This window comes from Sturnus vulgaris, chromosome 2, assembly GCF_052056855.1.
Source record: "Sturnus vulgaris isolate bStuVul1 chromosome 2, bStuVul1.hap1, whole genome shotgun sequence".
Lineage (NCBI taxonomy): Eukaryota > Metazoa > Chordata > Aves > Passeriformes > Sturnidae > Sturnus > Sturnus vulgaris.
Window position 1 is genome coordinate 70,471,557 of NC_142244.1, and position 144,179 is coordinate 70,615,735.

Below are 144,179 nucleotides of genomic sequence, written 5' to 3' on the forward strand. Positions count from 1 at the left end.
TATGTCAAGGTCCATTCAGAGGTCTCAGAGTTATAGGACTTGTACTTATTGTACTTGTACTTATTGTATTTTACAACTTAAACTTTGTAGTCCACTCAAATCTTTCAGATCCCTATGCATGCTCATTTTCCCAAACATCAGTTACAAGCCACTTTTCAAGAGAGGCACTTGAGCAGAATTGATCTTTGGTATCATTCGATTTGGCTGATTTTGTGTTCATATCATTACAGGATCAAGCTTAACTGCATTTGACAGACATTATCCAACAAAAAATTCTTAGTGACATCAGGTAGAGCTTACTTTTCCCAGAAATTGTATTTGATGAGTTGCAAGGTCTACATAGAGTGAAATGGCTTAAGGCTTGGATGAGCTTCAGCTGAATTTCTTGACATAAATCAATATATTTCAGAGATCTGAGCACTTTTTGTGGTTTGTTTCTGAGCTCCTAATTTCCTCTGTTCTTTGACATTATCATGAAAGAAAATATTTTGGAGGACATTTCCCAGCCCCCATCAGAGGAGTGAAGTTCTGTCACGATGCAAGGCAGCAGTTGGTCAGATAAAGATTTTAGCTGAATTCCTGACTGTTTGCTTGGTTGCAGAAGACAAAGAGAAAATGATGGTTAATTTATATGAACTCATAATTTAATCACTACTTTCCAGGCACAGCTATCCCACTACTCTACTATCTTTGACCTTGCAAACATAGATAAGTGGTTCAATGATTAGGAATTTCTTAACTTCATTATGTTCCAGTTTCCCATCTTGTTAGGAAGAAGAGATAGAAAGTTTGCCTTGGTAACAAATTTTGGATCCTCAAATGAAAGTTGATGTAGGGAGTACAATATAATCCCCCAGAGGAATGCTTGGCCAGGTGTTGCATATGCCTGCTTTAGGCATTGCAAGAATTTCACATACATTAGGCAGCCTGGGGGAGCTTCCTAGCTCCAAGTGGGAGTTTCTGCCCTGATTACAGCTCCTCACCCTTTTTCTCCCCATCTTCTTCTTTTCTGTGTGCTTTCTTATAGAAAGCTTGAACAAACACAGCTGCACAAAGAAGAAAAAGTCAAGGAGAGAGAAGGTATGCTTTTTCTTTGATTTATGTGTGTATTTTTCTAAATCTTAAGATGTCACAGTATTTAACAGAACATTTGAAATTTTTCTTGCTTATTCTTTGAGTTTAGGACATACGAAGTATTCATTTATGAGCACAAAATGATCTGCAGGGGTCTCTTCCTATCTGGTATATAGGATAACAGGACACCAGTAACACAGGTATACAGGGAATTCTTCTATTAGGCAATCAATCCAGCAAATATGAATAGGGTGATGGGAGTTTTGCCTTCATTATTTTCATGGTGAGAACATAACTAAGCTAGCACTAGAGCCTTTCCTGTTGTCATTCCTGCTTATGTTCTTCACAGCCAGCCTCTAATCCTCCTTTGATCTTCCCTCTATTTATTCCAAGTCACCCACAGGGCTCTGTGATTTAGAGCCAAAGTGTCTAGGGTTTAATTTCCCTGAAGGGTCTCGGTTATGAGTAGAGAACCTCTTTTGGAGAGGAGACTAAATGTAATCCTGATGCAGAAAAATTTCTGAAAAGCAAGAAACAGAACAGAAAATATGTTTTCTTTCCCACATTTTATTAAAGTGAAGGAATTCTCTGTTTTTTCAGCCTTAATTTTTTTCATCAACAAAGGTGACAGATGGAGGACTTGAAGAGTATGTATTGATGGTGTATATAGAAAGTATTTTCTGAGGAACTAGTGAGTCAAAAGAGGCCTCTTAGGCAACTTTCACCAAAAAGCCATCTGATAGATGGAAACATGCAGATAAAAATGCTCTGAAATGAAGTTTGCTGCCCTTGACCATTCTATGATAGACACATCAGTCATGTTTTTATTTTTGCATCATTACCTTCTGGAAAACCTTTGCTGCACTTGCAGATGCCTGCTCACAAAATCTTTTAATCAGAGAAGATGACATGACAGATTGACAGGTCCTGTTTCAGTGGAAGCTCTCACAGTTTCAGCTCTGTATCTGTGCAGCATTTACTGGCTGCATGACTGTGCTTTCAGGCTGACAACATCAGTCTCACCTGACACTCTCTGTTAGCTTCACTGCCAAATAACCTTTCAAGTAATAACTTGAATATAATATATTCTCACAGCAAAATGGTAATTTATAAAGGTTTAAGGAACTGGTGACTTGTCCAAGAACAGCATTTAGAGCTGGGCATTTTCATTGTAAGAGTAGGGGCTGAGAGTGGAGAATATGACAATTGTATTTATTTAGAAGTGTATTGCAATTTTATTGTTATAGTTCAGGTAGATACTCTGCTGAGGTATTTGAAAAGGCACAATTTGCATGTTGAAAAGATCCAATTTGCAAGTTTATGAGGAGGTTTTTATCGAAATGACATGGATAATGGCTTAACTCTTTGTGTTATCAAAAAATACAAAGGGAATGTGTCATGAGAGTACCCTGAAAAAGAAGAAAATAGCATAGCGAATCACTCAGCACCATTTCCACAATCCACTGATCAGTTTCTACTGCTCTAGTTCACCTGAATTTTTTTTTTTAAAAGATAGGTAATGTATGCTTATCTCAACTAAATTAAAGGAATTCTAAAGTTATTTATTTCCTAAATAAAGGAACTATAAGGCTAAAATAATTATAAGGCAACATTTTTTTAGCCCACACTTAACATAGGATATGGGTAGAATATGTAAACTACTGTCCTGTACAGTTCCACACTTTCTGTCTTAGTAGCTTCTGTGGGCTAACCAATTAACACAAAGGTCATTGTTCTCATTTTTCCAGTATCAACAGAACATTAAAGCAGCACATCTGTGATTATGTTGGTAGACAACGGATGCTGCAGCTGAGATGAAATTTCAGTTTCACAAAGGCTAAGACCAAAGTCCATAAATCTGGCAAAAAATCTACTGTGCATGGCAGGAGACAAAAGGAACTATCATGAAAGCACACAAGCAAGGAGAAGTGGAAATGGGGATGGCCATTATATTTTGATCAAAGGTGCATCTGATAATTTTTGTGAGAATTTTTGTGAGAAGTTAATAGCATGAGTCAAATGCCAAATGTTGCAACAATAATGTATAGATGCAAGTACAGGTAAGCTGTTTTCCTTTTGTGTTGCTCTCTACAACTACCTGAAAGGAGCTTGCAGTGAGATGGGTGTGTTGGTCTCTTCTCCCAGGTAACAGGTGTCAGGATGTGCCAGGGGGTGGTTGTTGTGCCAGGAGGGGTTTATATTATATTTTAGGATTTTTTTTTCATGTAAATGTTTAAAAAACATATATGGATAGGGCAATTCAGGACATGGTTTAATAGTGAATATGGATGTGGTGATGGGTTCATGGCTGGGCTAGGTGATATTATTTATAGCCTTAATAGTTCTGTGATTTGATATCATCACTGTGTTGTTGATACTCAGCTTAACTGGGAATGTGTCCTGTTGGACAGTGCTAGTAGAACTACATTCCTTTACATTTTGCTCTCTTTATCATAGAATCTTAGAATGGTTTGGGTTGGAAGGGACCTTGAAGATCACCCAGTTCTAACCCCCCTGCCATGGGCAGGGACACCTTCCACTAGACCACGTTCCTCAAAGTCCCATCCAAACTGGCCTCAAATACTTCCAAGAATTCCATAGAATTCCTCAATTTCTAGGGACTATAGGTCAGTTAAGACAAGCACTCAATAATGCAGAGGACTGTGTGAAAACGCTTGAAAGTTTTTCTCAGGTTTCTGACTGCCTTTGTTTGCACCAGAAATATGAGAGACAAACTCAATTTTTTTCATAACCAAGTGATAACTTTTAATTAGATTTCATCAAGAATAAGGCAGTGCTGATATTAAAGAAAGGGAAGAATTTTTTGATTTCACTTGAGTTGGGCTTGAATAATGACGAGAGGTCAAAAGGATTCTTATTTTAACTAAATCATTTCTCTGTGTCCTCCACGTAATTGACTTCTAATGCTGCAAGGTATGATCCTTCTCACCTCATTTGATTTCTCATTAACACTTGTAATGCAGACTTTCATTTCCAGGAATTACTGAATCAAATGTAATTTTTGTTTGAGACAAACCACACCTCAAAAAGCTGACATTATGCATAAACATACTAGCCAAAGAATTCAATGAGGAAATCTGATGCTCCAAGTTAGGTCTTGTTGCATAAGATATGGCTAAAGACAACTTCAGATTTGTTTGAAATAGAAAGAACAGAGGTGAATGAAGTTTTGCAGTCGTATTCCTTCTGAGTTACATATTGTTGGGAGAAGGAATGAATGCTAGAAACAAGTCAAGGGGTCTGCAAATTTGTGACACAGGTGCTGGATGAACTAAACTGCGGGGCTCAAGGAGCCAGTGGTTCAAAGTTTAACAGGTAACCATTGGAATAAGGTATTTGCTGGGTTTGTTATGGGGCCCAATGCCCTTCATGACCCATCTGGACTACATTAAGGAACATACCCTCAACAAATTAATGATAGACACACACTTGGAGTAAATGGCTGCCAAGAACATTTGCCATTTTTAGGGTCCTTAACCAGCTGGAGGAAGGGGCTGACAAGGACCTCTAGAAGTTCATTAAAGATGGATGCAAAGTTCTGGAGCTGTAGCACAACCACCAGGTTCAGCAGTTCAGACTGGGAACTGACTGGTTGTGTCACAGCTTTGCTGAGAAGGGCCTGAGGTCCTCATAGATGGCAAAATGATCATGAGTCAGCACCTCTTAACACCTAACTTAGGTGCTAAAACAGAATACCACTTTTATGCAATTACTCATGAGTCTCGGTACCAGTCCTAGGGGTTCTTGGGCTCTGATACCTTCTAGACTGCAGCTGGGCCCTCCTCAGAGTGCCAGCAGGGGTACGGGGCAGGAGCTGGGTGTTTCTTCAGTCCAGGGGTTTTCCAGATGCCTTAAGGTCCCATCTGTGTTGCCAGAACTGATGCCTGGAAATGTGGAGGCCCATGGGCCTGCCACAGCTCTGCCCGCAGCCTTGCCCTGGAGGGATGTCCCTTGAATGGAAGGTCCTTTGAATGGGCTGTGATTACCTTATCTCAACCCTCCTGGAAGGATGCTCCTTAGGTTGGCACATCTTTTCTTATCATGGTGAGCTATCCCTGAAAAGCTTCTGTTATCCCACCATGCCCTAGTACCCATGTTAATCCTTTGTAACCATTGGTCTTTCCCCCTTGGTACCACCCTTACTTTCCCCCCCAAAAAACCCCGGTTTTTCCCCAGTTCTTGAGGGAGCTGTCATCCCTGGCTCCCTTCACAGAGCTGCTGGATAATAAAGGAATCTCTGTGGAATCTCCATCCAACGCTCCTGTCTCTCTGTCCCAGAGTCAGCCTGGGATAGCCTAGCAAGCAGAGCTGAAATCACTGAGCTGATCTCACTGAGAGCTGATCACTTGTGGCCACAGGCCACGCTTGCTGAGGCTTATCCAGCGGCTAGGAGACCTGCCAGAAGAGCCCCTAGAAGGCAGTTTCTTGGGGGACTCTCTCTGGGAAGGCTGGCAACTTTCTGGGTCTGGAGCATCGGATCTCCACGGAGCCCAAAGCAGTCAACATGGAAAGGCTGACCTGGAACAGAGACTAGACAGAGCAAAAGGAATAAAAATAAGTATTTATTTTATTTTACCAAGGATACACCTTGGGCAGTGCAAGAGCCCAGCTGGGGCTACATCCAAATCAAATCTACAGTGGATCCCGGTCACAAGTCTCTACACTTTTAAAATTTTTGGTTCATCTACATATTGGAGCCAATTGTCCAACCACAGCCCCAAGCTATGAAATATCAGCCCCCTGGCTTGCCCCCTTTCCCTCGCCATTGTTTATGCTTTTTGGGTATTGGGTGTCCCTGGTTCTCTAGCTAGAAAGGGTCTAGCTACCCTGCAAAAAGAACCTACCAAACCCAATAAGAAGGTTTAGAGTTACACACTAAGCAGCAGAGAATCTGAAAAATATAAAAACTAAAACCCAAGGCATCAATGTCCATGTGGCAGTGAAGGCTGGCCATCTGGGCCATGCTGATGAGAGCATAAGCAGGAGATCTAACAGTATGGCTGTACCTCTTTGCTTGACATTTGTCAGACCACATCTGGAGTTCAATTTACTTTTGGACTAGATGGTCTTCAGGGTATTCTTCTGACACGAATTCTTCTGTGTTTGTAAAAAATAGGAATTTTCAAAGTAACAGTTGAAAATATTATTTGGCACAGCACTGTGATGTATGGTGTTTTTATCAAAAAAATATGTCTGTACTTCATAAATGGATTGATTTCTGCTTCATTATGCTTAATAAGATTTTTAGCTGAGGACATGAGATTTTTTTGAGGATGGATAAGCAATGTGATAGCCTTAAGGCATTAACTTTAATATGAAGCTGTATGAAATTTTCTGAGATAATGAAGAGAAAGAAGAATGCGAAGAATTTATTTTTCAGGTTTGGAGATTTCCAAGAAGAGGAGGTACTTGGCTTTATACTGAAGCACAAATAGGAACCATAACTTTGTATTGTTAACTGTATTGGAGTGAAAATTAACTTAGTGTTAATGCCTAGAAATGTACAGAATTTACAGATTGGTGTCAGTGTGATTATGTTTTCAGATTCCGTAGCAATGTTAAACATCTATTTTCAGCTGGCTTATTTTGCCTAATATTTGATTGTTTCAGCATGTTGACTTTCTATCTGTATCTTTGCATCAAGAAAACCATCTAATCAAGAAATCATCTTTGGTTTTGCTACTAGTATGGAATAAACTGTGGGTTTGCTGTAAGCATGGATTAAATCATAAAAATCAGTGAAAGTGTCATTTTTTTCCAGTTTCTGCTGAAACTTGCAGTTGATTTTGAAAGGGTTTGAGTACAATAATGTTTTAGGTTGATTGAGATACTTATGTAGATACAGATACACAGAACCATAGATTCTTTCATAATTTTATATAGAGTTTTGAGAAAATGTGTCCCATTGCTTCAAAATCAAAACAGATTTTAAATTAAAGAAAAAAGAAAGGAAAAAAACCCAGCACCCAATGAAAACCATAAAACCATATCCAATATTTCTCCAGCACTGCTTGCATGAAGTTTTTTGGTTGCCACAATTTATCTTAGACCTGACTTGCACAAGTCATCTAAGATATCTTGCTGTCTCACTATTAATGAATCTCCTACTATTTAGAAACCACTCATTCTCTTGAACTTTCATTGCTAAGACTCTGAGTGAGTGTCTAATGTAACTTTTTAAAGAAAATATTTAGACTGTATTTTCAGGCAGTTTGAAAAAAAAAATAATTTGAACTTAGGGTGTAAGATCATTGGGATTTGTCATACACTGATGTTCTCCAACAGATCTGGTTACTCTGTTTTTATACAAAGCATATTTGACTGTTAAATACAGAGATGAAGAGTTGTTAAAAATCTGGGGGGTGGAGGGTTAAATCCCTGCTTAACTGGCTATACATCAAACATGGTTTAAATCTCAGTCTCTTTAGTCATTCAAACTTCCAAACATATGGATAAAGTAAGCAATGGCTGACACTCAGCAGTCTAATCACACCTCTCTGGGGAAATTCTGCATCAGGAAAAGGAATCAGCTTGTTCCAAATCATCCTGAAGTACAACAGAAGCACCAGACTAATGGCTCATATGTAAAATATATTAGAGACAAGCAAGAAGCTCTATTCTCTAATGTTTCATAGAAGGAAAGAAAGTAAACAGAAATTATCTTTGATGACATAATCAATGGGTGAAGGAAAATATAATAATTGTGGCTCTTTCCCTCTTTCTACTTGATATTTATGCACCCCTTAATTACATTCTCATTTTTAAATTTCTCTTGCTTTTTGTGAGAAATTCCTCAAAGTGCTACTTTCACTGGCAAGTTTAAAATGCTAAAAAAAGCAAGTGGTGAAAAAAGAATCATTGTCAAGCAGCATCCAAAGGGCTTGTTATTATTTGTCTAGAAGGACATCTTGGTTCAAAATTTCATTTGAACTTGTTTTCTTGGTTTTTTTTTTAATTTCAAAGTTAGTGAAAAGAGAAGACCTAATACTCATTGTCTGCTAATTCTCTAGAACTTACTCTGCCTAATTCTTTTCTGTTTAAGCTAGTCCCCTTTGTTTTCATATCGCCTATGCATGTTAGAATTGCATAATCCACTCAAAGATCTAAATATATACCAAGTATATACTTGGTACCCTGTAGGTGTTTATGAATATATAAAGGATAGGTATGCAGACATGTAGGAAGCTGAAAAATTTCATGCAAAAAAACCTTAGATGAAGTTTAGCAGAGCATATTCCTCCTTGGATACTGCAAAGGAAATAAGCCATGACATTCCCCATGGGAATCGTACACAGCTGTGTCGGTGGATGACGTAAGGAACTATTTCTTTATAGAGGCAGTGGTCAAACACTAGAACAGACTGTCTGGAGAAATGTTTGATACCTGCAGCCTCACAATGTTCAAGAAGCATTTGGACAATGCCCTTAACAACCTGCTTTAATTTTTGATCAGGCCTGAATTGGTCAGGCAGTTGGGCTAGATGATTGCTGTAGATCTCTTCCAATTAAGATTATTCTACTCTACTCTATCCCACTCTGTTCTTCAGAGCTGCATCAAGAGACTGAATTATTCCTATTGCCATCCTCCATTATGTCACCATGTAACTTCCCATATGAATGTGCTAAATTAAGAGAAAACTTCATGTTTTCGAATGTTCATCTAGTAGCTGCACTTCCAAGCCTGGGCTCAAGAGGGAAACGAGTATCTGCACAGCTTGCATATGTTCATTTATCATGTGAAAATAAATAAATGCATAAGAAGAGTAGATCCATTGCTGCCTTGTCTAGGTTAGGGGGTAAAATTTAGGGTTCCAGGAACTTTCTCCAGAGCCCTTTGAAGTTATCTCCCTGTCCTCATTAACTCTCTAAGAAACTTCAACTCTTTTTTTGGAGGGCTGTTTTGCTATTAATTGTTCATTGGCTTGCTGTGTTTGTTAGTCAAGCTGGCTGGATTTCAGTCTAGATTAATCTGGATTTCAGGGAAGGTTTGCCTTGCTGTATTAATTCCTGAAGTTCATACTTATCTCATTTGCCTTTTTGGCCTTATTGCATTCAAATCAGGAGGTCAAAATTCTCTGGATAGGCTCTGCTCTCTTTCAGCTCTTAGTGGATCGGATGCTTTAACTTTTTGATAAAAAAGCCAGGAGCTTACAGCTTCTGCTAACATAATTAAAGGCTTCAAGAAGTTCAGGGTCTGAGTAGTCTTCTGATGAGTGCTATAGGATTCAGCTGTTATGTGGAAGGCTTGGTTAATCTCTAGCTGTAAAAACAAGTACTGCTGCAGTAGTTTGGGGGCTGGATTCCTCCCCCAGATTTGTGACTGGGCTTCCTACGTGGGGTGAACATGGAGTGAGTAGGATCTGTGGAGGTGCCAATTGAACCAGCTAATACAGAAAAAGTAAGTGCAGAGGCATTTTGCTGCCTTCTTAGGGTATGATCTTGCCCTCTGTGTGTCTGGAGTGCTCAGGTTAGGTATCCAGACTGAGACACAGAGGTGTGCACTTCAGCAGTGCACATATGGCTTCCTTCCATGAGGAAAAGCACAAGAGTGAACTGATACTTTGTATGCACAGACCTAGGAGCTGGAATTCCCATCCGCACTCATTTAAAGTAATTTGTTGCTGTTACTGGAGGCAGATTGCTCTGACAGGCTTCAGAGTACCCTAAGTTTGTCCATTCCCTTGTAAAAGTTGTGTTGCTGAAAACTCCCAGGGTACCAAAGGCCAGATTGCTCAAGCTGGACCTTGGCCATATTGCTTCCAGTATTTAGTGTGGACAGGGACAATCCTGCCTTGTGCTTGCTGTGGCAAGATTGTGACTATGTTGTGCACTAATTATGTAGATGTGAATTAGGCAAAATGTGCTCAGACTCTAGAAAACAGAGAAGGAAATAATCAAGAGCAGGACTAGAAGTGTCTAGAGATATTCAAAGTAAAAAATCAATTTATCGTTTGTATACGGTGAAAACTGGACAAAACTGGATTTCAGATCTAAAGTTTCCTTGTTTTGGTACATAAATCAGACATATTTATATATTTTGGGGTTTAGTTAATACATTTCTTTGAACAAAAAGAATCGAACATCTCATTTCTGATTCAATTTAGCTCTGAGTATTCAATTCCATTAAGATTCTTTGAAAATATTATTGGAAGTTTCAAAAGTCTATGTCCAATTGTAGATTTATATCAAGCAGTAACCCTCAGACACATCTGTGGTCCAAAATGAAAGCAATTTAAAGAAGAGTTTTTCTTCTTTCTCCCATCCATGTTTGTTGAGTCCAGTGCAGAAATGGTAGCAATTACCAATTTAGCAATGCACATAGTATGAATTTATTTTTCCCTGGAAGTTAGATATGCCTAGATGGATAGCTAGTTGAAACAGGGAATGTTTTGGTACACTTATCTCCTTGGTTAATTGGAAATACCCTGCAATCAGTGGCTGCTCTGTAACTGATAGGAGTGAGCTGCTGAAACAACAGCAGTGGGTGATTTCATCGGTCAAAATTGTCAGTGACATTGATGATAAGGCCACTTGGCATCAATTACTATATAAATAAAATGTGGAGAAGGGAAGAAATGTCATGAGGACAAATGCATAAAATTTCGAAGAACTTTTAAATGCTAGAGCTGAAATGGCAGTAATTTCTCTTTTTTTATTGTGAAAGACTTAAAAAAAGACTATAAAAAGAAATAAATTAGCAATAAATGTAATGTGTCACATCTATCTCCTTAATTCTCTTGGTCTTGATATAATTATTCACTCTCACAACTCAATTATGAATTTTTAATATGACATTCAAGATATAAACTGAAATTGCTACTCTTGTCAAATTGGTGGAGAAAAGAACAAGTGGTCTACTCTGGTTACTGAAAGTGAAAAATGTGCATCAGAGGAGACCCCTGGTCATCTGGGAAAATCCACTAAAAAACAGAGTTGATGCAAGGCTTTTGTAGAAGTTATGCCACACTTCAGTCTGATAAATTCCAGTGACATCAAGAAGAGCAAGACAGGTGAAAAATTTTGAATTAAAATTACCTACTTTCATCTCTTCCTGAAAGCTCCAAAATTCTTAAAGTCTGATGTGATTTTTAATAAAAGCAGAAATGTTTAAGATTCAGACTTGAAAAGAATAAAGCAATGGAAGAGCTTTTTATTAGTCTCCTTGCTTAGATACTTTCATGAGAGCTGCAAGAAGTCTGCTGCTAATGAAAAGACATTTTGAGTAACCATTAAGAACTCAGTTTAATGTGATATATTAATTCAAAGGGGATAGTGAAATGCTAAATGCAAATGCTGTCCACCAGCTAAATGATTGCAGACTACTTTCACTCTGATTTTGGCTTCGAACTCTACTGCCTTAAATTTGCAATTGGGCTTAGTTTGGTAATAGAAGCCATTCATGTGCAGAGGTCCACAACTCAGAATTGCTGAATCCAGTGTTTAATGCGTGAAGATACCTCTTTGCTGGATAAAATGACTTTAAGTAAAAGCCTTTCCTTAAATTTATTCACTATTTCTGTGATTAACAACATCTTTAGTAGCTACATTTTCAAGAGGCAGAATCAGCTTTCATGTGCAGCAGAGATTACTCCTCTGTCTACACAATCATTTCTTTATAAAGGACCTATGCTCTGAGCTAACAAGCAGCTATTATTTCTACAAAGCTACGTGTGTGTGATTCTTAGAGAAAAATTGGACTCTGAGATAATTTTTAGTTATGGAGTGAAAGGTTACTTTTCAAAAATTGTCTTCAGTGTTAAATATCCCTTTCAATAGTCTTTAAATTTGGAGACAAAACCAATTGGTCAGAAAATTAATAGTTTCTTATTACAAATGTACTACTTTAATATTTTTGTGCTTCTGGGCTCTGGTTTTAATTTCATGTGAAAGCACTACATTTTCAAATTTATATAGAAAAACACATAGCATTTTGTTGCTATGGCAATATAGATCCCTATTTCTCCATTTATGAATAATAATAAAAATATAATTAAATCTAGTTGCATTTTTGTTCCAATATTTCCTGAAGCTAGACTTTCATGAAGATATAGTATACACTCAATTTAAACAACTTTATTGCCTTCTTTAACAGGATTTTATATTCTGCTTGGATTTTTTTTTAAAGCTCTAAGCATTGATTTTAGCTTATGCTACCCCATTGGCAAATATTAATGAATAAATTCAAAATGTGAAGCATTTTATTAGGACAGTCAAGCAGTGGAACATATTGCCCAGACAGGTTAGGATAAACTTCACCTTGGAGCTCATCCCAACAAATGCTACTTGAAGCAAGAGGCTGGACTGGGATTATTCTGTAATTCTTTTCTTTGGGTCCATCTTATTTGCAATTCCCAAGAGCCCAGTTTATGTCAGCTTGAAAACATAAAATGGGACTATGTGAGGAATTTTTTCCAAAATCTTCTGTATCTAGTTTAGGAATGTAGCTGGCATTGCTGAGAAAGTCTGCTCTCAAAGGCTTCATCACTGTGCTTCATTTCACTCTAATGTTGTTACTAGCTTTAATTAGTTTTTTGTTTTAATTTTGTCTTCTGTATCATTTGAGGTCACACCTTGACATTTTCCTTGGATCATTCAAGGAAATTCTTAGACCTGAAACATATAACTTTTTGGTTGTTATTAGCTTTTACTTCAAACTCCAGCTAGAAATCAGGTGTTGTAGTCTGATAGTGCCATATGATGCTATATCTTCCTTCCCAAAGGTGTCAAACTCTCAGGTTTAGACTGGAAGACTGTCTGGGAACACCCTCAGGCAGAAAGACACTATGAAATTAGACCTTTGACTTCATAGAGTGTGAGCTGAGCACTGCAAATTTGATCTGTGGAGCAGTGGGCACTTCAAAACAGACCATTCATCAACTGAGGTATCTATTTGTAGATACATATATAAATGTGTATGTATCTGTATATGATGCCTATATATGTGATATTTTTAATATAAATTGTATTTAAACATATATAAAACAGAGGAACCTCTGTTGCTTTTCATATATATGCATACCTGCTGGAGATTAGGGCCTCACAAGATTTTTGTAATGACACTGTTGTGTAAATTATTATCATGGTGAAAATTTCATTGCACCTTAAATTCAATTATAATATGTATCCTTCACATTCCTAGATGACCAGTTCAGGTCAGTTAACTATAAAAAAGGTAATTTTTCTAAATTGTATTTTATTTTCTGTCATGGATATTCCACATAAAACATATATATAATGCAAAAATAATTTAAAAATACTATAAAGTTTTAGGCATGTATGTATAAGTGCACAAATATATATATATATGTGTGGGTGTATACACAGCCATACAGAGAGCAAACTTAAGGGCTTTTTTTGCATGATGTTCTGTACTTCTAGGATTCCAGACAATTATTTGAGACTTTCAAATTAGAAAGATCTGTTAAAGGGGAGTTTGTCTTTATTATTCTGATCTGTCATTTCTTTTATGTAACAAGCCAGCTGTTATTTGAACAGCATCATTCATTTCCTCAATGGAATGATGACACTACAATCAGCCTTCATTATCTTCACATGCTCTTATATGAGAACTAAGTGCAGAGGAAATACTTTGTAATTACTCTAGGCAGATTTCCCACATGTTAGAGATGCCATAGATGGGATTAATGAATATCACTTGAAAAGGTTGAAGTAGACAAAAACAAAATTAGGCTTCAGTAATCGCAACATGCAGATGGGTTGAAATGCTAGTGGGAAAAAATCCCATCAGCAATTAAACTTGCTTCTTGGAACAGCAGATGTGCATAGTCTCTTTACTGAATATTGAGCACTCTTGAAAGAAATTTGTAGAGGAAGAATGCTGAAATACACACAGATCTGCTCAGGCAGGGCTGGGACAAGTGACAGGCTTGTGCTTACTTTATTTAGTAGGCATCATGACTTGCCCCCATCTCTGCCCAAAAGAATCCCAAAGTTCTGCTTGATATTCTTGCTACTTCTGCTGCTTTCTATTACGGAAAGCTCTTCCACCATCAGAGACCTGTAAAAGGACTGATCAAGGACAGCAATGATATGGGACGGATCGGCTCTTTAATCTCTGAGGAGAATCACTGGTCTGCAAAGGAGACATTTCTCAAGCCCTATTTTGTAGCAATAGCAGAAAAGTGTCTCGGCTTCCTCTCCAGGTAATCTTCAAGATTACTTACCAGTTAGAAAAATACAGCTGAAAAGCCACCAACACAACCAATTTAATCACCTAGAGGACTTGCTCTGAGTCACCAAGCAGGGAGTTGCAATGTAGAGAGGGAAATGCATCAGTGAACAACACAACTATTGGACCAGTTGTTTCAGTTTGTAGTGCTTGGTTCCAAGCCAAATCTGACTTGTGAGGTCCAAACAAAAGGTCCACAGCCATCACTGCAGGATGCCTCTTGTTACAAGACCTGGGAAAGTAGGAAGGATAAAGTGAGCAAGGAGGCACGTTGCAGGGTTTCTACTTGAGTGAATTTTTCATTGACAGCTTTTCTTCTCATATATTCTGCTGGTCCGTGTGTAGAGTGACATCAGAGCACTTGAAATAAGTATTCTAACTCCTCAGTTACTGAAAAGTGGACTCCAGCCTTTTTGGTTGTAGCAAGTGGAAGGAATTTGACTATTAGAGAGCTGTCATCTTCCACATTGTACAGAAGAAGTCCTCGACCTGACCCAGTGGTCAAAAATACATTTACTATAAAAAGGGGCTTTTGTTCGTTAAGGGTGAACTTAAGCTCCCTTCTCTCTCTCCTATGATGGGAAGAGAGTGGTTTCTGCTGTTCCCAGACCACAGGTAGATCTCAGGCTGGATCCAGAATCTGGCACTATGGACATGGTAGGTAGAGATGTATGCAGCCATAGAAGCAAAAACAGATAAAGAGATGCAGCATTTTAGAAATAACCAGGTGGACCAAGTCTTATATGTGATTTGATCTCAGAATCTATAATGACTTCAGCTCACATCTTACACCTAACAGTTATGAAAGAAGAGAAGAAATCTTTTGGAATTGCTTAGTTGCAGTCCAAAAGCACTGATCTGTCCCTGTAGGAAGCCAACTTTGTTCTTGATTGCAGTTATAATATGAAAAACACTATGTTTGTCACTGAAAGGTCTGTATGTGCCTACCTGTTATTTCTGTTCACTGTTATTTCCTCTTTGAGGGATGTGGGAAAACATGCCTGCTACTGTTATGTTTAAAACCTTGCTAGGAACAAAAGGGAACACTTTATATACATACATATATACATACATGCATATTGTTAGAACACATATTTATTTTTAGAATAAGCAAAATTATAACAATCAAGCCAAAATACAGCTAATTGTTAGTCAATTCCAGCAACATTAACTGTTGTAGTCTGAGGTAATATGGAAAAACCTCCACAATAATACTCTTAAAATGATTTTGAAGACAGCTTAGCAACATCTCCCCTTTTTCCTGGAGCTGTGCTCACTCTTGCAGTGTCCCTATGGACCTTACAGCAGCTAGTTCCAGTTACCCCCAAGCAGAGGAGTGTGCATGGAGGGGGAAAGGTCCATGACCTAGTGGGTGGTATCCCTACCCTTAGTGGAGGGGTGGAACTAGGTGATCTTTAGGATCCCTTCCAGCCTAAGCCATTCCATGATTCTATGAGTCCTGGACATCCTGCACCCTTCAGGAGGAGAACTACAGTGGTCGTAGGGGTACATTCCTCCTCTCCTTGGTCTTGGCACCCATCATGTTAACATGTTAACAAGACCTACTTTTACTCTCTGAGCATCACCCCAAATCCTTTGGTGGCTCTTGTGAACATGGAGGGCTGTTGTGCATCACACAGTAGCTACCCGAGTCTGTTGGATCTTTACCACACAGAAAGCTGCCTTCCCAAAAGCTAAAAATCAGGCACTAGTCCCTTGAGTATTGCTAAAACTAGCTCAAGCTCAGAGAAATCCTGAGTGCCTCCACTGTCACTTCTGTATCAAGCCTGTGATCTTGTGTGACTGAATTACATTTATTAATGCACAATACCACTCTGTGATTAGTGGTGGTGAACAGAAACTGTTACCCTATTCAGCAGTGACTATTCAACCTGTGAATAACTATATGGGAGTGGTGTAAAGCTTACGTCTTTACCCTAATAAAATAATCTTCAGTTTTTATTTCCCTTTGGTTTGCAGCACCTTTCTCCCCATTCTACAGTCAAATCTCTTTTCATATGAATGCAATTTTGAGAAAAATATTTAGAAATCACAACTGCTGTGAGCTCACAGCAGCCTGGTTTGAACTGAGGCAGTGCATACAATAAAAACCTGCCAGCCAATGTCAGGTATTTATGGAATTTTCCACAGGAGGAAAAATTAGTCGGGTATACCCTCTATCGATTTTCTGTTTATTCATCAATTTATATTTAGGTCAGTATGTATTCAATCATTATGTCCATGTCCTTTTTTGAACCCTTGTACTTTTCAGAATCTTATTTTTAACTAATGATTTGTGAATTAAACCACAAAAAATGTGTTATTATGTGTTCGTAGTTCCACAAGAAGCTGATCTCCAGTTCTGGGTAAGGCCTTAACTACATGGCAACTGGATTCCCGTGAGTAGAACCCTCCAAACAGCTGCCATATACAGCTTGTTTTGTCCACAGTCTCATACACAGCTTCCCATCTCTGCAAAAGTCTTTCAAGCATAGATAAAGAATTAGTTGCAGAGATCAGCAGATGGTTTTCATTGTTATTATTCCTACAGGCACCTAAAATGGTTAAATCAATGAGCAGGCTTTGGAATGGTATTTTCTCTTCTATTTTTCATTTTTGTTTTCAAAGTAATTTAAACATCTCCAGATTTCCAAATTAGACTCTGTATGTGGTTTATCTATTTCATCAATACTCTTACAAAGAAAATCTTAGCTTCTGCTTCAACCTGTGCCCCTCAGTCATTTCTGAAACCCTAGAACTTAAGAGTGCCTTTCACACCTTCTTGTTATCAGATTATTGTATATATTTAGAGAGAGATGATAATTTCAAAAAATCAGAAAAGTGGTAGATTTAGGGTTGTTATTGTCAGCTAGCAATCAGTCTGCCTTATGCTTCCTATGAGAAGACTTTTTAAAAATGCTTATGAGTCTTCCTAGATAGAGATGTTTTAACTCAAATTCTCCAAGCTGACAGCCTGTTTCTGCCCAATAGATTTATTTATTTTTAAATAAACTTGTAAATGATTTGGTAACATTAATGGAATGGAAAAATACATTTATTTTACTCATGTTAAAAATTTTAGTCTAGTTTTTTTTTTCTTTTAGATGACCCATCGTGCATGTGTGCTTTTGTGTGTTTTGGCAGGCAAGTGCCTTTTCTCTCTATGTAAAAAGCTGCTCAGCTTTGGCCTTTGAAACACCAGTTAGCTTATGTTCCAGTGATATCCTCTTCATACAGCTTTTCAGGATAAAGCTTCCCAAAATCCCAGCTGTAGCAGGTGTAGCATGTGGTTGAACAACATCATAGTTGTGACCTATTCTTATTGTGCCAAGCCCAGGTTTTAGATCTTAGATGCCTTTTCTTCTCCTGTGTGTTTGGTAAGAACTTTCTTGCTGGGCCCAAGAAATCTGGAAAAAGACTGAGTTGTTCATAAACCAATAAGTTAAAATAGCATTGGAAAGTAGGGATGACCATGAAATGGCACATGGAAACAGGGTGTGGGGCATGGGATGAGATGCAAGGTTGAAGATGGCAGAAGCTTGTATTGCAGGATATGGGAAAAGTGGGACTGGAAGTGAGGATTGAAGTAGTGCATTTGTCAAGGCAGGAGGTTGAGGGTGAAAGTGGAAGAGGTAACATAGAGGAAGGAAATTAAAGTCTACTGTGGGGGAAAAAAATGAAAGAAAAAGAAACGGCAAGCTCATGAGGCATCTGGATAAGAAGAGTCGAGTTGGGAATCACTGTCCCGACGGAAAAAATGTAACAGAGCAGGAAGACATGCCCCGGCATTGAGGCAAGGTTGAGGGGCAGGGAAAATGGATCTGGGTGTAGTAGAGCCATGGATGAAGAGCTAGATTAAACAAAAGCTGGCAAAAAGTCTGGGTACTAGAGATTCAACATCGTTAAAAGGGAAGTGCTCAAAATATTGTTGGCTGTGGGCTCAGGAGGTGGTCCTGATTGGGAGAAAAGAATTGTTCAGACAAGGAGGTTTTCACTTACATTAAAAATTGGAGAAATGGGACAGACAGCCTGAGGCTATGACGAGACTGAGTGACAGAGAAGGGAAAGACTGCAGATGGGGACACTTACAAATGGCAAGGTAAAATTAAATTAGAAGGGAGTCAACAGAACAGCCTGTATGAAAGCAGAAAACTCCTACCATAGCCTGAATTTGATAAAAAGTTCAGTCAAAACTGCACAACCCATGACCATGTTTATATTCCATACCTGAACTAATATAAATTTGCAAGCCCACAGATCTCTCTGGGCTGTTTCATTTGTGCTTGTCACCAGGAGGTATTAGGTTAGGAAATGTACCACACTAACAGAATTATGATTCAGCTTCCTGGTGCCTTTACTAGCTCAAATATTTCTGTTTAACATTGCACAGTCCTTGGTATTTTCCATGTTTCTTGAGTTCCAGTTGTTTTCTGTGTCAAACCTATGTGAATCACTGCTATTACTAAATGCTTGTGACTTCAAATTACAGTGCTGGTAAAGTTCTGATTGTTACAGTTTACCTTCTTAAAAACCTAGAGATTTTTACAAAAACAAAAACCACTCTGCACAAAAATACATAAAAAGAACATTTTTCGAGCTTGAAAAATCACTGTGCATGAAAATGCCAAGTACCAGAGCAAAACCTGCTCATGATGAAGAGGACAAACAATCCTTTTTCACATGTCTTTGCTGACGTGGCTGAGAGATTTTTGCTGTACTGTGCCAATATAAATTTTACTTGTGGAAAGATAGAGCCTCAGCCCAACTAGAAACCTGAGCACAGAGCAAGCAACAATAATGCATTTTACCAAGTTTTCCTTAGAAAAATATTTTGCGGATTAATTAAGATCTCTTTTCACCTCTGTGGTTCAGTGGTTGATCAGATCTAGCATTTAAATAGTACTCTCATTCTTAAACTAAAAGACTGGGAAGGAATAAACTAATGAAACATTTACTTTTCTATATCCCTTTTCGTCTTCTACTATGCATTCCACAAGCACAAGGTTTTATACAAGCTCAGTAAACCAGTTGTGAACCAAACCAGGATAATTTGGTTTTGAATAAGGCATGTCATTAGGGTTTCTTTTTTTGAAGAGTAATGAAAAAGTAGTTTGTGAGATGACAGCAGATGTAAAAACCAGACTGAAGCTGTCAGCATGGATGCAGCAGTGCAGCGGGATCCTGCCTTTGAGAAAGGTCAGTAGAATATGCAAACAGCTCACACAGCATGGAGATGTTGCTGAGGATTAGGGCAGGAGTGTAAGTACAACAGGAAAGCAAACGAAACATGCAAGCACAAAATTCATAGAGAAGCACATTTTACCTGTGACAAGGGATGTCAGCTGTAGCAGACAATGCTGCCAGTCGGGCAGGCCATCACACCTCGCTCCCTACAGGGGAAAGAGGATGGCTCACCTCTGCAGACAGCCCACAGGGAAGCTAAAGCCCACTGAAATAAATCAAAGCTCCTTTACTTCAACGTGCTTTGAATTGGATCCTAAGACAACGCATCCCTCTGGTTTTCATGTTGTGTGAGCCTACATCTCCCAGCAGGCTGGGATGAAAAATCCTTGAGAGACATTGGTGATTTAACAGAACCACATTATGGATTATGTTTATTTCAGGCCCTCTTAATTTCAATCAATTTGTCCTAATTTCAATCAATTTGGAACAATAAGTAGGAATACATGTCCCCTGTAGTTTCTCACAGAGAAATCCTAAAATAGATTTAACCAGTTTAAGAGCTGAGTCACCTTTGTTACTGTTGGTATTTCTACCAGGCAATTCTTTCTACCAGACAATTTCTACCAGGCTATAATGGAGAGCAATGGCTCCTCATTTAGGTGTCTTCGTTGGGTCTCTGGAGTCTGGTAGAACAGGAGGATACAGAAACAAGTCCATGCACATTTCATACTGAAGCCTGAGAGATTAGGGCAGCAATAAAATTCTCTATGATCTGGATTAAACAGCCCAAAAAAGGGGAGGGGTGATTTGAAAGCTTACTGACTGCTAAGGGAAAGGATGGATGAAATTAGAGTTCCTGAGTTTTTTCTGTCCTTTGACAGCCACAGACAAAGTATGAAATTATCCCCTTGGGACATATAATCTTTTTTCATATTGATGAAGGTTTGCCCTCTATAAAGATCTTTTCCATTTTACATTTTCAGATAGCATTGTATTATTTTATTGTTCTCTGCCGCTAATGTGGCAATCTCACCCTATTAGCCCTCTGGATATATTACCAATCCTAAAATGCCATTTTTCTCGTGTGATACAATTGCCAAATAGAAAGAATTCCTTTTAGCTCTGGCTGGAACAACCACAATGCCTATTTTTTTTCTTGTCATTCATGTTAGTTTCTTGTATGTTTTGACTTTGCTTTATAGGTTGGATCAAAGTCATCAGCTTCTTTCATGGAGATATCCAAAAGTCATCCTGTGAAACAGCAGTACATCCAGTAGTAGTGTGAATAAGGTAACTACAGCTTTTACAAAGTCAGTATCCCACTCTGATCTAATACAGTTTCAATTTGTTTCCTGTGGATTTTATTTTTTATTTTTCAACCATCTTTTCTCAATGTAATTTCCATCCCTAGAGAGGCAAGAAAGATTAGTCTGATTGTTACAAACTGAGAGCTTCTTCCCTACTCACAATATCTTCTGTTTTTCTTAAATTTTTATTATTAGTCTCCTTGGGTTTTAATTTCAAATGAATACATTTTTATATTGACAGCCTGACCTTTCTCAAATAGTTACACATTTTTTTCCTCAGGTACTTGTTGAATATAATCAAATTCCAATGCATTTATATTCATTATGTAAATGCCATTATTTATCTCCCATTTGTTCACTTAGTGGAAATTGAAAATGCTAAACTACTAGCACCACTTACAGCTTTGTAGTCAAAGCAAAACCATCCACACAACAATTATTTCCATAAACATGAATGTCTCATTCAAACCAGGAAGCAGCATGCCAGTCCATCACTGTGTTCCTCAGCAAAGGAGTGCAGATGAGCAGTCTGCAGAGCTTGCAAATGGAGAGAGAGCAGCAAGAAGGAGGGGTGGAGTGGGCTGTAGGAGAGCCAGAGCAGAGAGACTCATCAAAAAGCAGGGAAAGCAAAAGAAAGGGAGAGACAAGACCAAGAGATAAGTAGTGAAAAACAAAGTCAGAAAGGAGAAAATCAAGGAGAATGAGAAACAGAGATGGAAAGGAGAGAAAGAAGGGAAGATAAGGTGACCAACAAAAGCCCTGAGGAGATAAATAACCAGCATATTCATCAAAATATCCCCTACTTATTGAATCTAAAGGAGCATTCTCTGTCGTGAACATCCTAGAGCCTACATGAATTAAAAAGGAGTGAGATAGGCTATCAGTCAAACGTGCAAGATCAGAGTTTCTAGGGCCGCAAATTTAGGATACAGGAAAGCCTGTCTTCAGGTTCCCACTACCAGATCAAACTGTTGCAGCTGTAAGGAGCAAAGTGCTGATCCCATATAATCTTTCAGTGCTGGCTCAAATTAAAGCAAAACTTCTAGTATGCTAACTTTGTACTATTAACAGGCTTTATCACGTGTCATCTGTCTTTCCACAGCTGACATAAAGTCAGCATACCAGCATAAATCTAACATCAAACTCATATTGCATGCTCTGGCTAATTCAGCAGAAATGTATCCACGTGTTCATAATTCCTTAAAGTGCTGTTCCAGGAGGGCATAAAATTGGTAGTAAATGGTCTTGATACACTTCAAGTGTTGTTATGAGCAGAGGGAAACATACTGTACACCTGAAATGAAGCATTTACTCTTAGTAAAATTAATATCTTAACAGTCTTAACAATTAAATCTGTTACAAAAATATATGTTCATTGTTCAAATTAATACAGAGATATCTCATCAGCAATAGCATTCAAATTGTTTGTGTCTCCTTGGTGCTATTTCACGTATTTTCCAGCAAGAAATATGAAAGCTGAACAGAAGCCTCCATCTTCCCCACCTGACACAAAGGGCCATGTCCCAAAATGACTACCAAGGTTTGTCAGTCCTTTGCCTCATGCAATAGCCCTGCAAATGAAGTTATAAATGGAGAGGCATTAGCCAGTCCATTGACCACAACACAGCCATTAAAGCAAGCTAAGGTCAGCTCTAGCAAAGGCAAGGCCAAAACTACTTAGACCCTGAGCCCAAAGGTTGCAGATTTTTACTGATAATGGAAAAAAATATGTTTATGGGGGTACAGTTTCAGTGTTGTGTGTTCCTTTTAAACTCTTTGTAAAACTGTATGATGCTCTGTAAATCTGCTTTATATCTCTGGCACTTGAAAAGATGTCCAATAGGAGTTTTATTTTGATTTTCTCTACCTGACAAATCTCTGCTATGTATTTGTGAGCTCAACTATCAGTGTTCCAAGGATTAATGTTTGAAATGTTGGAGGTCTGAACTTCCATGCTTCTATAGGAGAAAATATCCCTTCTCTTCTCTGCAAAGCATTTAGTTTAGCCTACCCTGCAGAAATCACAATCACATTAGTTCCATCTCAATTATTGCAGTTGAATTCTGTTAGAATCTAAATTTATTTCACAGCAGAATGTATCTGTGTGTTGTTAACACCTGACTGCTGAAAAGTACCAGGCTTATTTCACTGGGACCTTTGAATGATGTTTTCTAGTTCCTACTAAAAAGGAGTGTCTGGGCAAACAAAACCCCATGAGTGAAGTGCTGACAACATCTGCTGTGCTTACCTTTATCTAGCTGCAAATTTTGGCTGGAAACTCTCCACACCCCTTCCTTCCCCCTCCTTTTTTGCAGGTCTGCCAAGCATGTATAAAGAGATTATTTCAGCAGATGGTGTTCCTCATTGTTATTCCTATTTGTATCCAGGGATGTTTGAGTCCATGGGCACAAGAATGTTATTGCCACTGCTGTTGTGGTTCCACTTTGGCTTGAATTTCTAAGTGTCTGTACAGCCAACATAATGTGTGATACCTCCTAATTAATAATTCTTGGCATCCAGCATTGCTCTTGATACTTTCAAAGTTGTAATGTCTATCTATATATTAACAGGTTGCTTGTGCTACATTCTGAGTCTGTCTGGAGAAAGAAGAGCATGCAGGTGATCTCTATAAGCTAGTAAAGAATGCTGAATCATAAAAGAGAATATACTAACCCCTACATACAGGGAGAAAAATGTTAGATCCTGCCTTGTTTAGTGCCCATGTTGGAAGGTGGTCATGTTACTGTAAGAAGAATTACTTTGCAAAAGATTGTTTAGAAAGCATATTAAGGACAGAAAAACTGGTGAGTTTTTTCCCCTATATGACCTGCCCAAGTCAATTTAAACAAATCTGAAAGCAAAAGTCCTCTCTGAGTCTCCTATGACCTAGCCTGTGTCTTCTACAAGTATATATCTTCAACATGCTTCAGATTATTTATATGAGTGTGTCTGGAAATATGTGTCTATAAGCCTAAATTCCCACTGTAGTCATATAAAGAAATCTAGAACAGTACTTCAGTGCATAGAAAAGTATCCAGTACCATGTGGAATACTCCTAAGGGCATCCATACATTCCTATTTGTCTGCTGAATTTCTCTGTAAAACAGAGAAAATAATAGTTGAAAACCAATCTACTGATACCTTTGAAGACCTCCAATAAATGGACTGCCAGGGATAAAAATAATTGTCTTTTCAGCAGTGTATGATGCATGAGAAGTGACAGAGACACAAGTTATCAACAGGAATAGAAATTACTGAATAGACATAATGACCACATCATCCACACCGTGAGGATGAGTGTTTCTTTGAAATAGAAATTTAGGACTGAATCATAATGCATATGTTGCAGTGGTAGGACAAAAAGTGACGTTTCACTAAAGGATATAAAATCTGCATCCTGGATTTTGTCTCCGTTGCAAAATTATTATTCCCTCAGTTAAATGTATGGGTTATATGTTTGCAAGTTAGCTTTAAAACTGTCACTTAATGCTTTTCAAATAATGCAACAGGCCTAAACTTTGAGTGTTTGGCCAGAGGCACGCTTTGCCTCCAGGTAAGATGCAACAGCAAATGAAATTTGTTTGGTTTATTTATCCTAACACCCTAACATACAGAAATGAACTCTAATGTCCCTTTATTATAATATTTTATTGAGAATATAATATCTTCTTGGTTTTAAAGGTGTTGACTTTAAAATTTTATGAACTGCTATGATGTCAAGTATGTATCTTTGGTAATCAAAATTAATAAGTTTCCTTCTCTATCTTCATTCCGAGGTTACACAGTGTTACATCTAGCCATATGCAGTTGTGAAAGGGAACTGGGATATGATACACGGTCTATAAAATGTGGCATTGCTGACTGAATCAAATACAACAGCTATGGTGGTCTTCAGGACCTGGCCTTGCAATCCATTAATCAAGATGCAAATAACTGTCCATGTGGCTAAAACATCTAATTGCTAAAGTTCATTTTTACTTTCTAGTGCTACATTCTTAGAATAGATTAAAAAGCTAAGAGCTCAGACCTCCTCAGGTCTTCACTTATGGAAGAAACAAAAATTATTCTCTCCTTTCATCTAAACCCTTCTGACAGGTAAGGGAAGAATTATTTTCAAATTTTTCCATTTGGAAATGACAGCTACATTTCAACACCATTATCTGCCTTCAAGCTGTGTTCCTCTGCCTACCCAAATCTTTGTTCTAGGTTCTGTCACATTTTCAACAATTCAGGGAGTTCATTTTAAAAGATGCCAGACTGGGCACAGCCTGTTGGAATTCATGATATTGGACAGGGTGAAGTCAAGAGAATTTTGAGTTAATATTTTCTCTGATTGAAAATTGGAATAGACAGACAAATCTTAGCAGTCCAAGACCAGAATAAAGTATCTCACTGTGACATGTGCATATATGTTTTCTATGTATTTCATTGCAGAATGTGATTGATAGTCTTTAAGACTGTGTTACTTCTTGAAAGCTCTGAAGGTGTTTCATTTACATACTAGGGAATGTTTTGGTGTTTATTCCAGGTATTTGCATTGTGTGCAAAGGAACTCCCTACCGGCTATGAATTGCTGGGTGTTAAGTGGAACAGTCCTTTAGTCCCGCCTGCATGCAGAGAGTAATTTGTGAGCAAGGAATTAAAAGCCTATGTTCTAATATAACAGCTGGCAAATCAACATTGTGTTTCATTCATTCAATTAAACTACACAGTACAATTTTGGATTTGGTCCAAGTCCTACCCTAGAAGAATATGAGTCTTTCACTGAGAGTTCAGTGCAGTCCTCAGTGACTTGCAGCTATCAAATAACATGCAGCTCCCACAGCCCTGGAAGATTTATGACCTTCACTCTAAGCTTGACTACAGCTGTTAGGTCCAGACTTTTAGAGGGCTGAGCCTCTGACACTCATTGAGTAGATGGGCTGCATTTGTCAAGCTGACTAATCTCATATAGAGTTGATGTGAATCATTCTTCAAAATACTGTTAAGAGATGCTGGATGTCAGACATGAAACAGGCCTGTCATCACTTGCTCCAGTGACAGGCACATAGGAGCAAAATACTCTGAAACATGATAACAATTTAAAATATTGGCAGGTACAAGAAGAAGAAAATTTACTTTTTCTTTCCCCACACAAACTGAAATGATACATATCAGCATGCTATGGCAAGTGCCTCTCCTTCCCTTATGGGTCAATAAATGAATTTATGCTAAATGATCATGTCTCTTTGTGTTCCAGAGGAACTCTCTGACTTTGCCCAAAGTCACCATCCTATATGGACTCCATATTAATTGTTTCAAGGAATTATTTACCATGTATTCCTCCCCAAAATAATCCCAACCTAAACCTCCTAGCATCATTGTTGCACAATATTTTTTTCTAGGTGCTGCTTTTATTTTTCATGTTACTTGCCTCATTTCTCTTCGAGCTGGTTTGAGACGATTCACAAGTAGAAGTCTAAACTGTCTGCATATGTAGCTTCATTTTCCCACCATATTTTTAAAGCATATCACGATAAGATTCAGAGATTGTATTTCAAAATAATTTCATGTATTTTTTTTAATCTGCAAGAGTTTTCAAATATCAACTCTTCTCTTAAAAAAAATTTAAAACCCAGTTTTCTTTCACATAACTTTAAATAGATTTCTAGATCCTTTCCATGTTTCATTATCTATTCCATGTAATCACCTACCTGGTTTTTTGGTTTTTTTTTTTTTAATTACAGGTGAACTTTTTCTCTACACACTGTATATACATCTGAATGACAGATGCTTTCATTGTTGATATACCTGCTCACATCTTTGTTTACTAAGATAAATAATCAAACATACAATCGAGCATAAGTTACTAAAAGCACACCTAGAAAACAGATAAGACTTGTTAGTCTGTGATAGACAGAAGTCAGTCTTCGGGCCATGACCAGATTTAAATGATGCTATCAGAAATTTCCATTAATATGTTTTTCCTGACTCTATTATACATTGTCAGAATACATGCAGACATTGTTTCCGTGGGAATACAAAAGGACAAATGAAGGTATTCCTATTACTATCAGCCAAACTTTCAAACTTTCTATTTCATAAACTTTTCACGCATCATTTCTCACAGGGAAAGAAGGTACAGCCAGGATGTAGATGGAATATGATGAGAGCTTTCTTACCAACAATAAGCAAAAAGCTACATTCTTTCATGATTTTTCATGAGGGTCAACTGGTTACCTGGAAAAAACTTTCCCTCTCTATTATTACCTGCTTTATCTTCTTCATTAATGATAAGAACCTGGAAGCAGAGAAAGATTTAACAAGAGTTGTTAGTGATTTTTAAAATACACTAGGAAAAATGTTAGTTTAAAAGTTCACTATTAAAACATCTGTTTTAATGAAAGGAGGAAGTTGTCAGATTTGCCTCATTTAGCTTTGATTTTTCTATGTGGTATTGTATAACTCCAGTTTGGTGCAGCTTTGTGCAAAAAACTCTAAATACCTTAGATTTTTAGAAAATAAGATTGGACTACTTTAACTAATTAAATCTGATCATACAGTGAACTTCAGAGTTAAATTGATTTGCTTTGTTGTTATCTCTTCAATTCTTGCAAGTTCTTGCTATGTCTATTTGATACAAATCACAGTAATTTGTATTGACGTGAGTCATTGGAAACACTAAAATGTGAGAACAGAGAGGAAGACCCCTCACAGGAATTTTATTCCTGCTTAGTGAAAAGTGAACCAATACTTCCAAAACACAGGAGAGAAATTGCCTTAGTTGCAGATAAAGGACAAGGCATAGGACAGCAAACACCTCTGCTAGTGAAGAAAAGTGCCTCTGATTCTGACCTTTGTTCACTGTATTTTTAACAGGAATTATGGGTTTACTGAACATTTGGACACGTATGGAGGAAAACAAGTGGAGGAAGGCTGGTGAGACTAGCAAAATGGGAACATCTTCCATTTCAGAGGTAAGGAAGCAGTGAAAAAAACAAGAATGACAGAAATCCCTAAGCTTTTTCACTTTCTCTTCCTTGTGTTTTGTACCATCCTTTCTACTCTTCTCCCCTCAGGCTGACCTGTGTGAAATGTACAGCTTCAACCTGTATAGTCTTGGTAGGAGGAATAGTTATTTGACACCTGACTGAAAGGCAGTCACATGGAAAATGGGAAGCTCGGTTAGTGAGGTCTAGGACTTGAGAAGCTGGTGCCAAGGTTCCTCTATGATAGGAAAGTGCATCCCTTGTCAATCACTGCATGAATCCTTCTTTTAAAGTGCTGAGAATAATTTTGAGCTAACAAGATAGAAACCACATAAGAAGCCTTTCCCCATACCCTTTACCCATGTTTGATACTGTAATTCTAACATTCTACCCCAGAGTGAAGTGTACTTCTAACAGACAGCAGCTGAGATGAAAGCTGACATCTGGGACCTAAAAAGTCACTTTTACTGGAGAAATCTAGGAATATTTGCCTTTCTCTTTCTATCTTAAAAAAAAAATCTCAGCTGTGAACAAGGGAATTCAAGCCTGCTAACCAGATTCTACTTAAAATGCCATTCTGTGACAATCTGCCTGCTTAACTTTGGCACATAACTTGCAGTGAAACTTCAGGTGTTTAAAGAAGTTCCCACCTTCCCTCTACAGTCTGTCAATGGAGAGAAGTCACTCAGCTAAGTCTGTTTGCTAGTTTTAAACAATACTCCATGTGTCTAAACTTGGGTAAAAAAGGTCACCATGAAGGCTTCCAAAAACGCCTTCCTGTTGCCAAAGAAGAGAACTTGCTCTGGAGGCACTCTAACATTTGGAAATATGACAAGCATAGAATGTCTGTGATGGTGGCACACTTCCCATTTTACACAGCCTAGAGATAAAAAAGGAGATTCCCTTCCTTGTCCTCCAGTTCCCCTCATCCTTTCAGAACCCCTTGTCCTTTCTGTCTCTGCATCCAGCTTCTGCCGTGCTATTCTCTCCTCTTGACTTGCTTGTCTGCTTCTCATCAGGGTTTTCTCTCTGCTGACTGTACTCCTTGCTTCTGCTGATCTCCAGTTCCTCTAATGTCGAAGTAGAGACACTTTACATAATGTTTGTAAAGAACTGCCAGTATATAGTTTACTTCACAGATTTTCAAATTCCTGAAGGCCATCAATCTCCAGCTGATAATATTCCATGATGGAAGTGCTAACATACATAACTTGGTACTTTCTGGAGACAGTGTGCAGAAAAGTTAATGTTTGCTTCTTGGCTTCAGTGGGGTCCTGCCCTTTTTGTAGAAGGAAGAGAGTATATTAGGATGGGTTGCAGATATCCATGTGGCACCTGGCAGAAGCTTATATCTGCAGGCTGTTCACTGTTGCCTCTCACAGAGCACTGGCCTGTAGGCGGTCTGTCCAAGCACCCTGTGGAATGACTATTGAATCTGTTTATGAAGAGTCCATCCTTAATGGAAAACACAGATATGTGAGAGTGGGTTCAATAAATCAGATGTTGTAGGTTTGATTCATGCTTAAATACCACAAAACATTTCCCACTGCAACACTGATGGAGCAGCAGGAAGGCAGAGTAACATGCTGCTGGGGCCGTCTCCTGGTACAGAGAAGACTCTCAGACCTGGTTGATCCCAGTGTGCAATATTTCTTTGCTTACCTGTTATTTCTGGTATTTTATGTATGGCTGGGAATCAATGACTATAATTGACTATACTGACTATAGAGTAATTGACTGTATTTTGGTCATATCCTGCATCAGCCCAAGAAAGGACCAGCTCCACACTCATCTCCTTCAATCACAGCATTAGACAACAATGTATTAGAGTGTAAAATGAAGGAATTTAATAAAAGACAAGTCATTATCATGTCATACGAGCTGCAGTCCCATGAGGCTTCTGCCAAGCCCAGTGAAGAAAGCTTTCATGATCTCTTCCAAAATCATACAATAAACCGGTAACTATTTTCTGACAGTTTTTGAGAGGATGCTACTGGGTATGGTTAAAAATTAACATTTTAATGAATAACTTTGCATGAGAATTATTTACATTTAACCAATACTAAGATAGGAATGAAAGGGAAAATAATAAAAATTAGTTCAATATGATAGACTGAGAGAAATATTCCTGCCAGGGTTAATACAGAAAACAATTCAAGATCTAATAAATACTAAATATTAAATATAAATCAAATAAATTATCAAATGGAGAAAAAGTAGAGAAGAATTTGTAAAACCTCTCTGAAGCATGTAACAAACAGGTTGAAAACTGCTGACCTGCCTTGGAGACCAAATGAGTACAAAGACATCAGCCATAAGTAAATTGGAACATGGGTAATAGGGAGGTGACAGATTCTTGTGAATTAACTATTTTCTGAACTTTCAAGGTCCCCTTAATAATAAATGATATTTGAAAGATTTCTGTATTCCAGTATTAGGGGTTTGGAACATAAATTGTTTTAAGGATTTAAGCACTATTTCTGGATTTTTTTCAGTGGAAAAAAATTATTATAATGTAAGAAAAGCACTTTAGCCCACAGCATCAAAGCCCCTACTAAAAAGGAGGTCTTGTGTTCCTGCAAGACATTGGACTTCCAGTATTTCAGGAATGTTATGTCTTTTAATACTCTTGTTACATTAATATTTTCTTGCAAACCTGTTGTATATAACCTGATGTCTATCGACGAAGCAGGGAAGAAATAATAGGATATCAGAGACAGCAGGGGGTCCATAAGGATACAGTACTGGGAAAATGAAAGGCAAGTGAATAGATGAATGGAGAAACATTGGGAGGAAAATAGGGGGAAAAAGTAGAGAGAACAGTGAACACAGCAGGAGACTGCTATGAAGAAAGGAAGTACCATAAAAGCAAATGAGAAAAAGCACAATGAAAGAGGAAAGGAAATGATTTAGCTGGGTTGAATCTAATCAAAACAGTCAGAAAGATGTGGATTTTCTTATTAAGCAGAGACTTCAAGAGACACAAAGCCTACTAAATGGCTCTCTGTCATCTGTTTTGCAGGTATGCCTGTGGGAAGAAAGAAGCAGACAGGACAGAAGAAAGTAGAGAGAGCAGGACAAAACTCATGCTTCTCTAACTGGTTTTTGGTTTTCACAGCTCCAGACTGTACACAGAATTACCCTAAGCATCTCAGCACCCACTCAAAATTCTGCAGCAGCTGAACTTCAGCTCAAGCTGCTGTGGTATCTAAGAAGGAAGTGTAAAAGTCAAGTCAGATTCAGGGTCGTCCTTCTTCTAGCTGTATTGAGATTGAAATTGCAATCTGTTTTCTGAGTAGATAATAACTGATTGCATCATTCACAATATCCCTTCAAAACATATTCTGTCCTTTTACGTCCAATGGCAGAAACAACTTTTTATGTATTCTCTGCTAGCTTTTAAGAAAAGATAAAACACATCAAGATCGTCTACAAAATAAGACCCAGCCTATCAAAGTAGTGTTCATGCATTCTTTTCAGAGCACGCTGATTCTCTGCCATTCTGGTTACCTGCAAGAATGATTAATAACCTTTGCATATTGATCATGATGAATGCCAGTTTTGTAAGTGGAAAATTCCTGAGAGAAATGTACCTTTTAGAGCTTCCACTCACAATCTTGGGCACTTTAGGCACTCTGGTAGAATTTTCCACAGCAGTAAGGGATCATATTTCAGAGATTTAAAGTAACTTCAGTGTCAACACACATTAAGATAGTGGTGTCGTTATACATGATCACAGCCCTTCTAGATGCCTACGTGGTGTTTCTCTGCAGATGGCTCAGTCACTTAAAAAAAACCGCTGAATGTGACAGTACCTACCACATCAACTATGAAAAGTGGATATAGCAGCTCAAATTCTTTGATACTGTAACTCCAGGGGAGGGAAAGTAAGCTATAACATCTGTAAGCTTTAGCAGCTTTGACTCAACTCTAATGTTATGTGGCTAAGCAAATTCTAGTTTATAGTTTCCAGACAATTTTGCCTCTCTCAGCTTTCCAACTTAGGTATTCATCATGCATGTCTTTCGTGTGTATTACAGTTTCAAATGGACCATGATAGTGTTTGAGAGTTCCCAGTGTGAAAATTTGTATGGCTCCTTATTTCGGCTGTACAAGGTACTGGGCTCAGCAATGTTTTCTAAATTTGTAATAACTGTGATTTTACCATTTCATTTTTGTGCACACAGCCCATAATATTATTTAGACTTCAACAACAAACTAATTAATCTAGATTAATTCCAAAAAATATATCAATTGTCAAACTTTTTATTTCATTTACAGGCTTCCTGGCTAATCATATGCAGACTAGTATTTATGTGAATATAGCTGTATTTTCAAAAGCACTATGGGGCGAAGGAGCCAGTCCCCTAAAATGACATTGCAAAGAGCCATTCTGTATTCTCTTTTGATTGACTGTATCCATAGGTTTAGGAATAATGCAGCCTTATGAGTTTGGTCCATCATGATGCTAGGATTTTAATCCACTCTGTGCAGACACAGTCCCACTGCTTGTACTTGTTACAGTCCTGTAGTGAAACTTTATTTAATGGCTTGTGGTTATTCAGAGAACATGTAAACAAGCACTTGCACTGGATTCAGCGGATCTGAGACAACTTACTCAGGAGCTGAGCAACGCACTACAAGCTCACCATCTCCAAATATTCCCTCTAAGGTAGTAGCAGACTGGAGAGAACACAGATGACAGGATAAAACTGAGAATCTGAGCTCAGGTATGGGTTACCTGTGGCTTTCAATTGACTTATGCTTATCAGAAGGTCAAGCACAGCTACCCTATTGTAGCCATACTATTTTCTGGATAATGCACAAGAGGAATAAACTTGTTCTTTGTTATGGGAGAAAAAACAAAAAACCCACAAATATCAGGATCTAATTAGACTAATACTACCAACTTTTCCTTCATTTCATGGTTATGCTGAGAGAGAACAGTGGGATCCTTTGGGAGCCTGATTTCTCCCATAAGCACAATGCCCCCTGCAACTTTCATCTTGGATCTCTGTTAAATGTGCTATTTTCCTGCTGATTTTGCCCATATGAACATGAAAACGTGGGTTGGAGGATCACGAAGATGATCTGCTCTTCTTCTAGCTTAGAGGGGAGTAAAAGGGTAAAACTTACATGTGTCAATGGAAAGGTTCTCACTGACTTCAGTGTTTGCTTTGCTGGGGCTGTGAGTCAGAATGACACACAGGTGGTGGGGATTTAGTTATCTCTTGAGTGGTTTCCTGTCTATTTTAAACAATTATCTGGTTCAAATGAATTTAGGAAGCTCACTATACAGTTTGCAACTACTTCAAGAGGAAACATGCAAGACAAAGTCCTTGACTGATTTGCTTGTACATAAACACAGCCTTAATAAAATACAGTTTTCTTGCTGTTAATAGCATACTGCTGGTGGAAGAAAAGAAAGGTATAAACTAATTATCCCCCTCCCTGTGTTTTGTGCTTTTCTTACTGCAGGCTGCTTAAATGAGACAAGTCTACCAAAAAGCTTTGCCTCTGAAATGCAATCTGATGGACAGCAAGGTTTGAGGCATTGAAGCACTATGAGGAGGTGAGAAAGTACGGTCTCCTCATGTTAGCAGAAGGAATATATATGTTCTGTTGAAAGATGAAAAAAAATACTCAAGTTTATACTTATTTTGCTCTCCTAACTGATGAGTCTGGGAGTCAAATAAAGACAATATTAGGGGCAGGTAATAGCCTTTCAAGTGATTTAGCTACAGCAAATGAACAAATGACTGTCTTAAAATTCAGTCAGAATGCTCCAGAGATACTGAGCAGTCAAGGCAAGTAAGAAGCCCTAGGGTCTCATTTCATTCTTCATTGATTTGTATGAAGTCAAGAGCTCAGTAAGGAGTGAATTTTGAGCCTCTGCAATCTTTTAAACCCTGTTTTAGAGTCTTGAAAGAGATAGCAAAGAAAAAAAAAAAAGAAAAAAGGCAGGGGAGCTTTTTCCCATTCTCTTCCCTAATGCTTAACTGAGATGAACATGTAATTTCATCTCACAATACCTTCCCGATTACATGACTTTAGAAACAGTTTTGTTTCCTATAAATCTCTAGGTATTTTGTGTTGCTGTCTGATATCCTGAACAAAAACATTTCTGCAGTTCTTTCTGTTTGTGCTGCCTCCACTAATGAGTTCTCAGAGGTACATTAACCTAAATTGCTTTATAAATGAGAGGTGTCAAAGGAGGTCTGTTAGTTAGTGTAGAGGGCTTGGGAATACGTGTAAGAAGCCTTCTTCTCTATTTTCTTTGTTCTTCCTGCACAGAATTTCCCTTTTTGAGGGAAAAGAGAGCCGTCATTCCCATTAAGTGCCCAGCCTAAACTTGATCGGACAGCGTCATCTTTCCTTGCTGAGACACTCATATCATATATGTCCACAGGAATAAAAGCTTAGCTTTATTCTTATTTTCCCTCACCATTTTATTGATGCTGGGGAACATCAGCAATCTAAATAGTGAAGAGGAACAGAAGTGAGCATTATAAGGAACATAAGTAGGCATTACAGCAGGTAAAAGGAATCAGGTATCTCCAGGGCTCCGATGTTTTTAATTTTCCTAAGTTCTTCTTTAGTTCTGAGACAAAAATAAGTATTCATGTGCAAGTTGGCATGCTAAAGTCAGAGCAACCATTCAGCCAGGAGTTGTGGTGCAGTATCTAAACTGAGCTTTGTTCTCCTCATTAATATCTGACCTGCTGCGAAGCAAGGAAGTGAGAGAGTTCCTCAGGCATGACAGGGATGCATCTAATTGGCAAAGGATGGCAGCTTTCTCCCCATGGATGGATGCTCCTGTATTATTTTGCCTCCTTTAACTGGTGGCAGATAATATGAAGGAGAGAATGCAGCTGTTTGCATGTTCTTAGCAATCACCCATCATCATTGTATGGTGGTAATTGAGAGTGGAAATCAAAATAGTTAAAATATTTCAAATGGCATCATTGGACAAGGCTTGATATTAAAGCTGCAGCAGGTGTGGAACTTTTTTGTTCAGCCCTTTTTTTCATCAAGAAAATCGTTGGCCGACTGCTGGAAAACCATTTCCAGTGCTGTGGGATGACATTTTGTGTTCATTTTGTTCAGCAGCAATGGTTTATAAATTACTGTGACTCTACACATAAGGCCCCCTATTACAAAATGCCACCCCAATCCTTCTTCCATTGTGGTTGATATAAAAGCTCTTATTGGTTTTAATGTGTTCTGTATAAAGCCCTGTGATTGTAGTGGGGAGTCAGGAATAATTTATGCCACCTACTGATCAACTAATACTCTCTGGTGGTTTTTTTCTTTGTGTTTGGAATAAGAGAGCCCAGACAACTTCCATTTAAGATAATTTGACTGAAGACTGCTGACTGAGATTAAGCTGTGTAGAGTGTTTTTTGGTGTTCCTATTTGATACTGGATAATAGTAGTAATAACACTAGCTTGTAATTTCTGCAGTCATTAAAGCCTTTGAAAAAATATGAAAAATGAGCTACATATTTATGACTTCCTTGAGCAAGCTTATTAAAAATGTTTGTCAATAACATTAAACCGTGAGGAAGAATTCTGACAGGTTATTTAACAGAATATTTAAGATTTTCATTATATAGCCTACTCTCTTCTTCTTAAAAAAAACCAACCAAACACTAAATCAAACCAGCAAAATTTAGCAACTTAATCCAATAATTTCCCTTGTGGCTTTCTCCCCTTAAAAATATATTATTGACTCATGAAAACCCATTGTGTGTTCTCTCCCCATCTGACTTTTGAAAGTGCCAGTGACATATGCTGTCCAATGGGAGAAGGGCCCATCTATTGCTCTGTGGTGTCACACTTTATACCTTGGGAGTATCTCCAGCTGCTTTATTAAGGGTGGTACAGGGTATAACCCTGCCTATCTCTTTAGTATCTGTCTAAGCAAGTGATTCTCATGAATTTGCCTAATCCTTTTTTGAATCTGCTGTTATCTGTCTCGACACCTTCTGTGAAAACAAATTTCATAACACCCCTTTGCTCTGTAAAGAAACATTTTGCATCTACCTCTATGTTGAACCAATTTTTCTACTTTCAGTAATTGACCCTTACCTCCTGTATTGTAAGATTTAGCAAATAAGGTTCTGCACTCAGCTTAATGATTTTCATGACTTATCAAACATTTCAGTGACACTTCCTTAGGCTTCCCCCTTTTGAAGTCTCAGCCTTTTTAGCCTGTCCTCACAAGGCATTCAGTCTGTCATCCTTACCATTACCCTCTTTAAACTCTATTATGTCTCTCTTAAAACATGGAGATTTTCAGTTTTCTGTTTGTCCAGCCTGAACTTTAAGGACAGAAATCCTTAGATAGAACTTACACTACTTTCCCCTGAATTAGGATTTCTCAGTCTCTTGCAAAAACATGCTTCCACTGATAAATTTGCACCAAGGATTGTCCAAATAACAAGGATGACGCAAAAGAGGGCTAAAGAATAAAAAGAAGAAATGTAAATATATGCAATGCTTTTCATGTTCATTTTCAAGTTTAACTCAAGATGGTTCATCATGCCCATATGTTACTTGGTGGGGAAAAAAAGTGGTAAAATATTTTGAAATATATTCTGCCTTTTCAGAAAGTACAAGACAGTCAAAAGTCAAAGATTCTTAATTTTTTGAAATTTTTAGGGGAATTTTTGTCACCTAGATTTGAACACCTAGATTTGCAGTCCATGGCTGCAAATATCTGTTTATCATTAACAGTAGTTGATCATATACAGTACTGTAATAAAATGAGATGGAGCTATGATATTGAGTAGTTCTCTGGAAAGTTCATGTGTATGCATATACACATCCATTTTCTAGACAGTCTCTTTGAAACACTCATCTTCCCTTTTCCAGAAACATCGTGTTATCTCAGTAGCTCTCAGATCATTTATAGCTGTACAGTTTTTCCTTAGTAATTTGCAAACAGAGCACTGAAATCCAAAGAGAATTAAATCTTCACAAGCAAGTGAGTTAGGAGCATGATGCTCTCCAGTTGTTTTGTGGGAGATGAAAAGAGAGTGCATCATTTAAAAAAATCTCTGAAGACGAAACTGTTTCTCTCTGTTGCCAATTCAACTATTGAGTTCAATTACATGTGGAATAACTGGTCTGTAACACTTGTAAACATTTTTAATCTTGGTTTAAAACCAGTAAGAGGGAACTAATTTAACATACAACTTGGCAGTAGTTAATTGATTAATTACTCAGTTACATTTATTTCAGACTGACTTCATTTCATTTCTTTTCTTTTTCTTTTTCCAACTATTTCATATCCCAGAGATGGTTAAGCCAGTTTGGAAACAATAGAAATTGCTGTCAAGTTCAACTGCAACTTTACAATTCTCCAAGGAGAACCAGAGCTCTTTTAGATCCAGAATATTTTTAGGAAATGGTATAATGCTTATTTTTCAGTCTGTGTACACTTTGTGGTCTCTGATATTTAGACATCAGTTGAAAAATAGTAGTGATAAAATATGGTTTTGCCAAAACCACTAATTAGCTTATTCTTTATTAGATTATGATCAGCAAAATTGATTACATGTTTTATAAAACTGGCATTCAGATTTATAATTCTGGCTTTTTATTGGTATGTAGACATTATTTTTAAAGATTCTATTCAGTTTAAACATTATTTATCGTTATATATATATATATATATATATATATATATATGACAGGTAGCCCTCTAAATCAAAACCAAAAAAAATCCCAAAATTTCTTTTTAGGAAAAGGCTTTAGCTAAAAGGGTGCCTCATAGATAGTATTAGCAAGCAAGCTTCGGCAGCATTCTTATCAGCATCTCAGAGAGATAGGTTCAGGAATTCCAGTGGAGCACAGCCTGGAGTCCCTTGCTCTTGCTGTGCCTTCACGACTGAGAAAGATAAAACTTGTGAGTATGCCAAGTCAGCCTCTGGATCCTTCTGTGATTTCTTCTGGAACTAACAATGCTACAGTTAATTAAAGAGGTTGAAATTCCATTACTGAGTGTGTTGCCTTTTAGTGAAATATCCTTCAAGATCTTTGTGCTGAATAAGCTAGTTACATGATAAGGGTCTGTTACTATGAATTATTTAGTGGATATGTTACTTTTCAATTCAAAAAACATATCAGAGGCTGAATGACATATATTTCAGAAAAAATATGACACATCATGTAATGTCAGCTAAAGCTACACCCAAATTCCAGCTTACCCTGTCGGAGCAAAAATAACTAGGTACAGCTTTCTTAGATACAGCTGTCTGTAATCTATTTTGTAACCAAATTAAAATTCCACGATGTGTGTGAAATTGATTCATGCCACCAAGACACCTATGAAATAAAATTACTATGAAGCAAACCTCACAATGGATCTGATTTAGCAAAATAGTTACTGGATTTTGCTGCCCTATCAGTGAAACTTCCTTTTAAGAGTGCTGGAAAACTCGAATGCCTTGGGGCTAAGAAAAGCAAACATAAACCTACAAGGACCATCAAGGAACATAACCATTGTATGTTTTATGTTACAAATTGATTTTTGAGAATTTTTAATATTTTAGGGAAGGGAAAATCTTTGGGTATTTTGCAAGTTCTTACTCCTTTTTTATTTCATGTCTTCCTTTTCTCATGATCTTGCTTCTTCCTTTTGTAGACAAATGCATAAATAAAACAGGGAAACTGAAGCCCCATTCCTACTTCCAGACTAGTTACCAAAACTGTGTTTTGCTCTTCCTCTCAGGAAGTGTTGGGTCATTTCAAACACAATGGAATAGGTTCAAAAAAGCCCTGGTGACCAGCACTTTGTCAGCCAGCTAGGATGCTGAAAATCTGCTATGTGTTTCAATCAAAATTTATGCTAAATAAACAGTATCAAATAAAGTCCACTTCAGCTCAGGATAGTGAACCAACGTCTCTCAGAAAGATACTTGGGTTTAAATTTTCTGTTGTAAAAGGTGGAAGTGAGCCTAATTTCTCTGAGTACTCTGCATGCACATTCTTCATATTCACCTCCTGAATAAAAGGAGACTAGTATATTATCTGGTTTTAGTAAAATCATGGTTCTAAATAGAAATTAATTTTCATTTTCTTTCAGTCAGATCTGATTTGAAAAACGCATATTTTCAGGATGGGCACATTATTTGGCAGACTTGATATTTGTGCTTCAGAACATGTGCAGGTACAATTAAAATTATGGTGGAAATGTAACGCATTACTCCAACCATGACGGTTGGAATGATTGTAAATTATGAAACAATGTACAGTGTTCCTGCAAATAATCCAAGCATACATTTAAATCTTTTGCTTTTCTGAATATGGATGTACACTAAAATTTTATGTATTGAGGTTAAAAATTTCATCATAAATGTCCAAAATTAATTTTAAGAAATCCTCTTATTATAGATTCAGCATGAAGGGAATGTAAAACAGTAATAAATATTATGAATTATTAAAGATGAAGTTATCATTCTCTTTAATTAGTAAATAATAAAGGAGGCTTTATATACATGCTTATGATAGTATAAATTTAAAGATTATTACTTTGCTGGTAACTTCGTACATGTTTCTTCTAGCTAGATCATTCAATGTGTGATTTAAGTACCGACATACTAACCTGTGGGTAAATCACGTTTCCCATTTCTTAGTCTGAAAGTTAACATCTGATTCATAATATATTTCCAAAACTCTAGTCAGATTTTTGGGATTTGATACTTCATTTATTTTTGTGAGGAATCTGTTTTAACTTCAGTAGAATAAAAACATGAATTTATGCAATATGAATATATGTGTGACAGTTTAATCAAGGCTTGTCTTGAAACACAAGTTAATGAACAGTGTTTATTTCAATATGGCTTGAAAAATTCCCTTTCTTCTCAAAATTAAGGTAATGAATCTACAAAGATGAGGACTTTGTTAAAACATAATCACCACATTGCTTTGCAGCTAAACAAATTATGTTTCTCAGGTGGCAGTAGGTGGCATTATTACACATAGCCTGCAAATAAAACCTCAGTGTTTCAGGGAGAAGACATTGTCCCACGAGTCTTATGTTAAGTTGCACTCTGGATAAGACTGCAGCCTTTGGAGTGCTTTGCAAGAGGGAGGGCAGTTTCCCCCCTTCTTTAAAATTTGAGTAAATCGTCAAAACTAAGAGTTTCTCTGCATGTCAGGAGTTTTTGTACTGGCATTATTCCTGGGAGAGACACTCACTTCCCGTTGGTTTTGGTCCACATTTTTACAGCTGCTGTGTCTGCCTCTGTGTGTGTGTGTGCTGAAAAAACAAGCCAGGTTTAAAGTCTGTTCTCACTAAGTCCTTATTTTCTCCTCCACTCAAAAATTAATGTACAGGTCTCTGAAACTCTACTGCTGAGCAACGAGGCAGGACCACCATAAGAAGGGATTATTGGCATTGAGAGAAGAGAGGGCAGCATACAGGGAACACTAACCCAGTTAAACTTGTACCATCAAAGTCAGTTGTAACATTAAGTGTGCGACTTACTATATTTTCTAAAGGAAATCTTCAGATTTATCTGGAAGCATATGCTTAACACCATTTTAGTTTTTCGCCTATCTAAATTAAAAAGTTTTTCCTTGGATGATGTTGCCATAAGTATTAAAATATCTCTGCAGGAGGAATTTTTTTAAAAAATTGTAGATTGCTTTGGAAAAATATTTCAATAAGTGATTGTCAGAGCTTCAAATTCTGTCAGTGTGCAAACTGCAACCTATTGCCACCTAATGTGTATTTGCAGCATACATAGTCATAATTATTCTGTAGTTTGCACTCAAAGAAGGAAAAGAAACTATGGTGGAGATTAGGAATGCACTGAATATGTAGAAATTGGTTAAACAATTCCTCATGAGAATGGACTAAATATATAGCTAGCTATTCTCTACAAAGCCAAAGAGAAACATACACCCAGTGGATAAATCTTTTTCCTTCAAACATGCTGAGGAAATAGATTTCAATAATAGTAATTTTAATAAACCTCTTAATAGCATTCCACAACATAATGAGCTAAATTAGTTCAGGATTAATTACTACAAACACCTGAAAAGATGGAAGTACTTTCGTTAACCTACGTTTGCAGTATTAACTGGGAAGTGAAAAAGGAATTTAGGTGAGACCACCACCAACTACTGTTAGCTGTCAGATGCTGACATTTACCTTGAGCTCTGTAAAGCACCACCAACATTTTGCCTGTCAAGAGTTTGAGTCTGGGACTTTCCATCAATATCGACCCATTTGCTACTGGAAAAGGGCAGATTTCTGACTGAGGACAAATAGCATAGCACAACACCATATAAACCTTCTCTCCTCCTGCAAAGGTGCTTTCTCTGCACATTTATTGGGATAATTTCTGGCCTTACTCCATACCTCAGGTCATTCGTAGAACTTTCTCCAGCCGACATAGGACAAACTATTCTGAATTTGCTAAAACCTTAACATATAAATGAATGTGTATCCAATCTACTCTGTTCCTGTTCATTTACTGATAAAGATTATATATATTCCTGTTCATATACTGATGGAAGGGTAAAGAGTGACAGATATTCCAGATTCTGCCCTTGTTTATTTATTTCTCAATAAATCCATTGAAGTTTTAAAGAAATCTTTAAGTTACACAAGCATGAGTGAGATCAGAAGCTGGGTCTCAGTGCTGATTTCAACCATCTAGTCTGAAAGTCCTGAGACACTTAGGTATAAGCTAAGGATTCAAGCAACTCCACAGTGTTAGTTGAGGAAGGAGGAGGACTTTATTGAGGTCCAATTAATCCTGTGCTAAAGTAGCTAGCAAAAAGGGTCACATGAATAACATGCTAAATAAGCCCGCTTCTCCCCACTTTATGTACAGCATGTTAAGGCAAATAACTTACATATGAACTTCATCTTTACATGAGGACTTCTTTGTGGATTTAGTCTAAAGTCATTGAAGTTACAGAATTATGTTCTTATGGCTTAGTATCAGCTCTAAGGCAGGTTGTTCCGAACTTCATTTCCTGGCTTCTGAAGCTGTCATCCAGCCACCAAACTCTTAATTTGTAACTATTATTACTGACTGTTATGTTCTACACCTGACTTTTTTGCTTTCTTGTTTTTGTTTTTGTGAGCAATTTTTAGCACATTTAACTTTTGCTCTCTAAATGCTTCCAGCTTTCTAGAGAAACTATAGGTGTCCCTGAAATCAGTAGGTGCCTTTCACAGTGCAAAACTGTAACTCATATCAAATAAATGTAAGGGCAAGGCACTTTCAAGAATATCACCATGGTACTAGAAATGCCGTTGGATCGAAAATCTTTAAAAAAACAACAAAGAACAATAATGATATAAAGAAGACATGTAGTCTTAAAGGAATATATGGCCTGCCTACACTTATAGCTCACTTTTCTCTTGTGGTGCATGGGGAAATTCTTCAACACTCTTATTCTGAAATCTTGAATATAGCTGCATTGTACATGGACAAAAGAAAAGGCCTGTTCTTTGTGAATCATTTGTGCATCATTGTGCCTCTCCAAGGCAACACTTTAAGCTATGTTGGCAGAAGGGCTCGTTGGCCACTGTAAGCTATCTTCATGAAAAATAAGGTGGGAAGAGGTCGGTGGAAAAGACAACGGCATAAATCTCTACTAGAAGGCTTTTTGATCTTGCATAAATTCTAAAGATAGGCAACCCAGACTGCATAACAACTAGATAGCTATATACCCACATGCAGCCTGTTGGCATATTAATAGGGAAAAGAAAGCACTTTCAAGTATTTTGTACCCAAAAAATTAGTCTCATAATAAGAATCACTGGAAGGAATTTAGATAGGACAGGTCTGTTTAGTTCTGGTGATGGTCTGCTGCAATTTCCCATTTGGATACTATATTTCCATGTTTTTGCCTATCCCTAGCAGATACTAATTTTGTGATGTTTTATAAGGGTGACAGTTATTGATATCTAGGGAAAATGTATCATTGGTTTACTGGTTTTCCACTCACAGAGAGAGGGAAACTGAAGGACCATTGGGAAATACGAACTAAAATTTCTTGAAAAATATTTATCATTTACTAGTTGAAGGTAACTGCTAGAAAGATCATTTCTGATGAAGTCTTATTCCAGGTTTCTCAGAATAATGACTGAAAATGAAAAACTGAAGGCGTTTATTTGCTCTGGTTGCTGAGTTACAGGGAACAGTAAGTCCTAAGTGTAATGGGAAAGCAACAAATTCCCAAAGATTCGCGTGTAACATTCTGATTTCAAAATGAAAGGACCAAATCTGAGAGCAATATTTTGCTAACGCTTTTTTAAGAAGCTGTCTCTAGATTGGCATAATGACATGCAGGTTTTTCAGGGTCAAATGCAAAGTTGTACCTCACATGCTTTCCAGCAGAAAAGACCAGGACAGTATGAGGCAATTCTTACAGAGTGGATATCACCAAGAACCTCTGGGGAGAGCTGGTCCCAGCAGGGTGGGAGAACAACCCTGGGCAATGAGTGGTCAAGGGCCATGGGTCCCTGTGTGTGGCATGAGCATCAAGTAACTCATATGTAGCTAATACAGCATCCACTGGCGCCTGGCATGGCTGGAGTAACAGAAACATGAGACATGTGGTGGCAGAAAACATTCCTGCAAAAATATGGTGATAACTGCAGCTTTCTTTCTGGTTTTGTTTGGGGATTGGGTTTTGTTGGTTTTTTTTGTTTGGTTTGGGTTTTTTGTTTCTTGTGGATTTTTTGTTTGTGGGTTTGGTTTTTGGTTTTTTTTTTTTTGTTGGTTGGTTGGTTGGTTGGTTAGCTAGTAATTTTGAGTTTTGGGGTTTTTCATGAAGGAAGACCCCCATTTTTCTGCAGGTATTTAGTGGATAGGCATTTATTCATGAAGCAGATATGTACTGTGATCTCCCTGGTCAGCATGAAAGGGTTTTTGAGTCTAAATCTACTGCTTGTGAAGGGGGTTCTGTCAGCACTCCAGAGGCTGGCATGCAGCTGATAAAAGCAATGATTCAATGCAATCACCTGGCAGTGCTTGAAGCTTGTACCTTCTTGTTTAACTTCATTGAAAATGGGATCAGCATCTTGATTTGTTCCAGATGTAATGGAATGGGTATAGAAGAGTTTTGAAATGTCTCAGACTGTGCTTTCTTCTAGTTAACAGGGTATTGGCCTTTAGGATATCTTGACCAACAACAGCAGAAGTGCTGCCAACAGCATTTGTTAAAATAGTTTTGGATCTGCTGCAAATACACAGTTCAACTTGTAGCATTCACTGCAGAACCTATGAGTTCTCTTGGACAATATTTTTCTAGTAATTTTCATTTTTCATCATCAGCTCAGAGAAATATTTTCTTTACAATAGTGGAGTGAGTCATAGTAGCACCTCTCACTTAAATGTGTTCATGTAGATACTTATGCATTTGGTTCATTATGAAACAAAGACTAGACTAGAAATAAAATGGATTTTCTGGTTAACATGAAAATTCCAGCTAATTTACAACAACAAGAAAGAGTCTGTGGATGTAAACCATTTAAAAAAAGAGAACTCATCTTAATTTCTGCCAGGTTTCAATGCCTTCAGTGGTTTTCATAGTAGGCAAAACTCCTTGAATGAGATGCCACTCAATAAACAATGACAGTTAAAAAAAAATCCCTTATATCTTGGCTTCTGGAGTAGGTTTTCACTAAAGATGTCACAAATTACTCATATCGGAGCCTAGTTGTCTGTATCCTTAGCATCCATTTCTTGCAAGAAAGAAACCTCTTCTGGCAACTGAGTTATTGACAATGATTTCTAAGGAATTGCTAAAACTTGTGGTGATTTCCCCAGAATTCCCTTGTTCTTCCCCAAGTATGTTTTCCCCAGTAGCAAAGCTGTGAACATTGGAAATTACCACCACATCCAATGGCCACCATCATGTCTCTTTGTGCTGTTGATCTCTCACCCTGTAAATGGCCCTGATTTATGTATTTGCTAAAGAGAAAGAGAGGATAATCTCACAGAAAGTTGTTGAGGGATAATCTCATGAAAGGTTAAGAAGGATTAACGTTATCTTGTTGAAATAAACCAATTTCATGTATAGAGGATATATTTTGCCTAAAGAAAGAATAGATAAAATTAAAACTTATGCAATGCATTTAACTGGGTCTCTAAATGTATTTGAAAGTAATAGCTCTTAACTACTGTGTTTAATATGTAATGTGAGCTGGAATCATAAACCAAAGTTTATATCTCAGGCTTTCCCTTCGTCTGTAACCCAGTTTTTATGAGATATTCTTTTGATGTCATTGTACTTTATTGTGTACACTGGTAGGGACTTTAATCCACAGATTAATGGCACAACAGAATGACAGTTCCAAAATATGCACTTAGTTATTCAGAAAACATTAATCTTTAGAGCTGTGTTGTATTTAAAAAGCAATATATTGTATAATCCTGTAGAACACTTTCCTGCATACACATAGTACTGTGTACTAAAACCTTTATCAAAAAATACTCAAACCAACTTGTTTATCCTTTGTTGTGCTACAGTTTTCAATAATTAGGGGATCAATTAATTAAAAGATCAAAAGCCTTAAATAGTAGGTCAATTATGATTTTCCTTTTAAAATATATTTTATGTGCTTCTATTTATAAACATGAAATAGCTGTTCATATTGAAGCAATCTTCAGGCTTCAAAAAAACCAGATAGATCTGAAGCCAAAGTTACCTTTTTTTTTGCCTTCTTTGTTTTGGCCATGCATAATTCTTAAATGAACACCAGTCCCCATGCTGCAACAAATTAAAAGATTTTGTATGTAAGGAACATGGAATTGCTTCACATTTCAAACAACAACTCCAACTCTTGAAAAAGCCCTGATGGCGCAAAATGGCTGGAAATGCACAAGCTTTTAAGAAAGGCCAAGTGTTTAAAAGCCTTTTCTGATGTGCGTTAACACATCCCTAATGCTGTTTCTCCTTACCAGAAAAGGCTCTTGTTGACAGGACAAGATAGCATTAAGGATTTTCTACTCACAAAGGTCCACCACCTTTCACACCCTTACATCATCCTGCATTTCCCAGCTACACTTCTCTCAGCTGCAAACATAGAATCAGAACAGAAACATCCTTTTGTCCCTCCTGTTACCACACAGCTTACCTCCTCCAAATACCATTATTGATAATCTGTGTCCCTCCCCCATTTGCCCAAGTCCCACAGACCAAGGTATCAAACTCTACACCTCATGCACAGCCCACAGAAGAAGACATTCTCTCCCACCCTCCCATTTCACATCCCACCAACCCTGGCATGGTTGGCTTTGAACATGGAAATACAAATGAAGACACTGGTTGAATTTCTGCATTCCTGCAGGGTTTAAATGATATGCAGTTGAAGATCTCCCAGGTGGGGCTAGGAGCTTTTGTCTTAAATACTTTTATCCACAGGAATTTGCTGTACTGATGAAGGAGCAGTTTGATGGTAATTATTACAAGAGAGACATTTCTATGCCACAGACATTGATCCTGTTATTTGGACTATGGGTCAACAGGCAGGATTTGCCTGATTCTTGGATGCAGTTTGCACATTCTGATGTTATAAAATCATGTTCATTCACAGAGGGTTTGCCACTCATCATGTGGCTTTTTGTAGCATTTTTGACTTGTATAGTTCCAAACCTTAAGTGTTTCATGCCGTTTACCAAACTAGCCTAAAAAAAAAAAGAAAACAAAAAGCCCCCTGCTTTATTTCACTCATATTCCCTCATGCAATTATTTTATTTCTGCTCAGTCCCTGTTTCTCTTTATTCCTGATACATGCTCTTATGTATACTCAGAAAATGGGCTATGAAATTAGCACTCTGGGGATAAGCAAATCATGGTTTTCTGTTACATTTGTTTTTTCCATCCTTCTTTAGAAGTTATTTTTTTAAGGAAGCTTGTATTGCAAATGGAATTTATTTTTGGAATTACCTTTGATTCGTTATTCCGAAAAGACAAAAAAATTAAAATTTTATTGGAGAAGCTTTAAAATAATTTATTTAGCAGGGTTTGGGGTTTTTCTCTGTTGAAAAGCTACTGTAGTAGCATGTTGCTCACTAACACCATTCCATGAAGTTATCAGCAGATGAATGCCTAGATCCAGGAAAGCATATTGAACATGAGCAGAAATGTTTTCTGAATTAAGACTGCAATGAGGTCTGCATGGTTAAAAGACACTGAGAAGAGTTGAACTATGGAATATCTCTTATTTATGCCTTTTCTTTGGATTCTCTAAAGATGAAGGTGCTATATCGGTACAGGTAAATTGGATGTTTACCCAGTCACTGGATTACCTTACATACAGTACCAAATCAATGTGGTTTAGACGTGGGACAGTTGGCATTCTCCCAGACAACTCCTGGAATATATGGACTCTTATATTATTTTAAAATAATACTGAAAGTGAGTGTTTCAAAATGTAAATGTATTTGATCTTATGAATATGGACTGATCCATAGCCATATGGACATATCCATAGCCACTCATTGCCATAGCAGACTTAACTTTGCCTTTAGAATTGTTTGAATCAAATCATTATTTTAAGAGATGAAAATAAATTCTAGCCAACATAAGTCTATCAATAATGAGAAATATTTTTTCCATAAATTAACATTACATAATCAGTCTCTGTATAGTTCCTCAAATTTCACATTTTTATTTCTCAATCACAAATTCACTCCTATTGGCAGACATTTTTGTGTGCGTGCTTTTAATTGTCATTGTTTTCTTTTTTTCTCCCACAGAAATATGTCAGCAAAAAAACACCGTATGTATGCATATTTATATGTATTCACATCTTGGTTTTTCCTGCTTGACCATTCTTGGCAAAACTGTGGATCACCCTGATTCTTCATTTAGAGATGTAGTGCTCAAAATAATACCTTTAACTAAGTGCACCAGGACCTTGCATTCCTTGCAGGATTTTTAGTATTATCAACAGATTCTAACTATACATCAGCCATGAAAACATTACTACGTGAAGACAAGCTGCAGAAAAGCTTTACCAAGATCCATACAGACAGCAAATAATCAGGTTTTTCACAATCCCCTCTGTCTGCACAACTGAATGCATTATTACCTTTAGCCAGTAGTGAAAGGAGGTATTTAAAAAGCACAGGGAATCTGCAGAAGCAAGGAAGCACATTTCAACATCTATTGTCAGTTAAAGCTTATTGTGAACTAATACCATGCCTCCTTTTATCTTGTCAGTAAGTCTTATCTGCCATCTTGCTGTCCCTTTACATTTTCCTCCTGACAGGGCTAAGGCTTATTTCATAATAACTGCTCTCTCTCTGTGTCAAGGACCCTCTTATGAGTAACTCTTTATGCTATTTCATTCTGTCTTCCCTTATACCTTTCTTTTTCTCTGGATTAAAATCCTGCTCAGGCCCCCAGTGCCTCCTGTTGAGTGGTAGGGGCATCTGTCATGGGCTCTGTCACTATTCTTGTTCCATTAAGACCAGAACAGACCATTTTGTCAACTCAGCTGGTTCGTGAACTCATACCAAATGTTTTATTTCCTGAACTTCATATAAAGTTAGTAAGTTCTACTCACAGTTCAGTTAGACAAAACAATCCTTTTCCAGCCCAAGAGCCAAGGACACTATTGCAGCTTCATGCCCAAAAAGTGTAAACAACAGCAAATTGAAGAGAGCAATCTGGAGGATGGGACTTCATGACCTGAAGCTGTAATTGAAAAATGATGTAAATATGTAAATATGTAAATGGACCAAAACTTATAAAAGTGTGAAAATGTGTGATCTGTCATCCATCTTGGGTGTAGCCACGACCAGGCTCTTGTACTACCCAATGTGTATCCTTTGAAGGCCTTTTAATAAATACCTAATTTAGTCCTTTAACACTGTTTAGCCACTGTTCCAGGTAGCCTCTTAAAGCATCAAGTTATCTTGTCCAAACTCTTTTGTCCCCAGTAGCAACATTCTTTATTCTCTTCTCAGAACAGGTGCCATAAGTCTTGCTTTGTCCCATTCCCTATTCCTTCTATCCCACATTTATCCACTCCTATCTTTTCTATCCAAGGGACAACTCCAATTTTTCCTCTCACCAGCTCATATCCTTTTCTTATTCCGTAACATTATAATTTGTTTGCAAAATATATTATCAATCTATTCTGTTCTCTTGAGTGCCAGGAAGTACTGTGTATTTTTGATGGCCTTATTAAGTGTGAAACTATCAATGGTTGGAGAGTCAGTTACAGAAGTGCTTTAACCAGGGGCTACACTAAAGAGATGGCAAAGAATGAGCACATATCCTTTTCCACTTGGCTTTGTACATGCCAAATACTGGATTTTTCTACCCATAAATTATCTAAATAGTCCCTAAAAACTGGATGTGATGGAATACAACCTTTGAAACAACTCCTTCACAAGTGAAGTAGTAGACAAACTGAGAGATTTTTTTCTTTAAATTACTGGAAGTGCCCAAAATAGCACAAGTAAGGCTATCCTGAAAATATTTTCAGCTTGTCTGAAATTAATCTTTTTTTCCATATTGTGTGTTATGCACACATGCCATGTACTTTAAAGATGTAACTGAATTAATTTCTTTCCTATTGGCTTTTCCTATCCGTCAAGCCACATGACTCAATTTGTAACTAAGTAAAGTTCAGCTATTCACTACAGAAAAGTGGTTTCAGAACTTGCTGGATCACATACTCCCTGGCTGTCCTTGTTTATGCCAAAAATTTCAAAATATGGCATGAAAAAGCTGCTACCAAAAAGAGAGATTTCAGTTTTTCTCTTAGAGTATTTCTATATTTTTCTAGAATTCATATTGCCGGGGGTATTTTTATAATGACCATAAAATCTGCTGCACTCACTTAATCCTCCCATTATGTGTGAAAGAGCAATGCTACATGCTTTAGGTTAATTAGAGCATAATTCCCCAAGCAACATACATATGTGCTGGCAATGAAAACTTTAGGCTGGTTGGCTGATTTTAATGGTGCTTTATCATCTTCCATCTGTCAAAAAACAAACAGTAGGCTATTCTGTTCCCTTCTGACCTCTCACAGAGATAACACTCACTGGAGACACATGCTTTAATCAGGAACACTCGAATCACCACCCAGTCTTCTAGTTTTGCACAACACAACCACATGCAAGGTGGAGAGCACCATGGCAGGGTATTTGACCACGGGATTTCTTTCCCCTCGTCAAAACTGGATGTGTTTAATAGTTCTCTGTAATCTCCATTCATCTATGATAAACATGCAGCAATCTGTGTATTAACTAATGCTCAGAATCCTGTGTGAGCAGGGTATATTTAATACTTAGGCAAACTGCCTGCAATAAAACTATTTTGAGTTCTCTTCTAGATGATCTGCCCTTTAGATTAGTTCAGGTTCACACAGCTGCACATCGAATAGAAATTTTTCACAGCTCAATAAATGGGGCAGCTGGTATTTTGATTCATCTCAGAGCAATTTCACTGTGAATCAATAAAGTATGGTGCTCATTTTGAACAAAAGATCACGTTTCATGAGATATCATCATTGTTATCATGGTCAGCTTCTAGCAGCCTAGAGATGAATGGATGTGCCTCTCAGAGCCTTACCTTTTCTCATCTTAACATACATATTGACATTTCACTTCCCTATCAGTTATTAGGTCACAACCATTTGAAACAAAACAAACAAATAAACAACCAAAACTAGAAGAAGGAAAGAAGGAAAAAGATAAAAAGAAAGTGTTAAGCATTGCTTGTGTGAAAAAAAAAGCAGTTGAAATTTCCCTTGTTTTCTGGGAGGAAGTACCCAATATAGGGTACTTGGGGATACCAAAACATATCAAAACTCCAGGAGTGCCTCAGCATCCTAGAATCAAAATTCCATTTTTTAAGTTCTGCAATGATAATGGCTCTGCCCTCTATGCTAGTTTTAACTTGACTGTTTTGCACTTGCTAGGACCACCCTTTCTCTCTTTGTCATGTTTCAATCCAATAATCCCTAAAATATGGCTCCAGTCTCTGTCAAGATATTAATCTTGTACTTTTGTCTGTAGAAATAATTCGTAAGTATTCACTTTCTTCTTTGGTTTTATGTCAGTGATATTTCCTATCCATTTGCTGAGGTGCTGCTTGAAGAACTATTGGCAGCATTTAAGATACTTCCTTGTTTGTGAAATACAATGAAAATTCATTTATTTTTTGGAGATGGAAAAATATAACCAGGCATCATCTCTTAATAAAACATCATTTGAAGGCCACTGAAGGTTGTATCACTGGTTATTCAAGGCCAAGACTACATTTCTTTTTTTTAAAAAAGTTAGTAATTTTTCCTTCCCTTGCTCCATCTGATTTAAATAGACTTTCCTTGCATATTTTTCTCAAGTCTAATTTTCACTAATTATAATTTCCATTAATACATAATATGGCTCAATTGGTAATTCTGCTTCTACACCCATGTAGTTTTTATTCAAATTATTTCTCTTTAGCCTGAAATTCTCAGCACTTGGTCTTATTCCAATGTTATTTCCTTTTGCTAAAATGGAACTTTGTTCATCTTTCAAAAGAACAGAAGAACCCACTCCTAAAAATTATAAGACTGTGCTTCACAGAAAACAGGTGGACAGTGAAACCTTGAATGGAGCTAGGGAATTTTTTCCTTTAATAACTTAGCAAACAGGACTTCTTTCCTTATTTCTTATAATTGATCATATCACAAAGTAAATACTTTGCAAAAAAAAACTATTTGGGTAAAATTATAACTTTTGTTTTAAATCACAGCCTTTCTAGGCATAATATTGGGTTAATACCTCCTTTCTTCAGCTCATTTAATAGCTTGTCTCTCAATAGACCTATGACACCTCCATTTTTTGATGACTGTGTCCACCACTCCCATACCAAAAAAATAGAGAATGGAAAAAGTCAGTCAGTGGCCTTTTGACCACTGCTAATTGTATTCCTTAAAAAAACTGTAAACAGAGGCAGTCAACTTCATATTTTATACCAAACTCTTGAAGAAAGGGATATTTAGCACAGAGCAGTACTGTACCACTTAGAAAAATTTTGAAACTCCTCCCACATTTTTCATGGGGTTTTTTTGGCTGGTTTGTTTTCATTAAGCCATGTTTTATTGCCCTTCTGGGAATTTTTGGCTGAGGTTTGGGGCACAAGGTGCTCATTGCCTTATAGTAAAAGATTGTCAGTGGAATAGTCAAAAGGGTTTCTTGTCTCCTTGCGTGGTGCTCACACTCACACTTTCTATTTTCCAAACTGTGTTGTGGATTTTTCCTATGAACTCTAGTAGCCATTGAACTCAAGTGGGATGTGGCATGAAATTTACCAATTGTTCTTATCTGGGTTTTGATTTTTTTATAACGTTACATAAGGGTGGTTTTATCACTGTTTTGCCAGTTATTTCATATCACTGTGGTTTTGGCAAAGAGTAAAAATAAATTTCCACAATTATTTTCCAAAATAATTTTCCACAAAAATATTGTGGAAAATAAAGTATTTAACGTACTGAGGGATCTTTATTTAATATATTTTTACCAACTGGGAAAAGTTTAGTTTTATTTCTCAAAAGCCCTTTCAGCAGTAATTTTATCCTGAATGTCGGTATCCCTATAGCCCAAATATTTTTCATTTTCTACAAAGTGTTATGAAGACACAGTTAAAATGTACTTACAAGAGACAAACAACACTGCTACAGGAGTAGCTGGCAGCAAAGAAAATTATATTTTAAAGGTACATATAGAAGAAAGAGAAAATTAATATAGCATGTTACTAAAATAAGTTGAAGCTCCTGAGATATTCCTGTTTGTTTTTCTGTAGTTTTGCAGAGGGAAGAAAGGCCAAGAATCTTCAAGTTAATTGGATGCCCAGCTGCATCTACATCCATGAACAAAGTCATATAAGCCAAATCTGGTGTCTTGGTAAATAACATTTATGTTATTGTAGGCTGTTAGCCTACAAACACAAACTTTTGTAGTTTTTTTTCTCAGACTTGAGGAAGAGATTTTTTGGTCAAAAAGTTTTCCACATTTCAGCAGAATAGATTTGATCTTTCTGCAAATCTGCACATAGCTGCATTCAAAAATTTAGTCCTCAAAATCGTCCTTAAATCCTCTTCAAATCCTGCCTAATTCTGGGTATGCCTACAACCATATGGTTCTCTGTTTTTCCTAGGCATCTGCAAACATATCTGTGGGAGCACCCTGAGCCTCTTGTATTTTAAGGTGAAGGAAATGTGCTTCTGAGGACAAATCCACAGAAGCTTTAGATATTAGAGGAATGAAGTAGGAGATGGAGGATAGCTTCACATCTCAGGTCTTCTCATTTTGATGGGGTATGGACTCTGTCTTCCCAGCTCCCATGAGAGTGACACAGAGATGTGAAACAAGCTAAATACATCTTTATTTTTCCTATTGCATCTGCATTGCTCTGTGGAAAGAAATGCACAATGCAAGGACCAAAAGAAAGCAACTGAAGAGGCAACACAGTTCTTCTCAATAGGGACAGGAGGGCTGAGCTCACCAAGCGGATGGAAATGGCCTGAATTCTGATTTCTGTTCTGTTCTCTGTCCTTTAGGCACCACCCACTGAGCATTCACTGAGTTACTACCAACATCTGCTACCTCAGAGATTCTGTGGGCTATAGCATCAGTAAGTCCCACCCAGAAAAATAAACGCAGCCATTTAACAGTGGTCCTGGTGCCAAAGGAGATGGCAGCAGTATGGCTGTAAACTCCCCTGAGCTGTCACGATTGTCCATTACCACCACTTCTGATTTAAAATGAGTAGAGCCTTGGCAGCTCTTCTTCATTTGTGATTTGATCTCATTTGACATGCAAACCGAAAATGTTTTTAGCTGTTGGTAGTAGTACAAAAAAATTTGCAGGAGATGTTTTAAAAAGAGACATGGTAGAAAGAGTCTGGAGAAGTTTCTGGAAAAGGCAGATTTAAACTCCCTTTATGTTGTGGGAGGGATAGGCAGCAGGAACAGATTTCAAGTCTCAGAAGTAGATTAATTGAAGGGCTTTAGTACAAAAATCTACCTGTTCCTGTGTTTTACTGGTAGGATTGTAGAAGCCCAAATTATATTTAATGCGCATGTTTTCTGTGTGTAATTTAGACCACTGTGTGATCAAAGGGATACTTAGGGGCAAACACTCATATTACTGTGTGCATGTCGCCTCTTAGACTGAAATTGCATTCCTTCCATGCTATGGAAATGTTAGCTGGACAATGAATTAAACTCCAAGTTCATAAATAGGCCGAAGATGCATTCTTGATACATGTTGTTATAATTAAAAATGTACACGTATGGCCATTATAGAGCAATTTTTGCTGCCCTTAAAATAAGGTGGGATTTCTTCTCTGAAAATTCTCTGAAAAACGTAGGGTTTTAACCTCTGGACTGCAGTTTATCAATCCTGGACTTTTTTAAAAGAAGAAGAGAGAAAAAAAGAGGTGGTGATCTTCAGAAAGAACATGGGAACATTGCAATGGGGGTTTTGCCCACTATTCAAAGTCTATTGTATAGGAAAATGTTGTCTACTGTTTGTAAAGAAGCCAAATGTATGATCTGCTTAACTGGCAACCAAACATGTCTTTAACTTCTGAAGGGAAGAACAGGGTAGTGGGAAGATCAGCTTAATGCAATTTCAGCTAGAAACACAATAGTCTGGGGTTTTATTTCAGGTTTTTTTTTATTAGGAATCACAGAAACCAAAATTATTCAAATGACAAATTCAGTGGTGATCTGAAAAGTAATGGGATAATGTGCTAAATTATTTTTCCTTTTCTTCTGTCGCATTTTTAATCCCTTTCTTACTTCCATGTGGTGTAGGAAAATAAGAATTTGAGGGCTTTTTTTCCAATCTTATTTATAATCTTCTTTGAAAATTTAATATTGCTGATTTTAGCTATATAGTATTAAAATATAGACTAGCAGCCTGGCTAGTAGCCATTTCTCTGCAGAAGTAATGAAGAAATCCCAGGCTGTGGAAATTATTCTTTTTCATAAAAAGAAATATTATAAAAATTTATAGCCAAAAATAAATCCCCAGCTTGTTCTTTTGCAGGCTGTCAGACATGGTGTTTTTGAGGTTAAGCCAGCAGATAGTGGGAGAGGTACCATGGGAGTTTCTGCAGGCATTCCTCCCTTCCACATGCTCCTCTGAGGTGGTCTCTTATGTTCAGCACAGTTTCAGACAGAAAGGATTATTCTGTAAATGATGGATTTCTCTGCTCTAGCTAGCTCCTGCCCTTTTCGTTTTCAAGGAGTAGAATATATAGCAATTATTTCTTCACTTGTAACTTATTTCTCTGAGGCCAGCTACAAAGCCATAAAGCTCAGAGTGACCTAAGAAACTTCAGGTGTTACAAAAAAATTTACTTTTTTGGAATCCAGACATAAAAATAAAAATTTTGGGGGCTACTGTTGAAGGCTGTCTCTCCTCGCCAATACAACCTACTTAGTAAGAAAGAGAAATGAGTGAAAAAAAAAAAAAAAAAAACCACAGAAAAGTAAGGGAGTGAAGGGAAAAAGGAACCTTGAAGGTCTCCATGTCCTAACTTAGAAATGTGCCCAGTGGATACTGCTCTGAAATTTAAAAGATGTCTTTACTTAAAAGGTTCCATATTCTCCTTCAGCAAAATGTTCCTTTACTTAAGGATCCTTTCTCTTAGAATTTTCTCTAATATCTAATGTAAATTTTCCTCACTGAAGTTTTAACTTTATTTCCTGCCCGATTCCCAGGGGACATGAATACAAGTTGGCCTGCCTCTTAGCAGATCCAAGAATACACACAATATGCTTTTGTATTTTCCCTCATTCTTCTCTTTGCTACACTAAGCCAAACTACTTTTCTCACATTTTCTTAAAGGTCCCATTTATAAGACTTCCAGTTATCCATGAGACTTCCCAGGAAGAAGAATTGGCCCATGACTTTCCTGACTGTACAGACCAATCTTCCAGTGGTTCTGAATGTTATGGAAGGACTGCTTTAGTATTTCATTCAATTTACACCTTCATCAGCATTAATATCAGTAGCTTCACTAGAAATTTGGGGTCATAGGACGAGGTTCATCTGACCAAATGTAGATAGTTACATCTGATCTTGTCTCCTAGTGCATTTGGGTAAGGAAAACAGGAAGTTCTGAAACAGGATTTCAGTCAAGCAAAAGGAGATGTCTACATTTGTTTGAGAATTAAAACGAAATCAGATCTAAAAGAAACAGGAAAGACACCTAAAAGTACCTAACTGTATGGAGTCTAGAGGTAAGCAACTCAAGAGTACAGCTGCCTGTAAGTCAGTAATAGGAACCTATAGAATCACATTTAGAATAAACAGCCTAGGGCTCTTGATTTCCCATGCATACTTACAGAGAAAAAAGTGACTGTATCTTGAGGAATTTCATATTTGTCCTGAAAATGATGGCTAAGCTTCAGAAGCTGCACAACATTCTCTAGGACATAGGATGTTACAGAAGGATTGAACATTTATTTAGGCTGTTAAAGCCAAAGGGGGAACAGGAGGACAGAGCTAGGTGAAGAAGATTAGACTTTTCATGAATTAATTTTTCCTATAGCTCTGTAGTTTGGCACATATATGTCATATTCAATATGTGATGCCTGATTAATCTGTAATATGAATGCAGTATTTTATACTGCTGTAAATTCTTTTAATATCTGAAAATGTATTCCTAGTATATTTAATTGTCCCACTGGGAGCACTGGCAAAATTCCCAGTGGCTTGAATAAAAAACAATAAAATGCAGAATAAAGGAGCAGGGTTTAAATCAAGAGTATAAACCAATTAGGTATTTTCACGTTTGGTCTTTGAACTTCTAAATATAATTAATGCTTATTGTTCTGTTTCCAAAGGCACCAGTTCTGTCAACCTTGCTGACTCTCTCAGCCTTTTTCATGCCAACACTAAGGGCTGTCTTCTCTTCTGTTTTAGGCAGGCACCATCATGTGCCCTTCCCATGTGTCCCTCTCTTCCCTTAGCATCCAATGTTCTTAGACTCCTTTTCCTAATCAAATACTTTAACAGATGATAAGAGGGCAGAACATATGCAAATTATCTTAGTGAAGTGGATACTAAAAATCTGAATCAGCAACATAACTTCCAACCACCACACTAATTAATCTCTCATTTATGGCTCATTGTCAACTGTACATTTTTGGAGTGCTGACAGATATAGCTGGCATCCAGCAGTAAATAATGTTTCAATGGTCTCTTACAGGCCATGATGCAATTTAAAGCTGTGAATTACTCAAAATAAGATAGGGTAATGCATAAACACAGAGAGACCAAATTATTTTATCCCACCTTAATTACTTACTTTTACTTTTTTATTTGGCTAGCTCTGTGTTAGGGAATTGAATGTGTAGAATATTGTGCTCATTTGTCATGTACTTAAACACAACCTAAGCTGCTGAACCTTACTGAACAATGCCTGTTAAACAGAAATGTTTGTCAGAAGCATCCTCATTACTCAGCAGTCAATGTCATTCACTACCTTAGGTCAAATTGATTCCCTGGGATGATGCACAATTAAGTAGATTCCCAGTGTATCTGATTAAATAAAGTGTAGAAATCTACCTGTGAAACACTGTAGCATGCATTGCTCACTAAACTTTCAACCACCTAGAGTTTTAATGAGGGGTTTCCTCCTCATTCCTTGTAAATTGCTGTAAGTGGGGCAATTAAACCCTCAAGTGTGTGGACATTAGAAATATGGCAGACTACATTAGGCAGATCTTTCCTGACCAAAATTACATGGATCATACCCTAGTCAAGGGTCTTGAAAATGATTTTCAGGAAGTCCTAAATCAGAAAATAGAGTCGTAGTTGAAATATCCTCCCTAACTCTTCTTACTATTCCTGGGTGTGGAACAGTCCATGCCAGATATTCATACCTAAATTATAAGAGAAATCAATCTTACTTGAACATATGTTTTATCAGACTGAATTCTGTCTGAATAACCATTCCATCTTAATGTGATTACATATATGCATGTATACATCATATATACATGCATACATGCATACATATATACATATATATATAACAATTCCATATCAATGACTATTCCTTGCACCTATGGTATAATTGTAACAGTATGAGGGACAGATGCAAACCTGGTATGGATCTTCTTGATAAAATATGCTTATAGTTAAATAAAAACATTTGGAGCATATATACTGGTGAAGTCAAAGAGATGCTGGCCAAAACCTTTATACAATGCAATAATGAAAAAGTCTCCAGATCTACAAATCTCTATTTCTTCTCTGGTTTGGGGTGGTCAGCTTCTTCTATTAAATCTTCAACTCAGCCTTACTTATTTTACTATTTTTTGGCAATATATGAAGCCAAACTAGCTTAAGTTTGAGCTATCATTCCTATTGTTTATGAGCTTCTTATTTTTGGGACATTTGCCTGTGCATACCCAAAATCTTTTAATATCTGATCTGTTATGCACTCACAGTTGAACTGCTCACAGCTACCTTCACCTATCTAGAAAACATACCATGCAAAGTTAGTGAGTATAATCATGTTTAACAGATTATGGGAGAAAAATAACTTCAATTTTTAAAAAAGGGCCCAAAATACACATTCAAGACAGATTCAATGAGTCTCCCTGAGGAATATTCATGGATCTCTACTGACTATTGGAAATGCCAAGACAGGTGGTTTATGCCAGAACTAAACTCAGAGTTCGAGCAGGTTAACAAGACTAAAAGCCACAGAGATGTAAACAACTCTCTCAATGCAGGAAAATGACATGGTTCCTAATTTTTACCACTGGGCAATTGTGATGACAGAGTTGAAAGCTGGGCGGGAAGGATCAAAATTCTGAAAGAAGATGAAACAATGATTCGTATGAAAAACATTTCAGATAAAACTGCTGTTTTAAATAATAACCACTGTTATTTAATAATAATGTAAACTTTCATGGAAAAAATAATAAAAACAATTGTGTATGTGATAAAGGTTGATTAGCTAACTTAAGAGCATTAATTTTTTTCAAAACACAGACAAAAGGACTGATTATGGCACTAAGAGAGCAGCCCTCATAAACTGAGTAACTGTATATCCTGCTGTCCTTCAAATGGCAATTTTCCAGAGCATGTGTATCACTGTTGATTCAAATTCTTTTACAAACCTTTCATCTTTTTGTGATTCACCTGTTCACTGATTCTAGTTTGTTCCAAATGATGTTTCTTACAAATTTTCTTGTGTTGAGTGCTTCTTGGTTTGCATAATTGACAGAAAAAAATAAAAAGGCTTGCTTTCAAAATTGAGTGTATTTAGATAAAAACAAATTGACCATTTTGTCTAGAACAAAAAAAACCCACCGTTTTCAGAAAATTATTATTAAATGTCACCACATCTCAGCTTTCTGTGAAAGCTTATCCAGTGCTCTCTTATGCAGTGCTCAAATCAAACGAATTTGCTATATTAACAATTGGATCCAAACCCTTAGGCAATTTATCAAGGAGTTTGTTTGCTCTAGGAGAATTTTCACTGATATGAAAACAGGGCAAGCAGGAAGTGTTTACAAACAGAAAAGAAATGTTGAATTTCTCTTCAAAGAGACTGGCCTGAGACTGTATCTCCTTCCAAGAAAAACACTTTATACCCCATACCTAGAAGAACGTGGATTGTAATTCCTCTTGCTATCTGTGAATTCTGTAGAGAATTAAGCTTTTAGATGCTTAAGACTTTCCAAAATGAATAAAACATACATTTATTTCTAATATAGGCTAGCATAAAAACTTGTAAGGAGTTTACTCAAAAACAAGTAACTAATTTTGTATGAGGTAGAACTTTCATAGCATCTCATAATGTTCATTTGTCCACAGGGAAAGTTACTTTCCTAAAGAAAACACCAAAATGCAAAGACAAGGGTTGGGCCAATGATTATAAACGAGGTAGAAGAAATGAAAAGGTCTATAAGAGAGGCAATGCATTTCTTTAAACCTTATAGAAATATCAGTTTAGGGTCAGTTTAACTATGGCAGTGTTCATACAATCCCATGAAGACTCATATAGCTATTTGAGATTTTATCCATCTGAATTATAAAAAGGTAGAGACATTCATTGTCCACAAACAAAGAGCTAGCACACTTGGTTATTTCTTCCCTCTACTCTGCAGAATCAGGTATTGTCAATTTTCTCATCTAGGCAGAGGAAGGTAAACTGGATAGCAACTGACATGATGTGAAACTTATAAGTACGGATGAGGTGAAGTAAAATCCTAAAATCCACTACCCTTCTTTTTTTTTCTTTTTTTCTTTCTTTTCCCCACAAAAAATATATACTTTTCTGTATTTCTACATTTTTTTTCTTTTTGGACCATCAATTTTCAAATTTCCTCAGTACTATTTCCTTCTTCCACAAAGCAAAGTATCTTCTGAAGAATGGGAGCATAGTCTCTCTCTAAAAGGGAAACCAAAGCAAGAGTACTCCTGCTTCACAATGGCACACTAACATGATGTAAGAAAAGCACTCTCAGGCTGGACTTTCTGTAAGAGTCTGTAGCCTTGAGGATGAGACTAATTCGTCTCCTCTAGGTACATGCTGCTTTCAACACAGCCTCCTGTCTCTCTCTGCTGTTGAGCAAAAAGGAAAAAGCACAGTTTTAGTAAGGCTAAAACAAAGCAGGATTTTTTTTTTTTCTGCTGATGAGGTCAACATTCACACATTAATGCAGTCTGGATGGATTTTCAATTAAACGATGCTGAGATGAACCTGTCACCCAGGAAATGTGAGCAGATGGAGGAAACAAATGCAAAACAGGAAATATTATTAGTTTGGTACTATTTTGTCCTCAGTGGCATCATTTCTGTTCCTCTATGAGGCATACAGGATGAGTCTGAAGATGAAAAATGCATTGATAGCATTTGATTCATTCTCTTTCTACTGTTTGGCAAGTAGTCATGCTGTGCACTGCCACCAATTCTGCTGACCTTGAAGGTCAATCATTCCATATTTTGAGCAAGTGCTTGCTCATCTTGTTCTGAACAATGAAATCCCCAGTGTAGTACAACGTAATGAAATTATTCAAAGCCTCACAAGGTTTTCCTATGCACCACTTTTACATTTTTCAACTTTTCTTTATTTCCTCATACCTATTATACCTTTTAGTTTCTACCTTCCTTCTCTTCTCACTTGAATGAAGCCAAAAATTATGATCCCTCTCCCAAAGTGCTCGTATTACTGTGAGCCCCTTCTGCTTTCATTAGGCAGATGTTCATGCAGTAGGCAGAAACGAAGAGAGACTCAAGTGAAAAAATGAGCTCTGGGCTGCCTATGCTTTTTAAAGCAGTTGGAAATACATTTCTACGAGAGATGTGGAGTCTTCAGACGGAGCTCCGAGCTATGCTGCCCCTTGATTATAATGAATTCTGGAAAGCAAATCTATGATTTTGTACATATCTTGACAATTCACTTAAAGATCAACATCATTAAATCTTGCCGTTCTGTTCATGACTCTCTAACATGTTCCTTCTTTCTTCAGTGTCTCCTATCAAAATATTAAATTTGTAAATCCGATAGTGATAAAAGCAGAGTTTTATTTGGTGATACATAGCCTCTGTTCCCCTTAAAGCATTCAGAATCCTACAGTAGGCAATAAGATCAATGATTTCAGGACACCTCCTATTTTCCTGGAGGATTATTCTAATGTTTTCGTGAAATGAAGGTGTCATTGATTTTCAAACAATTTTTTGTTCTAAGATTTCTAAATATAGAAGTGCATTTCAAAAACACTCAGCTTGTTTTAAACCTACTCATTAAATTCTCCTTATTTTTCCTGGGGACTTCTGGAAATTAACTCAGAGGGGCATTGGATTAATGACAGGTGCTGCATTCCTTTATATTGTGAGCATAGAAGATGAGGATCAGCACCTGTTTTTTTGACATTTCTGGCCAGGCATCAAGGCAGATATTCAGTGGTGGTGAAATGTTCCTTGGTGCTGGATGCTCATGCCCATCTGCGAGGATGGCGTTGTTCCCATCTGTGAGTTCAGAGTGCCTTTGTCTACAATCAGCCATTGATTTAATTGAGCAGCCAATATTGGAACGAAAATGCTGTTACTTCCCCACCATCCTCTCGTGTGCCAGAATGAAGCTGTGATGACACCTTCCTCATCCCTGCTGCTTACATATATCTATGTAAGCCTGAACATCAGAATGGAAGGAATCAGTCACTATTCACAATTACTGCTGGCTGCCAAAAAGACACATTTGTACGGCAGCCAAAGGTGGGGAATTTCAGTGCGAACATAAGAAACGACTTTCTAAAAGCTCCCTGTGTGCAGATCCAGAAGAGAAATGGGAGCCAGGAAGCACACTAAACCACTGAGGAGCATTTCTGACAGTGCTGATGAGTAACACCTACAAACAGATAAATTAGAAGTAGATGCACTTGATCTGGCAGCAGTGCAAGGGATTCTTTTTATTCAGCAAGGTATAACACTGTTACCCAAAGACGTTCAGTTAAATACAAGGTGTAAAGTGCAATGTTACATGAGGAGAGAGAGAGAGGGAGGGCACTGGCAACTTGACTTTTAAAGGTATTAAATGATATTAAAGTCAGAGCTGAACTGACCAAGGCTCCAGTCCACTGTACTTCCCCTGCTGTCTAGAATTTGGCTTGCAGAGTGCAACACCCGGGCATCCTGAGTATACTTCAACATCACCAGTGAAATATGAAACCACAGATACTTTCTCCAAAGTATACTCCTTATCTCTGGCCCAAAGCAAGGTACTGTCATGGAAAAAGTGTGTTTTGCAGGCATTTTCTTTGTGTACTCTCCCACTGTGTGCTCCAGCATTCAGAAATGTGAACTAGAGACCCTTGTTATCCAGGTCCTTGGTTTGAGATGCGCTTCAGTTTACTAGCACATTTTTAAAAGGCTTTCTTTCCTTAAAGCAATTTTAGTGACACAGAGGTTTCAGCTGCAAAAATGAGATGTCTTTCATGAAAAAAACCTACCTATTTTAGTTTCTGTGCCTTACTGCAAAGCAGTAGGTATATATGTCTTGCTTTCATTTATTCTCCTTTTCATTTTATGGAGGCCTCATTTAGTCTAACTACAATTTTTATTTGCTGATAAGGTCATTCCATAAATTATTGTACTGAAGTAGATATTTTAATTATTTTCTCCTTCAGAAAATGCATTTTTCAAAATATCTTATTTCCATTACTGTGAATATTCTTTTTTTTTTGTTTCTCGTGTTGTCAGAATTAATTTAAATATTACTCATGCTGTGCTCTGATTTTAATGCATTATTTAAATATGCTGACTTACATATTTTCTGATTAATTTTGGGGGAAAAAGGTTATTACCATTAAGTGTGATTCTTGAATAATACTGCTGTTGCATATTCATGCCTGTGGTGCTTGCCAGTTCTATGCAGGACTGTAGAGCTTTTTCAGGGAAACAGGTCCCATACAAATCAGATAAGTGCTTCTCCCAAACGTGAATGCTAGCTGCTGATACTATCAAAAACAATTAAATTCCCAGATACTGCCAGTATCTCTGTTAAATCCTTGAGCACTAAAGAAAAAAGTTCTGTGGATGCCTTTGAAGTGGGGAAAAGACAGAAAGCAGCTGGCACCAAGGAACACCAAGGACGTATGCACAATGAGAAATGAGAGCATATTAACAACTACTTTGCATCTACACTGCTCAGGGGGAACTGGCTCCACCATGGATTTGTCTTGGAAAAATGTATTAAGGTCCCAAACAAAGACAGAGAGCAAGTTAAAAGTTAACTGGTGTATGTTTGGGATAGACACACTCTCCCCAGGTCAGTGAGACTTCAGGGAAGACCTAGAGCTCTGCATTTACAAAATGTAACTAGCTGTATGATCCAGAACAGTAGTACCAAGGTGTTCATGACTGTTTATGCCTTCCCTGAATTCATGATATTTCTCCAAACCCTGCTTTACAGGGACAGGCTGCTAACAGTGACACCTGAACTGGAGTCATCCTGCAATTTTTCACTTTGATATAGTCATGATTTCATTATTTATGCTTAATTTTTAGTAACTTTGTTAGTTTATCACCCCATGGTGATTATTGCTAAAACAATAATTGTCAGGACCCATTTGAAGCTTCGAAGGGCAAAGGGAAAGATAATGTAAAGAACAGCTTTAGGCCCAAAGCCCTGGCATTCTCAACAGGCAAGAGATGTCTTCAAAGCCAGTGCTGAGGATAAAAGGATTTATTTCATGCATTACAACATCTGTTCTAAATAACCTTTATTCTCACTTGGGGAGTGAATTACTTAAATACCATGTTAAGGACTATATTATGCTTACATTCTCTTTTAAGATACTATATTTTATTTTAATAATTTTTCTCATATAATAACCAAAGATGCATTTCTTAGAGGTTTCCTCTTCATGGGATGTCTTAGTTTATGGTTAATTCCTTAGCATTTAAGCTTGAGAAGAAAAATAATTTTGCTAGGGTGATTGCTAGATGGATGCATGTTACATACTTTCCTTTCCTGTTACTTGTACTTTGATGAAGATCAGGAATATTGAAATTCTGTTTACAGTAATAATAGGATGGGAAAGGGAATTCACCAGTCAGTGGGGGAATATGGTAACTGGTTCAAATCCAATCCAGAATATTTCTGCATTCAGATCATGATTATCCAGTGGTCTCTGGCTCTTGGTGAGACAAATGTTTGCTTCAGAGTCAACTTCAAGTGCTCAGGAGGAAAGTCAAGCTGCAGATTTTGAGGATGAATTACTTTCCTATGCCCAGGAGTGGGCAGTAGAGCATCAGTTTGATAGAGCAGTTCAGCTACTTAATTTAGAGCAGAATTAGTATAATTGATTTCAAGACATTTAATGGGGCCACTCACTTGTTTAAAGCTAAGCATATCCTCTAGGACATTTTAGTTTTGCAGCTGTAGCCATGTTACACTTAAGGTACTTTAGTGAGGCAGTAGAAGAAATTAGCATGCTTTTCCTGGTTTATAAACAGAGGACTTTTCAGTTCTGCCAGAGCATCACGTTTTGCAAGCACTAAACTAACAATATAAATACTAAAAGTAAAGGAATAGTATTGTATAGAAAATGAACATCTAATGCCAAACAATCCACCCCATATTCTGTGAACCTGAATTATTACTGATGCATCCTGGCACTGCAGAAGCCAGATAGAAGAAAGCTGTGTAGCATAAAATTGCTTTAAACATCTGTCAAAAGCAAACTGAGTTGATTACATTCTGTTTTGATTTGCTATAAACACAGAGGTTAGTTTTTGAAAAGCAATCTTAGACTTTAATCACATTTCTTTGACAGTGTGAGACAAAGCTCCTCAATAATATAATATAGGAACTAAGTGACTTTGAAAGAATTAAGAGGCCTTGAATGAATGGGACCAGACAGAAATTTTGTGTTGGTGCAAGCAGTGTTATGAATCAAAACAAGGGTTAGAGAGGAAGCAGGTTATAGAGATTAAATAAAATAGTCAACCTTCATGGAATGATTGTCAATGCAGATCTAGAGGGACTTTTTAAAGGAGGGAAGTCTCAGTATTTCTCTTGGGGAAAGGTAAGGACAGAGAGGAAAGAACAGAAGAGTGACAGAGCAAAGTTCTCCTCAAATCCAGAATCACATTTCATCTGCTAGGCTGCAAATGAAGCAAAGGATTCAAAGGAGAAATGAAAGGTGACAGAGACAGTATGGTAGTTCTAGTTCTCTGGAAGAGTGTCTACAGTGGGGAAAATTTCCCAAATCCAATGTGAATAAAACTATATATATGAGAAACAGTAACAGATAGGTTTCAGGATATGCTTTGTTTTAAAGCAACTGGGATTATGTCTAAAAAAACAGTAATCCAGTGATCAAAGGATACAATTGTCATGTGAAAGTGCAAAATTCTTGCCTGTTCTTCCACAAGTTAGGTGTGGGCCTGAGTTACAAACTCCATCTCTCATTTAGTGGTTTTAAATTTTATTTAAACATGTAAATATAATTAGTGAATGACATCTGGATTCAGTAGTCTCTATAGGCTTATCGGGAAACACTAAATCCTTATTTGACTACCCAATTATCTCTGTGTGTTGGATTCTGCATTTTTTACTCCTTTGCTAAATATTTATCAGATTCAGGGAGAATTGTCTTGTCAAAATCCATGAGAAAAATATTAGGATAGAATATGGCTTTTAGGAAATACCACTTCTAAATATCTTGATTTAAATGTCAAATGGAAAATCTTTAAAATATTGATATCACAAATTTTTTTGAAGAATGGGAGAATAGTCCCTCTCTAAAAGGGAATCCAATGAAGCAAGAATGCTAAAATGACATCAGAAAAGCATGCTCAGACCATGTGAGGACAAGGGAAAGAGCTCTCCTCTAGGTATGTCGTGCTTTCAACACAGGCTTCTCTCTCTGCTGTTGAGCAAAAAGGAAGAGGCACACTTCACATAAGGCTAACAAAGGAGAAATTTTTGCTGATATTAGAGTAAACACTCACACACATGAAATCATTGCAAACCACTCAGACTTTATGTGTACTGTTGAAAATGTAACTTGGAAGAGTTTGCACTCTGAATGGATCTTCAATTAAACAATGCTGAGATGAACCTGTCACCCAGGAAATGTGAGCAGATGGAGGAAACAAATGCAAAACAGGAAATATTATTAGTTTGGTACTATTTTGTCCTCAGTGGCATCATTTCTGTTCCTTCATGAGGCATACAGGATGAGTCTGAAGATGAAAAATGCATTGATAGCATTTGATTCATTCTCTTTCTACTGTTTGGCAAGTAGTCATGCTGTGCACTGCCACCAATTCTGCTGACCTTGAAGGTCAATCATTCCATATTTTGAGCAAGTGCTTGCTCATCTTGTTCTGAACAATGAAATCCCCAGTGTAGTACAACGTAATGAAATTATTCAAAGCCTCTCAAGGCGTTCCCTATGTGCTGCTTCCTATTCTTTTATTGCTAAAGTGGGTGGTGAAATTAAATCTGTACTATTTATTGACTTTTTCCCTGACATACACTGGATGATGTCTTGTGTGTGGCATAGCAAAACATCTGGAAAATGAATGATGCTGACTGTAACTGCCTGGGCAGAGCCGTGGGATTGAAGGCAAGCTTGCATCTGTGCCACGCTAAGGCTGCATTCTGAAATTATAGCTTGCATTCTCGGACGCATGGCAGGACTCTGAGTATGGAGCCAGAATTGCTTGGATCAGAATCAGATATGAACATGAAGCCTGACATAATTCAGTACTCCTGATGAACGGGTACTGAAGTGGTTTCCAGGAGATATAGGAATGCTTGTTTTTCCCAGTGGCAGAACTCAGATAGATCAGCCAGTATATTAAGTTGGATCTGTTTGTGTATCAACTTACAGACAGACAAAAGTGGAACAAAGGTATTATGTGACTGAAAGATTTGAGAGGTCTGCAAGTTTGTCCAATATTTTCAGTTTCATATAGCCTGCTGCGAATTATTTGTTTATATATTTATCTCTCTTAATTTCAGATTATACTGCAAATCATTGACATAATTGGTGTCAGCATAAGTGGGAGAGGTCTCCTGACAATCATCTGTAAGTCCCTACATGCTGAAATTTCATTTTTGCACAATGCATTTATTTTCATTTTCAGCTTTAAATCACAGGGTTCTTACCCCAAAAATCCCTGTTAGTGTCTCCATACGAAATAGTGCCATGTCCCTTGAAACTTTTCAGTTGGCCTTTGTTCTGTTTAAAGTAGATGAAACCAGTTTAAACATATGTTCCTAGATGTACGATTATAGTACTTTTTATAATTGGAGGGTTTTGCTTGAAGTAGTGTTTGACATACTTCAGTGACTAGCATGCATTATGAGGCATGTGGAACTCGGCTGGCCACAGAACAACACTCTTGTGGGTTTTCAAGTCCTTTGAATGAAGCAATAAAACCTATAAACTATCAATAAAGCTATCCACTCTAGGCAGGGGATGAACAGACATAAAGACAATCTCCCATCAAGAGTGCCATGGCCACGTTACTGTAGGCCTGTGCAAGTCCTATAAAAGTGCTGATGTTCTTCCCTTTGTTTAGTATTGGAAATAACTTGTTTTCTCAAATACCTACAAGTTTCTAGTATTTATTTTTCCTTATTTTTTTTCTCTATAAGAAAGAAATCAAAGATAAATGTGAAGAGGAGTCTTTAGAGACAGACTCCTGATAGCTACAGTAGGCTTAGCTGTACAACAGTTGATAGAAAAAGAAAGCCACAAATTAGAAATTCAGACTTATAATTTTGACTCTGTAGATTGACTTTTCTTACCATGTCTATAAATTAGCAATGCAAAAGAAATACTATGCTTTGTACACAGTTCATGAAATTGGTTTCAAGGATTACAGTTACAATTGACATTAAAAACTCAGGACAGTTTATATGAATGTTTTCCTTGTTTAGCCTTTATATTTTACATTTATAGGATATTATAAAACTTGAGTACTAAAGGGTTTTGAAGACACTAGATAAAGTCTATGCACCTAGTTGCAAAATCTTTCCTGTATAAATTTCTTGTAAACATATAGTTCCTGGTAATTTTTTATTCTTACTTACCTACTTCACCTCTCTAGATAACATAAATACATATGTCCACAGCCTCTCAGTCTCTTTGATAGTCATCCAGACCTGAGGACTTCAATTCCTTAACCTAAAGATTGAATGGGAACTTTTCTCTGTCTATAATTTATTTTTGTGGTTTTCTTGGTAGAGTACTTCATGGATAGGTTCAAGTGCATCTGTTTTCACCTAAGTTTTGTTTTATCTCTATAAATAATATTACTCTCCTTATCTTGCTTCCACCTTTTACTTTTTTCCCCCATTCTACACATCTGAATTCTATTAAATCTTCAAACTTAGATTTTTGTATCAAAATCTTGTGTAAGGAAGTCTTGCAGCTCCAGCAGGAAGAAAGAAATGAAAGAAGAAGGAGAGGAGAGGAGAGGAGAGGAGAGGAGAGGAGAGGAGAGGAGAGGAGAGGAGAGGAGAGGAGAGGAGAGGAGAGGAGAGGAGAGGAGAGGAGAGGAGAGGAGAGGAGAGGAGAGGAGAGGAGAGGAGAGGAGAGGAGAGGAGAGGAGAGGAGAGGAGAGGAGAGGAGAGGAGAGGAGAGGAGAGGAGAGGAGAGGAGAGGAGAGGAGAGGAGAGGAGAGGAGGGGAAAAAGAAAAGAAAAAAAGAAAAGAAAAGAAAAGAAAAGAAAAGAAAAGAAAAGAAAAGAAAAGAAAAGAAAAGAAAAAAAAGAAAAGAAAAGAAAAGAAAAGAAAAGAAAAGAAAAGAAAAGAAAAGAAAAGAAAAGAAAAGAAAAGAAGCTGGTCATTATTATGAATCCATTTGTTATGAATAAAATAAATTCAAACAGAACTTTCTTCATACCTGTTCTGTAAACTCCCCATTCATATACAAGACAGTAAAACAGGAAGCTAGAGTTAATCTTCAGACATTGTACTTTTTATCTACAGTGCTTCCATGTTTGTGTTTCTTCCAGCAACTCCAGAGAATAGATGAATCAAGTTATGAAGACAGATTTTGAAAAACAAACAGGTATAGCAGATCCTTCACAGATACTTCTCAATCATTACTTCTTCCTTTCTTTTTTCCATTAGAAAAATAATTTAAATTAAACAGATTCATTATGTGCAGCGCACTGTTTCCATGTGAGCCTTGAACACTTTGTTCAAGAGCTAGGAAGCCAGCCAACTGCTTTACTTCCTTAAAGATTAACAGATGTGTCCTTCCAAGTCTCATGCTAATGGAATGTAGGCTGTGGTTAGGAATTTAAGAATACTCTCAGTTGTCTGCAGACTCTGTTTCAACCCTGCTCTTTTGGTTAGCTGGTTTCAGGCTTCTCTTTCCACATCATTCAGAAGCATTGCATGAAATATCAAGTTGAGCTGAAGCCACTAAGATTTTACTTTGCCTGACTGAAAACAAATAGTTAAAAGTGAAAGTCTATTGGGTTCAGTTATGTAGGATATTGTGCCTCCCAGTCTGACTTTGTAACTACTATATTTAGTAAACACTAAGTAAAATGCTCTCTTTGTGTATATACAGCAAAAAATGTTTGTTCCCCTACTAGAAGCATGTGCTTTCTATCTTTACTTTTGGCTCCAAATGTTAACGGTAGTTATGTAAAAGTGAAGCAAAAGATTTGGCGTGACCATCCTTAAGCAAAAGATGTCAATAAAACGAAATGGCAAATGGGGAAAGTCCGTTGATTTCAGTTCACATTTTACAAGTTGTGAAGGTCCTAGGACAATGGGAAAAAGCTGTAGAAGCTAGGAGAGAAAGCTACAGGGCTTTTTATCCATCCAGGAATGCAATAGAAAGTGCTTTTCCACTGTCAAAACTCTTACTTCAGTTTTCTGCACTTCAGCTGTGAAGGATGCTTATTATGATCTGATTGTTGCGTTCCTCTTTGTCTCGTGTCTCTCTGGATTTGAGACTGTTACAGACAAAGATCCTGAAGGCAGTAGTACTGCAAATGGCACTGCTGAGGGCTCTGGCTCTTTCTTTTCACCATTTACTGTGAGAAGTATGAAGAGATAATAGATTGAGACCAGCCCTGTTGAGAAGGGCTTGGGGGTGCTGGTGGATGAGAGGCTGGACATGACCCAGCCATGGGCACTCCCAGCCCAGAAACCAAACGTGTCCTGGGCTGCATCCAAAGCAGCGTGGGCAGCAGGGCAGGGAGGGGATTCTGCCCCTCTGCTCTGTCTGTGAGACCCCACCTGCAGGGCTGCATCAGCTCTGGGGTCCCAGCACAGGAACGACATGGACCTGCTGGAGTGAGTCCAGGGGAGGGCCACAAAAATGATCAGAGGGATGGAGCACCTCTCCTTTTGAGAAAAGGCTGAGAGAGGTGGGGTTGTTCAGCCAGGACAAGAGAAGGTACCAGGAAGAACTTCGACCAGCCTTGTCCCTGAAGGGACCAACAGGAAAGCAGGAGAGGGACTTTGCACAACGGCCTGAAGTGACAGGACAGTGGGGAATGGTTTCACATGGACAGTGGTTAGGGTTAGATTAGAGATTAGGAAGAAATTCCTCACTCTGAGGGGTGGGAGGCACTGGAACAGGATGCCCAGACAAACTGTAGATGTGTTCAAGAAAGTAAAGTGTTCAAGGCTGGGCTGGATGGGTTTGTGCAACCTGGTCTAATAAAAAGTATCCAGGGGCCCAGGGAAGGGGGCTTGGAACTAGATGACCTTTACATCCCTTCCAACCCAAACCATTCTGTGATTCTGTCTTATAACTGATGAGGTCACATTTGCCCTTTCCATGAGGCAGTACAAAGAAGTTTTGCAATATTTTTTTTCTCAGAGGCAGGAGAAACTCTGCTCTCCTCAGCTGATAGAAGCCAAGGAAGAGGGCTGATGGTAAGAGAGATTATTGATGGTTTTCAAAGGGGGAAACATATGAGAGATTTTGGTTCAAGGATCTTTAACTGAAAATGATGCCAAGTGGCATGAAGAAAGGATTAGAAGTGGATGGAGCAGCTGGAGATGATGTATTTCTTCAATATTTCTACTTCCTTATTTCAGAATTGCTATTTCCTGAAAATCATCCCTTCAGAAATACCCCACCTCCCCAACCACTCATCCTGACAGAATTCTTCCAAGCCAGCATTCACACTAGATTTCCCCAGTTTATTTCTTATTATGTCTGCCGCTTTTAATATCTTCTTATTTTCACTTTCCAGAAATCCCAATGTTTCATTTCTTTGTTCTCAGTTTGTACACTTCCCTTCACTGAGACACTTACAGTCCCTTTTCTATTCAATGTACTTTGCATTTATTTTCGGCTCTGTTTCCTATACTTTTTTGTCTCTGTTGTTGTCTACGATGAGTTCTGCCCCCACCCTACTCCCCCTCATCTTAGCCTTTACCACTCAAAAGTTTTCCCTCTTAACAGTTTTTTCTTTTCTTCACAAGCTTTTCTACTGTCTTCAATTTATCACCTGGAAACTCCTTCACATCACCTCCAAATTCTGTCGTGCTTCATTCAAATTTTTTTTCCTTAGACCAATAATTTCTACCCTTTTCTTTCCTTTTTATTTTGTTTTCTTCTGATATTTTCAGAAGAGGAAGATGAAATTTCCTTGACTTTTGAGAGCCAGAAATATAAGTGGCAAACTCTTTTCAGGTGATTTTGAATGCTATTGCCCCAATAATGCAATACTTAACACACTTCAGGCATCACATCATAATGGATAGCCACACACACATTATCATCGGTAACAAAAAGCAGATAGTATTCTGTAAATACCACCTTGGCTACACACCTTCATCATCTTTCAAATCATCTGTAGCAGAACAGTTTGTCTGTAGCATTTAGCTTCCTTAATTTTCTTCAGAATGGTGAGTGAAAGCTTTTAAGCAGCAGGAGGTCACAGTTGACATGACAGAATGCAGGAGAATATCCATATAGTAATGATTTTATTCCCGAACAGCATTTTTATTCCTGAACAACAGGCTAAAGACAGTTTTCAATTTGAAGAGATAAAAAAGAGATATATGAAATGTAAAAACGAGGGAGGCTTGGTTGTTGGACAGGTCTTGTGGAGAGGTATACCTGGAGATCTAACACAAGCTTTCTCAGATGCTAGATTCTGGTTCTAAATTATCTGACTGTACAGCAAGCTCTCCAAGAAAAATTCCACACTTCTGCTAGAGATGCTAATATGTGACTACAGCTCTGGGTGCAAAGTGCACCTATGTGCTCATAATCCTAAACATAATAACAATCCATAAACAATAATAATAATCATCTCCCTGGTGTCAGTGTTTGTGAGCCATCTTGAGATGGACCACGGAAGGTAAGAAGCAAATTTAGTTCTGTTTAGTTCTTCATGCATCATTAGTAAGCAAAATAAGTTCAGTTGAGCATTTCCTCTTCTTTTCGAACCTCTTTATTGTTCTACCCTTCCCTATTATCAAAGCTTCACAGGGGACAAAGCCATTGGCCAGATTCATTTCTGGATAACTACAGTGATTAAACTGGACTGTGAACTCTCTTCCACCCCGAATTCTTCCATCTTTGCTTTTCTCTGCTCTGAACCAGTAAAATGTTGCAGCCATCCATAGACATGTGGCTGCTTCTGCTTGTGCTCTTACCCTGTGCATGCTGTAATCCCGAGTCTTTTGAAAATAAACAAAGTACAGAAGGCAAAAGAGATAATGATGAGCCTCACTCTCCTTATTGTTTACTAACAAGTGTCTTATTTGAGCTGCAGGTTTGGTAGCAAGGGGGTACAGATGTGCTGATTTCCCTGACTCCTGAGAGTGGAGAGGACACATCCACACTTCCATAGATGATTGAAGAGGCATCTGCGAGGCACTTCTGCTGCTGCTGAGCTGCACAGCTAAGCAAGCAATGCCAAGGAAGACACGGCAGGAGCTTTAGTCTCTGCTTTCTCTCTGCTGCTTCCCCCTCACCAGACTTTACTGTCATCTTGTGTGGGACTGACCCAGCTGGAAGTAGGGGAGAAGGAACACCTCATTACTTCAGTCAAGTATTAGCCCAATTGAAAGGGTCAATTGCAAAATTAAGGTTATTCTGCTGTGTGTGACATGAATCTGGGTATTATTAGATGTCAATATTGCTTGTTTCTTACAAGTTCCTTTGTAAATGACGGCAATAAAACTTCACTGGAAACAACTTCATAAAATATTTATTTCTATTATGGCAGAATCAATAAAAAGTGTGAAATACTCTAAGGAGGACAAGACAGCAAAACGATAGAAACCACAAGAATCTGCTTGTTATAACCAGGCATAAAGAAATTGCCAACAATAGCCTGTATTTGCATTTCTTCAGTCTGTCACACCAAAACTTGCCTGTCTTGGAGTCTGGAAGCTTAAAAGAAAAAGTTCTTTGGAACTGATTTCAGAGAGTTTGAACTGAGGAGAAGAGCATCTGTCCTTTCTGCTAACACACTACAAAGGTTTGCCCACCAGTGCCAGGTTTCCAAATCTAGAGATTTGGGAATGTTCCATATGTTAAAATAACAACTCTTGATCACTATCTGAAGCTATTTATATTTTTCCATTTTAATATCCTATTTATTAATAGTGTTCAAAATTAGTATGAAAAACTCCCTGCAATCCCCAGTCAGCAGGTAGCAGACATCTCATGACAGCTATTTTATGAGGAATTTAATTAGCAAGGCAAACTGTACAACTTCCAGTTTGATTTGTTTGCTGATGCTTATTCTGATTCATTTCCAATTATGCCAGTAATTGGCATAACTGTTTAGAGGTATTTGGAAAATGTCCAAATAAGTAGATAATCTAATTATAGATTGATCCCAGTGGCAGATACATTGTATAATAACCACTTTCTCCATGTTTCAGGAAGTGCAAAGCAGATTCCTAAGGCAAGAGACTAGTGGAGGCTGTGGTCTGTTGGATTGTTACAGATGGAATGGGGAACTCAAAGGAGATATGACTGCCTGTCCTCTCATGGTGCTCTTTTGGATTCTAGGTGCCTGGAAAAGCAAAAGCCTCAGCAGATCTAATCCAAATCTAAGTGTGAGAAAATTATAACTTTTCGTGAAAACTAGACTGTTTTATGAAGAAAGGGGTCAAATGAGATCTTCTTCCTTTATATCTCATAAAATTAAAAAAAAAAAGAGAGAACAAAACAAAACAAAACAAAACAAAACACAAAAAACCAAAACCAACCAACCAAACAAACAAAAAACCCACAAACCCCAAACCCTCCAGTTCTTTAAATTACACCAACTACCTGTTAAACTGCAGGTTTTCATAATATTTTAGAGCTATTTTCCCCTCTAGATAAATTCTCTGGGTTGCTGTTTCCACCAGAAGTCATTTCTAAAAGGCCAGGCTAAACACCATATCTATCATCAGGCTATTTGAGAGACCAATTTTCTCAGCTTAGAAGCAAAACTACAAGTTCTGACCCTAGATTCAAACTGGCTCATCACAGGTTGCTTTAGGACTTCCATGTCATCTCTCTGCAGAAAATATCTGTATGTAAGATAATCACAAATGGGTAATAATGCACCTTGCACAATTTTCCTCAGCTTATTCTGATATATCAAAAATGCTGCCAATTTTGCAATTGCTAACATGTATTTGAGTGTTTTCTCATAAAATCAGAATATTTTTTCCATGCTAAGACATTTCCATTCTTTCACTATTTTTTATAGTGAATAAACTTGTCCTAGGGTGATGTTATGGTGTTTCTATCTCCAATCGTGTGTCCTGATTATGTTTGGTATTATGTCCTGTGCTTCCAGGACTGAGTCTGAGAGTGAAGCTTTGTTTTGTCTTGTTATCAGCCGGCTCACCTCCCCCATGGTCTATGTTTAGGAGAGGTTTTAGCTCGGCTTGCTTGCTTGCCTGCTTGCTTGTCTGCTTGCTCGCTTCTGCCTTTTTCTTTCCTTCGCTTTGCCCTTGCTTTCTGCTTATTAGTTAGTTCAGCTAGGCAGTCCAACTTTTTCCCTGGACTGTTTTCTCTTCCACCCCGTCCCCTCCCTCTCCTGGATACCATCTGAACGGACGGGGACCTGGGAACCCCAAGAAACACCGGGAGGCTACACTTTGTCACCTGCAGCAGTCATCCCCAGCGCCAGAGACTGATAACTGAGCGACCACTCGCCAGAGAGACTGAGTTTGTCATCCCTTCAGAACGGTGAAAGAGTTTTTTTTGTCAGCTGGTGTTGTCTTTTTTCCCTGTGCTGGGGAGTGTCTTGCTTGTTAAATAAACAGGTTTTTTCTCCCACTCTTCTCCGAGGAAATTCTTCCCGAACCCGGTGGGGTGGGGGGGGGGAGGAGTCGTGGGGTTTGCTGTCTGGGGGCTCCTTCTGGAGGTTTTCCCCCAAATTTGCCCAAAACGAGGACAAAACTTTATAAAATGAAGAAAAACTTTTTCAACTTTGCCATCTTCAAGAAAGAATAATTTGCTTTCATGAGGCAGAAGAAAAACATTCTTTTTGCATTATACAATGATCTAAAAAATGCAAGTATTGATATTTGACTTGTCTGTAGCTGAAAGAAAATTGAAAACTTGCTCTAACTACACTTACATTCATAATGTAGATTAAATCGAGTGTTTCCATTGCATAGATGAAGCATTTCTGGCTGTTATTTTTATTCCTCAACTTCATTTCTTCAAAGTCAAACAAGCATAAAATAACAATTGCGTTTATCCAAGAATATCTAAATTATTAACTCTGAATTCTGGAATACCTCGTAATCTTAAGCCTGTCCCTGTTCCATAATTTCACACACAATGTAAATTACATATAGCACCAATCATATATGACAGTGATCCCTAGGGACTCTAGTAAAATGTATGTAAGACAAAAGCATCTTATAACAAGAGTTTACAAAGTGCCATGGCAAAATTTCTGTTTGATTTTAACCAAAACATAACAAAATTCCAACTGTGAATTTACATCTGGTTAATGTGTTCTTTTTTTACATGCTGAAGTTCATCGCTTAGGTTTGTTGATACATCACACTTTCTCAGAAATAAACCATGAGAAAAAATTGGCCTTTGTCTTCAAGAGGATAGACTTTTTTAAAAGTTCACAGCCCCTTGCTCTATCTATCATTATATCTGTTAATAGGTATAAGGAAGAGAATTACGGAGGTTGTTGAGACTGCAAAAACAGTTAAGGGAATTAAAAAACCCAGTCTTTTCAAGACACTATCCAGAGCCAGAGTACAGATAGGGTTAACACTGAAAATAAAGCCACCGTTGGCATAGGTCTTATCTACTTTGTAATTTATAATACTTCTGGACTTTCAATTTCTAATCTCTAGCTTGAGAGAGATAGGGACTTTCTGCAATTTGTGTGTGCCTTTCTTTGGAAGGCTTATTTCAGCTGCTGCTGAAAAACCCACTGAAGCATAAATCTTATCCTTTTAGTCAGAACCAAGTAGCATTGTCCCCATTGATTTATCTTCTGTTTGTTTCCCCCAGCAGTCTCCTCTGATTTACTTCCCTGCCTTTAGGATGATATCACAAAAGTAAATTGACATGCACATTAACAAAAATATATTTAACTGTCTTATTCCCTGCTCTATTTAAGTGTTCACAGAAATCCTTATTGAGCAGCTCAGCACCAGGAGTCATCTTGCTCCAATTTCACCATTACTTTGTCTGTCTGCTTTGTCATAGTGTGTGTACTTTTTCCTCATAAATAAGGCAGATTTCGATTCTCTATGACATATCAATGCTGGACACATTTTTTTAGCTTAGAGTCCTGTCTAGTAATGCAGTTGATAAGCAATGTCTTTGCACACCACCAAATTTTGGAAAGAAGTGTGCAATGCAATGTTATCAATGAGAATTTGTATTTACATTTTATAAAACCAGCTATAGGGAACACTTAGGAATGTCGTGAAAATCACAAATAAAGAAAACATGCTCTTCATTTATAAAAAGATTAAACAAAGCAGTTAAGGGTTATATCTGTCTCTCTTTCCTAAATAGGCTGTTGAGCTAAATGGAATAATCTTTTCTATTATTACTTTATTATTGTTTTATTATAGTGAACTATATTTCAACCTGTTATGGAATGTCAGTTATTATACTACAGATCTTTCATATTCTAATGAATTTCATTCTACCTTGGGAATTTTGTTCTGCAAATTGGCATTCTCCTTTTCTCTCTTTCTTTTTTTTTTAATTTAATCTGAAATTATAATGCAAAAGAATCTCATTTAGGAGTTTACCCATGAGATGTACAAATGTACCTGTCTCTTCTAGTGAATATCTAATTCTTCAGAAGAGATTTTTGTTCCAAAAAAGGTTTATATTGCAGAAAATATGTGATTTATACTCGATAGCCCTGTCTTTCATGGTGTCTCTTTTGCTTTTTCCTTAAACTGCAGTACAATCTTGAAGGTAAATTTGAGAAGTCCGTAAAAGTAAACTTGGCAGTCATTTCGAAATTCTGCTTTCTGTAAAGAAATTTGTGGAAGAAAACTAGAGTGGAACCAGAGCTGGTGGAGCTGATAGATGCAGTACAGCGCCCTGGCAAAATAGTGTAAAAGCTTAGATGCTTCACAGGTTTGGCAAGAAGAATTAGCTTTGTAGATAATTAATGGAAATATATTTAACATATCTGCTAAAGTCACTGTTTACTTTTCTCTTCCATTCTCTATAGTTAGCATTTGGCAGTAGTTGTAACAGGTAACCATGGAAGCAAGACAAAAGCCAGAAGAGACAAATGTTAGGGCTCCCCAGCCCAGGCAATATGCTTCAGTGGTCCTGATTTCCTTAAAATAACTTTATATAGTGCTTTGGAACTTACTTCTTTGCAGATATAGTTAGCAGAGAATTACAGGTCCAAAAAACCAGAAAACACGTAACAGCTGTTGTGACTTTGCCCAGGACTCCATCATCTTAATTGTGCTTGCACCTCTCTTCATAAAGATAGAGGTGTTGAGGCTGAATCAGACAAAATAACAAAACCCAAGTAATTGGTTAGCTACTCCTTTTCTTCAGAACTGAAAACAAAACACTTTCTTTCATTAAAATCATATTCTTTAAAGTTAATTTTTTGGGGTTTTTTTTGGTGAATATGTGCATTTCTTGCTCTCTACTTTAGGAAAAAAGATCACAACAGAATTGAAATTATAACAGGGAAGGTCAAAAGGAGTTCTGATAAGGGTTTTATTCATTGAGAACAGTTTTTAATAGAATACGGCAGTTTGACAAACCCTAATCTTTTCATGTAAATGTGTCATTGTAAACTTTGTGGAGCTAAAGGGCAAAAGTTGAGGAGAAAAATAAACAGTTTCACAAATAGGAAAATGCTAAGGAAATGTCCTGAAGGTGTTGAAGAATTATATGCAAATCCCCCACTGTTTTGGATCGATGAGGAGTAGTTAATCCTTCTCAGTCTCTCCTTTTGAAGCTGTTTTTCATTATTTATTGCTCCCAATAAAGAAACTAAAGCTGTAACCTGTGCACTAGGGCACTCAATGGGGAAGAGAAGTGTCAGCCCTGAGTCAGTCACAAGTGGAAATTGACACATGATCTCCTATGGATCAGGTGAATATTTTATCCACAGTGTCATGGTGGGTTATATTTTGGTAGTTTTGTTTTCTGTCTTAATTTCCCTGATGAAGAATGTGGAAATATCCTGGCTTTATTCCAGTGAAGAATAATAAAAACCCCTTTTTTTCTGAACTATAGTTCTTGTTCTTTAATTTTCTAAAAGCAGAGAGATAAGATGTGAAAATGCAGCAGAGACCAGACAAAGGTCTTGTACTACAGATGGGTCAAAGCAAAGATAAGGAAGCTGAAGAATAGATTGTGTCTTTGGCAGGAAAGCCATTAATTGCTGTTTCAAGTCATCTTCTGTTAATGTTTCACTGTGACCTACTACAAGGTAGTTATTGAATAATAAGGAGTTGACCTGAGAACTAGATCTAGTCCACATTTCAGGAATTCAAGAGTCAACTGTTGAAGCTATCTTTTTGTGTAGTCAGTTTTATTTAAATATTTTAGAATTTACTAAGAAGCATTTTGTTCTCTTTAAGCTGTGAAAGCTCCTGACAATCTCCTGTTGCTTAATAGCCATGCAAATTTTCCTGGAAGATGCTAGAAGAATATGTGGTTACGCAGATACCAAATAACCTTCTTTTAATATTTTTGAAAAACTTCCAACACATGATTCCAAGGGAGCAAACCAGTTTTGTTTCAATATAAATATCTTTTATTCTTGATTTCCGAGTGACAATTCTTTTCAAAAAGACACCAGACAATGTTTGCTCCTTGAATGTTTGTGAAACATTTTCACTCATTTAAATTGGTCCCACCACTCACCAAGAAAATACTGAATTAATCTGGAATGCTCTCAGCCCAGAAACTGTGACCTGGGAAACAGGTAGATGCTGCAGATACACCCCCTTGTGTGTAGTACAGCCATATTGGGCCACAGAAAACCAATTTTTTACTCATAGTAGGACTAGGGTTTCATTTCTCTCATCTGCATATTCATTATATAATTATTATATGCACCATTATTAGGTCCCTTTTCCTTAGGATGCTGTACATTTGAAATAATTTGTTGTCTGAGGGGTTTAGTGGATAGCCATATCTACTGTGCAACATGCCAAATGTAGGCGTTTCTGTGATTCTTATTCCAACTCCACCGTGTCCACAATAAGCAAAATAAATGACTCAACTGTTATGCTGAGTTTGAGCAACAGAGAAATAGAATTACCATGCATTTTCAGTTAGGGAACTAATTGGGGAGAGAGCAAAAATCTCTTAAACTGGAGGGTAAAATGAACTCAATTATTAAATTACTTGCTTGAAATGACAAAGGAATACCATAACAAAAGGAAGTAGATTCCAGTTTCCAGTAACAACTTAGAAGAATGTATGTATACCATAAAAATTATTTTGTTTGCTTTATTCAAACTTTTTCACCAATATTCCAAAACCATTCAACTAGACAAAAATCTTGTGGAAATAATGTGGTAGATATCAGCAACCAGAAAAAATTCTTGATGTTAAAAATTGTTGGAAAACTTCCACCATTCCCATTTCTACCAGTAGTGTGTCTGTAGACAGTAGAGTACTGGTCACGCATAGAAAGGTTCAGATGTGCAGTCCTAATATGTGCTCTTATTTAAGGACTCTATACTCTCTGAGATCGCTGAAAATGAAGCATGACATACAAATAAAATAAATAATTTTTTTCAAAAAGTGGTACTGTCTGCTTCCTCCACATCTGATTTTGAAGACAGGTAACATAAACTCTCTAGATGTGCCATATGAAAAGAGCCCTCGGAACAGAAGATAATATTCCAGAAATCATGTTACACCTCTCAAAGACTAAATAATCCACCTGGTTCACTTCCTGGTAGTCCTGCCATCCTCCATAGGCAAGCCAGGATCTTGTAATCTGAGATATGAAAGCTGGGCAACTGGATGTAGGAAACGATTAAATATTAATATTTGAAACATACTGTTTTTGTACCTTCTTCTTTTATTATTTGGAGTTTTTAACAATCTGCTAATCATTTTGAGCAATTTCTCCTTATAGGACTTCTGAATTTTCATAGACCTAAAGAAATTAAAAATATTTGAAACCTAATGTACCTTCTTAATCTTCAGTGCCAGGAGCATCTGTTCTGTCATCTTATGCTGGACCACTTATTGTGGTGACTGGTAGAGGTTGTCCAGGAACTGTGCTTTTCCAATGATCATAATTATCCAGTGCTGCAGGCTACCAAGGCTTTTCCTTAGTGGCACTGTGTTTGGCACAATATTCAATACTTTCTATATTTTAAAATGCAGTATTTCAATATTTAATACAAATATTGATAGATACACTAGATACACTCTAATAGTGTAGATACTAATAGATACACTATAAATATATGTATATGTTACAGTCTGTAGAGCGCTTACATGTGAAAATGTATGTTTTGAAGATATTAAGCTTCACAAGTAGGATAACTAGAATGACAAGGGCACTTTTTTCCTTAGTGGATGATACCAAAGTACTTAGAGCCAGGAATAATTGCTCCAGAGGAGGGTAGGAGCTGGCAGACAGAAGGGAAGGAGATCCAGGACTGGGAAGAGGTCACCTGTGGAAAAACTTGGACAGCACATTGATGCATTCATTTATCCCTGTGCTCCATGGATACAAATTGTCATCATGGTTTATTAACGGATGCATTAATGAGCACGTTCAGGTGTTTTGGAGATGCCCAGGGGTGTTTGCATTTGTATTTCCGAGGCAGGTGGCACTAGATGGCACTGTCTCTAGGGCTTTCACAGCGTGTTGTGGGCGAGCAGCAGGCACACACGCTCTGCCTGTTTGGTGGTGGTACTGGGTGGGTGGCAAAGCAAGGGCTTAAAAGGCAAGGGAACTGGCTTTCTTACGCTTGCTAATACAGCAGGACTATTTATGGAGGCAGAGCCACCGCCTGAAGCCAGGAGCTGCTGTCAGCTGAGCTCATGGAACACCAGCTTGGCTGTGACTTGGTCATGACCACCTCTGTTCCGAGGGCGGCAAATAATCTGGATAAATGTATGACACTTTCACACGTGATTCCAGGAGTTACACAGGGAGAATGCTTCTTGTTTCCGCTCTAAAGAGAAGCTGATTCACACACCCTAGAAATTAGATTGTGCTTAGCAGAGGGACAACAGTATCTTAGTACATGTGTGTCATGTAGAGGAGATAATTATGTGATTAATTGCACAGCCATATGAGAAACCAATCTGTGCACTAAAATCTATCCTGTAATCTATCACAAACAAAACTTATTTTGACCATTGAAAGAGGTTGCCTAAAATATTAATCTTGGTATAGTATGATAGGGTTTTTTCCCTTCAAATATTAATTTTCTGCCAGTCTCCCTTCTATAACAATTTTCTTTTCTTTTTTAATGTTATCTTTCATGGACTAAGTCAGCATTCAATACTAGTTTGATATTTTGTAACTTTTTATGTTAGCAAAAAGTCCTTTTTATTCCTGAATCTGGGTTTTTAGGATGGAATACACAGCTCTCACTTTTAGCCCCAAGACAAGCTCTTTGAAGTGACACATTACGTTCTAGACATCATTTTCATGTCATTTGTTGAGATATTTGTATTTTGTTCTGGACTTAGAACACACCTGTGACATGTCTTACACTTACATGGTGTAAAGATTGCTGTTAAGTTGTTGTAATTTTTTAAGTTCCTTTTTTTGTTTTTAACTACTCCAGAATAAATTTACTGATATAGAATGGTACAAGAGCTTTTTGTTTGGGATTTTTTATGTCTGCATTATCATTATTGTAAAGTCAGATAGGAATTGATCTTCATCATTTAAAAAGTTGAAAACATTTCTATATTTACCACACAGCACAAATGTAGTAAAATACTCTGGGTTTATATACTGCCTTTAGAGGTTTGTTACATAGATTTTTTACAGCTTTACAGTTTCTGGCTTCAGGATACTTATTATTAAAACAGATTCCTTAGAAGTCTGTGTTTCGGTATTATCACTCTGAATTCTTGCTTGTCAATCTGGGACTACAGCTCTGACAGAGACAAGAAGAAGCTAAATCTTTGCTTTAGAAAAGGACTATTCAAACTGAGCATAAGATCTATTTTTTGGTAAATCTAAAACCACACAGCATCTGGGAAATGGAAAAAGGCATGTCTGTGGTCTGGGATAGAGAAAATGATGAACACTGTAATTTCTGCAGTGTTTTCCTTGTATTGTGTACATGCTGTGGTGGGAGACTTGTGTCTCATGCAGAACAAAGAAAGATGCAAAGGTCAAATCCAGCTGAAATCCCTGCTAGTGCACCTGAGGTGTTTGCTGAAAACAGCAGGCAAGGACCAGGCTAATCAGGCAGCAAACTGGCACCCTGTGAGAGCCTGCTGTTTCTCCCTGTGTTTGGGAGAATTCCAGTATTTGTCAATCCAGATCTGCATGAGGATTTGTGCACAGCTTTAAAGAATTTACATTACCTCACAACTTCCACCAAGAAAGAGGGGATAATTTTTCTCAAATCCCTAATCATACAGAACTGCTGAAGTTTCAGTGCTTCTACAATTTCCTAAAGACTCAGTGAAATTCTCTTTACTTAAGCCTCTAAGTAGTATTCCATTGCTTCAATAGATGATAAGCAAAATTCAGTTTCTCTATGTTATAGATATTTTCAAGTGCCTGCAGCTACCAAATCTAATCACAGTGGGTTGCTTCTGGTTTTCACTCCTAGCGCAATATAGCAGTCACATATCTTCCTCCTTCATCCATTTCACTCACTTTTGCATTTGCATACACATAAAAAATCCAATACAAACAATCTTTTTATTTTTAAATTAGGACCATAGATCAAAGTCCCTCTAGCTCCTGGTAACTGAAGGCTTTCTCCATTAGCAGAGACACAGAGCAAAAGTAATTGTGAATCTACAAGAGAAGCACTCAGGGCACCATATCCAGAAGAGAAGACATTTGGGCTCCCATCCCTATTTCATTTTTAACAATTAACACAAAGTCCATTGTGGGCTTAGTTCGCAAGGCCAGAGTCCTATAACTGGCCTTGCTACTGGTTAAACTGCAGGAATCTCATAGAAATGCAAGGTAATTACAAACCACACTACCTACTTTCCCTACTACCCTTCTTGGAAGAAACTATATAGCATAAAAGATGATTAGAGTGCTTTCCTGGGAGCTGGGAATTATCAGCTCATGGTTTTTTACAGAAAGGACTAGCAAAGTCTGTTGAAACTTAAAAGAAGATAAATTCAAATCATGATCACATTGTATTTGTTACCTTACCTCTGTGTCTTTTATTTGAGGATAATGGATTTGGTTCTGGAAAATATAGTAGAAGGAGGGTATTCAACTTGTCTGTGTTTAAAACTATATAGAAAAAATCAATAAGTTTCTTTTCAGTGAAAAGCTTTGGGCATTCAAGATCAAGTTATAACTTCATCTATGTAAGAATCAACCTGATTAATAGTATTTTCATAGATAGATTTTTGGCCAATCCAGTCCTAGGGGTAAGGGTTAAAGTATAATAAAATCCAACATTTGGAATTTGAAGCCAGACAAATTAAAATTAAAAACCATGTGTGATTCATTGAGTGGCTATCCAATTAACCAAACTGTTTGTCAAGAGCTACATTGGATTCTTTATCCTTTTAAATCAAGACTGAATACTGCACCACTTTTTCTGCCACACTTGCCCAAACTGCAGACAAGACCTCCTCTGCCAGTCTGGAGCAAGGCAGGTGCTGCTGCCCAGGAGGGTGGGAAATGGAACCACAGCTCATCTCCAGATCTTCCCCTCCACTGGTTTGGGTGATGAGAGAGAGGAGGAAATGGCAGTGAAGATCTGAAGTGATGACTCAGAGACCCAACTAATATTTCACATTCTGTGACATATCAACCAATAATCAGTTTGATATTGTTTGATTTTTTGTTTGTTTGTTTGCTGTTTTGGGGCTTGGTTTTTTTCATAGAATTACAATGAATAAACTACTTTTTGGTGGCTTAAATTTGACTGATTTTTGATGTCTCTGGACAAGTATGTGGACATTCCTAAGCCTGAGCAGGTTTCTTAAACTAAACCTATCAGGCATGGCCTGGAGGCATTCTTAGAGGCCAAAAATGGGGCCAGATCAGCCAGGGACTATAGTATCATTATGTTTATTCCTTTTGGCATTCCCCTATAATGCTAACTACATCTGTACTGCTGAATGCTTTTGGTCCAGGGCCCAGTGGTAATGAATAATTGCATTCCCAAACTATTACCTTCCAAGGCAAACTGGGCACAAATACATTGCATAGCACTAAACCTGTCATCTTAATTATTTTTGTGTAGTTTTTCAGTGCAAAGCAACTGATGTCATGCCAGAGATCTGTCACAACTCACCAGAGAGTCTTAGAGCATGCTCCTGAGAAAATTCCAGGTTGGTGGAAAATGCCACTTGTAGGTGGCATAGCCAAGTAGAATAGTGATGGAAGGTTATGTTAGCTTGAGGGAGCCAAAAGTGACATCATTTGGTCTGTGCTTTTTGGGGGCAGACTCTAACAAGGTGTCCCAAGAACTGTACTTGAGTTTTGTGAAATTAGGTTTATGTAGTGTGAATAGTCAGGATGCAAAAATGAAGTAGGAGCTGAGGCCTTTCCCCTAGGGAATATTCAGGAAACAATTTTCAGGAGAATGAGTCTTCCTTCACTGAAGCTCTTCCCTTTTGCATTAATAACTGAAATATTAAGTATTCATCAGATCCAGGATGTTAGCAAGATGGGTTCACACATCCATTTTGACTTCTGTAAATACCAGCTTACACAACTGTTAATTTGTCTATCTCTTCAACTTCCTCTTTCTTTTTTTCATCACCTCAGTGATTCATGTCTGAAAATCCTCTAAATTTTGGTAGTCCAGTTTTGAATACTTAATATTTGGCTGCTTGTATCTCACTGGATATATTCTGTGATGGTAGCAAGAGCTTGTAACACTGGTGTCAATAAATGGAAACATTTCAAAGGAATCAGAAAAAAATAACCCAAGTATTATCTCTGCCTAGAAACCTTGTCTTGCTGATGTCCTTAGCCCTATGGCAACAATATCAGAGAAAATTATAACATCTCCCAACTACACGGTTTCATGGAGCTAGTCACTATTGCTAACAGAGATCAAAGATATTTCTTAAAGCCCATGATCTAATTTCTTCAACCAGGCTAGTTTCTGCTTTCAGTTTCTTTAGTTGGTGAAAAGTTGTCAAAAAAAAGCCCAGAAAATGACAGATGTGGCATTAGTTACAGTGAGGCAGATGTAATAATTCTAAGTTCCTCAGAAATAAATTCTTGGAGGAAATGAAGTACTGATCAGCAAACTCATCTTCAGGTTCATTCTGTGAGCAAATCAAAGGCACTTGATAACCCTTTCCTTATATGAGTCTCAGATATTTTACTTAATCGTTTTCTCACTCTGAAATTAATCAAGTCAATTAAATAAATCACAGAACACCATAGACTTCAACATACATATTACTTGTTAGATTAAATTTTCCTGTCTATTACCATGTTTCAAAATGGGCTTGCCTAATACTCTTGATTCAGGCTGGAATTGGGAACAGGAGAGAGAAACACCATAAGAACAGGGAAAAAGTATCAATCTCCTACTATATTATATATATGTTTAAATAACATTCCTGCACAGGAATTACAGGAACTTGGTTGGTTGCCATGTTTATTATGACTCATAAATAAATGTGGGAATACACACTCAGCAAGAGCTCAATGAAATGATGGAATCATTAATCTCTCTAAATTGCCTAATCTAAAAAAAAGGTAAGAGAAAATTTAATAGGAACAATTTTCCGCCTTCTGTTTTTGAAACCCTGACTTGGCTGGAATAATTCTAAAGTCTTGATAACTTATTTTTAATCTGGAATGTTTACCTGGTAACACAAGCAGATGAAGACATGCCTGAATATCTTCCACAACTTCTGGTTTTCCCATTGGACATGTCTTAGATCTGATTCTTTTTGTTGGTCTTCTCTGGGATTATCTCAAACTGACATTTGTCTTTCGTTGATTTGGGTACCCTAAAGTGAGCATCTTACACTTTTACCAATGCTGAGAAAGTAGAAAGGCTTCTTCCATAGTATAGGTAGTAGTGGGAATTTCAAAGGACAATCATCTGTATTTATCAAGACAATATTTGTTTAATGGAGAGGTCTTGGGGAATCAAATACAAAATTCTAAATTTTATCAGTCTGTGTGTCATGTCTGCTCATAGTAGGGTAGGGTGACTAACTGGGCAACAATATCCATCCTTCCTCCCCTGGGCACCAGCCCAGTGCAGGTTTTGGATGATACAAGGTGGTTACAGTTCTATCTAATCCTGACATAATATTTTGCACAGTTGAAGTCACAGAACTTTTATTACTGGTGGATTATTTTTCCCCACTAAACAGGCATTCTGCAGCTGCTTACCTGGGCTCTTTCTATGGTAAATGGGGAGTAACAGGCATTTCCAGAGTATAATTCTGTGTATTTTAGACATACACTTTCCTGTCCTTTTGCTAACCAAAGTAAGGTCATCTTTGTTCTTTGCTTTGTGGAAGAGTCTTGCTCCACATCACTTTCAGACCCTACCCATGAAAGGAGAGCAGACTGTGGATGAAACGATCATAGAGAGACTGAGTGTAAAACAGGCATTTTTTAGTGATGCTAAAATGTTTTTGAGAGCAGCCAGTGATGTAGTAAAATTCCACAGAGACTGGCTCCAGATTGGCCAACACTGCAGTACAGGAGCAGACAGTAGTGATACTGTGGCCATGGAGGCAGATGCTTACCAGCAGTGGTCTGCACTCCAAACCAGTGCTACAGATAATCCCTTGCACCTACTGCCAGAATTGGGCATGGAGCAATTTGGGATGGAAAGAGTTGAAGACACTCCAGAATGAGCTGGTCAGAGCAAGTCACATACCAAGGAATTAGTGCTACATGGGGCTGGACAGTCAAATCCAAATATGTTTGAAATAGAAGATCTTTAAGGTCCATTCCCAAGCCTTTCTATGATTCTATGGTTCTATACAGCAATGCTCCCTGTTGCAGAGTGCTTGCACAGGCAGGGAGCCAGACAGAGGAGCCCCTGCCAGCACCCGTGCTCTGACCAAGTAGCCTTTCATAACACTGACTTTAGTGTAATGTTGTTATATAATAGCTAGCACTAACTACTAAGCACTGTGCTAGAAGAGCTTCTTTGCAAAACACAGCCAGTTCTTGTGGAGGTCTCATAAAGCACCCATCTCTCACATATTGCTTGCTATTCATAATTACAGATGTTTCCTGGGGAAGGGCTATCAATGAACCGGAGAATTTAAATGCCTATAAAGAGCCCATTGCTTAATAAAACCAAACCTCTGAAATGGTGTGTGCTGTTACATGGATGTGTGGACCTCTGGTAATGCCCCTATTGAACCACAGAATCATAGAATATCTCAAGGGATATGAGGAAGGGATATGGAAGCATCATCAAGCCCAAGGCAGGACCACCTAAAACTAAATAATATGACTATCATATAATCCAGAACCTCCTTGACCTCTGACAGGTGTGATGCCCTGACCACTTCCAAGAGGAGCCTGTTCCAGTGACTGCCCTCAGTGAAGTGAATTTTGAGTCTAGAGAAGGGCAATGGAGCTGATAAAGGCTCCAGAGGAAAGTCCTATGAGCTGGGGGAGCTGGAGTTGTTTAACCTGGAGAAGAGGAAGGTCAGGGATGACCTCACTGCCCTCTACAATCACTTGAAAGGAGAATGTAGCCAGGTGGGGATCAGCCTCTACTCCCAGGCAACCAGTGACAGGACGAGAGGAAATAAATAGTTAGCTGCTCCAGGGGTCAGTTAAGAATGGGTTGGATATTAGGAGGAATTTCTCCACAGAAAGAGTGATTAAACATTGGAATAGACTGTCGAGGGAGGTGGTGGCATCCCTATCCCTGGAACTGTTTAAGGAGAGATTGGACATGGCACTTAGTGCCAAGGTCCAGTTGACCTGAGGGTTTTTGGTCATAGGTTGGAGTCAATGATCTCTGAGGTCTTTTCTAACTTAATTGATTTTTTTGATTCTGTGAATGTACTAATGTAGTTAGTGACACTAGCTGCGTCACATCTTATAACTTGCTCATCTGTAAAATTGCTGTGATTTCTGACTACTGGGGACTATCTTGAACAAGATGTTCTCTCCTACCTCATATTCTCAGAAGATATCATCCCTTCCTGCAGAGTATATAGATGAAGTGGCAACTGAGGTAATATCACTGATGTTAACAATAATTTTATGTTTCTTTGTGGGAAATAAACTATTTCTCAATAAGAAATGGTAGCTCCCAAGACTTTAAGATTTGGAAATAATTAAGTGGTTTTTTTCTAGATGGTTGTTTCTCTACCAGTATATTACTGTACTGTTTTTGCTTAGCTATGATATTTATTTTGTATTTTCAACTAAAGAATTTAGAATCATATATATGTTTTAATGATCAAATTTTATGAACAGGTAGATGAGAGCGTACACCATCAGCAAAGCAAATATGTGCTACCTTTGTTTGAAATAAACTGAAACCACCGCAGGCTTCATACTTTGCATTCAGTACAAAAACCATTCAGTCCTGTTGTCAGTCTGCTCTTTCTGCTGCCAACAGTGGTAACAGTTCACTTTGATTGAAAGATCCAGCTGCCAGCCTAATAATATAGCTTGGCTTGGAAAGTGGACCTTTTCTCTACCTTGCCACTGATGGCTGGCTGCTGAGATGATTTAGAGATACAGTGCCATACCCTCTCTGCAGATGCCTGCTCCATGTGATGCAGCTGCCCAAGCCTGAGGCTGGTAGCTGAAACATCCAGGGAGCCTCACAGTGCTTACTCCTAAAAGAGTAAGATTTATTCTCACTGTGATATTCCCCAGAAGTGTAAAACACAACAGGGGCAGGTAATAACCAGTGACTTTCTCACACTCTTGTACAGTAACTCTGCATTAATAGTTAAATAGTTTGGTTTTTTGTCTCTCCAGCTGTACCAGCCTAAGGCAGTGTGAACATTCATGCCTGTATCAAGGATGCAGACACCTGCCCCAGTTCCTCCCTTCCACCAAAAGGGCCCTGGCTCCTTGTGCCAGCTCTTCTCTGGATTCCTGGTGTTCAATAACCTCCTACTTGCTGCACGTAAGATCATCCCAAGAAACTGTAAGTGTAAGCCCTCACTTGGAGTGATTGGGAGCTGCCTATTTGCTCCTGGCACTGCTCTCTCACCTTCCAGTCACTCACCATTTGGGATCTTAGTAACTTTCTCCTCTGCTGTCCTCTCCTGTTTCCCCTCAGCTAATATCAATGTTTCTTCTTTCAGCTCCTCCTTCCCATAGCAGTGACAGTTTACATCCCAAGCAGCAAGTTTTCCACTTTCTCTTCCCAGCCTTTAAAAGAAGCCTCAGCTAAATGAACCAAATAATTCTGTCACCATGAGCTACAATGAGAACACAAACTGCCTTGCCCGAACAGTACCACACAGTTAGAAGAATACTTCTTTATTTTTTTAAATTTTTACTGCCTAAAGCCATAAGAAGTTTCAAGGGGACTTGGTGATCTGAAACAGGAGGTCAGCTAAAAGATTGTGTTGTCGTCTACCCTTTTTTCGAATTCTTTTCCAGAAGAATTAGATTAACTGTTACAGAAAGTTTCTTCAGTTCAATATTCCCAACCCTAGGCTCAGGAGAGCTGTGTGGAGGCCATAGCAAACTTCCAGCAAAACTCCTTCGCTTGGTATTACGACTATTTGTTCTTTGTACTAATTTCCAACAAGGGCAAAATTCTACCCAGAACCCAATCTAAATTCAAAATGTCTTTACAGATAGGGCGAAAAAAGGCACAGCAGGAAGCTTTGTGTTTAAATTCCATACCAGTCCTTGTTTTCAAAGGGCCACAAACAGATCTGTGGCAACCATGCCCCTCCCTTTCCCCTTAGAAACTCTGGGCAGTACTAATGTGCTTTGGGGCCTGCCAAAGACTAACCTTTTGCTTCAGTTTTGCCCCTGGGTTGGTTTGAGAGAAGACTGGTTCCCTACTCCAGCTAATTAACTCCCAGCTAGCCATCAGAGCTCTCTGCAATAATGCCCCCCAGTAGGAGAGCAAAGGCAAGTCTTGTGGATTCTTGGTAAGGAGAAGACTAACTACATTAGCAGTGGATGTAAAGTAATATCTATTTTGTATTACATCCCACACTGCTACAGCTACTTCTCCTTGCTAGGAACAGAAAAGATAGTTTTAAATAGATAAATAATTAATGCATGTGCTTTTTACAACTAATTCTTTTTTACAACTCTATTTCCTCTTCCACTAAGGTAAGGGTTGTGGTACAGGCATTATGTAAGATATTTCTTTCAGTAGCTTATCACTGTTGTTTAGTCTCAAATATGTTCTGTTTCTTCACCACAAGAAGAGTATAATTTAAAATGATAACAGATATTTTATTGATGTGTCCTGTTCTGTGTGGAGTAGTTCAAGATTAAAAATCAAAAGAAATTTGATTGGAGAAAATATGGTCGAAGAGATTGAAAGCTCCCCTGGCCCAGGTCATGGCCCTCAAGCACATTTGATTATACCAAAATAATTCCTGGAAATGTTTGTTCAACCTATTTGTAAAAAGCACTGGAGATTGCAATTCTACAACCTCCCCAGGCTGTGCACATCAGCACTTCATCATCCCTATGATTAGAAACTCCTCTTTCAAGGTCAGAACTATATTTCCCTTTACTGCAATTACTCCCTTTCTTTTCAGTGCACACAGGGAATAATTTACAACTGCTCTTTCTATGAAATCTACTTGAAGACCATTATTATGCCTTTTGATCTTTTCCAGACCAAATGATTTCTTCCAATCTTTCCTCACAAGCCTTGTCTCTTAATCCACCAATCTTTTTTCCTCTTTTTCTCTCTCTATTTCTTTCTCCATCTCTTCCAGATGGTCTGAATCACTCTCAGAACCAACTGAGCTCAGCAAAAGTTGTAATTCAGATCTAGATTTAAGTCCAAGATCAGTCACATAGATTTATTTGTCTGTAGAGCATGTCTTCACAAGTGAGGAGGGTGTCTTCACTCCTCATAGTCTATGGAAATCTAGCTGATCCAGTCAGTGGAGTCTAGAGATTTATTCAGATTATCCTGAAGCGGACTGATTCAGTCAGATAAATAGCTCTGAAGACTTCACTGGGCTCAATGCCCTTGATTAGATATGGAAAACTAATGCTCTTTGAGATGCCTTTGAATATCCTGCCCAGCATCCTGCTATTGATGCAGAAGGACACAATCTCCTACAGTCTCCATGTTGCAACACCAGCCCCATGTCTAAGATGCCTTATGACATCTCAACATGTAGAGATGGCCTCAAGTTTTAGGCAGCCATCTGAGCCCACAGCTCACATGTAGATTCTTGCTCTGCAAGATCAAGATTAGGTACAAATCCAGAGCCTTGCTGTCTGACTTGTCTTACAAACAGGAAAAGTTAGACATGACAACAGGAGCTGTGCACAGAGCCTGTGATGATAAATACTATAACATCCCATGATGAAAGGATGGTGATAACTTATTTGTCTATGGAAAAAAATTGTAATATCCACAAGTAGTCAATCTTATCAACAGAGAGGAATGTTCTGGGGTTTCTTTCAGTCTGGGTATTATAGTCCAATGCTGACATTCTGGGACATTTGCTGGAAGCAGAAAGGAATTCCAGAATAAAAAAATTATTATTATTGTTCTAAACTGAGAACAAGAAGACGTTTGCTCATGAAAATAAATGTAGTATTAAGTGACTTCATCTTTTGACTTAAAAGATGTTGGCTGTTGTGACAGCTAAACCACCCTTCTCTTCCTGCTACCCAAATACATACATGAATTAAATGATTGCTTGCAGCTTCTGTGTTTACACTTTAAAAATTTCATGTATAAAAATGGATGGTCTTTCAAAGTTCCATTCAATCTGGAAAAAATAATTTCTCCAGGGGTGGAAAGTAGTATCAAGAGGATCACTTGAGCTAGTGGTGTATATAACATAATGAATGAATGAAAGCTATTGATCAATTTAAAATAATTTCATAGAATCATATAATGATCTGGGTTGGAAGAAACCTTAAAGACCACCTCATTCAAACTCCCTGCTGTGGGTGGGGACACCTTCCAGTAGTTTAGATTGCTCAGGGCCCTGTCCAGCCTGGACTAAACACTTCCAGGTTTGAGACATCCATGACTTCTCTGAGTAACCTGTTCCAAAGCTTAATCGTTCTCTAAGTAAAGAATTTTTTCTTAATATCTAATGTGACTCTACTCTCTTTCAATTTAAAACCATTGTCCCCTGTCATGTCACCCTCTGCCCATATGAAAAGTCCCTGTCTCTCTTTTTAATAGGCCCTCTTTAGGAACCGGAAGGCTGCAATGAGGTCTCCCCAGAGCCCTCTTTTCTTCAGGCTGAACAATCCCAACTCTCTCAGCCTCTCTTTGTAGGACAGCAGGTGCTTCATCCCTGTGATCATATTTGTTGCCCTTCCCCTGACCTGTTCTAAGAGGTCCACTACTTTGTTGTGCTGAGGGCCCCAAAGCTGGATGCAGCACCCCAGGTGAGCTCTCATGAGAGCTGAGAACGGGGGGAGAACCACTTCCCTTGGCCTCTGGAGACTCTTTTTGAGCTGCTTTTTGTGCAGCTCAGGATGTGGTTGGTTTTCTGGTCTGTGAGCCACACTCATGGCTTATGTCCTGCTTTTCATCCATGAGGATTTGCAAGTCCTTCTCAGCAGGGCTAGTCTCAATGACTTCTCCCCATCTGTTCTGATATCTGAGAAAGAACCAACTCAAGTGCAGCTTCTTGCACTTGGGCTTGTTGAACATCATGAGGTTCTTATGGCCCCTCTTCTTAATTTTATCTGTGTTGTACACTTCCTCCACGTACCATTCTGGACCAGATGCTCATGTGGGAAACTGTGCAAGATAAGTAAAGTAGGGAGGTTAGAAATGAAATTTGAAGGCATGACAAGTTCTCAAGCTCAACAAAAACTCACAGATCCCTTCTAAAACTGCTGTAGATACTGTGATATGTGGGAAGAGCATGCCAAGGGTAGGAGACAACAAAGATGACTCATTAAGCAATCTCTTCCTGGATAACCTAGGTGAAAATTCCTGCATTACTAAAAAAGTATCAACTCTTCCACTTAAATTTCATTTCTTTGACTTCCTCTGAATGTTGTCTTGAGGCAGTCCAGATGGGATTAACAGTTTTCCAGGAGTGATGCTCTATTGCAGGAGCAGAGTCATGCAGCCAGCATCTCTGCAAGAGTCCAGCCCTTCACCAGTCTCATCACACGTTGTTGCAAAGGATTTGTTTTCACCTTTTATCTCTTCCTGACCCGAGAAAGGTTAGTCTTATTTCTGATCATATTTCTGATCATCTGAATATTTGCAGTATTTGCAGCTAACAGGGCAATTAGAGTCAGTATCATTTTTAGTTTACCTTAAACAACTTATTTCAAAACAGATCAAAACAAAAACATGCCAAGCTGTTCTGTCAATACTATTCTGTATTAACATTTTTGCTGATGGTGAAAAACCAGACAAAAAGGGTAGGATATTGAGTTGTGGGTAAACATTTGCTGAACTAAAAAACCTTTTTCCATCACCTAGTAAGCCAATCAATAAAATTCAGCTCCATGTTCCAAGGTATCCATGTGCAGTTTTGAGTCCTTTGCTGTCTCTTTTACAATCTTTTCTTCCTGATACACTGTGCAATACTGTTGGTCAGTTCCAGGAAGAAACCGGATGTGAAAATACCTACTGAGAATGATTATATTCTTCAGCATGTTCCCCCAAGCCACACTTAGCTACAGTTTGAGCAAGGTTTCCATTAAAACTTCCTTTTTCCTTTTGACAGATGAATAACAGGTACTCAGTGGTGTAGTCATTGTTTTTGTAAGCTTTAGAACAAGGTTGTAGCCTTTCTACCAACAATGTTTTTTCTTGTATTCATAACTAAATTCAGTGCAATAAATGTATTAAATTGATAGCCTGTGCTAGTAAACTTGGCATTTGTAAATGAAGACTGTCTCCAATCCTTTTGCCCTTCTGTTCAGAAGCACATCAGCTATACACTACAAAAGCGAGGGAAATGACATAAATTGGAAATGACCAAATTAAAAAGACCTGTTTCTGCTTTAATTTGGTTTTATAATTAGTTTCTCTTTTCCTCCTTTTTTCTTCCCACTCCTTCCCTCAAGATGCTCAAATGCTTATCCTCAGTGTGCTGGAATTCAATATATTAAAATATTGAATCCACTATTGTTTGCCTACATGTACATAGAAATCCAAACCCTCTCTTGGAAATCAAGATACTCAGGAGGCTTTCAAAAGTAGCATTTTCTGATGTTGATACTTTGTTGTTTTGATATTGCTGCTGTATATTAAAACAGTTTAGACGATTTTTTACTAAATATTTCTTGAATGCCATAATGGAAATTCATGGCCATGCAACAGGTTTCCAGGAGCCTGAAGTAAGAGGCAGCATCAGCAGTCCCTGATACAACCCTTGCAAAGGGTGATATGGCTCCCCCTGAACCAACTTGGTTTTAGAGCTCAACTGAGATGTCAGCAGCAGGGCCAAAAAACCATCTCATCTGGGCTAGAGCCTCAAGTACTTCAAAAATTAGTTCCTCAAGATAATGGAGAAGATCTAGATTTAGCTAAACCAGCCTGTAAGACTTCAAAAAGAAAGAGCTCATGCTTTAAGTGGCAAGTCAAGGACTGCTTTCATCTTAATTCATCTGAGGGTTCAAACATATGTAAAGGCTTTCAGGGTTTTGCATTATGGAGTAAACATTTCAAATTTTTTAAGATTAGTACTTGTCCTTAAAAATAAATATTTCGTATGCTTCAGTTGAGAACAGGCTTTTTCTCTTTCAAAGTGTCCCAGGTTTGACTTGGACAGTCAAATTTCTTCTTAGGAGCTGGTACAGTGCTCTGTTTTGGATTTTTTATGAGAATTATGATGATAACATACTGATATTTTAGTTGTTGCTGAGTGGTGTTCATTCTTAAGTTAAGAGCTTTTCAGTCCCCCATGCTCTGCCCATTGAGCAGGTGCACAAGAAGCTGTGAGGGAGCTCCACCAGGACAGCTGACCAAACCAGCCAAAGGCATGTTCCATACCACAGAAAGTCATGCTCAGTGTGTAAAATGCAGGGAGTTGTCTGGGAGGTGCCAATCACTGTAAAATGCAGTAGGTGGTCTTTTACTCTTTCTTACCAAGAACTTTGGGTTCCACTGTTGCAAAGTGCCACAGAATTTTCCATTGTGATAATTACTGTTATTGAAATTTAATTCAGTTTAGATGGGGGACACAGTATTTGAAGCAAAACTGTGGCTAAATAAAAGAAGCTTTTTGTTATTCTCCAAAGCATTTCTAACCACATCTAAGCAAGATAGCAACATCTGAGGCTGTTAACTGCAGGAGCACAAGTTATTTTTGCTCAAGAATATTGCTGGTCATTTTGTGTAAAGAAAATAAAGTATTTACATTACTTCTAGGATTTTCAATCACTGTGTAATCTTAAAAAGGTTCTGCTGTTCTGCAAAGAAACCCAAATACCATCTCATATCCTGACTTGGAAGGCCACAAGGTTCACCAAGTCCAACTTCTGGTCCTTCACAGGACCACTCCAAGAGTCAGACCATGTGCCTGACAGCACTATCCAAACCTTTCTTGAACTCTGGCAGCCTTGGTTCTGTAACCACTTCCCTGGGAGCCTGTCCCAGTGCATGACCACTCACTCCCAAACTAGGAAGGAAACGCAGAAGATTTATGTCGCGTTTAAGAGAGTGAACTTCTCAAACTGCCGTCAATTTTTTCAAAATGTACATAACATAACTGATCTTAATTAAGTCACTAAAACTGCTCCCTTAATTTCTGCTAATTCTCAAGTCCATCTGCTATCCACGGCTTCTCTTGTCTTTTGGCTGAAGTCTCACTTTTTTCATTCGAAAAACCATTTACTAATTAGATAATTTTCTTTGTGTGGGCAGACATCTGCTTCTAATTTAGCCTTACAGAGTTTCTATCAGCTTACAGCGATGTGACAGTGCTCATTTTACTGTGCTTCACAGAAAGATTCTTTTCAAAAGTTTGGTAAATTCAGATATATTGAAAATTATAGTTTTGTTAGTTCCCAATGTGATTGCCTCACAACTATATTCTATTATGTTTTGGACACCTTTTTGGAGAGGAAAAGCAAGCTATTCTTACTGTGCCATGTGCTGTGTACTTACTTTTGTATTAGGAAAACATTCTAACACCTTAATATTATTAAAACTCATGTGCTATAATCTGGTACACAAGGGTCATGTATATATTAGCAGGAGAGTATATCTCAGCAGAAAGTAGGGGAAAAAGAATATAGGCAGTATGCTATGGTTACATATTCTCTGGAAGCTCAAAGAGTTGTTTCCTGCTTTCCAGATTGTATAATTATTGTTAATATTTAAAGAGTGACTAAATAAATAAAGGTTTTCAGAAGAAGAAAAGTGAGGGTGTGAGCAAGTAAATGAAATTCGGCATCTAACAAACAAGACAGATTTTTTTCAAGCTTGATTGAGAGGAGTTTTCAAGAACTGCAGTACATTCAAGCAGAGGAGATTTCTTCAGGCTGGATGAGCAGTCTCAGCTAAGCAGTGCTGACATGTGTATTGTGCCAGCTTTGTAGTTAGGGAGAGTAATTCAAATCTCAGTGTCAAAAGTTTGTTCATAAACAATGCATTTATGTAAAATAAACAAACAGAGTTTAATATGGAAATAAGTTGGAATCTGAAGGAGCTAAGGAACCAGCTTTATAATAAACATTCCCTTAAAGATGGTGTAAAAATTTATGCAAATTGTATAATTACAGCACTCTTTAATGTACATTTCCCCCTTCTTTCTATACCAAAAACCAAACAAGAAATTTTTCTTGGATTTCTAAATGATTCTTCATCTTTATCTGAGTAGCTGGGTTTTGCTACTGCAACAGCTGTGGACAAAACCATGGAAATCTTAATAATAAGGAAAAAAAAACCACTAACCCTTGCATAAAGGATCAAAAGCAAAATATAAAATATATTCAGTCTTTTCTAGGTCAATTCATATTCTGGTCTTATTTTTAAACTTAACATAATTTCAATAGTTGCAGTCCAGGAAATTCCAATTTACATCACCGTTACATCAAATTTTTAGCCATTTATATTCTGATGCTCTTTAAAGATTGTATTTTCTGATAGTTTATTTTCATCAGTTGCTTGCTGATTCAAACAGCATCAGCAATTTTTTTACTACTTGAAACTGGAATACAGGAAGATGTTATATTTAATTTTAAGCATTATTTTCCTTCAGAGAGGCATAAATCTTAAAGATGCCTATAAAATATTGGTTTTATTCTGATAAAAATGGGCTGAAGTAGTTGAGAGCTCATGCTCACGGAGAATCTAAAATTATTCTCATTTGCACTTTAGAGTCTTTAATGCAGTGTCAATGCTGAATATTGCTGGGAAACAAGGACCAAGTACTTGACTGCATTTGTAGTCATACTGGGTCAACTAAAACAAATAAACAAGCCAACTCCACTATGAGAGTTATGGAGAAAACACAGAGTAGAATAATCAACTTTTGGTCTTTTAGCATTTAAATGTAAAAAATAATACATGACATAGAGTTTACGTTTATTCCGTCACTAATGGCAAAAATTTTAAATAAAGATGAATATTATTAAACCTGTATGTACAATAAGGCAAAATGGAAAATAATATTTTACTAATTCAGGTTGATGAATAGCTGACACATCAAAGTAGCAGGGGAGGCCATGCATTATATCTCCATGGCACTGTTTAGTCACAACCACTGCAGAGTATCCCACACAGTTTGCAATTACCAGGAAGCAGCACTGACCATGGATATGACCTCTCCATTGGGGTGGAGTTGGACTATACAATTTTTAATCTCCCTCCCAACTCAGACCATTCTATGATTTTATGATTCTGTGTTCTTGTTTTCATTGTTCTTTAACACCAGAATAGTTGACTAAGTTAATTTTTTCTCTCAAAAGCTGTCAATGTATAATTCTGTAGAACACATATAATGTAAGAAGGGAAGAAAACATATAAATGTCTTATCAGACAAGACAGTAATTCCCTGCTCTTTCTCTTTGAACACTGGATGGTATTTAATATCTAATAACTTTCTTGTAAGTCTCTAGGAAACTTTCAGATATTTAATGCTGTTTCATTTGGAGCAAACCATCACAAAATGGTGAGCATTCCCCCTAGTTCTCTCATCCTTTATTTGACTGTGAAATCTTGATTTAGTTACACACCCAACTATTCCCTCAGGCTATTAAGTACTAAAGTACTCCAGCAAAACCTAGGAGAGATGGCACAATAGATCTGCCTACAGGACATTATTTCTGTTAAGAGTAATGTTCTGCACTGCAGAAAAATGTGCTAATAGCACTGCATTATAATGTTAAAATGGGGTTACTGGTGCATGTCACCACTCAGCACAGTTCATTATCTTATGATTAAGTATGTATCAAGATAAGCAGAGATTTATAGATACTTTTCTAAACAGATGAAAAGCTTTTGAAGAGTAATAAAAAATGCGTTCAGATAAAGGGGCTTTGCTTGTCTTGCATTTTGTGTTTTTTTCTGAAATCCTACGTATTCGTTATATTCTTATTTTAAGGCTTGAATATCAATCAACATCTTCTACAAGATAACAAGGGAGTAGAGCAAAATAACACTGAAGAAAAAGACATGTTAACATTTCATCCAAGGGAACATTACTCATTACCAGCTTCACAGCATTCAGAACTATTTTGACAGAAGCAATGTGTGCTCCCTCCATTTTTTCATGCATGAATTAAAATTGTAATTAGTGCATCTGTAGAAAAATCGCCACCTAATATACAAATGTCTGTCCATAGATAATTTTTTCTCTCTCCCTTGCAGTTCACTTAATAGTCTCAATTCTTCCATGGTGTCAGGGAGACTAGTGGAATTTCACTACAGCATCATCTCCTTTCATTGTTTAAGTCTGCAGCTATTAGATAACAAAGTACAACATAAAATTTATTCTTGCAGCCACAGTGTAATTTGAAGAGTTCTGCTCTGTCTGAAATCAGTAGAGACCTTTCCATTGTATTTTTTTTACTTTTGAGAAAGTGTATTAGGATTTATTACTGTAATGCAGGGATCATCCTTGGGAGTGGGTACACACTTTTATTGTTCCTGTTGATTGAAGGAAGAGACCTAAAACTGAGGATACCAAAAGTGATTACATGAACATTTAGCTGTGTATGTACAGATGCTGGTGTTTCTCACAACACCACCGTGTACATCTATTCCCAAAGTGGCCTTAACATCTCAATATCTTGTTTTTCAGCAAACCACCTTCCATAAAAGAAAATTACTGGAAACGAGGCAGGTAGTAGATGTTAAAATATTCAGACAGCCATACAAGTTTCCCTGGCTATATGGTATTTCTCACTGCCAGAAAAATTATAGAAAACAAGACAATTTTGTTCCATAATGAAGCAAATAATGTAGAGATGCAGCTGGCACTGGTTTCCTTGAGTGCTCAAAGTACACTTAATGGTGAGTGGGTTCTTCACACTGAGGTGTGTTTGTAAGATAATAACAAATTCTTAAGTATTACAACTTTTTAAAGATATTATTAAATAAGAAACGCATACTCCTTTTTCTATTTGTTGCTTGCCCTTTCTTTTTTAATTTTTCTTTCTTTTTTTTTTTTTATATTTTCTTTTTTTTCCTTTTCTTTTTAAGAGGCAAAAGACTAAAGCCACTACATCTCTGTTTCAGTGACATCAACTGTCTAGAGGTGGTTCTTGACTCCAAAACTCTTAGTTGTGGCTTGCTTTATCTTTCAATTGCCAGCTGACTAGTCTTCAACAGTCTGAATATGGGGAATAAAAATGCATATTTGAATGCACAGAAATTGAGAACTCAATGAAAAACCACCAAATGTGTAAGGTTAAAATAAAATTATTAAGAGTAGTCAAGGATTCATAAAAAGCTAAAAATTTTCAATTGCAATGATATTGGTGTTCAAGATAATTGGACACTATTTTATTACATAACAATTTGAAACAAGACTGAAAAAGAAATAAAAAATTCACAAGTACATCTTTTAGCACCAAAATACTGTATATATTTCAATCTATAGTATCTTCTATACAAGTATCAGAGCAGTTTGCTGCATCTGGATGCTTCTTAAAAGTGCAAAGATTTATAATCATAACTCCTCTGGTATCTGAAGAAAGCTCACTTGGATTAAACAATGGGAAAATGAACCCCAAAACAATGAAGGCGCAGATCCATATTGATATTTATGGACTTTTCTCCTAACACACCTAGGACCTGACAAGAAAAGTTATGTGCCAGAATGTATTTGTGTATTCAAGTGCTTTATCTTCAGATCTTTCTGTGCCTGAATAAGAAATTGAACATTAGTTTCCTAAATCAAAGTTACATGACTGAGTGGAAGATCTGGCTCCTTTTTAACCTTTGCTCCCTTCACATGGGGGAAGGAATGTTCACTTGCTCTGCATGTCCATAAACAGAATAAATGCTCCCAAATATTTTTAGGGTAATTCAAAATCTTCTATGAAGTAGGCATTATGACAACACAAAAAGAAAGATGAACAGCAATGCCACACGTTTATTCTGGTCATACCCCCTTTTCTCCAATTAAAGAATGAGAAAAAGATTATTTTAAAAAATAAAAGAGAATAAAATGAAAAGGCAAATTAGTGCCTGGAGGACACTTCAAAAGGAAAGAAATGATGAATGCCATTTAGAATTCCCTGCCTGATTTATCTGCAATATTCATAAGTGTGTGTTTATCCAAAAGCTTTGTCTCAGATCAGGCAATTAATTAAACTAGAGAAGATCTCAAGCAGGGAGAGATGAGAGTTGTTAATAGTGTGTAGCTGATAATCAAATTTGTCTCTGCTGTTTTTCTTGGGACACATTCCTCTGTCTGCACTTCTGCAGCACAAGGAAGATGTGAGATCCATGGCTGAGCAGTACATCATGAAACACACAGACCTAACTCTTCAGAACTGAAACAGCTCCCACTTGTGCTAGTGTCCATATATCTCAGCTCCAGATGAGTGCACCTAGGCATGCCTTCACTTCTTTGGGCATATAAACATCAATGCTTTTAGGCACTCCATTTTTCTTGAGAGAATGTAAGGAAGTAGGTGATGTTTTCAACCCAAGGTCAAAGCTGAAAAATTAGAAATAGCAAGACAGGACAAAAATAAGATCAGGACTGGTAAAAACCCAAAGGGGGAGGATGAGATGTGGTTTCAAATTGTCACAGAAAGTGGTGGAAAGCACAGAAATCAAAACATGGCAATTATAAAGAACAGGTTTCAAGTGCATCCTTTTAATTTTGGTGTGGATCTTTCAGAGCACACAAGCCAGTCATACATTCCCCTTGAGACTATAAGACTGCAATGGCTTTGCCAATAGCAGGAAGAAATTAAACCCTCCTCACAAAATTATATGATTTCTACAGCCCAGGTCAAATACTGGCTTGTTGTCCCAAGACTGCAATCTAATTTGGTGCTCTTGTAGACTGCACCAAATCAAAAGAGGCCATAATGCCTCTTCTGGAAATACATATACTACACATCCAGACAGGATTTGACTCCAAACTTTGATACCACAAGACTTTTTTTCCAGGATCTTGTCCAGAGTTATGTACACAATGTTATCTATCTTCATGTTAGGCAGCTTGAATCCAAAGGCTGCATCTTTTACCAAAATCTGACCTCTCTCTGAGTGACCCATAGGAATTCACTGCCTTTTGTGGAAGCCAATACTTCTTGGCACTAAGACCTTCTTACACCTTTTGAATAATGCATCTGCATGTCTCATGACACCTGTAATGGCTGGCTCTTCATTGAAACTCCAGTGCTTGAAAATCGTTAAAATCCCCAAGATAAAGTAATTTATACTGGTAATTCCAACAAAAAAATGCAGTCAATGCATGTCTAGATACCTGGACAAGCAAAGCAAGTGTATCTACACTAAGTAGATACTCCCCTGTGTAGCTGCAGTTGGCAGCTACATGGGGATGTTATCTTTAAGTTAGAGATGGATCACTAATTAAGATAAAAACATTTGAAATTCTGTGATACTGCTATAAATGGAAACCAGAAAATGCTGTTATTGTTAAAGTCATAGATCCTTAAAAAAATCCCTTTTCTCATATAGCATCATTAAAATCTATCTTGAATGTATTGTATGTCCATGCAATTTTATTCCATTACAAAAATGCAGACTACTGCTTGGGGTTTTTGCATTTGGAAATGTTCAGTCTTTTCCTGTTTAACAATCTTAGAGGTTTACTTTAGAAATGAAAACAAAGTTAAATAGTCCTTTTACAGCAGGGGTCACTCACATTCCTTGTACATTATATGGACAGAATAATTTCCAAAGTTTTGACTCACAAGATCACCAAGATGTACTCAAAGTCTCCTTAAACACCGAACAGAAACCCTCTAATACCTGAAATAACAGAAACTCGAAAAGTCCTCCTTTTGAATACTTTTTCTGGGAGTTCCTGTCTGGCAGACCTGTTTGAAAATTACATGTAGTACATAAGTAGTGAAATTACCAATTCTTGAAGCTTGCTGAGACTTGCTCATGAGTTCAGTTCTCCAACTGGCTCTCGGGCATCAAAAACATTAAGAGAAGCAGCATGATTTTGGACTTGAACATTTCATTTCAAGGGGAAGAGAAGTGGTTCATAGGGTAGCTCTGTGACTAAGTCTCTTTCTAAGACCAGTACTTCAACTTAAAGACAATCAGTCAGCATCCTCATGGAAAAACAGTCTGGACTGAAGCACTTTCAATTGCATTAGACATGCAAAAGGGATGTGTCTGCACACCTTCCATTTGCCACTAAAATAAACTTGCTGTTCCATTGTTGCTGGAGTAAGGACTGACCATTTAAAAGACAATGAAATACTTACTGGCCTACCTAGTGAAAAGGATATTAAGTGGTACTCAGCTGACTTAATTCTACAGACAGGTGATAACATTTTTTGAGTCACTGTTGAAAGTAAATGCTTGTATGTCAAAAAAACCAGAATTCAAATAGAAATAACTAAATGGATAGAAGAGAGTAAAATCAGTACAGCAAACAAAATTGTTTTACCACAAAATATTTGTTGTGAATCAATACTAATTATGGAAATGCCAGTCATAAAGCTAAGAGACTATATATTTTTATACCTTTCTATGAGCCTGTCAAAGAAAAATTCAGTACTGAAAGAGAATTTCCCTTAACTGCTTTTCTCCATGGAGAAGCTCTTCAGCAGTAAATAAAAACCTGGTGCAAGACATCTTGTTTTTCAGGTAAGCAGAAGATCATACACTATTTTGTAAGTGATAAACATCACTCCACTCATTACCCCACAGAAGCCAGAACAGAAAAATACACCCATAAAATATGACCAAGTTTAGGTAACTCTTTGTGGGCATCTACCTGTGATTTAGACATCCGCGTTCCCATTGTAATCAATGGAGATTTAGAGTTTGATTGCACATAAATGGGCAGCTTGGCAATTTGAGGTGCCAAGGCTATTCCACTTGGCCTCTGGCAGATATTTCAAGCAGGCATAAGCGTCCTGTAGGAACTGTGTCCATAATAAGCACATGGAAAGAAAAGCTTCTGTTTGGAAAAATTAATCAGAGCCTGCATCAAGAGCAGCAGGAGCTTTGACATTTCGCTCACATGTGGACACCTATAGGCTAGGACTTACCCACCTCACAAGACACCTCAGTGTCTGCAATATGGAGATCAGTCCCACCTCAGGGGAATGAGGTGGGACTCATTCCCTAAATCACCTAAATGTGAGGCTTATCACCCATTGTGAGGCTTATCCATAGTACCTGTGCAGCACTGGGAGGTGGGACACAAGGCTTACAGGAGACCTGCAGCTTTCTGGAGCAGCACACAGAGGTCAGGCAAGACATCCTAATGGAGGATATCCCACAGTGCAATACAGCAAAGGGATCCCACCATAGCTCTTCACCTCGTGTGAACATAATCCCTTTTCTGCATTGTCTGTAGTGTCTGAACTACTTCTTGCTGCCTAGATAAAGTACCTATAGCAGGTGGCTGAATAAAACTGTAAGGAATACATGCACCTGTGTTCCTAAATTAATGATGGTGGCTCCTATCCTCCTTTGATAGTGATGCCAAGTAAATGCACCATCTATATACCTGGCAGTATACAGTTTTAGTCCTGGCTAAGTTAAATTGATATGCTGGGCCTTACCTCTATCATTTCCACCCTAAGAAAGCAAAGCCACTAATTTACTGTAAAATTTCCCCGTGTAGAAAACTCACAGTTATGCTTGTATAAGATTTTTTTTAATTGGTTTCTGCTGCCAGTAACAGGTACTGAAATCAAGTTTTGCAGCTCATGGGAATTAACTAAAATAATGTTGTCTCTGATGTCAGCATATCAAATAGCATAACATTTTCCATACAAAATTACATGTAATATGAAGATGTCCTACATTTGACCTTCCTGTGGAAGAGTGATAATCTAAATTTCACTCTAATATCTGCTTGTCTGAAAGTAAAGGACAGTTCTAAGCCTTGCATAAACACCTTTTCTGCACTTGGCTGTCATGATAGCCATGAAACAAATGTAATGAATTTAATTTGTTAAGGGATCAAGTAACTTCAAAGACAATTTGCAATATGAGCTTGCTCTGAGAGGCAAGATATAGCATTAATTTCCTCTCTCCCAGCTGAGAATTCTGGAATCACTATCCTCCAGTATTGAAAAATACGTATGAAAAGATAAAGGGTGAGAGAGCTTTCAGAGCAATTGCACATTTAGGCATTGGTCCTAATGGCTGTGTATATGTAAATTATTTCTAGATACTAAGCAACAATACATTTATATTTCAGCACAGCTTTCCTGTTCTCATCTTTCTCATCTGGAATATTCTGGTATCTTGAGGATAGCAAGTGTAACCTTCTGCTTAGCCATAGGAAGTAAGACTAGTGCTTTTCACACACTTTTATCCTCGTTTATATAGGTCTTCCTTGGACTTGTATGTCACGGTAGTAACCAAAATCCTTAATCTTGCCAGTATTTAGAATTACAAAACATATAGATGAGAAGGAACTTTTCTCCCCTCCCTTCTACCTGCATGGGGAGAAACTCATCTTTAACCATCCTAACCTTAAGAACTGAAACTGAATGATCCAATAGGGTCAAGAGGACACATCCCATGCATGTCATTCCTCATCACAGACACATGGTATTTAGCATTACTTAAACTTTGGGATCTGACCAGCAAAAAAAAACCCAGTAAAATATAGGCAACATGATTTTTCCAGTAACTTCTGTTTCTGATATAAATTATGATGTGAGGTCCTCGTGATGAAATTACAATAGAAAAATTATTGTATTTTCACCCATGAAGTCTGTAAGCTTTTCTGTCAAAAAAAAGGAAACAGAATTGCAAGTAATAAGTACACATTAGCTACACTCTGATATGATGGATACTTGCCAATCATGTCTTTTCCTAACCCTAAGAACAATAGAATCCTTGAACTCAGAATCAGCCAAAATATTTTTATCCCCACCTCTAAGATTCTCAAGTAAAAGAGACCTTTTTTCTCCCCTGGCATACAAAACAGTTCATTCCTCCCCATTGGTGAATCATCTGTTTACATGAGTAATTCCTCTATACAGAAGGAATGGCATTTTTTAAACACTGGGATTACCTATGAGTGTGTCATACCACTGGAGAGAGAGAGAGAAGCAAGCACTGCACTGCCTGGGCACAGCTCTGGGAGAGCACTGCATGCAGGCAGGCACACTCCAACCATCCCCACCTGGGCAGGTGGCAGCAGCTCACCTGCCCATCTCACCACTGAAATCTCTTCCTGTACTCTCTTCTCCAAAAAACTCTCCTCACACATTCAAACACACTGCTGGGGTGCCACTTTGTAGCTAATGAGCTTGATGGCTGAGGTGGATTGAATCCCCACAGGAGGCCTTTGAAGTGCATGTCCCTGTCCCTTGAGCAAGCATTCGAAGAAAACATCTTCACCAGGCATTGAAAACCAGAGTGGAAATTCATAACACCGCCCTGTGATACCCACCTTTCTCTCTGTAATCACTGGCTTTCACACTGTTCTTCTCACCTTGAACATGGTCCAAAATAACCACCTAATCTGGGAGTGGAATTACTCACTTGGCAATTGCAAACCTCAGAAACTGAGATTTAGAGCAGCCTCCTTGAGCAGGGCAGCTTTAAGAGGGATTATTGATTCCACTGATAGAGGGACTAGAAAACTCCTTGGCTTTTTGTGTTAAGGATCAGGCTACCAATGGATTATTTTCCACCTCCTTTCATTTAATAATAAAAGCAATTAATTTTCTTATCTCCTCCCTATTCAAACACTCTATGATATGATATATATGCCTCAGTGGTAATAACAAGTTTTCCCACATCTTACATCTCTGTCAATGCTCTGCATTTCAGTCATCTAGAACAGGATAACATTCATATTTTTAAAATCTTTCTGATGAATGGAGAAACAAGCTGGAGAAAATATAACCCTTAATCCTGAAAAGCACAGCTCTTCACTGGATTTGAGAATCTCGTGATCAGCACCCATCTCTGATAAAAATAAGTCCAATACTTTTTCCTATTCATTGCACACTTGATAGAGTTTTATCAGTGTAGTACATGACTTTATCTTTACAATGTCCACATTTGCATCACCTAAGTCTTTTTCTTACTGGTTTATAAGCCTACTGCCAATACAGTTGGATTAAATTATGTAATACAGTGAAGGTGATATAAACCAACCCAAGGACTCCTTCTTCCCCTACAACTATGGTATTTCATATATTATTATTTTGCACTTTATGTGCAACTTTACTGAGTCTCTCCTTAATTCTACAACATGAATTGTTGTAGAATTCATGGCTCATGTTGTCTTTTCCCTTGGAAGTTTATTTGTGCCACACATTATTTCCAGCTGAGTATTTCCTGTGAGGAATGATGCCCCTGCAGATAAATTAGCTAGTTTCTATCTCAGCTTTCTCCTCAAAGTAAGGAAGGCAAAAAAGTAATGGGAGTAGAAGAATGTTGTTATATCAACATTTTTACTTAGCTTTGGATCTGCTGTAGCATCACCTAGAAAAGAAGTCAACCTTTCCCTCAGTCTTAACATCTTTGCGAGCTAAAGACAAAAGTCACTTCACTATTTTGAGAACTTCAAGAATGGGGAAAAAGTTTTACCAAGTGTAAAGGAAGAATATATCTAGAGCTGTCAAGAAAGAATTAATTCAATCTCTCTAAGGTGGATGGCAATAGTATATACAGAGACAGTCATTTCAGTAAATTGATTCATCTCACTTTTTTATTGACCCATATCCAGATCATTACAGTCCTGCCTCAAATAAAATCCTTGTATCTCAATATGTCATGCTAAAACCCGACATTTTAAATGGGAAACCATTTAGCAGGTTTTCAAAGAGAAGACAGGCTGTTTGGGCTGTTCTGTGACTACAGCACTGAGTGGAGGGAAGGTCGTGGGTTAAAATCAGCAGTGTACATCTTTTACTCATACCATCTCCTTTTGTCCAGGCATACACACAGAGCTGCTGCTGAAGTAGCTGAATTAACTCTTGGAATAGATGAGAACAGAACCATATTGCCCTGAGCTCTCAACAGTCACAGTAGCTGCATTATGTCTTGTGTAGCAAGCTCAGTACCCTGGCAATATCTCGTTATTCTCTTCATCTACTGCCACGTTTCATTGCTGAAATCCCTGGCTGCTGGCAGTATTGGATCACTAATGGGAACTCTGAGTTCTGTCCTGTTCCTACAGTACTAATTCCCAGGCTCTCCATTTTGTATCCAAACTCGTTTTTCCCCTGAGTAATTAATTTCATTAATTCAGTCCTTTTAGTTGGTTACTTCTAATTTTGAAAAGTCATCAAAACTGAGGGTGATAAAAGTCAGTTTTACCAAACAAATAGTTTGAAAGGATGCCACATTTTTCAGGTGACAGCAGTGACGTCAGTACTAGCATGCATAGATATACTCCATCAAGGTTGAAAGTAATGAAAAAGGATAAATAAAAGTGGCTTTGCTGAGGAGAAAAGCACCATAAAGCAAACTTACAAAATCAAGCCGACAGGAAGCATATGCACACAGATTTATGTAATACGGTGTAAGATACTGTAAAGGGACAGTGTTTCTTATGAGCCCATAGGATCACATAAAACTACCTAAGCCCCAAAAGCAGTCAACCTTTTATTTTGAGGGGCAGGCCTTTGGAGAACATTAAGAATTAGAAAGAGATTAAAGTACTCCTACTTTTCCTGTCAAGAAACTCAACCTACCAAAGAAATATGGCATGGGATAAGGAAGTTCTGGTTCTGTGGTGCTCAGATGAAACATTTGTACCATTGCCAAACAGAGTAACTCTGATGGCTTTATAAAGAGCCACCTCTATTTGAACAGTAAGATAAGGATTGTCCCAGTTTTCCATCCTGCTATTCAAATCATGTTGCAATTCCCAGGGCTGAAGTTTCTCACATAAATAATTAAAAACCTGCATTAAAAATGCTGTCTGCGCTGTTTCAGAGAAGAGAGTTATTGCATTTCATGGTAGATTTGTGCTCTCGAAGATACTTCACCCTTGAGGAAAGCCAGGTTTTTAATTTTTAAAATTGGAAGTTCCTTCCAGGCATGTTGTTTTTCCTTGTAAACATGCTAGACCACTTAACTAGCTCACTAACTACTCATCTGTATTTTTCTGAGGCATCTAATTTTAAAAAAATGACACGATGTTTGAGTATTTTATTATGTATATCTTTTCAATAAACAACACCCTAACTGACCTTGTAGAATCAGGCAATATAGTGAGTTAAATAATAAATGGGAACAGCATGAGCCAGAAATTAAACAGTAAATAAATAGGTGAAAGAACTGTTAAAGGTCATGGTGAGAGGGATTGGATCCCACTCTTTCCTCTTTAAGCCCTTGTAAGTAAATACTGAGGATAAATACACCTAAAAGAAAATGTATAACTTCAGAGAATTGATGCATTTCTCATGCTTAATGAGATATCATAGTGATGAGATGGCCTTACTAGTAGGAGGTTACCAAAAGCATGAAGGGGAACGGGAGAAAAGACATGTCATCCAGGCACCAGTTGATTAGAAAATCCCCCTAAAATATTTAAAGGATGGTTTCCTTACACTACCTATTGTGATTAAAGATAGTAACTGCAGGTGCAGTGTCAATACCTGCATTCAGAACACTTGAGCAGTCAGGTCCTCAGGGTGAAGTATTAAGTGATGACATGAGGTTTTTCTGGCGCCTTGTTGTTGATAGTTGGCAGCTCTGCCCTGTCAACCTAAAGGAACAACAGGGAACCCTCTAGAAATCCTTGTGATATCCACCATCTCCACTGTGAAAGTCAAGAGATCAAATCCAGTGCCAGATGCGAGCCTTAAACCTAAGAGAATGGAACTTTAAATTGAAAGAGATTGAGTTTCTCTAAACCCCAGCAGATTGCAGACCAACAAGCATATCATTTAGCAGATCTAAGGATGGCTCTTTCAGAGATGTTGTTGTTAATATAAAGTAAATTATCAATGCTCTGTAGAAGCAGTACTCCTGCTCTTTCACATCTCTTTGCAAGTAGAAACCTCAAGCAAACTAAAAATAATCCTACTTTTACACCAAGATCTTTAACCTACAGGCATGGAATTAATTGAAGCTGAAAACCCAATTGGAGATAAGCTTCAAATAATGCTCAAATACGTTTAAATGTAGATGGTCTTCTGACACTATACATTTAAACTTCAGACTTGACCTTGTTTGTTTCTTTAACTACCACCCATAATTATGTGACTGTAACTCAAATTGCCCTGCATCTTCTAGAAGACAAAAATGAAATGCACATTATATAAATGCCAGGTGAGATGTTTTCTCTTCTACTTCAACTACATCATTAACATAAGAGAATATCAAAATGTTACATTTATAACAGAATTCTAAGAAGTTCTCCCTCAAATACTGCAGTAGTCTCTACATATGTTGCCTTTTTGTGAAACTGTAACATTGTCAATCCCTACGTCTAGTCAGTGCTCACTCAGCTCCTTTTTTCCATTTTCACTTCTTCCTCTACCCTCCCATCAGGTTTCTTCCTGATCCACCCCATCCCAGGATGTCAGGATCCTCTGGGCAGATGTGGCTGCAATTATTTGTAAAAATTCATGTCTGGAAATTTGGGTGACCATGCAGACTCCTTCTCCCTTTAATACATAACATTCAATTACTCTTTCATCTCTATCTCTTGGTTTATATGAAATCTGTCTACTCAGATCTTCCTCTCAGCTGACAGCAAATCGTTACGTATCACACCAATAAATGGGAACAAAATTAATGTTCATTTAATCACCTACCAAGACTCCCAGAACAGTTAAATTCTGCTCTTGATCCTTTCACACGACTGAAATGTGCTGGGAATGGTTCTAGCTTGTGTGACCAATGATCTTGAACCAGATGGAAATGTATGGTGATCTGTACATCTCAGTATTATCAAAGCCATTGAAAAGCACAAAAGAGTTGTCGAATAATTTAATTAAACTTCTACTTGCTGTAGAAGTTTCCTTTCTTTTTATAATTTCACAAAAAAACACAAACAAACAAAGAAAAAACCCAAAACCCCCAAACAAACAAACAAACAAGGAAAAAACCCCAAACAAACAAACAAACAAACAAACAAAAAAACCACCCCAAAACTATAACTGTCCCAAAACCAGTGGACAAAAGCAGAGAGCCATATTTTCAGATCCATCTCTTTGTACCATGCTCGAATGCATCTCATATTATACTGTGTAAACAGATCCTGCTGTTACAACTACCACTTAAAAAACCTCTTCACCTGCTTTATTGCACTGCTTAAGATTAAAGGAATAAGCCAGAGATAGATGAATTGGAGCTGAATCAGTATCTATAAACTTGGTAGTGCAAGCAGAAGGCTGCTAGAGTTTTAAAGGCTTTACTCCTTTTCCTTCTGATTTTTGACCTGCATTTGTAACTTCTGATGTCACTCAGCTGGTTTCTCCCTTCTGTCAGGATAGATGAGGGTTTTTTAGCTATCTTCTTTCCTGAAAATATACCTTCTGTCATGTGGCTTGTTCTGGGCTGTATCCCACCAGAAAACAATGCAGCCTTGCTCCAAACTCCTGCCGAACCACCCACACTCTTAATAAGACTTAAGTAAGTTTTGGATATTTGAACTTACTGACAAGGTAAGCTTTATTTGTTATCATATTAAGAAACACTTCAGACCTGACAAAGATTCCACCTTGCACAGTGGAAATCCTCAGTTCTAGTCTCATGAAAATGGTCTTGACTCAGCTTCAGTAATCAGCAGAGATTTGGAACCTCTCTCTGAGCAGCATGTCAGTGGCTTCAGCCCAACCTGGCGAATAATAAAGGATTGTGTTAGGGGTCAATGTCATTGTCATACAGATAACCATTAGGGATGAATATAAGTCTCAATTTGTCTCTTAGTGAAAGTAAAAATATTTGGTGCTTAGTTCAGACTTCAGTATCTGGAGAAGAAAAGTGAAAACTAGACTTGACCAAGATCTACAAAAATATCCTCAGTTACAGATTTACCATCTTGCCTAAGGACCTTCTTATAAAACTGCAAAGTGTGATACATTTCCCTATGATTTCTAGGCTACACTAATCTCAGAGGAGGACAAGCATCTGCAGATCCACACAGCATGCCTGGTGTGTAGAATATGAATGGCCACAGTCCCAAAACACAGCAGAAATGCAATAGGTTCAATTTATCTATGACATGCTGGCCCTGCTTCTCGCTCCGGGAAATCAGTCTGCTCTTCTACATATAAATAATACATCTTCTACACACTGTGTTATGGAGATGCTGCCCAAATACAATGAATTTCATAAGACCCAAATTCACATCCTTTTTTCCAGTGTGAAAATAGCTGCTGCCACAGCTAAAATACCTCAGAAGAGCCTCTGAATGATGAAGCTATGGGATATCCTGGGAAGGACATTCCAACCGTCCCAGTGAGCCTGTAATATTGCACAGTGAGGAAGGAAAAACTCCAACGTGCCAGAGAGAGAGAAATGGAAACTTCATGCAGAGTTTAGGTCAAAGACGAGCAAGGGAAACTAAGCCCAAGGTGCAACTCACTCTAAGCTTCATACATGAGACATTACACTCAGTGGATGAAGACAAGAAGTGTCTGGGAGCTGGAAGGAGAACTCTGTGTCTTTCACCTTCTGAATTAGGGAGGGCTCTGATGCTAGGCTCTTATGCCAAAGACATTCATCATCACTAAAAAGACACTGTTCCTTATAGACTACATAAGGAAAACAGATGCCTAAAGTAGGTGAGTGGTGTTTTCCCTCTGCACATATCAGAGAGATCTTTCTCATTGTCTTGATGAGGCAAGGTGCTTGCTTTAGGAGGCTTTCTAGGTGAAACAGTGCTCCAGTTTGCTCCATATCACGTATCTGGATAGATAGACTAGATTGCAGCCGTACTTTCAAATCCTTTTTCAGTAGTGCTAAGCACTGAACTCTCTTCTCATAACACCAGAGATCTTAAAGCAGCATAATCGAAGCAGGTGGAAGATCTAAGAAGAATCAACATATGTGAAAAATAAACATTGAAATAGTAAATATTGAAACAAAATCTGCTTGTGCAAAGCAAGCTGTTTAGCTTTTAAAATTTATTTTAATCTTCTCTCACATATCACATCTTCTGTCCTATCCAAATAATACTTCATACAGCCTGGTAAGCTGGATACAGAGTCTCCTGATTTACTCTGAATGCCAATATGACTTGTTCTCTTCAATGCCTTGTACGTGACAAGGGAAACTGCAACTCTACAGTATTTACAAAAGAGGGAGATTTTATTTTTGTCTTACCAATCAAAGGAAATATGACTAACATTTAGCTAATGTTTGCATAGTGCTTTGATGCTTTGAAATGCTGAATTCATGGGACAATGCAGTGTTTCAATGAGGCCTTTTCATGCAATTTCTGCTGATATCTTCGCTAAAAGCTGTTAACTCTCTCAACTCGTACTGTAGCACTATCTTCAGCTTCTCTTTGGCCAACACAGAGAATTTGGAAAGTTTCCTATGTCACATGGATATAGAAACAAGCTTGAATCCATAACAGTCCAGATTCCTTACTTTTTAAGAACCAGCACACTGTTATTTCTTGATAACTAAAGATATTACAGCTGTACTTTTCCCACTGGTGTTATTTGCAATAACTTCTTAATCCCTTGCACTGTTGCTGTTTTTGTTTGACAGACTGGTGGCTGTTGTATTAAACCCTGAAACTTTATGTTCCATCTAGCAATGACATTTACTTCACTATCTTTAAGGAAATTAATAATCTCAAGTTCTGCATTTCAGGTAATAAAACCTTAGCAGCGTGAGATTTCTGGCATGAACTTCAGGCACATTTTCTATTCCTGAGGGAAAAAAATTATGATTTGCATTCACATTAACATTTTGAAGGTTTTAAATGGTGTTTACAAGGTATGGATAAGCAATTATATGTACTCATTTTTCAGATTTTCTCAATGAGTGCTAGAACATGAAAAAAGTTACATTAACTTCAGTCTTAATCCATTGCCACTAAATGTGATTGCAATGGAATTTTCCATTATTTTGGCTATGTATTAGAAGTCAAACAGACTTAAATGACGAAGAAGTCTCCCCTGGAAGAATCACTGATATGTAAATTTCCTATGGAATGCTTTTCAAGATTCACAGGAAGAGGCAAAAAATCAGTTTCCTGATGTGTAGAGCTCTCCAGCAGCTGAAATATGTTTCATGGAGCCTTATGCAACCCTTTCTACATGCAGCAAGAGGAGGGAAAACTGGAAGGAGTCGTTTCTGTTCTACTACTTATTTATCACTTCATGGTCAATCAAACTGTTGGACACCAAAGCTTAGCACCACCTAGGAATCTCATCCTCCTTCTGTTATAACCCATGGAAGGTACAGCATGAAGGGGACTCTACAAGGGATTAAATATATTTGATACATAAGGAGTCATTATCTGGGATAAATGCTAGTGCCTTATGGGACCTGGGATTCCATGTCTGTGTATTTTGTTATGAAGCTCAGCATTTGCTATAGCATTAATCCCCACTGTCTCAGCTTTCATACTACAGAATGGACAGGAAAATCTCCAAAAAACATTAATGAGAACAGCAAAATTGACCAGACTTTTGTTCCGTTTTAAAGCATTCACATTGTTTCCCCACATGGCTTCACAGCTGTCTAGTAATGCATATTCTCCTTCAGCAGCCTTTCTCTTAGTGAAACCTGGTACAGGATTTCCTTTCTCTTCCCAGAACACACCCCTAAGTCCTACTGACAGCTAAGGTCCTCTGCTTTTGACACAAATCCAGCTGAGCAGTGAGTTAATTTTCAGAAGTTAAGGACAATCAGACAGTGACCATGTAAGACTGATTCTTTAGGAATCATGCTAAGAATGTTAACAATATTTAAAGTAGCATGAAAAAGCTTGAAGATACAAATACTATCAACCAACTAGTGAATTTATAGCTAGCAGAAAGCTCAAACCAATAGTTGGGAACTTTGTTTCTTTACAGACTGTTAACAGGAAAGAAAAAAAATTTCCCATATAAATTTCAAATAAACTTTTCTTTCCTCTTCAGATGACCTTCCTGTAAAGAACAAAATGTCCAGCTCTTCTTTGATCTCTTCTGCAGCACACTTACACATTCAAAGAAAAAAAGCTCTTTAGTCCTTTGAAGATAGAAATTGTTAGGACAAGTATGGCAAATTTAATAGAATACTAAATTGATTAATACAGAGAGGATGGTACTGACTGTGATAATTATTTGGTTCATGTTTAATCATTGAGATGCCAGATGAATGCAATATAAAATTTGAGCTCCTCTTTTACCTGAAGAGGACTCTTGTTATTTATCATAAAAGCCAATGCCTTAACTTGTATCTACAATGATGGAGAAAAAATTGACTTTCAGAGGACTCCATAATTAAGCACTAAGCTTTCTCTGTAGCTAAATAAAAAGAAATCTATTACCACATCCAGGAATATTCTGAAGGCAATTAATGTTTTATGGTAGTTGGTGCTGATGTAGGTAGTAAAATTTACGTATGAAAAATCATTAGATGCTTTGGTAATTTTCAAGTTTCTGCTTGTGTGTCCAGCTTTACAACACTACATGCTCAGCAGCAGAAAACAAATTTTCAACATCATTCCATGATGATTTTCTAGATTCTGAAGTTGTGTAACATCACTTTAGTTTCTGCCATACCTAAAACACCGAATCTAGGTAGTAGTCAATAATCATACTATTAATTCATTTTTTCTGTCATTAATTCCACCAACACGACTGTGACATTCAAAGAAATGTCATCTCAGTGACTTCATAATTCTGCAATGAATTACAAATTGCAGCCAATAGCTAGAAATGTCAAACTTCCTGTTTCTGCAACATTTGTAGCAGACTGAACTTCAGTCTAGAGATGGGAAAAGTTGGCCTGTTTCTCACTTCTGTGAAGAAAGCAACTAGACACTTGCATGACAATCTTTGAAAAGTCTTCAGAGCTATCAGCTTGTTTAAAGCAGACAAGAAATCTCTGGTTTGGATATAAATATTTCATACCCAGGAAAGATGTAACACAGTTGGACTGACTGCATTCAGTGCTTTTACTTATAATAATGCTACTTTCATTTGGACAAATATGAATGCTTATGGCAATTTTGCATTTGTTCTATGTGGGTCAGAGAATTGGATGCCTATCTATTAAAATGTTTGAGTGTGAAGATCTGTAGAATATTGTTAAGGTGGTCTGCAGTTGTCTCTCCTTCCTTCTACAATGATAGTATTCAATAGCATTGATTAGTTGCTTAGAGATCCAGATATCTGCCACATTTGCCTGTCTTTCCAGCCTCCAGTCCAATACTGACTGGTATCTTTGTGCCCACTAGGTACTATTCCAGAAAGAAGAACTCAAACACAGAAATGGAACAAGAATTGACATTCTTCTCTGCCGCATAGTTACACTCGGCTTAGGAAAGAAATAGAAAGAGAAATAAGAAGTTAACTTTTAGTTAAATAACCAAGGGAAAAGTCTTCAAGAGATACTATTAATAAAAGAAATGCTAGCAAAAACACTTGACTGTGTGGCTAAAATGACTAGATAGTCATCTGAATGTAAACATCGCTCATTTCTTGAGATCACTCAGATTTTTGCTAGATGGTTATTAGTTTCAGGGTCAAATACATTTCAAAGCTGGGCAAAGGAACACAGACTTACTCCAAAGTCTTCCTCTGATGTTTCTGTGCTCCCCTGGAATTAAATTTTCGAAGACTGGGGGCTCAAAATCTCACAACAACACTGCTCACAATGGAAAGATACTCCATATTTCTACACTAGCTACACAACACTAAGGCCTCTGTCCAGAAATCATTACGTTTTCTTCCAGATTGTAACAGAATACTGAAGACAATTGTTTAAAGACTGTATCATTTTTATACTGCAAAATAAGGAGATCTTGGAAATATAGAAAGAATGTGTCTTGTGATGTACTAGAGAAACAGTGAGAAAAAAGAATGGGATTTAAGCTAAGGATTTACTAAAAATAAGGGGTTATCATGTAGTGATCTTATGAATGAGCAGTGGAGTATTACCACACTTGCCTCTCTGGACTTGTCTTGTGTCCTGGGACTTATCCTTATGAAAGTTATCATCCTGTTTCAGATGGCTGTTTATCTACATATTTAACATGACTCTTCCTTCTATCCTGCATCATACCAAGACAACTTCCCTAGAGTTTTCCTGACCTTGAAGATATGTCATTGTTTACATCCAAGTCTTTTGATACTGAGCAGCATCTGTCAGGCTAAACAAGTTAAGCTTCCTCAATCTGACACAACAGCTCTAGCTGTTCTGATAACATGGGATTCCATTCACTCTGAAAAATGGGATTATACCTAACATGGCTTTGCATCAAACTAAAAATAAACAAGCTCAAATGCATCAGTTATTTTCTCTTTTTGACAGTACAATTGAGCAACAAGCTTATAATTTTATAATTTTATATAATGGGGACTGACCACTGAAGACAAAGAGAAGTCATCTCATAAAATCTTCTCAGTTTGAGCCCTTGGGGGCAGATACCTAACCTCTTCTTTTTTTTTCCCCCCTGCAAAATGCGGCATTCCCTGTATAGATTCTATTATCAATAATAAATGGGTTATACAGGGTTACATGTATATGCAGTGGACATAATAATCAGAAAGGTAATAACCACAATACTAGGCTGGATTTGAGTGACTGTGAAAGAACCAAATAAATGTTGTGTGTTACTGCCAAAAGTCACTCAATAGTAGCTGAAAGGAAGACTTGAGGCTGACAGCAACACACATAGCTAGGATCAGAGCCTATCAATAGATGGAAATTGTTGGGGGAAGAATAATAACTTGAGCAATATAACATTTGAATGCTAATCAAAACTGCATCAGTTCATGTCCAGAATGCTTAGAAACTAACTATGATGGATGATGATGAAGCATAAGAATTAGGAAGATTTGACTACTGACTTCATCATGTTTATCAGTACCTCTGCTTTCAAATGGTACATAGGCTTAGGTGTTCCAGTAAATCTGATGGCACTAGTTGATGAATTTACCACTGAAAGATGGTTCAGCTGGTATTAAAACAAGTGATAGCTATATGAGTTTTGTTTGTCTGGTATGCAAAGTCATTTGAGAAGATTCTGATTATCACTCTTTATTTCCATACCACTTCTTTTTTGCTTTGCACTGAGTATCCCCAGATTCTGGTTTTCATTGTGGTTGTTCATGATTGTTCTTGGATTGCAGAACTATGAACTGGAGTCACCAAAAAGTTTGTGTAGAGATGTCACAGCTCATGCATTTTTCATCAGAGACATTAATGGCAGAAACTATATTTTAAACTGAGAACATGAACAAGAGCTAAGAGGAATGTAATATCTTATCTAGTGTGTAGACTGAAACAAAGAGGTATGAAGTAACAGTCATAAAATTGGCAAGAAATCAGAGATATGAGTTAGTCCATCTCTCCTGAGGTTTAATCAATTATTTTTACCTCAATGTTATCTTCTCTCCCAGTTTGATACTAACAATTTCTACTTTCATCTGGATAACCTTTCTTCAAAATATATTTGGCATCATCATCTACCAGAAGTCCTGTGCTATGTTCTTTTCAAGTTTGGAGCTGGTTTTCCTGGATTCTGTGCATTCCCCAAGGTCATTGAAAGGGGTTTTTTTAATAGTAAAATACATATAGAAAGTGAAAAAAATGTTCCTAAGAATATTCTGAGCAAGTCAATTGTAGTTCAAACACATTTCTGCGCAGTCCTCATGAACAATGGTTCTGGCTGTTTATGAGTTCCTAAATCTATTTTGCAGTATTGGAAGTAAGAGGGATCATAATCAATTCTAATGTGATTATTTATTTCTGGGAATATACCCAGTGAAAGCTACAGACAGTTTAACATCCATCATCCCATCTGCTTACCAGCACAGATTTCCTTGAACATGTTGGTTCATTGTTCATGTCCATTCATGGACTTGTACTCAGCTTGAGTTCAGTGTGGGGCTGCTTTCAAATAAGCTGTGTTTTCTTTAATGTCAGAGTGTTTTAAAGGGCTGATTGATGTTTGCTACCTGTGGGAGTATGTCCTGTCCACAAGAAGAGCTTCCATGATGAGTCCTGCCATGGATCAGTGAAACAGAGCACAGGAAGATTCCCTGGGGGCTAATATATAAATTGGAGGTGGAGCCACGTTTCTTCACCTAATACAGAATGACTGTTTTGCCTCTTCCTTGTTATGTGGGACATTGTATATACAAAATGCAAACAGCCTCTGTCTTCTCACAGATATGTCTGTGAGGAACAAGATGAAGGAACAAGTACGTGTATTGGGGCACATACACGACTAAATGCCTATGTATATGCTCCTCACTCAAATGGATATGCATTATTCACTTGGTGGAGTATACCTTTTGGAAATGCACTTTCAGTCATAGGATGCAGGATGAACAAACCTCTTGGTTCCTAGCCATACTTGAAGGCTTTTGGGAAAAAAAAGCTGAAGAAATAGACAAAGGACTGGGGAAAAAAAATTGCCCTGGTGAAAGATATCTTGCTGGAAGGCCAGGCTTATACTCCTGATCTACTCTATAGACTAATTCCTGCAAACAAGAGGACCATAATACCATGAAACTTGCAAATAGAATGCAAATAGTTGCTTCAACTCAGTTTTCTTTCAGTGGTTTACAGTATTTGTGCAGAATTCAGCAATTTATTCTCATGCATATGCATAATGCAACTAGATAAATCTATGTACTCATCAAGCTATTATTTTGCAAGAGAAAAAGAAACTAAACTGCTGGGAACTAGAGACAACTCCTGCTAACAATGAATATGGGGTCCTATCTGCTCCCTGTTCTTTCTTCCTAATCAATCTAAACTCCACCTGCTCTCACATGGCATCCACAGGCAGCTCAGTGACTCTCAGCGCCACATCACTTAAGACTTAAATGGACCCTTATGGGACCCAAATCCACAGTTTTACTTACAGATATATTTTAAAAGTTAATTTACTGGGAAGAACACTTTATGTGAAAATCTGTAAGTTAGGTGAGGCTTTCATGTGCTTCCTGATAACTACTGGGCACCTGAACACACCTAAATGTTTTAATGTATTCCTGTACTTTCTTTGTTTTTATTTTTCAAGATCCTCAGGATATATCTATACCTCTACACAACAGAAGGTCAGGGAATCACTTCAGCACTGGACTCCTGATTGCCTCCATTACCCAACTGCTGGGTGGCTTCACCTTGGCTAACTCATCTCAGGCTTTCTCAACACTCCAAGGATTCCCCAGAAAGCAAACATGTATGAGGCTTCATCAGATTTCTCTGTCTCCAGCCTTCACAGCCCATCAGTGTGGATACACCGTTGCCCGTGGGAAGACTTTGTGAGAGCAGGGGGCTTTCCCAAGGGCTGGCCTGGGGGCAGAGGTTTTCCCAGGAACAAACAAAGGCACCTGCTACTGTTTACAGAGTGTGTATTTTGAGGACTCTGTTGTCTATAATGAAAACATCGGTGCAAAAGCTGCTGCCCACTCTGACCAATGGGCTGTATTCTGTCCCTGGAGTAGCACTGGAGTGTATTTAAGGAGAGTGTGTACAATAAAGCTTCTCTCTTTCCTGTCTTGAGAAGGGACCCTGTTTCTGTGTGTTCTCACGGCCATTCCAAGGATTAATCCTTAACTAACAGCAACACATCAGCCAGCTTTGAAGCCTTGTATTGCTCCACATACTCTCTAGCCACATATGCAGACACAAAAGATTCACTCTGTGCCTCATGCCATGACAACACCTCTGTGATGAGAGGCACCACAGTCATCACATCAGACACTTTAAACTGAATTAAAATACAGTCACACAGCACCTCAGTCGTGACAGCATCACCACGGGATATCTCTGGCCAAGGGATATGTCATGGAAAGGTCAACCAAAAGTCTGTTGGATTAAACTAACACAATAGGAGCAGGAGCAGGATACCACAAATACAGTCACGAACAGAAGTCAAATAACTGTCTCTTTTTCTATATATCATTAAAACAAATAGTGAACCATTTATTATATTCTTTAATTACTTTCAAAAGAATCTTAGGCATGACACTAATTAATGTTACACAGGTCCTCTGTAATATATTGTTTATTCTGTGTTAAATATTTTAAAGATGTCCAGCAATGAAATTAAGTATTTCAAAGGTAATAGGTAATTTATTTGTTCTGAGGATATTTTAGTTTGACTGCATTTTAATTTCAAACTCCTCTCAGCCATTGATTTCCTTGGGATACCAACAAGATAAATAAAGCTGTTAACTAAGTGAGAATTTACTTGTAAATCAAAAAGTGTGCAATAAACTGAAGGCTTTTTTCTGATTGCTACCAAACATCATCAGTATTAAAAAAAGTATCTATGATGCTTGCCTCTGAAAAACACTAACTAGAATTTAAATAAGGAGATAAACAATAGCTCTCAGAAAAATGAGGTTTTCTATAGCATAAGGGAGTGAACGGCAATGTTTCATCCTAGTCACTTCAAAAATAATGATTTGTATCACATTTATTGGACAAACTGCACTATACTTTGGTGAAGAGATGGCATGTGCTATTCCTACATAGAACAATATCTATATATTATTCTCCACCTATTTCCCCCACATTTTTATTGGCACAGTGGTGGAATTAAAACTTCTGTGGAATAAACCACAATAATAAGAATTGCAAATGTTCAGCATGTTGAAAACATTTGATTACTTTGGAAAAAATCAGAGCATTTGAAAAGAATAACAGGATAATCAAGCAAGTCCTGTTTTACTGTTGAGTCTAAGAGACTTTTGGACTTCCAGCAGAGAAGGCATTTATGGATCATCAATGTATTATTTGTGGAAGCAAAAGGGAAAAAAACTTTTGTCTAGAGACAATAGTCTTGATTATGGTGTTTCTGAAGTAATAGAAGTATATGCAAGTCTAGAATATATTTTTGCCCTTTTTTTCTTACCGACACCATCTTAGAATGCCAATTTACTGCTTACAAATAGTATTATTATTAATAATTTGCATATATGAGTTCAATAAACAGGCATCTGGCTGCTAAATCTGCCTGGCATTTTAGAGGTGCCAAATGAAGATTTTAGAATGAGTAAATATATGGCTATTATACTTACAAGATCCATAACATGCCAGTCCTCAGACTTCATAAGATTTGTCATTTGTGAATAATTGCTTTTAAAGTGGAGGTCAGGAATTGAAGCCAGAAATATAAATTGATGTTGGCTATAGTTTGTAAACTAGACTCCCCTGTCATGCTGACTTGACTGTCCCTGTTGTTTTTTCCTTTGGCTGGCTTTTAATCTTGTTCAGTTAAAGTAAGCACAGAGAATTAAAAGGCTGATTAGATTTGGGGAGACATGTTTTCTTATATAAGTTCAACATCTTAAGAAAACAGTCTAGGGCATTCAAAATTTTTCATGTATATCTGTGAATGTAACTTTGTGTTCAGGGTATAATGTTCAATAGATGCATGAGAAATTATTATCCATTTGTGTCATTAGAAAGTTAGGAATTGGAGCAGCTGTAAAACACTGTCCTCTTTAAATTTATTCATCTTGGTCATAGGATCATAGAATGGTTTGGGTTGGAATGGACCTTAGAGATCATCTAATTTTAACAATTCCCTGCTATGGGCAGGGAATGTTCAGCTAGACCAGATTGCTCAGAACCCCATCCAGCCTGGTCTTAAACATCGCCAGGGACAGGTAATCCATTTCTCTGGGAAACCTGTTCCAGTGTCTCACCACCCTCACACAATTTTCTCTGGATAACTGAACTAAACCTGCTCTGTTTCAGCTTAAGGCAATTGCCTCTTCTTCCCTTACTAAACACCCTTCTGAAAAGTCCCTCTCCAGCCTTCTTGTAAAACCCTCTTTAAGTACTGGAAAGCTGCTCAAAGGTCTTACCAGAGCCATCTCTTCTCCAGGCTGAACAGCTCCAAGTTTCCCAGCCTGTCTTCCTAGGAGAGGTGTTCCAGCCCTTTTGATCATCTTCATGGCCTCCTCTGGACTCGCTCCAACAAATCCACATCTTTCTCATGCTGGGACCCCAGAGCTGATGCAGCCCTGCAGGTGGGGTCTCACAGACAGAGCAGAGGGTCAGAATCCCCTCCCTGCCCTGCTGCCCACGCTGCTTTGGATGCAGCCCAGGACACGTTTGGTTTCTGGGCTGGGAGTGTACATTGCTGAGCCATATTGAGCTTTTCATCCACAAACACCTCCAAGTATTTTTCTCCAGGGTTAGTCTCAATCCGTTCTCTGCCCAGCCTGTACTTCTGCTTGGAATCTATTGCCAAGATTTGTATAAAGAAAATCGTGGGTTTGGAACACAAAAAACAACCAAGAAAAAGATTCTATTTTCTGTTCCTGATCTTTTAGACCAAAGTAAAACATTGAGAAAATAATCGCTCCAGAAAGTAGTTTCTCATTTCAACAAAAGGAATCAAAAATATCTGGATCAAACAAAGCGTGATGCACACTCAAAATCTTCCTATGAGAAAAAAAGAATGTGCTGACCATAAGGTACTGAGAACACCTTGTTTATCCCATTAGGATTTTAGCAATGTATTTATCCAAATCATTCGTTCAGTTTTGATAGTATACATTCATAACAAATTTTATAAAAAGCCTTCATTAATTATAACCTTATAATTGATGCACAATAAAAGATACTATTACTTACCTTTTTCCCCATTAAATTATGCTCATCCTTCCAATATCACTTTTTGGTTGAGAGTGCCAATCTCCTTCATTCAGAAGTGATGAGTGCATTTTACCTCATGTCATCACTTCCCTGAAGCATTCATTGGTAAGAGTATGATGCCCATGATAGTGGGATCTCTTCTTCTTCAGGCTTGTTGGCCACCTGGGTTTATTTTTATACATTTTCTTAACAAGATCAGCTTTCAGCTGAAGTCTGGCATTTTTCCAGTACCATCCCTTAGCCCAGTATAACACAAAATGTTCTTAAAGTGGCTCATGGTCGTAAGGTCTGACAAGATTTGACAGACCTTTGCCACATGCAGTATTTCCAGTATGATTCTACATGTGGTCAGGCAAAAGCAACTTGACCAACAGACATAATATGCTCATACTTTTTGTACAACAAAGCATTTGAATCTGTAAGTTTAGGAAGGATTTCTTGTAACACAAGGACTTCAAAAATGAGGAGACAATGACTTGTGACAGTTCAAAGATTTATGTTATAGAATACTAATGGATAACTTTTTAGAGGGGCAATGACAAAATTTCGTGCAGGCCTATTGTCTCCCTATATTTTAATACCACTACTTGTTGCATCAATTTTCCACTCTTTCCACTGATTCTGATAATTCAGTGGTCTGTATCTATTTATAGGAGCTCTCACTGACATAAAGGCATATTTATCTACAATGCTCCAATAGATAACTTTAATCATACAAGACAGTGGTATTTCATAGATCTGTGATTAAACTTACTAGCAAATTTTACACTGCAGATGCATTTTGTTATAAAATGTCAGTTTGTCAAAGTTAAATCTGTTTAAATAAAGACAGTCTTTTTGATAAAATTTTTTGGGAAAATGCTTTGACATTTAAATTCCCCACCCCCAGATTAGTATTTTTTCATTACTATTTTTTTCATTACTACTTTTTTCATTTTAAAAATATCTTCTTTTTTACAACTGTACTGGATCATATTGAAAGAAACCACAAATTAATTATTCTACAAAGTAATGCAAAAGAGCGATGAAAATATTTTTTAAAAAGAAGTGTTGATTTATATTTAATGAATATTTCTAGACTGCTGATTCATGAACATCTGCTTTTTGAATATGTAATTCCCATTGGGAATGGGAACTTACTGTGATGAGAAAATATTTTTCTTCCAGTTCTATTCATGGGTGTTCACCGAGAAATTGCAGTAAAACCCCAGATATATTGCCCAAGATGTAGTTGCTGACCTTTGTCCCAAGGTTTGCCAGATTAGGCCAGTTTGGGAAGCAACTCTGATCTTTAACAGCCAGAGACATCAAGCTACAAAAAATTGCTTCTAAAAAAGTTCTGCTCCAATTTAAGGTGCAAAAAGAAAAAAATGCTCTTACTCATACTTACATTTTGTAGACCAAATAAAATTTATTCTACACCTTTGATGAGGCATCCCATCATTCTTAGCTTCAAAATTAAAGTCTCCTACGACTCTTCAGTAATTAACATAAGTGCCAAATAATCTTTTCCCCCTATCTGATAAAAGTCAAGTAGCTTTCTTTAAATGCCAGCAATCATCCTGCTTCCTGCTATCTCTTTCCTCAACACGCATCCTGTCTCCCCTAACACACAATGTCAGTCAAGACTCCTGAATCCGGCAGAGCTACTTTGCATTTTTCATTCCAGTGGGAGTTCTCTGGTCTACCCTCATTCTCTTGGAGAATGAGATTTTACTTGGTCAAAATTACTCTAGTAAACTTTGTTTGTCTTAGTAGGTGGCAAATTGCTTCAATCTGTTCTACAGAAGCATAGGCCCCATGGACCTTATGCCTCTTTGGATAGGAGCATGAAGAGGAGGAGATAGGTATCCAGAAATTATGTCTTCCTCATGGCTTGAATACATGTACAAATATACATGCTCCTTTGGCTTCACTAAAAATAATGAATTCTCACCTTGACCCATGCTTGCCTTTTCCCATGCATTCACAAAGCATTCTGTGGGTAAGGCACACAAAGTATGTTCCAGTTTCTGATATTTCAGAATGATACATTAATTTCCTCCCCTCCCCTCCTCCTTTTAATTCTGGACGACAGAAGCCATCTGTCTTGTAGCTGTGTGCAAGACCTATGCAAAAATAGGTCCTATTGCATTCCAAGCAAATGAGTGTACTCTCTAACACTTAAAAAGTAATTATGATATTATTTATCACCATCATCTTCAGTGTGAGGAAATAAGCCTTTTGCCCTTCAGGCACAAATAGACCGTGGTCTGAAGCAGCAAACACTGAATATGACATTTTCTAGTACAGCTCATAAGCAAAATAAATGCAAGTATCTGAGCTGTGCTGATGCTATGATGACTTGGGCTGTCTTATATTGCATGTGCTAACTTTTCCAATAGAGTCGTTTTTTTCAAAACATATCCATGCTCTAAAATACTGCACCATGCAGAAGTACCTTGAACTGGTATTTCTGGAAAGAGTAACTCTGGCATTTGAATTAGGGGGCAGTGGTTAACCCCGGGCTAGTTTTTATCTTCTCTTTGTGTATCCGGAGCTGGTGCCTGTGCATATCACCAACAGTGCTGTGCAGAGGCAGCACAGTGCTGAATGGAAAAATGTAGGCAGCAGACCAAATGCAAGCAGCACACGGCATTGTTCACAACCTGCTCAGAAGGAGATGGAGAGCAGCTATTAAACCATAAGTAACACATTCAAAAAGCCTCTGAAAAAGGAAAAGCTGAAGAATCAGCAAAAATTGGTTTAATCACCTTCACCAAAACTACATTCATCCTCCAAGTTGCACGTATACAGTAGCACACGTTTCTTCAGCTGTGTAAGGAGCCCTGCATTTCTTTAAAATGCAAAATTTCTATAATTTGTTATAATTATTAATATTTTGTTCCACAAAATAGTTGTGTGACTATTAAAACACCTTCAAAAATGCAGCTTTTCAGAAATACTTTTCACTGAAGTACACTTAAACCTACTCATTTTTAAAATCTAAAATGTGATCTAATTTGTAGCAAATATGTATCTAATATATTTTTCAAATTTGAAGCCAATTGTCCTCAATATACAGAAAATACAGGGGCCTAGGGTACATAAATAGAAAAGTATACACCAGATGTACTTTAAATTCAAAGGCCACGCTAGAATATCAAATTTATTTTTTCATGGTGAGTATTCACAGCACTTAAATTTCACTTAAATTCCTGGTGGTAAGTCAGTAAGGCAGATAGCAACTTTGAAGGCTTTTGAAGGGCTGACATAATGACTCTTAGAGGGGAAGAGGATCAAGACAGTGAATGGCAGATAATACCTCAGTAGGAACTTAAACAGTCTGAATATGGCCTGCAGAGAATTTCTAAAAAGCATTCAACTAGTAACATTTTGATCACAAATGTCCAGAGTTTCCAGAGGCTTTGCAAACATTAAAGCAAATATTTCCAAAGGCACACAAAGATAATTTCACACTACTGGGGATCAAAGAGCATGTGGTGAGAGGAAAAATCTGATGGTTTTATGAACTGTATATTTCTGGCATCAACCCTAACATGTTAATCTGATTGCTTTGTCTACAAAAAACAGAAGGAAAGACCTAAGCTATTTTTCTTTGTTTCCGTGGTGTTGTTATAGATTGAAGGAATAAGCAATTCACAGAGTTTTGCGTCAAAAAAATATTCCATTGTCAGTTCCAAGAATATCTGGAACTGATTGATCACAACCAGCATTTGCTTGACACATTTAATATTAAACAGCATATACCTAAAATATTTTTGATAAAACTGAGTTTCAAATTTAAAATATATTAATAACTTATTTGATTAAATTCTGAGGAATATAATTTTGTTTTTACAGATAGTTTAGAAATATAAACTCCTGGCAACTGAAGTACTTACTTGAAGCAGATTTTTGGCTTAGCTTTCATCAATTCTATGGACTTTTCCATTATACAACTTGCTGAAAGATGCATGATATGATCTGAATGATTGGTGATTGATGTGTCCCAGGGAGCACAATTTTAACTGTTCCATATGAAATAGATGTCTATCTACCAGGGACAGACATAGTCCAGCAATTTCCCAATCAGCCAAAATTCTGGGCTAGTATTAGAAAGGTGAATTCTTAACTAACTGAATTTTTTTAAATTTTAATACAAGATTCTCAATGGTAACAAAAGCCCTCACAAAGATTCTTGCCGAAGTTTGACATAATCACCCTTAGCACTTCCACTTCCACTACGTGTAATAGAAAAAAGGGACAACTGAAAAAAGTAATTAATATTATTTTTCTTTCTGAAACTAACTGAGAAAATAAAGAAGAAAACCTACTAGGTAGGTTTTAGGGAAGAATATAAAATACTGAAAACCTGAGAGCTTGACACTGGCCACTTAAACTAAGCAAAGGACTGTGCTCTTCAGTAAGGACCTGGCAAGTTCATACAATGAGCTAAGCACACCAATTTTTTTCTTCTTGCATTTCTCTCTTTGGTGAACAATTTTCCTGATCAGTCATGTTTGCATTGCATTTTCCATCCCAAGAAATGCCAACATACATCAGAAAACAAGACCATATGCTACCAAAATAACATATGAGTCTGTTTTGGAAACAAACATTGCTCTTCTGGAGTGAAGGATTGAGATCTAAATCACATTACAGTTTTCCAGGTGTAAGTTTACAAGCTCAAACATGGAAGAGATATACCCAGTAACCAGTTTACTTATGCCACGGGTGTCCAGTCTATGGCACTCTTATGTCAAAGCTCCATGGCTTAGCCTCCATCCTTTGGGAGAGTGGTATCAATCTGCCAGCAGGAAATAGTTCCTTCTGTCTGCTTACAGCAGTTCTCCATGATGGGCTTGGCAAAGGGTGTGTGTGTAATGGAGTTCAACCCTAAGCATGGAAAGTTCCAGTCCTGAAGTAATTGATGGGATAAGTTGCAAGCTAGTGACATTTTGAGAGGCACAAGGAGAGGATCAGTGCAAAAGCTGGAATTCAGTGTCTTCCTGTTCCTATTTGCATTACAAAATAGAGTTCTTACAAATTCATTCTTCTACTGACCACAGTAAAGAAAAATGCAGAGATTGACGGGTGTAGAGTATCAAAATATCATTACTAAACTTGAAACTGACAGTTATTAGAAGGAAAATGAACATTTTTACCTGAAAGGAAAAACTATGGTGAAATCTCTGTCACTGAGTGCCTTTAAAATTGAGACCGCCTGCATATTTATCTAAAAGATGTGCTCTGATTCCAGTAGGAATTAATTCAAAATTTTATGGACTCTGTTACGAAGGTCAGACTCTGTAATTGCAAATCTTCTATTGCAATTAGTTAATCTACTAATTTAATTTTATGCTATGCATTTCATATAAATTCTTGAATCCAAAGAACAGAGTCACGAGTGAGTTTAGACTCCTTTAAAGACTAGAAGAAAACCAAAGGGTCAGAAAAACAGTAGAAAACATAAATTGAAACAAAAATTGAAAATATAATAAAATTATTAAGTCGATAAATAATACAAGTTCTATTTTTCAATCAGCAGACAGACAATACTGAGTTGTGTAAAGCCAAGCTTTCTTCTTCAGGTGAGCACCCTAAGCAGCATGCTGTTGTTTTCACTGCTGGGCTTTGCATTTGAGGCTTCAAAATAATTCTGTTTAAATGGGAAAAGAGGAATTTGACCCATTTTCTTCAACTCTTAAGACTATTTGACATGACTTGGTGCCACTGCTTCCTCCTGTCAAGTAGAGGAGAAGATCAAACTTCAAGAGATGGTCCTTGCCTTCTCCTTCCACCCATTATTTGAATGATAGCACTCTTGGCCTCTGTTTTTTGTAAAAGACACTGATGATGGTCAGGTCTGTTCTGACTCCTGTTAGAATCAATGAGAGAGTACCAAACATTTTGAAAGATGGCATAGTAACATAACGAGGTACATACTCAGGCCATTGCAAACAAAGAGAACTAGAAACTATTAATAAAATAAATAAATAGTCATTAATTTTGCTAAAGGATTTGGTCTGCAATCATACAAATGCCTGAAATGTGTTCTCTACATCCACACTGCACTGAGTCTGGCTGGGATGGAGTTAATTTTCTTCACAGCTGTATTTTGACTGGTGACCAAGAAAGTGCTGATAGCACATCCATGTTTTAGCTATTTAGTGTCAAGGTCATCCCACAGTGTTTCTCACTGTGCTGCCCCAGAGAGGAGGCTGAGGTGGGCAAGAGATTGCCAGTGAGAGTCAGGGAGATTTGGGCAGTCAGGAGAGCTGACCCCTGTACCCCATAACGTGCTCAGCAATAAAGCAGAGAGGGAATAACCATTGCCAGGGGACTGTCAGGACATTGCCTTGATGTTGGCTATGGATGGTTTTTAGCATGATTTGTTTTCTTTTCTTCTTCCCCCCCACCCCTCCCCTTTGCTTACTAGAGTGTTTATCTGAACCCAAGAGTTTTTTCCTCACTTTTATCCTTACAGTTTCTCTCAGCCTGCTTGGGAAGGAGTAAGAGAGTGACTGAATGGGGTCTGAGTTGACAGCTGGGGTCAGCCCACCACAGTCACAGCATTCAAACTTGAGTCATCAATGACACATCTGCGCCTAAGTTGTAATGGAAATAGTCAAAGTTTGGCAAGCATATTGAAAACTGTATTTCTCAGTTGTGAAATCCTATAATATGAAGAATGCATTCATATGAGTAACATATATATGCTAAATTCATACTGATGTACTGTTCACAATTCCAGATGGGAGAAAAACTAGCCAGAATTTTTGAAAAATAATTTCAAAATTCAATGGCATTTGGTCTTTACAAGGAGGTTCTTAAAGGACGGAAAAAAGCGTGATCTATTCTAAAGATTCATTAAGAGTACAGACTCACAGAACATTGTTAAATTAAATAAATATGCACAGGATGTCTGTCCAATGACCAATATATTTTTCAAAACAATTTTTAGACAGTAGTTCTTTTTTTGCCTTAATATTTTTAATATACAGAATTACTGAAAGTACTATGGAAACATGAGTGTTTGTGCTTGGAGTATATCAAATTACAGTATCTGTAGCCAAGATTTGGCATGAACTATAAAAAAGTTATGCATAAATGTTCCATTTTGTAAAGATTATGTTGAGAATGACAAAATTTAATACCAATAAAAGCTAAAAGTATGAAAACAAAAGATGGGTCCAATTTCTACACTTTCTACTTGAATTAATGTCCGGGCAAGAGCTGGTGAACATAGATTTTTAACAAGAAATTTAATCTTTTTATGAAATATGCATGTGAGAGAATACACGTAAATTTTTTGAAATATTATTTATTTTACTATTCTGGACTATGAATTATATATTTTCAAAGATTTCTGCATAAGTCAGTCAAAACTTGTTTATTTTTCTTACTTTTTGAAATGTCACTATATTCTGTGGCAATATAGAAGTGACTCGGTAAAATAAAATCTTGGCATGAGCAATATTCACTAAATCATATTTTCTAAAATAGCTTAATAATAATGTTACAAGTTCCGTCTCTTTTTATACCCATTAAAGTACTTTTTGTGAATAAACCCCACAGATTTAGAGCCCATAATTCAGTCAAATAACATAATTGCATGTAATATCCTTGGGTGAGGATGAAAGCTTACTTTAGATGTGTTCATAGTAATTTTAGACTAATCTAAGCAAGGAACAGCTTAGTCTTTTTCAGTGTGATCATTTCCCATGTTGAACAAGTAACAATATTTTAAATTTGGAAACATCTGGAAACATCTCAATTTGCTAGTACTTGTTTTCTTCATTATAGTCTATTTTTTTCCTTTTTTCTTTATTTTTTTTCTCAATGAGTAGAAACATATGCCCAAGTACGATTGCAGAGAACATTTTCACATTGCAGCTCTCATTAACCAAGTCTCCTTTCACAAACACCACTATGTATGAACGAAGGAAGAAAAAAGCAAAGCTTTTCTCTCTTTGGAAAACACACAGATGTCTCAAGGAGAAGAGGGAACACTTAAGAAGCTGTGAAATTGTGAAATTCACCACATCACTTGTACTGGCTTAGCTTCTTCTAAATGTCAAGGGAAAAAAAATAAATAAATAAAAATCTGACAAATTCCCAAAACACCAATCAGTGTAAATTCAACATCCACCCCTCTATCTCCAAGTACTTTTTCTGGAAACAAAAGAAACCCACAGGACAACAACAAGAATACCATCAAAACCTGTTTCTACCATAGCCATTCTAGTTTCTCCAAATTCTCTTTTTCTCCAGAATGAAAGCATTTCCCTTGAGGGAAATTTACGAACCACTTTAATTGGTCATGAGTTATAATCAAATCATATCTGGATCCTTATATTCTTTGCATGACCACTACAACTTATTGTGTGATTGCTTCTAAAGTCCCTGAAATTTACTTTAAACTAGATAGAAGTGTAACCAAAACAGTATACCTATCCACTGTATAATGACTCAGCTGCTCTAAGTCAGCATTTTCATCCAATAAATTTGTGAATACCCACAAATAATGCTGTGTGGATTTTAATAAACTGGGTTTATACAGTAAATTACAGTGTCTTCTAGGTATAGGCTTTACCAGCATAGGATGTCTTATTATAATTATTAATCAAGAGTGGCTTTTGGTTTTGTTTTGGAGGGGGCGTTGTGGTTTGTTTCTCTTTTTTTACTTTTTTTACATTTGGAGTGAGACTATTAGACCTTGTGAAATAAGTCTGGAGATTTCACTGGGTCCCAAGGCTCAGGTGCTCTGGTACTCTGCTTTGGAAGCTCAGCTGTCAGGTAGGTTCCTACAGCCAAAAGCAACGAGGAGCTGTGGGAACCTGAGTTACCCCTGAAATCTGCCAGAATAATTTGTGTAAAAAACATCTGATGACAGTCCTTGGTCTGTTTGCATTTTGCTCGCACCAGTGTGAATCAGAGGAAACCCTGATGAGTCTGACAAGCCTTTCAAAAGAGACTGTGGGCCTCTGTGAAAAGATCAGGATGTGGAAGATCCAGGCTTTGAAAAATCTCTTCAAAAGTAAGAATGAATGAAGTGCCATCAATTCAGGGATATCTCTGACTCCTTGTCAGCAGTGCATCTCCCTTTGGGCTCACCTTACTCATGAAAATTGCTATCCTGGCCAGAATGGCAGCAAAGTATTACAATTTCTACTCTACTCCTGAATCCCCTAAACAGCCATTTATACAACAGCTTTCCCCCAGCTAATTTTAAATTGATACCCATTGTTGACTCTGTGCACTAAAGGCACACAATCCGGGCTTTTGACTCTGAAATTTCATTTTTTATTGTCTGTGTGTATATTTTGTCCTTTTCTAACACACACTAATCCATATACATCAGGAGGGAGGCATATAAGATTAATTTCTTGTATTGATTGTTCTGGGGAAAAAACCCAGTTTTAAATGTCTTGCTTTCTAACCTTGCTGGAATTCACCAGTTCTTTAAATATCAGGAGAGAGTAATTGTGACACTTCCTGTACAATTTATTTTTTCTGAGAAATACTATGGATTTCTTCTTTACTTAAATGATACTTTTTATATTGGATTCATGCAGAGATTTTCAGTGCTTTTAATAATTTATGTTGTTCAGTCCTGAATCTCTGTTTATCTCTACTATATTTCATGCGTGTTTTAAATAGGATTACACTAAAATCGTGCTCAGCAGAGAAACACAGGGGAAATTGAGCGGCTTACAGTGCTCTTCCCAAGTGAAAGAAGAACCTTGAAGTTTATTATATCTGACACTCTATTATATAGAGGCAACATCTATAGGCAAGAATCCATGGACAAGGTTTTACAGCATTGCATTAAGAAAGAAATTATTCAGAATGACCTGTTTGACCAAAAATTGGAAATGAAAAATAAAAGCCCAAGAAGTTTTCTTTTTCTTGCAGTTTGTTTACTTTTATCCTAGTCTATTAAAGTATGCACAGGAAGCAAACTCTTACTCTGAAAGGCCTATCAGTGTTTAAGAGGCATATGGACAATGCTCTTAGTAACATGCTTTGATTTTTGGTCAGCCTTGGAGTGGTCAGGAAGCTGGACTTGATGATTATTATACTTAGGAAAAAAAAATAGATATTCATCTTAGCAGGAGTCAAGTAATTTTTGTCATCTCAAATTTGCCAATAAAATGGGCTTTGTGCAAAGTTGAGAGGATAGTTTTCTGTATGCATTGCATGTGATTCTTTCAGTCTGGGGTGCTGAGGCTTTTTCTTTTTTTCTTTTTTCTTTTTTTTCTTTTCCCAAGAACATGACAGGATAAGGTCTTTTGTAAAAATTAGCCTACTCCAGCCAGTTTTTATCATCCGAACCTACAATTAATGTTCCTCAAACACTGGCGCTTATCTGCTGTCTGTGAGAAAGCCAGAGACACAGTTTAATTTAAACTGTCAAAGATGAAAAGGAAAAATACCTTATTCTTCCTTCTACACAGGTGATGAGGAACTTCAGTCTTTGAAACAGAGAATGTCAATGTCCTGTGCCAGTGTGATGCTAAATAAAGTGGATGATGAAGATTAATTCATTAGAAATGTTCTGCCCTTTGTCAGATAAGAAATGCTGAAGGTCTTGTTTGCTAATTTTTTTAATAACTGACTAGAGATGATAACAGATGTCAGCAAATTAAGAAATATTTGAATTAAGAAACAAGTCCTTGACATTCATTTAACTTATCCAATATGAAGCAATAAATAAAATAAGGAGACTCCTTCTGTAGTTTGGAAAACCTGGTTGCACTGAAAGGCTAAGGGTTGGATTTCACCCTACATTATCTCTGTCACCTCGGTTGGACAGAGTGCCTCCGCCCACCCTGCCCAGGGACTCCAGGGCAGTTGGCACCTCCAGGGAGCAAGTCATTCATCCTGTCTGAAGTGTCTGTGTCAGTCAGTGTCTACTGACTGATCTGTTCAAGTGCTTCATTGATTACACAGGCACACAAAATATTAGACAATCAGCATCATTATGCAGGAGGTAGTTTGGAAAGTAGGAATTACTTTTCCTCTACCACTTTTGTATCTTCTCCAGTGATGACAAAATGTAATTAACACAAATGAAAAGGAACTTCTCTGCTTGTATTTTGCTCAGGCCATTGTTGACTTATCCTCGAATGTCTGTGCCAGCTCCACAATTACCCATAATCAGAACTGACACTGTCTCAGTAGTTCCTAAATATGAGAATTTAAAAAATAAAAGGAGAGGGAATTTTTATTACTACATACTAGGGGGAAAGAGTAAAAAGACGTTTTCCACTGAAGTCTGTAAAAGTAATTTAAAAGGATAAAGCTGAGTGACTTTACTAGCTACTTTATTACTTCTTCTTTTTCTTAGAAAGTAAAAATATCTAAAAACAAAATAAATTTTAAATCTTTACACCTCATAAAAAAATACAATTATATGTCAATTATCCCCCTAGGATTGTACTGAAAAGAACATGTTGATTCTGCTGCCCTTGGCTCCAAAACAGAATACTGAGAAGTCTTGGCGTTTTTGTACAGAAATGTAAGTGGCAGAGCCATTTTCATTCCAAAATAATAGTTCTTGTTCTTTGCTTATTTAAAGATTTCTTGATACTTAATTTTGCTCTTTGATCATTGCTACTAGAACTGAGCCTCTTTCTGCATTTGTTTTGAACTTCTTACTGAGATCATTTACCTTCTGAGCAGCAATTTCACTTCCAGTCACTCCACACGAGATTCTTGCCTCAGCACTCTGTGCTGACAGAGAAAGAGGTTAGTAACAATTTTCACAGATTGTTTCCATTTAAATATTTCTTGGAGATAGGGAAAACCTTGATTTAGAGATAATGGTTCACGCTTGCACCATTCACTCAATTTCTTATCAACCTGGTTTTTTACCTTCTGCAGTGTGGAATATTATAGAAAATGTCTGAACCTAACATGCCAGAGAGTCACAAACTTCGGGATTCACAAGGACTTCTATTTCCAACCTAAAAAACCCCTCTGTGGTATTCTTAAGAAGATATTTTAGTTGCAGATCATGCTGGTTTTGATTGAGATTGAATCAATTGTCTTCACAGTGGCTGATATGGGTCTGTGTTTAGGATTTGTGCTGAACACAGGGATGATGAGAGGGATGATGACATAGAGATTCTTTTGTTATTGCTGAGTAGGACTTACACAGAGCCAAGGCATTTTCTGCTTTCTGTACTGCCATCCTGTTGAGGGATGTTGGGGGTGCATGTAATGAGACACAGCCAGGAGAGGTGACGCCATCCAATCTAAGGGATATTCCAGACCATATGACACCCTGTCTTGAATATAAAGTGGAAGGAAGAAGGAGGAAGGGGGAGTCAATTTGGAGTGATGATGTTTGTCTTCCCAAATAACAATTACATGTGATAGGAACCTTTTCTCCTGGAGATAGCTGAACACCTGCCTGTCCATGGGAAGGAAAACATGAATTCCTTGTTTTGCTTTGCTTGTTCGCACAGCTTTTGCTTTCCCTATTAAACTGTCTTTATCCCTGCCCAAGAGTTTTCTCACTTTTACCCTTCCAGTTCTGTCCCAGATCTTGCTGGAGAAGGACTAAACAAGACTGGTCCCAACACTGAACCCTGGGAAGAACACCACTGGTGACATGGTGCCAGCTGAATGTAACTCCGTTCACCACCACTCTCTGAGCCTGGACATGCAGGCATTTTTTAGCCAGAAAAGTGATTTTCTTCCTGAAGAATGCCCAGCCTTCCTTGACTACTTTACCCTCCAGGACTGCCTCCCAAGAGACTCTGGCAACCAGGCCTTGAAAAAAGGAGGAAGGAATTAAATGGGAGAATGGAGCAGACAAAAGTAGAGAACAAAAGGGGAATAGTAAAAATAAGTAAATGTAGAAGGAAGGAGAGAGATGAGATCTTTGCTGGGATTCCATCCCCAGTGACAGCAGAGGGGACAGGTCACAATGGGATGATCACCAAAGCATGGCAGAGCACGTAGGGCTGTGGTAGAGCAGACTGGGCAGGTGTGAGCATCAGGGTATGAGGTGGAGGCTCTGCTGGACAAGGGCCAGGGCAGAAATGCCAGCTCCTGAGCCAGAGGGTGTCCAGCCCAGGCAGGACACAGAGTAACCCAGCTCCCTCACCCCCTCTCCTACCTGCTCCCAGGTCCTTGAAACTCCTGCCCCCACTCCCTCTGCCACCAGCTCCTCCTGCCCAACCCCACTGAGCCCTCTCTCTCTTGTCTCCTGCTTTTCATCCATGGGGATTCCTTCTCAGCAGGACTAGTCTTAATGACTTCTCCTCATCTGTACTCCTGTCTGGGAAAGCCCCAGCTCAGGTGCAGCACCTTGCACTTGGGCTTGTTGAACATCATGAGGTTCTCACGGACCCTCTCCTCAAGCTTGTCCAAGTCCATCTAAAACCTGGAATCCATGAACATTGTGGAACCGCCATCCTCAGAGGTGTTTGAAAATGCCTGAACTGGTTAAGCTGATACCCTCTGTTCTTGGTCTCAGAAGTGGACCCTACTTTAAGTAGCTTCACCAAAGCTTTGTACAACCAGATGATGGAGCTGCTGAATTACTGTGTTTTCAGCAGCCCACAGTGATATGAAGTGGAGGAGGGGAGCAGCTGACTTCACACATAATTTTGTTAGCCATGCAGCAATAATGAGGACTGAAGACAGTACTCATCAGATCTTATGAAGCATTCTTGTAGTGGTTTTCAATAGCTTATTCTTTCTTTTCAACTATTTTCTCAGTCTCTTGCTCTTGATGCTTGTGTGTAAGAATAGTTCCTAAGGGCAGCCTGTCCTGAAACATCCATCAAAAGTAGTTCTTGTAGCAGTGGGAACACTGCAGCCTCCCCTATAGCTTAGTTTTGGAGGGTTTTGCCAGGGCTCAAGATGATTCCTTCATCGGGAAAATTAAACCCAGCCCCTTTCCTTCTAACAGACTTGGCAGAAGAATTGGAGCTAGAACTATTAAATGGAAAAGCAATGGAAAGGCACTCAGTGTCCGAAGCAGAAAGAAAGCTATAAAAGAGCACCAATGAAAAGCACACCAGAAACTTGGAAAAAAAACCTCCAAACCTGCCAAACTCACAAAAAGGTCCACTAGGAGATTTCCACACAGAAATGCAGCTGAGATGCCATTACTGTTACTAAATGCAATACAAGGTAATGAAAGATATCAGCGAAAATGAAATGCACATATAAATATTAAGTCACTAGCCTCAATATAAAGTTTATGCACATTGATTCTTAAAAATACTAAGTATTATTAGTTACCAAGACATGAACTTTTCATTCATATAAATACAGCATAGCATTACAAATACTCTGTGAAATTTTCTATTCCCTATGGAACAAGAACATCTCCTCTTGTGACAATACCCATAGCTTTAGGGAGATTTAGTCAGTCACCAAATCACATCTTTCAATCAGAATTCAATTCACCTTTTTTCCTTGTCAAGTGTGTTATAAATTCACCTTGGCTTACCTGTGTTTATTTTGTTTCTGTGGATTTGAGGTTTTTTTAACAATTTATAAAATATATATTCTAAACTATATGTATGACAATTATTTTGTTCAACAAGAAGAAAAAAAAAATCAATCAGTTTTACTGCCTGGCAAACATGAAATTTTAAATACAAATCCCATTATTTTGGTTTTTTTTCTGTTAACCTTAATGGATATAGTTTGACTTAGTGGAGAATCGGGAATAATTGCATGCTTTTCAGAGCCACATCACTGTCAGTGGCTTAAGGGGAATGTGAATGTAATTTTAGTTCCTCTTTATCTGAGAGGATAGTGTAGTGTCCTAGATTCGATAAGTTATTTGTTATAAGAAAAGGGTATTCAGCAGATATATGTGACTTCTGAAAGTCCACATCAAGCTTCTCCCTGCTGTTAGCATGTAATCAGTGTAAAACATTACTCTGCAGTTTCCCACTGGGAAGTGTTTATTGCTTGTACTATCTAAAGGATTTCCAAGAGTGGCAGGCAGGAAGCTGCTGGTAGCTTCAGGGCTCCCACAATTCAGTCAGATGCCAAACAAAGCCAGTTTGCAGGAACTTTTTCAATAGCGTCTCCTTTTATGGAGTCTCAATGATCTGACTATCAATGAGGAATCTATTTTTATCCAGGCAACTTTTCTCAAATAACTGAACCCTTTGAATAGTATTACAGAGGGCAGATTTCTAATGATTCTTCTTTCTGGGATTTTTTTTCTTTTTCCCTTTTCTCGTTACCCTGTTAATGATCACCAGACAATAGGAAACTGGAATTCGATCTGATTTATGCTGACTTACAAGATATGTAAATCTTGTAAATGATGGCTGTAGGCCTTGCTGCATGAAAGTGTCCTATTGACTTCACTGAAAGCAGCGTTATACCTACAGAGGAACTCACACTCTGAGGTTAAACTCATGGAGTGTATTCATCCCATGTAATTAAGGGCTAAGGAGAAGCTTCAGCACTAAATCCCTGCCTGCCCCCAGTATTGGGGGCTATTCTGTCACATAAAGGATACCACAAAACAAATATATTTAAAGAAAGCAGTTGGTGAGATGGTGTTGTGCACAGTTGCTGCCTACGTTATGCCCCCCTCCTTCCAAGGATGTAGAGAATAATTTTCTGGAAAAGGACAAGGAAAGACTGTTGGAAGAATTTGGAGCAATAGTAGTAAATGTGATACAGAAAATCTTAATTCAAACAGAAAATTAGGTAAATTCCCATCTTTGTCAATCCTGCTAAACCTCTTGTGTCAAAAACATCTTATGAATCTAGACTGCCATCTAGGCTTTATGAAGATCCAACTTACTGCTTCATGAAAAAAATGGCCCAGAAAGCCTTTACTATTCTACTATTCTACTATATTCTATAATAAGAGTCCAATCCACTAAAGGCTTTAAATAGACATCATTCCTGAATTAAGCTATGGAAGACAGGTTGTACTTAAAAAGTGTCCTTTCATTTTCTGATCTACAAACTCAGAAGTGGATGGCGGGTAGTCTCCATTTTAATATAAGGTTTTTTTGAAGCTATTTTGCACACTTCTCATACTGTTAATACTTCTGATAAGCCTTTGGCTTTTTTACTAGACATAAGCTATATCCTCAGAGCAGTATTTAGTGCAGAAGTTTTACTCTGTACAACTGCAAAATACCTTAAAGTGTAAAGATGCATTCTCTGCATGTTTAAGTCAATCAAAATTCAGGTGGACAGCTGAGATTCTCACGCAGGAATGTAGCTGTTCAATGCTTTATTTATGGTAAATAGAAAAAGACAAGCATGTGAGAAAGATTTACTTCACCAAAGTATTGAATTCCCCTATTAAGCACCATGATGACAACCTTGGCAAGGTGTGTGAGTTTGAGATAGGCATCCAAGTCTTCAAACCCCTATGAATCATAGTGAAATGTAGCTTGTTTCATTTTATTTAGGGAAGATGGGATCCAGAATGTCATTGCAATCAGTGTCACTTCAAGTGTTCACATGAAAGATAGACATGATTACTCATGCTTCTACATTATATCATTCTGTAAATTACTCTTATTTGAAGCTGAATATTATGAATTTGAAATGCAATTGTTTATAACAAACAAAGAATCATATTCTTTCAGCCCTGAAGAAAGCTGAATTACTATGTTAAATAATATTGTCACCATATCACTTTATATTAGAATAATTACTCTAGCTGAGGTAGGAAAAAAAGAACATTAAATACAATGACTATATAATCATACCACACTTTTTGGAAAAAAATATGTGCTTTCATAAGTTTCAGAGACTGAATATTTTCATATTGTTGAGGAATGTACAAGATATAAAAAGCCCATCCCCCCCAAATAATTACTATATTTGAGCATTTTGACTGTGGAAAAAATATAAATATAGATACCATCACCAATTGAAGCAAGAAAATAAGATGAGTAGATTGTGACCAGAATTTCAACAATTTCAGTTAAGGATGGGACTCTTGTTAAAATGAGATATGATAATGTGTTTTAGATTGACCTTGCTACCTTTTTGTAGTTGAGCTTTATTCAATTTGTCATAAATAAATATTACAATTTTTTATTAGCCATCAAGTTACTAGGTAAAGAGCAAGGTACTTTGCATAAAGAAATGCTTGTGGGTGAATGGCATCATTTATATTTTTCTGCAGAACCATAGTATTCCGGGATTGACTTCAGCAGAAGTGCAATGAGATTACTGTCCAGTGAGTTAGAAAATAATTTCCAAATATTAGAAGAAGATGGGAAGACCAGGAGAAAATAAAAAGTTGTTTAAAAACAGTTTCACTTCATGCAGTTAATCAGAAATCTCTGAAATGCCTCTGAATTATTCTCAGCCTGTGCCCAGCTACCATAACAACAAAACCAATCTCTTCATTAAGAAACTTATCATGATTAATAGAGGATGACAGAGATATTTCGATTTTATCAAAAGCTAATATCATTTCCCTAAGTTAAAAGAAAACCTAAAGAAAGCTATCTCCAAATTTTCTGAACTGAGCAGAGGATGCAAAGAAAAGGTGAATCCTCAAAATATATTTCTGAAGTTTTACTTAGAAGGTTATTATCATATGTATGAGGTTAAACAAAAACTCTGTACTACAAACATGCAAAGTTAACCTGAAGTCATAAACACGGTTCAATTGATCACACAGACATTTAGGCAGTTCAGGGACCTAATTTAGGAGTCTCCCTGGGATCTTTATGGAGTCAGTAAAGGCATCTTCAGAGGGTGACCCAGATATTAAGTCAGCTGAGTAGGACAAGTTCTATGCTTGCCTGTACCTCTCTTTCAGCTACAGAGGACCCTTGTAGGCTCACCTCCCTTCTAAGACTCTGTGGTTCTGGTGAAATCTCTGCTTGACATAATTTCATTTGCAACGCCTCTCATTCTACATGCACTGTATGACATTCTTATCAACAAATGTCATTGCCTGTTAGCCAGGCAATGGTGACTCACTCATGTTGGAAGGAGCATAAAATTCCCACTGAAAGGATAATGTTCCAGACTAACCCTTTCTGGGCTGGAACTCAAAGAGATGACAATATATCCAAAAAGGTAATTGATTCAGGGCATGCAGAGAGTGTTTAATATGATTTCCCATGGGTTCCAAAACCTGTATCTCTAGAAAACACTCTGACACACACTGTGTCTACTTACACTTTCCTGCAGACAGACACTCTGGAAACAGTCTCTTTGCTAACCAAGTCATTCCTCACTTCCATACAGCCCCCAAGAATCCACATCATGCTATGCCATTTCTGAGTTTCCTTACAAATGTCCAGGCTGACAAGCACGAAAAACAACTTTGAATGGAATTTGTTAACCACTGGAATTGTAGCCCTTGAGGAGATGTAAGACAGTAAGGGTTTTGTTCAGTTTTTCAAATAGCACAGACCTAAATTACATATCTTTTTGAATATCAAAGCATCATCTCTCTGTGCATCTGACATTTTGTCAAACCACTGGTAATTTCATCAGTGTTCATCCCTTCCCTATGTCATACCTTTCTGACCCTTGTCACACTGCCTCCTTGTAAATGAGCCATCTGTAACTTCCCTTGATCTTTGACCCGTGAAACATGTCTTGCAACACATTTTTGCCTTTTACCTCGATGGGCAAAAGTTTGGAAGTCAGGCATTAATTGGCTAATTTTCCAGAAGTGGTTCCCACAAACTTACTGAGCTGATGCTGAGCATTTTGTCAGGGCTTTTCGTTCCAACATTGAACACAACCCCTACAAGATGAGGATGCATCTTTCTCAGTTATAGCTGGCAGAAGTCTACTTGCATTGTGTGTCTTTGGCAGTCTTCCTTCAAAAATTACATTCTGTTTTTTTATTAAATCCCTTAAGATCAGTTACACCTCTGTTTTGATTTCTCATTGTAGGAGAAGGTCAAACTACAATAATTTCTTCTTTCTGAATTCTATGAAATTCAGTTTAGGTTTTGGGTTCTTTTGTATTTTAGCAAGTATATCTTTAAGCTAAAATGGCTAAAGGATGATAAAACAATTATTGCATCACATGTCATTTTTCAGTATATATTAATCTTTCCAATACTATCTCTTTTAAAATAATTTTAAAAAATTTGAATGTCCTATCAAAAGGTTCCTATAACAACTGCTAGTCTTCTGTCAATTAAGCCCTGTACATAAATGTGCTAATGAAATTGTGCAAGTGAGACAGGAATAGTAACTATTTTAAGTACCATGCACACTGTGAAGCTATTTTTTACATTGTACATAGTATACATTTAGTTATCCTTTACTAAAAATGGGAAAAATAAGCTTTCTATTTTCACTATTCATGCTAACATATTGATTACACTAGTGAATAATCTGAGCAAAACCAGAAACAAATTGCTCTCAGTACTTCATCCTACAGCCAAATTTCTTGTGATTATAAAACCATTATTACATATTCCTCCTACGGTCCAGAAACACCTACAAGCAGATGAAAATGAAACTTCTGCTGAATTGATTCCCACATATCCTCTGTCTATTCCTGATGTTTATGAATGTCCACGACTTCTAAAAAGGAACCCTCCATTTTTCTTCTTACTTTCAGGCAATTCCTTTGCCATGCTGATTCAATAACATCATTATTTGTCAAGCATAGGTTGGGAAAGGGGTTTGGAAGAAGGTAATATAGGCAGTCTCTGGTGCTGCTCCAGGTACTACCTTTTGTAGCTTTATGTTAGTTCCAAATGTACATTCAGATACAAGGAGAAACACTGAAATTATTTCATATTACTGACATTCAGACTCAGAAGTCAGTTATAAAAATGGGAGTTGACCTGTAATTTGCCTAAGCTCTTTGAAAATTTACCTAATAGCCTTATAAGTTAATTATAGCCCCTGACTGTTATGCAAGGGACCCCTCCAATCATTC

The 144,179-nt window shown here is 37.6% G+C and overlaps 1 long non-coding RNA gene across 1 annotated transcript; it reads left to right on the top strand.

Annotated features, from left to right (window-relative positions):
- The first annotated feature begins 964 nt into the window (after window positions 1-964).
- On the top strand, window positions 965-73,399 carry LOC148224840 (uncharacterized). Its single transcript, XR_015801539.1, has 7 exons — window positions 965-1,080; window positions 20,670-20,757; window positions 27,633-27,730; window positions 33,221-33,314; window positions 52,535-52,635; window positions 67,244-67,310; window positions 72,991-73,399. It is a non-coding gene; the product is annotated as an uncharacterized LOC148224840 (long non-coding RNA).
- Window positions 73,400-144,179: the final 70,780 nt, after the last annotated feature.